This window comes from Pelophylax lessonae (genome assembly GCF_965119305.1).
Source record: "Pelophylax lessonae genome assembly, chromosome: 1".
Taxonomy (NCBI): Eukaryota; Metazoa; Chordata; class Amphibia; order Anura; family Ranidae; genus Pelophylax; species Pelophylax lessonae.
This window is the reverse complement of record NC_138768.1, coordinates 648,181,498-648,325,676: the sequence shown is the minus strand read 5'-3', so window position 1 is coordinate 648,325,676 and position 144,179 is coordinate 648,181,498.

Here is a 144,179-nt window from a genome sequence, read left to right as displayed (position 1 = left end):
GCTGCTTGCTGTGGGGGCACTCAACAGGAGGGAGGGGCCCGGAGCACAGAAGAGGGACCCAAGAAGTGGAGGATCCGGGCCACTCTGTGAAAAACCACTGCACAGAGCAGGTAAATATACCATGTTTATTATTTTTAACAAAAAAAAAACAAGACTTTACAATCACTCTAAGAGCCCATTCACACTAGCACGACTTGTGAGGCGACTTGTGTAGCCCCAGGTAGCTTGACATAACAAAAGCAATGTTAATCAATCAGTGCTGTCTTAATTGGCACTACTGAAGTCGCTCCGACTTCAGAAAAGGGTCCTGTACTACTTTGAGGCGACCTGTGATCCGACTGTCCCATATACTTCAATGGGAGTCGCCTCCTTATCTTAATTGACACGACTTGTTATCAGACTTTCCAGGAAGAAGAAAGAGATTAGCCAGGCATTCCCCACAGACAAAGTCGCCTGTCTCTTCAAAGTAGTGCACAAGTCTCTTCCAAGTCTCTAAACAAGTCTCTTCAAGTCACGGGGCGACTTTCTGGTCGTGGTAGTGGGAACCAGCTCTAAGTCTCAGCCTTTATTCACTTGCGGCAGACCAGAAAGTTGTGGTTTGGAGCCTTTGCCTAAAGTTTATCCGCACTTTAATGATACAGGTCAGCAGCAGAAGGTCCTTACTCCTTCTCCTTGTTCTACACTTTCCACTCCCCCCCCCCCCCCCCACTCAGCATTTGCAGCAACATCCCACCGGCCTCAAGTTATTGGGAGGGAAGCCTGACATGAGGTTTAAGAAGCCTACTTTATAGAACATCAGGCAGGGAAGAGTCCTGCTCATTAGGACCAAATGTAGGCTTGAACCTTGCTGCAAGTTTCCCAACTTCTCCATCTCCAGCAGTATCCTTGACCAGGCAGATTTCACTTCTGCAGTTGCTAGAGCAGAAAAAAGTCCCCTAATCATGACCAATGCTATCTTGATAAAACTGATTGGCTTTACAACCTATGTCATTTAAACAAGTAGAAGTCAGACCCCCTTATTATCCCCTAACTTTGCCCAAATTAGTCCTAACTAACGCCTTCCCCTTTTCTCCTCTTAATTATTTCTTCCTAACCACAAATATGTAAACTTTTTTAAATTAGTTTTGTTCACTTAATTTTTTAATGTCACAATAAAAAGGTGCACAAATAAACAAGGGCCCTCTCTTCCATGATCACCACTATCACATGTAAACACAGAAGTCCAACTTCTGTGTTTACAAGGTGACATCTTGTCTCTAAAAGGTTTCGTCAGATCTGATCTCTGGAGCGGCTCTCACTAAGTGCAGGATGGGGACAAGGGAGATGCAGGTGCCCGGGGTGCAGTGCAGATGCCGACACCCCCACTGGATGATCTCCCTGCAAGTAAGAGAGGTGCAGCCACCTACAGTGTGCAGAGCTGGCTACTTTCAGCTTAATACAGCAACAAAAGTAAAGACACGTGGAAGATGGAGGAGCATTTAAAGAGGTGGGAAGAAGATGGGGGCAGCGTAGGGGGGGGGGGAGTTGCATGCAGAGGTCAGAGCTGAAGAAGGGTGAAGGGAGATGTGGATGGGGGGTGCAGAGGTAAGAAGCTGTGGAAGAACTCTGCACTCGGTGTATAGCCCACCCCTGAACTTTGTAATCTGTATGCAGTGCACACTCTGCACTGTGTACGAATTGCACCCCAAAACTCTGTTCTCTGTGTGTAACCCCCCATCCCCCCAACTCTGTGCTCTGTACATAATGCACTCCTGGTATTTAATATCCTTTTAAGACCCTCCCTCTGTAAGGGAAATTTGGCCATGCCCACTATTTGATGTGTGTGTGTGTGTGTGAGGGGGGGGGGGGGGGGCGGTTAAGGGGTGGTGGTTAAGTTCCTGTAACTATTTTCTGAGAAAAAAGCCCTGTATATATATATATATATATATATATATATGTAATATGTAGGAAACTAAGGTGGAATCCGGTCCGGGTTTTCTAGACCACCTTGGCAGTGTGAGTTCTGAATTGGATTTTGCGTTCCACTGGTGGCCACCAGCAGGTGGTATGAATAAAGCAGGGCTGGAGCAAGAGGTGGCTCCACCCTGGGATTCAGGAAGCCAAAATCTGAGAGAGCTCCGGATGTGACATGAATGCTGAATCTGAAGCTGATACTAACATCAACCAAGATAAAGCCCCAATCCAACTGATTTTACTATGCTTTTTTGAAAAAGAGTATTCCTCCCTCCCCTCACGGAATACCTCCACACAAACGCAGGATGTATCTTTTTTTCCTCACACATGTTATGAGGAGAAAGAGATACAGGAGAGATGTTTTACAAGATTTTCAATCATGTAATTGGGAGTCTATCCTACTGTATCCCGACTGTCATATAAGTGATAGCATGGTCACAGTTTTGGGGGGCACATGGTTGAGTAAGCTCCAAAACATGGCCCACATGCTGTCAAATATAAAATGGAGGAGGGGGTTAAATATGGCTGGCCGGAGGGGGTTAAATGAGCCTGTAAATGTAAACAAATGTAATGCACCTAGATACTGATTGCAGCAGTTGCTTTCTTTTTTCCCCAGCTACGAAGTATTCCAGCTGAACCAAGTATTCTTCAAACGGGGATAAGTCATGCAAATGTGACAATTTGTGCTGTTCATAATTTAACAGTTTGTTAACCAATAAATACTTTATCACCCAAGTGTCATATTTTGTGGTAGATCAAAGGCAGGCTCTGTATAGTAATGGTCTTCTCTACAGGCTCCAAACAAGCAACTATATCTAAATACAGTTCAAAGGAAATCTTTCATCATTTTTCTGGTTATGCACATGTTATCAGCTTGAAGTTATAGGTTAGTATTTTTTTGGGTTAATTACTGATAGAAGCAAGAAAATGTAAGTGTGTTAAAACAAAGCATTTTCAAAGCCACAGCTGTCTCCGAGTTTTGCGGTTGTAGTCTACACAGTAGCCCAATGATTTTTTTTTACTTCATCCTTATATTTTTACAGGATGATTTAAAGAAATGAACATCAACAGGCTTATTTCATGAAGCTGTCTAAAATGCAGCTACTGTCTGCAAGATGTAATAACCTAAAGAAACCAACCTACATTATATCCCTCGTATACTGCATAGAGCTACTCTAAATTATTTCCCCTTCCTTGTGAGAGGATGACACACCCCAATCCCCACCCCTTTTTTAATGCAACAATTATATGCCCATGCCCAAATGAACTATTGAAGCATTGAGAATGAAAAATTTTTTTATGCAAATCACCTCTCTAAACATTGTTTGTCTACTTACTTTAACGATGAAGCCAAAGCAGATATAAACACGCAGATGTATGCAGTTGTGTATTTAATAATACATCATTACATTTCTTTTTTTTTTTTTTTTTTATGCAGCTAGTGTAAGTATCTAAATTTGACTTGCTATGACCTCTTGCAGTAACATGTATAGTAGTTCTTAAGCCTGGTACACACGGGCCAAAAATCGTCCGGTATCGACTGGTTTAACAGAAACCGTCCGACATTAAGCCCATGTGTACATCGTGTCTGACAGGAGCCGGCCGAGCGGGCATGTTGGAAAACCAGCATCCAATCGGCATTCTGACCGGTGTGTTATGGCGGGGAGTAGTCCTTCTGTCAGAACACAATAGCTCAGCAGGGAGATCGCTGTACTAACATCATATAGTTAGTACAGATAGCTCCTCCCAAGCCCTCTAGGTTGAATGAAAAAAAAAAAAACTTAAAGTGTGTACCTGGCTTTCGACAGGAAAAAAAGAGGAGTAGAGCTGGGAGCCAATCAGGTGTGCTGCCAGAAAACAAGTTTTCAACAAACAGGCTATAGTAGGATAAAGTAGAGTGAACAGAGGGATGACCTTATTAAGGGTGGTGAGAGGACACCAAAGTATTTAGTGATTGTAATAGAGAAAGCAGAGAAGAGCTCTGCTGGGCTTGACTATCTGGCAGAATTGTGTAAATTCCAGCACTGGATGTACAGAATAGAAATCCTTTAGCAGGTGAATCAGCTTCCTTATCTGTTTAACCACTTAAGCCCCGGAAGATTTTACCCCCTTCCTGACCAGGGTTTTTTGCGATTTTTTACTGCGTGACTTTAACGGACAATTGCGCAGTCGTGCGACGCTGTACCTAAACGAATTTGACGTCCTTTTTTTCCCACAAACAGAGCTTTCTTTTGGTGGTACTTGATCACCTGTGAGATTTTTTGATCATGTGCTATAAACAAAAAAAGAGCATACATTTTTGCAAAAATAACAATATTTTTCAAATTTTTTTATATGAAATTCCCCCAAAAAAATGTAAAAATCAAAATTTTTTAACATTTTCGGCCAATTTGTTTTATGCTACATATGTTTGGTAACAAAAATTGCAAAAAGCGTATTTTGATTGGTTTGCGCAAAAGTTATCGCGTTTACTAACAAAGGGAAAATTTTTTGTCATTTCGCGTAATGGCGGCGATCTGCTGGTTTTTTTTGCGGGACTGCGACATTGCGGCGGACAGATCAGACCCTTGAATGACATTTTTGACACTTTTGGGGTTACCAGTGAAATTACTGCAGTAATCAGTGCACTGTTACTGTAAAAATGACACTGGCAGGGAAGGGGTTAACTGTATTGGAGAGGGAGGGGTTAAGTGTGTCCTAGGGGCGTGTTTCTAACTGTGATGGGACATGGCTACTAGTGTAAAAACAGAGATCAACGTTCCTACATAGCAGAACCATCTGATCTCCATTTTTACACAAGGGAGAATGACAGGCGGCTTGTTTACATAAGCCGCTCCGCCTTTCTCCCTTCCCGGCGAACGATCGCGAGTGACCGGCGGACATCGGGTCCGCCGGTCACACGCACTGACTTGTTAGGTGAACGACCCGGGGCGGGCGCGCCTCAGCTGGCTCGCGCTCGCCCGCTATTGGCTCACAAGCCAGTGACAGGCTAGTGACGTACCTGTACGTCACTTTGCCTGGCCGGGGCTGACCGCCGCAGTATATGTACTTTAACCACTTGACCTCCGGAAGACTTACCCCCTTCATGAACAGGCCATTTTTTGCTTTACGACACCGCATGTATTTGACTGACAATTGCGCAGTTATGCAGCGCTGTACATGAATGAAACTTATGCCATATGTCAAAAATATACCAGAAGAAGAAAAGATGGTGCTTTGGTAGGCCGGTAGGAAGGGGAGGATCACAACTAAGACACAGTTATATCATAAAAACAAAATATTTATTATTTATTTTGTTTGTTTTTGATTTTGTTTTTATGATATAACTGTGTCTTAGTTGTGATCCTCCCCTTCCTACCGGCCTACCAAAGCCCCATCTTTTCTTCTTCTGGTATATTTTTGTCTGATTAGGGGTATGGGCCTACTATCGCGGTAATTTTTTGTTCTTATGCCATATGTCATTTTATTCCCACAAATATATATATATATTTTTTTTTTTTGGTGGTATTTGATCAACACTGTTTTTGTTTTTTTTTGTATTATAAACAAAAAAAGACCGGCAACTTTGAAAAAAGAAACAATATTTTTCTCTTTTTCCTATAAAACATATCCAATAAAAACATTAAAAAAAAATCAAATTTCTTCATCAATTTAGGCCAATATGTATACTGCTACATACTGTATTTTTGGTGAAAAAAATCCAAATAAACGTATATTGATTGGGTTGTGTGAAAGTTATAGCTTCTACAAACTTTTGTATACACGCTGTCATTTTTATCTATTTATTTTTTTATTACTAGCAATGGTGGCAATCAGCGACTTATAGTGGGACTGCAATATTGCGACAATCTGACACTAACTGACACTTTTGACATTTTGTGGGAATCAGTGACACAAATACAGTGATCAGTGCTAAAAATATCACTGCCACTGTACTAATGGCCCTGGCTGGGAAGGGGTTATACATCTTCGGCGATCAAGGGGTTAACTATATGCCTAGCTAATGTTTGTATTTACTATGTGTGCTGCTTTTACTAAGTCAAGAGATGGATTCTAGTCCCTGCTTTACAGAAACACAGAATCCATCCCTTACCCCCTATCAAAATTGGGAATCTGCCTTGTTTACATATTAAAACATCTTGGTGATCAACATCTAGGGTGATCAAAAGAGTTAAATGAGTGCCTAACCAGTATTTATGTGTACACAGTGTGGTGTTTTTACTAAGGGATGTGCTGAATTTTATTCCCTGCAGGGAAACAAAATCTACCTAATCCCTGCTGATAGGACGAAGCTCTGCATTGTGTCTCGCCGATCAGCGGGGCCAGCGGATATCCATTGGCTGGCACCCGCTGTGACTAATCGCAGCAGAATGAGTGCACTGGTGGTGTACACCTCTCATGCGGTAGTGCAGAATCACGTATATATACTGTACGTGATACATCATATGACATTCTCCCAGGTTCAGGCCTCTCGTGCACTCCACTGGCCATGCTCTGGCGCGATCTGTCACCTGCCTTGTTCACCGGACACTGCCTATGACAGATCACTGTACCGGCCCGCTGCCCATACCATGTGACCGCTGTGGCCAATCACAGCAGGTCACAATTGTCAGGCTTTAAATCATACCTTTCATTGTGTACTATTGAGATGAGCACTGTGATTGGTCACAGTCATTGCATGGTACAGACAGGGCCAATCACAGCCCATTTGTACCACGTGATTAACTGTGGTCAATCACAGTATGTAAGTTGGTGTCGGACACCCTAAGCGTGTTTCCTTAGCATGCCACTTTTTATAGGAGAGCGCTGGCCACCACAGACTGATGAAACATCTTCAGCATCTTCCGGCAGATGTTAACCACTTCAGCTCCTTCATGATCAGGTAATTTTTTGCGATACAGCACTGCGTTAATTTACCTGGCAATTGCGTGGTCATGCGACACTGTACTCAAAAAAAATTGATGTTCTTTTTTTTCCCCACAAATAAAGATTTCTTTTGGTGGTATTCAATCACCTCTGTGGTTTAATTTTTTGCGCTATAAAAAAAAAAAAAAGACTGACAATTTAAAAAAAAAAAAAAAAAAAAACCAACAACATGTTTTACTTTGTGCTATAAAACATAACCAATAAAAAAATTTAAAAAATCAAATTTCTTTATAAATTTTGGCCAATATATATTCTGCTACATGTTTTTGGTAAACAAAATCCCAATAAGCGTATATTGATTGGTTTGCGCAAATGTTATAATGTCTACAAACTCTAGGATAGTTTTATGGATTTTTTATTTTTTTACTAGTAACGGCGATGATCAGCGATATTTTAACGATTTTAACGGAACTGCGACATTGCGGTGGACAAATCTGACACTAAGTGACACTTTTACGGAAGCGGATAAAGGACCTCAGTCTCCTCGAAAGTAGAGGCGGCTCTGGCCCTTCCTATAGAGCACCTCGGTGTTCTTGCTTCAGTCCAGCTCAATATTTATGTGCACCCCCAGATACTTGTAACTATCTACAACCTCCAAATCCACTCCTCGGAAGGAGAATGGGGTCATTGGTGGCTTCCTCTTTCTGAAATCCACAATCAGCTCCTTTGTCTTTGGCACATTTAGATACAGAGGATTATTCTCACACCATGTGACAAAGTTCTCCACCACAGTCCTATACTCAGTCTCTTCTCCATCCCTGATACATCCCACTACCGCAGAGTCTTCAGAAAACTTCTGAAAATGGCAAGACTCTGTCTGGTAGCTAAAATCTGTGGTATAGACAGTAAAAAGAAAGGGAGAGAGAATTGTCCCATGCGGAACCCCAATATTGCTGATCACCCTATCTGACACACAGTCTTACAAACACACATACTGTGGTCTTCCTGTCAGGTAGTCTACAATCCACGGTACAATGGAAACATCAACCTGTATTGCTGCTAGCTTCTCACCCAAGAGATCCTGCCTAATACTATCAAAAGCACTGGAGAAGTTTAAAAACATGACCCTTACAGTGCTTGCTGTCTTATTCAGGTGTGCATATGTGTGACTTAGCATGAAAATGATAGCATCCTCAATCCCCAGTCTTGGCTAGTATACAAACTGCAAAGGGTCTAAACATTTACTAATCATGTGTCCCAGCTGATATAAAACAAGTCTCTCCAAGGTCTTCATGATGTGAGATGTCAAAGCCACTGGTCTATAATCCTTGGAGCCACAAGGGCGTGGTAGCCTTGGCACAGGGACAAGACAGGACGTCTTCCACAACACAGGAACCTTTCGTAGACTCAAGCTTAGGATAAAGACCTGTTAAAGGACACTCTCCAGCTGGTCTGCACATGCACTAAGCACCCTGGAGCTAACTCCATCAGGGCCTGCTGATTTTCCTGCCTTAAGTCTCCTCAACTGTCTACTCACCTATACTCTACCTACCAACCATCTACTCTACCTATAACATAAAAAAACGCTCTGCCTTCTGGGCCAGCTGCTGGCCGAATGCCTCCTCCATGTTTGGCAGTTCTTAAATAGGTAAGTGCGAGGCCACTTGGCAACATCACCTGGTGACTCCACCCCCTTGTAATGTCACAGACCAGTGCATGCTGGGTCTGTGCGGTCAGAAGGGAGCAGTGCCACCAGGTGACATTTTTTTTTCTTTTTTGGGTGCGGTGGGCGGCGTGATTGGTGATGGATTTACATTATTTTTTAAATTTTTTTTATTTTTTAATAAAACAATTGTCAAAAACTGTGTGTGGGTTTTTATTACTTTGTGAAACTTTTTTGGTGAATGGGTAGGGGTACTATGTACACCATTCTCATTTACATAGGGGGGGTCAGGATCTTCCAGATTTCGATAAGATCCCTGCCCGAAGACCCTCACAACCTCCGGCCATAGTTGTGGGGATGAGAACCTTGGGGAACAAGGTGCTTTGAGGTGGGGAGGCAGAGCCCCCCGTCCCAAAGCAGCCACCCCCATGTTAAGGGCATGTGGCCTGGTAGGGTTCAGGAAGGGGAGGCATTTGCTCATTCCCCCCTGACCTGCCAGGCCGCATTCCCAGTTTAGGGTCTGGTATGGATTTCAGAGGTCCCCACGCCATTTTAAAAAAAATAATAATTTTTTTCAGTAGCCGGGTGCTGGCAGTTGCAACCGCAAGTCATTTGAAATGTGATTTGACTCATTTTTTGAGAAATTTCATTTTTGCTACAGCATGTTCTGTGCATGCTACAGATGTGCCACTTTACAGGCAAAATAAGGGACCCCCCAGGCACTAGATTTTTAAGAATTCTTCATTTCTATTGTTGCACTTTGAGCATCATTAAAATCTCTGCTCCTGAAAAAACAATTGTTTTTTAAAAAATGTTTTGCATTGATACCTGTTCCCCAGGGCTGTACCCGGATACCCATACCCCTTTTATGGCCAATTACTTGCATATAAGCCCCCAAAATGGCCACTTTTGATTTTTCCTGTTCGGCTCCTATAGACTTCAATGGGGTTTGCTATTTGGGTTAGAACTTTTCCCCTGTTCGGGAGTTGTGCTGCAAACCGAACAGGGGGTTTTTGGCCTAACTCTAGTTGCAAGTAAGAAATAAAAGTGAGAACAGTCATATATATTATCCAAATAGGTTTGAACATCCAAATAAATTGTAAGTGTCCAGAAAAAAGATCACTGCAGTTCCTATGCACAAGTATAGTTATATCTCCCTTGGTATTAGAAATCCTTCATCATGGACTGCCACCAAAGAGTATCACCGTTCTTCAATCACGTTTCTTCTTCAAAGACCCAGAATTCCCTGGGTAAGCTATATTTAACTGAGCTCAGGCCCAACCCTGTGCCCTAAAAATCCATCCAATCCTTTCTCCCACATAGCCTCCTGATATAACCAAGCCTCCTGGCCATGCCCCATCAGTCAAGGCTCTCTTTCCCTAAAGGGATCAAGAGGCCTTCATTTATACTTTTGTGCATTAAATGCATGCTTTCCAGTGCATTAAAATGCATGCTTAGCTATTCCCTATTGTAAAGATAATCTGGGGAAGGGAATTCAAAAAAGTACTACCGACAGCTTTCTGGCACCATAGCATTTTAAATGGCCTGCACCGGATTCAATAATCTCTACCGCTTGCTTCAGTAACTTAACCAACACATGCAGCATATTCAGGTAGTTATTATTAGCACTGCAATTACAACATGGTGCTATTAATGCACCAGATTCAAAGATAATTATCTCCAGTTCAAAGATAATGAAACTGGCAAAATATAAGATCTACTTTAACTTGGTGAGCAGAGACAGGCAGAGTGCATGTCCCTGTACAGGGTGCGGTAGAGCGGAATATTTATCATGGCTACCCTCACCCTGTCACTGGTTGTTAAGGAGGATGTCAGCTTTATAGCCAACAACCTCCTTGCAACCAGTGATGCTGCAGTGGACAGGACCTGATGGGGAAGATGAGACATTAGTCCCTCATCAGGTCCCCTTGTAACTGACAACAGGCAATGGGCAGATTCTATAGCTAATAGCAGGCTGTCTATTGGATAAGGATCTGCCAAGTGCCTGCTGTCAATCACAGGGGAAGTGGACCTAATGGGAAACTAGTGGCTGTGAATCCCCATTAGGCTCTGCAAGCCCAGGTATAACGCTCCTTGCCACTGCACTGTCTGACTGGTGCAGCAGTAAGGAGAAAGCACAGTTGCACTTCAGCCTCAACACTCCACAACTCTATCTATAACAGGTGCATGAATCTTTCGCCTGCATTGTCGTTTGTCATGTGGAGGTTCCTATCTCAGTGCTCAGTGCTCTCAGTGCTGCAATGTAGCGTGTTTTTGAAAATACAACATGCCTGATTTTTTTCTGCATTGTAGTGCATTTGGAGACCCATAGAAGTTATTGGCAATGGCATTAACAAGCCTAGGCCAATGGCTGCTAACCCTACCCACTCCAAATTTGAAATTCATAAAAGCAAGGAAATCGACCTTGATACTTGGCAAATAACCTATCTAAGACTACAAAAAACATATCTCTATGCACAACCCGTAAGCTTACAAACCATAAATCAAATGTAAAACCATTGCACCCAGGACCATTATACTTTTCCTTTAAATGTACTGTGTGCTGCATAAATATAGTTTCATTTGAAGCCATAATGTATTTAAATTCCTTGCATTTAACCTTAGTCACACTGTTCACATGGTTAAGCACTGATATGACTCATCTATATCTCATGACTTTATCAGAGAAGTATAGAGCATAAAAACATCAATGGTCATAATGTCATTACTATCCTGTTAATGAATCTACAACAAACACATGGAAATGAAATAACACACACTGAACGTATTTATATCTTATTTTAGGTTTGCATTGATTCTTCTTGAGCTGTTTTGAAGATTTTGTCCAATTGACCATTTTTTCTCCATTCTTAACCAGGAGTTAAACACAGTCAATAGAACATAAGTACACATGCCTTTGGCAATGTCTGAATGACGGATTATTTTATAAAACCTGACAACCCTTTATTGTCTTAAAGCAGCTTCATAAATTTAAAAGAAAACTTTGCTCACTCTAAAGTGAGGTCATATAACCACTTCTGGACCGGAAGGATTTGCCCCCTCAATGGCCAGGCCATTTTTTGAAATTCGGCACTGTGTTACTTTAACAGACAATTGCACAGTCATGTGACACTGTACCAAAATAAAATTGATAGTTTTTTTTTTTTCCCCACAAATAGAGTTTTCTTTTGGTGGTATTTGATCACCTCTGCGATTTTTATTTTTTGCGCTATAAACAAAAAGAGAGCAACAATTCTGAAAAAAAAAAAAACAATATTTTTTACTTTTTACTTTCTGCTATATGACATCCCCCCCCAAAAAAAAAAATGTAAAAATATATTTTTCCATCCTTTTAGACCAATTTGTACTCTGCTATACATATTTTTGGTAAAAGAAATACCAGTAAGCGTGTTTTGATTGGTTTGCACAAAAGTTATCGTGTCTACAAACTAGGGGAAAGATTTATGTCATTTTTATTTATGTTATTTTTTTTTACTAGTAATGGCGGTGATCTGTGATTTTTATTGGGACCGCGACACTGCGGCGGACAGATCGGACCCCTAACTGACATTTTTGACTTTTTGGGGGGACCAGTGACATTACTAAAATATGCACTGTTACTGTAATAATGGCACTGGCAGGGAATCATCATCAGCAGTAACCAGCACGGGTTTACAAATGGGCCTACTTGTCAAACCAATCTCTTAACATTCTACGAGGAGGTGAGCTGTGAGCTAGATAGGGGCAGACCAGTGGATGTGGTGTACCTGGATTTTGTTAAGGCGTTTGATACAGTTCCCCACAAGCGCGTAATTTATAATATAAGGTCTGCAGGCATTGACCGCAAGGTCTGCTCTTGGATACGGAACTGGCTAAAAGGGTGTGTCCAAAGGGTGGTAATAAATAGCGCATACTCAGACTGGTCTGAGGTGGTAAGCAGGGTCCCCCAAGGCTCAGTCCTGGGACCAACCTTGTTCAATTTATTCATAAATAGCATTGAGGGCGGGATCAGTAGCTCTATATCAGTTTTTGCAGATGACACAAAATTGGGCAGGGCAATAACTGCACAGCATGAAGCAGATATCCTACAGAATGACCTGGACAAAATAACGGAGTGGGCAACGACATGGCAAATGAGGTTTAATGTGGAGAAGTGTAAGGTTTTGCACTTGGGGACTAAAAGCATAAAAGCACAATACACTTTAGGGGGGGAACCTTTGGGGGAATCAAAAATGGAGAAAGATCTGGGAGTCCTGGTAGAGGATAGACTAAGCAATAGCATGCAATAGTGTAAATGATATACTCGCGCCTAGGTGTAAAAAATTAATTAATTAATTAATATGTTGGGAAGCAGCAAGTAATGAAGGTCACTATCTACTGTGAGATAATGATCTGGTAATTGTGAATTAATGGTAGATACTGCGCTACCCTATATAATAGGATTTACTTGTAATAAACGACTGGTAGATGATTTGTGTTCATGTGAATAAATAAATAGATACTACTGTGCTATAATTAATATGCTTACTGGAAACAATGTAAATTAGCAAATATCAAAAAACCTCTAAAGTGCACGTGCAAACATGTAAACAATAGTGGTGATAAACTTATAAAGTGCTGGTGCTTAATTGATAATTTTCCAGTAAAAACTCATATCATTAACATTAACAGCAAAAAGTTTTCCAAGCATGTATCCAGTGAAGAAAAGTCCATAAAGTGAAAAAAGACAAGTAAGGGAAGTGCAAAAAAGAAGGTGCTCAAAAAGAGTCTCTTGTGATGAAATGGGGATCGTGCGAGCCTTGATTGCTAGCACTCTGTGCCAAAAGGTAAGGTAGCCCACTTACCAGACGATGTGGATTCTTATGGCGTATACCAATAAGAATCTAAAGCGCTTAAACTGCTGCTCCTTTGATGTGGATGGACGGATGGGCGATCTCGTTATGGGTACGGATGTGCTTTCGGCATAAGAAGAAAGAAGGAAGAGAGACTCCTCATAGTGTAAGTCAAGCGGCAGCTGCCAAAGCCGGCAGAATATTAGCATGCATAAAGAAAGGGATGTATTCCAGAGATAAAACGATAATCCTACCACTTTATAAAGGATTATTCTGTCCAGTTCTGGTCGCCGGTTCTCAGGAGGGATGTGTTGGAGCTGGAGAAGGTCCAGAGAAGGGCAACTAAACTAATTTGGGGAATGGAGGACCCTAATTATGAAGAGCGTCTGCAATCGTTTGATTTATTCTCCCTGGAGAAGAGACGCCTGAGAGGGGACATGATAGCAATTTATAAATATCTCAATGGTGATCTCAGCATAGACAAAAAGCTATTCAGTCGGAAGGATTGCATGAGGACTAGAGGGCATACAATGCGATTGGAGGAGAAGCGTTTTAACCTCAGGCAACGAGGGGGGTTCTTTACTGTTAGGGCTACAAGATTGTGGAATTCTCTACCACAAGAGGTGGTTACTGTGGGAAGTATGGTGGCTTTCAAAAGACTCCTAGACGTACATCTCAAGTATCAGAACATTCAGGGGTATGCGAGATGATTACGGCCACACACGCCTACACAGGTTGAACTGGATGGACTATTGTCTTTAATCAACCTCCTCTACTATGTAACTATGTAACTATATGTATAACACTATGGAAAGTCCTTTTATTATGTATACTGCTGAATGACATGCATCCAGAAGCATTGTTTGGAAACGTATTCCTACTTCCTGTAGCTCTGCCCCCTAGAGGACTGCTGGTGATTGGCACTTTTGGATTCTCCTGGGTTACCTGTAGCAACTGCATGCAGAAATCTTAGCACGTTACGTTCTTGGCTCAGTCAACGATCAGTCTAGGGGTTGATGTTTTTGATGTTTTTTTGTTTATGTTGGAATGGGAGAAGGGATGAGTGGGATACTCCAACCTTGAACTATTCACAAATTCTGAGGACTTCTAACTTGAGGATGGGGCAAGGCCGCTAATTCATCCTGGAAAAATGGTAATGTACGAGACATAAATTACCAAAGTGCGCTAAACAAAATGATGAGAACAAAAGTTCATGGGTGATGTCTGTAAGGACACCAGTAAACACAAAACCTCTATTTCAAATGGTGCAAACTTTAAAAAGTCTTTCAATCCAGGAAATAAAGTGAAGGTTAGGGAGTGTTGGGAGGTGGGTGTGGCCTCGTCCCAAATAGTGATCCAGAGTGATTCTTAATGACCTTGAATACACATGTGAACACCCGGTGATAGGAGTGGACTCTTACCACAATGTGGAGAGATGTGAGCATATACTGTATTATATCCAGAGGTCCCAACTGATCGGCTGGAAGATGTGATTCTTAGGATAGAACGGATCAATCAGCTGCTTCCAAAGTGGGGGGATCTGTAGGCTTCCAATCAGGGGATAATGCCAAAAAAGATTGTGCCCAAAGAAGAAGAGAGGACTATAGTGCATTACCTTCGGTTTATTCAAAAAATATATGAAGTGACACTTACACAATCCAGATGAAAAGACAGCATGTACAGGGTGGTCGCGGATGTCTGCAGTACAATCCGGGACCTATGACAGCACGGCTAGCTCCCCCCGACGCGTTTCCACTGATGAGTCGGCTTCTGGTACTGGAGCTGTAGCCGTGCTGTCCACATCTCTCATTTAAAGCTTGGTTAATGGAAAATTCCGGTGCGGCCTCGGCGGGGACCCGGAAGTGCGATGACGCTCTTCCGGTTGCGGAGTCGACCAATCACGATGTGTTACTCCGAGGACCCGGAAGTATTACGATGTCTTTCCGGAGTCCTCCTGGGCCAATAGCAGCGGATGTCAACAATACATGTCATAGGTGATACCAGAGTATTGAAAAAGCAAACTTTTATAGCCTGCCGGTACACAGAGTATTGTCTGTTGTATGAAGGTAAGCATTGTGGCCATGTTTAACCTTCTTTATTGAACTAAGGGAGGAATATTTTTATTAAAAGGCAAAAAAATATTTTTAACAGGTAAGAATATTCGCCGTGAAAAATTCACTGGTAATATGAAAAATAAAAAAAATAAAATTATTACTCCAAATTCAAACCCTTAAAGGAGAAACCCCTTTCCCAGTCCACTAAAGTGAAAGGGAAAAGTGGGAAAAGGATCACCCACTCTCAAACAAAAAAATCTAAGATGGGAGGAGGAAGGCCATAAACCCGTTCACAGACATCGTACCTCACCCTCCCCCAAAAAATCCAGGAGGCTGTCTCTGGATTATGAGGGAAACTATCTTTAACCTTCTTACCAAGACCCAAGACAGTTAGTGTCCAATAATAGATATGAACCTTTACAAGAGGACACAGATGAGAGTGAGGATGATGAATATGAACCTCAATACAATCATCCAACCAATACCCCCATTAGCCAAAAACCGAGGGGTTTTTTAGGGAAGGGCCACAACAAAGGCAAAAGAAAAAAACAAGGGGGTGCAGGGGAGGTGACTCCAGGAAAAAGGAAAAGATGGAAGGGCAGGGCATCTTCAACCTGAGTGGAGTCACTCTGACAGATTCAGAACAACGTACCCTGGATAAAGGCCTAAAATACGCACCAAAGAAAGGCATCAACAAATTTGACACATTTATAGATGTGCACAAATATGTTAGAAAACTTAATGTGAAAAGACATTTTTTGTCAAACGCTAAGGAAAGAAATTATACCAGCTACCAAGTTTCTCCTTATATTCACACCAATTTAAAAAATGCCTCGCTTTTTAATCCCCAAGGCGTCAAAAGTAGCAACATCACGGTATTCAAGGATTTGGTTTTGAAGGACCTTGATGATGCTAAATTTTCTCACCATGCTCAGAAAGATCTGATGAAAGGAGTCAAGTCACTTTGCGAGCGTAAAGATTTAATCATACGCCCAGCTGACAAGGGAGGGGGGGTTGTGCTGCTGAAAAAAGACGACTATATAGAGGAGATGGATCGTTTGCTGTCTGATGGTGACACATATCGGATTCTTCCGAACGATCCAACCCATCTATACAAGAGGAAGCTTGAACGTTTAATCTTGAGAGGTTATGAAGAGGGCATTCTCAATGAAAAGGAGAAAGAACATTTAGTTCCCCTAGCCCCAAGAATCCCACTTATTTATTATTTACCTAAGGTCCACAAAAGTTTATTAAAACCTCCAGGCCGACCAATAATAAGTGGGATAGATTCAGTTACCTCACGCATAGGAAAATATGTTGATCATTTTCTCCAGCCTCTAGTGCAGCAAACCGCCGTGTTCCTAAAGGACACATCCCAGCGCATCCAGGAACTTACCAGCTTGGAGGTAGATGGTGAGATATTGATGGTGACAGCGGATGTTTCATCCCTGTACACCATCATACCTCACCAAATGGGATATGAAGCCGTTAGCACCTTCCTCGACAGCAACTTTGATCTCCCATTCAGACAAAAAGTGTTCATTCTGGAGTTATTACAATTCGGAATGGAGCACAATTATTTTTATTATGGTGGGAACTTTTATCTGCAACAGACTGGAGTGGCGATGGGAGCAAAATTTGCTCCCAGCCTTGCCAATCTGTTTATGGCACTATGGGAGGATCGTAACATCTATGACAACCGAGAGTCTAATATCTTCCTGTGGAGGAGATATATAGATGATGTCCTACTGCTGTGGAAAGGAGACACCTCTTCCCTTAAACTTTTTATGGAACGACTGAACTGTAATGACTGGGGCATTCGCCTCACTTATCAGTTCAGCGAGGTTTCCATCAACTTCCTAGACCTCACCATCTACAGGATAGGATGCAAGTTTGGCACTAGGACATTCTTTAAACCCACGGACAAAAATGGGTTTATCCCCCTTGATAGCTGTCATCATCCAAACTGGCTAACTTCGGTCCCCACCAGTCAGTTTAGGAGGATCCGCCGTAATTGTACGGACTCTCGCGACTTTGAGGTTCAGAGTAACATACTGAAGGATAGATTCTTGGAAAAAGGATTCAAGAAAGAAACTTTGGAACAAAATATCCTTCAAGTCAAAGACCTACCACAAAGAGAGTTAGTGGTCCCCAAACCTAAACAAACAGGTGCCTTTTCCAAATTTGAATACGCCTTTATCACCTCTTTTTCCACTGGATACAGATGGGTCAACCGTACTCTCCGGAAATATTGGCATATTCTCAGGGGAGATAAAATATTAGGACCAACCCTTCCTGAAAGACCCCCCATCATATACAAGAGGGCCAGGAACTTAAAAGACCTGATTGCCCCTACTCCAGTTGAAAAGCCTGCCATCCCTAGAATGTTTTCCAATCTAAAAGGTTTTTTTCCTTGCAAGAAATGCTGTGTATGCAAAGAGTTTAAAACACAAAGAACTAAAACCTTCAACTCTACAGTAACTAAGAAAAAATATGATATCCAAAACTTCGTTACCTGCCAAAGTAAAGGAGTTATATACCTCCTTACCTGCGGATGTGGTTTGCAGTATGTTGGGAGAACGATTAGAACCCCAAGTATTAGAATTGGGGAGCATCTCACCAACATACAAATTGGTTTCCCTGGACATAGTCTCTCAGCCCATCACGACAAATGCCATCATCAAAGCTATTCACAATTGAAAGCTGTCATGATTGAAGGTTACTCCCCCATTGGAGAGGGAGCGACATGAAGAGAACCATCTCCAGGCGTGAAACGTTTTGGATACATGAATTAAAGTGTTATCAGCCCTGGGGCATGAATGTAGAGTGGGACATTAATGCCCATATCAACAACGACTAGTCCCCTGTACAAGATGGGTACATAACCCTTTTTCAGTTGCTGTCCCCTTTCTGGCATACCTTTCCTCCCCTTTCCCCTTCAATTCTCCTTTTTCCGTTAAAATATGTGGTGATTTGGTATATGTTTACATATTGATGGATATGTTATTTTAATAAATTTTATTGTTATTGTCAAATATACCAGTTGGTGGATGGAGACCACCACTGTGATCCATCCTTACCAACACCCCATTTTTTGGTTTTATATAACCCTTGGTTTTAATATTTTAACCATATAAAAATATTTTTAAGATTTTAATTATATACAGTGTCCACAAATTGGCTTTGTATTTTTAGTCCCAAAATCCGTGGCCACATTATGCTCATGCCTTTAGGTAAATTCCTGAGGATGGTTTTATTTATATTTAAAAAAAAAATTATTTTTCATGTTACCAGTGAATTTTTCACGGCGATATTCTTACCTGTTAAAAATATTTTTTTTTGCCTTTTAAAAAAAATATTCCTCCCTTAGTTCAATAAAGAAGGTTAAACATGGCCACAATGCTTACCTTCATACAACAGACAATACTCTGTGTACCGGCAGGCTATAAAAGTTTGCTTTTTCAATACTCCGGTATCACCTATGACATGTATTGTTGACATCCGCTGCTATTGGCCCAGGAGGACTCCGGAAGGACATCGTAATACTTCCGGGTCCTCGGAGTAACACATCGTGATTGGTCGACTCCGCAACCGGAAGAGCGTCATCGCACTTCCGGGTCCCCGCCGAGGCCGCACCGGAAGTCTCCATTAACCAAGCTTTAAATGAGAGATGTGGACAGCACGGCTACAGCTCCAGTCCCAGAAGCCGACTCATCAGTGGAAACGCGTCGGGGGGAGCTAGCCGTGCTGTCATAGGTCCCGGATTGTACTGCAGACATCCGCGACCACCCTGTACATGCTGTCTTTTCATCTGGATTGTGTAAGTGTCACTTCATATATTTTTTGAATAAACCGAAGGTAATGCACTATAGTCCTCTCTTCTTCTTTGGGCACGATCTTTTTTGGCATTATCCCCTGATTAGAAGCCTACAGATCCCCCCACTTTGGAAGCAGCTGATTGATCCGTTCTATCCTAAGAATCACATCTTCCAGCCGATCAGTTGGGACCTCTGGATATAATACAGTATATGCTCACATCTCTCCACATTGTGGTAAGAGTCCACTCCTATCACAGGGTGCTCACATGTGTATTCAAGGTCATTAAGAATCACTCTGGATCACTATTTGGGACGAGGCCACACCCACCTCCCAACACTCCCTAACCTTCACTTTATTTCCTGGATTGAAAGACTTTTTATAGTTTGCACCATTTGAAATAGAGGTTTTGTGTTTACTGGTGTCCTTACAGACATCACCCATGAACTTTTGTTCTCATCATTTTGTTTAGCGCACTTTGGTAATTTATGTCTCATACATTACCATTTTTCCATATTTAATTTGTCTTGCAGTGCTGCTTTCACATTACTTTCATCTTTTCCAAGGTTCGTGCAGCTATTTTCCCTTTTCGTTAATTCATCCTGCCATTGGAATGAAGCTGAAGTAAATGTTCCTATTTGTATTTCTGTTCAGGGTACTCCCCCAGTACCCCCTTTTTCTATACAGGCTGACACCCGTCCACTAACTACACTCCCCGGAGTGGTCCCCTTCCTGGGCAGACTCCTGGGCAAGATCCTCTGTACTCACAATACTGCTTTCCAGATTCTCGCAGTGCTCCAACTCAGCTCTCCTGGACCTCTGGGTTCAGCTCCACACTGTAGGTTCACCGGGCCAACTGCTTGTGACCATCGCCAACTGCTGCAGAAGAGGAGGCAGCCACCACCCTCCTTCTGGGACTCTGCTTCCAAGTTCCACCAAAGACCTCTACCTCACGTGCCCCTGGCTTTTTATACCACACCCCACAATGCACCAAGACAAACAGTCTGTGCCAATCCCGGGGGCTGTATCAAAAGCCTGCATGTCATTGGTCAGGTTCCCTCCACTATCCAATGTGCCTCCCCATTGGATCAGCTGGGAACACTTCCTTAGACCAGATGAATCACACACTGGGCACCCTGAGCAGACCTAACTCACAGATCCTGCTCCCTGTTAAGGAGAGTGCAATATAGAATTTACCTGCTGCTCCTCTGATAGGCAGACAGAGCCAAAATTATACTCTCTACCTAGCACCTGTCTAGGAGGGTGCTACAACCCTATCCTTGGAGGATTGCTGCGATTATATACACCCAGGTGTCTGGGACAGCTCTGGTTGACCTTACCACTATGTAGGTCAGCCGTGGAGGTAAGCGACAACGGAGACTGGTGTGGATGCACAGAGGAAGAGCACTCCTGCATGTCATTTCATTATTGTGCACAAGAGATTTGTAATTTGGGCACATTTGATAATTGAAGATTTCATGCCTTATTAACGCAAGACATTTCTTTTTTTTTTTAGTTATTTATGTCATTTGCACAATACACTACATTGACATTATGTGTGTATAGTATATATATGTTTTACATTGCTTATGTTTTTTTTTTACAAAATAAGAGAATGTGCATATATATGGGGATTGAGAGCGTCGTAAATATGAAACACCTTTGAGGAAGTTCTTTTAGACATCAAATTATTTGTTATTTCACACTTCTTACAATATTCATTTTTTTTATGGTGTTGTGCTTTTACTTTTTTGTTTACAGGAAGTAATAAGCTCACAAGATTTTTGGCAGGATCAGCAAGTATTTTTTTGCATTTGTCAAACAGCAATAATCAAACATTTACAATGGTATATTTAGCAGACCAAAATGGAGCAAATATGAAGTTCACTGTTAGGGTTTACATAAACTTTAACTAAACACTGCTGAATGTCATTATTATAATTACACAATATAGTGCAGGATATAGAAATACCCATTTAGCAGATGCCAATCATTTTCTAAAGCATAATATACTGCATGAGCCGTTCTTCTGTGTCATTAGATGGAAAAAATATGTAATGAAAACTGTGTAAAAAGGGGGGCGTGGCCGCAGCGAGACTGCATGGACGTCTGAGTGTGTAGCTCCGCCGGACCAGGGAGAATATCGGCATCCATCGGCGCCCTAAGGCTTCGTTTCTCAGCCAGATCGTCCCCGATCGACTGCTACACACCCCAGCCTTCCTGCCTGATGGCCAGAAAGAAGAAGGAGACTGGCCACCCGAGGCAGCTCCAGCACTTTTTCATGCCCCAGGACAGGCCGCGCGGCCAAGATGGCGCCGGTGGCGGATCTCCGGCCTCGACTAGCGGGACGTCCCATTCCTCGCTCAGTCCTCCACAGATCTCAGCACTGAAAGCGGACCAACCTCGATCACCAGCAGCATCAACCCCGATGTCCAGGAGCCCGGTCAAGAGCAAGCCCAGACTGTCGGAGGGGGCACCGGCGGAGGCAAGCCAGGGGGATCTGTCCTCTATGGACTCCACCAGGGAGCTTCCCCCTAACTTCGACTCCTTTCCTGCTAGTGACAGACCGGTTTCTGAGGCTAGGCTTAAGGACATGATGACATCCCTGCGGGCATCCATGCACGCAGACGTCATGGAATGTGTCAGCGCATTTAAAGTGGAGGCCAGAGCCCTGGGGGGTCGCATGGACAGAGTTGAAGCTAAGATGGGGGAATTTGCAGCATCCCACAACGAGCTAATAGATGCCTATTACTCCCATGAGGATGAGATCGAAAAGCTCCAGGCTAAAATAGCGGATATGGAGGACCGCTCCAGGCGGAACAATGTTAAAATCAGGGGGGTCCCGGAGTCTGTACTCCCCGGTGACCTGGATAGTTATGCACGTGCCTTTATCCTGGCGGTCCTCCCGCAAACCCCTATATCTGAGTTGGTTATTGATAGGATCCACCGCCTGCCTAAGCCATCCTTTCTCCCTGATGAGATTCCCCGGGATGTCATTATGAGGGTGCATTTCTACCATGTGAAAGACAATCTTATGTCAGTGTTCCGGAGGAAGACCCCCATCCCGGAGACATACTCCAGGATCCAATTGTTTGCGGACCTATCGCAATATACATTGCAAAAGAGGAGAGCCCTGCACCCGCTGACAAAAATCCTCAGAAATCATTCCATAGTTTACAGGTGGGGGTTCCCTGTTAAACTTGCAGTAACCTACAACAATAAAACCCACAATGTCTCCTCCATGCAGGAGGGCCTGGATTTGCTCCGGACATGGGGTATCCTCCCTGATCAGGACCCCGCCCCGCGGGAGCCCTCTGATCGCATATCTCCGCTGTCTGAGGAATGGCACGCGATCACACAAGGCAAAAAAGGGAAGAAAAAGGCCAAGGGACAGCCCACCCGGGCTGCTTCGCATAATTCCTCTCCCTGAGTCTGGCCACGGAGCTCGCATACTTTTCTCCCCCCATGATTTTGTGCAGTATACCTGCTCACGAGACTTGTTTCAGTTTCTCACCCGTTAATAGAGCTACTCCAATGAGCTCTTTCGTTTTAATATTCTTTGTTTTCACCTTGTTATTTTGTTTTTCTGGTCAGCCGAAATATGCCTGGTTCTGCACACATCAACATACCCTACCTGCAGCCGGAGCCCGCAACCTTGAATGGGAGTCCCTGTCACCGCTCTTTGGATGTAGTGGCCCAGGCAACATTCTCTATTCTTCTACTTTCCCACCATGACTGTAACTGTTACATCCCTGAACGTGCATGGCCTGAATCACCCCGCCAAGCGGGCGTCAATGTGGCGTGAGGCCTTAACCCTCAAAAGTGATGTCCTCTGTATACAGGAAACCCACTTTCATCGTTCTGCAACCCCTACACTGTCTCACAAGAGTTTCCCGCACATATTCAAGGCTTCAGCTGATTGCAAACGCAAAGGAGTCCTCATAGCCGTCAAAGACACAGTGGCCTTTTCACTGCGTACAGAAGTTCCTGACCCCAACGGTCGCTACCTTTTGCTGCAATGTGATATCAATAATGCCCCCTTTACAATTTTGTCCGCCTATGCCCCCAACTCACACCAGCCGCGGTTCTGGAGGAAAATGTTCCGCTTGCTGGACAAACATAGATATGGATCCACGGTTGTGTGTGGGGACTTCAATATGACAGCTGATCCGTCCTTGGACATCTCCTCCTCGCCTAAACGTCGCCCTCCTGCCCTTCAATCCATGTTGCACGAGGTGGAGATGTTTGATGTCTGGAGATGTCATCACCCGGGGGAACGTGACTACTCTTTCCACTCCTCCAGATACAATATGTACTCCCGTATTAACATGATCTTGGTTGACAAACATTTGCTGCAAATGACTGGGAAGTCTTCCATCCATGACATTGCCTGGTCGGACCATGCCCCTGTGTCCATAACAATACAGGAGGCTCGTTCTCCAGGCATGGCCTACATTTGGAGAGCAAACACTCAGGTCCTGGACACTCCTCAATATGCCTCTCACCTGGAGAGGCACCTTGTGGAATATTTCTCACATAATGCGGGTTCAGTTTCTGACCCAACAGTGGTATGGTGTGCCCATAAGGCCTTTATCCGTGGAATTTTTATTAAATTGTGTACACGGCTTAAGAGGCAGAGGACGCGGCAGCTGGACCATATCTTGGCTGAGATTCGCAGATTGGAACCTATAAATAAGACCACCCCAAACCCTACTTTGTCCCTTCAATTGACCAAACTCAGATCTGACCTGCGCAGTATGTTGATAGCGCAACAGGACAAATATTTTAGGGCCCTCAAACTCTCCCACTACTCAGCGGGTAATAAAGCCGGGAAGCTACTGGCCTCCAAGCTCAAGGCTAGGCGGGTCAAGGATAGGATAGCCTATCTACTAGATCCTGTGACCAAGGCGAAAATTCTAAACCCTCAAGATATAGCAAACACGTTTGCTAGCTATTACGAATCCTTGTACAATTTAAAAGATGACGCGTCCACCCCCCAACCGACGGAACAGCTTATCTCCGATTTCTTAGCTTCTATTGACCTGCCTGCGCTTTCCCTTCCCCAACTGCAAGCTTTGAACGCCCCGATAACACAGGCTGAAGTAGAACGAGCTATACAAACACTCCCTTCTGGTAAGTCCCCTGGACCAGATGGTCTACCCAATCTGTATTATAAGAGATTCGCACAAATACTCAGCCCCAATTTAGCCTCGATGTATGCGGCTGCGGTGTCCTCTGCCTCTCTACCTAGGGAAATTCTTCAAGCACATGTAGTAACGCTACCCAAACCAGGGAAAGAGCCGGTATCCCCTCCCAACTTTAGACCGATATCCTTGTTAAATACTGATGCAAAGTTGTATGCCAAGGTCTTGGCTCTTAGACTTCATCCCATATTGCCTGCTCTTATTGATCCGGACCAATCCGGATTTGTACGTGGTCGCCAGACTTCTGACGCGACTAGAAGGGTTATAGGGCTTATAGACAGGGCGGGATCTGGTCGGGTGCCTTCTCTGCTGCTCTCGTTGGATGCGGAGAAGGCATTCGACCGGGTTCACTGGACCTACATGACGGCAGTGCTACAGCGGTTTGGCTTTCATGGTCCCATTTTGAACGCAATTCTAGCGTTGTACTCTAACCCATCAGCGAAGGTTTACACCTCTAACATGTTATCGACACCATTTGACATAACCAACAGAACGAGGCAGGGCTGTCCACTATCCCCATCTATCTTTAATTTGCTTATTGAGCCACTGGCGGCGGCAGTTAGATCTTCCCCCCACATAAAAGGCCTTGTGACCGCCTCGGGCTCCCATGTAATTAATCTTTTTGCTGATGATGTAATCATCTTCATGACGGACCCAGAGAAGTCACTGGCCGCCACACACTCACTACTGCAGAGATTCAGTCTGATTTCCTATTACAAGGTGAACTTTACAAAGTCCCTGATCCTGCCTTTGGGCCTTCCCCAGCCGCTTTGTCGTAAATTGCAACAGAAATACCCCTATACCTGGAAAAGGGACTATATACCCTATCTGGGTATCCTATTGACCCCTAAAGTGGATCAGTTGGCTATAACTAACTACCCCCCTTTGATTACCAAGATCTCGCAGGAATGCCAACGAATAGCAAAAACCGAGCTCACATGGTCTGGACGCCTTGCCTCGTTCAAGATGGTTCTCCTGCCCCAAATTCTCTACATCTTTCGGTCCTTGGTAGTCCCAGTTTCTCATGGTATTCTCAACTCCTTGCAAAGGGCACTAAGGAGGTTATTGGAGGGGGAAGAGACCTAGGAGCGCACATTCGTTCCTTATCAAACACTGGTCCGCGGGGGGGATGGGTATGACCGACATCAGGGATTATCTCCTTGCCTCTCATCTGACCCAAATGCGCCATTGGGTAGATCCCGGATCCCATGCAATTTGGAGCGCCATGGAGGCGGATGTCTGTCCTTCCCATCCTCTGCGGACGATGCTCTTGGCAGATGTATGGAACCCCATGCCACTGGAGGGACTGCCTATTTCGGTCAGGGCCTCATTGTTGGCATGGAGGGCGTTCGTAAAGCAGGACATTCCGGCCCCCCTGAAGGCGCGGGTTCCCGTGCCGCTGGGGGTGCTGGAAATGGCCATACCCCACTCGTCCTTTGGGGTGTGGAGAAACAAGGGTATTAACAATGTTGACCATATCCTGTCAGGCGACACTCTCAAATCCTTTGAGGATCTGCAGAGGGAGTTTAAACTCCCGGCCTCTGAACACTATAGATACATACAAGTGGCACATCTTTTCCGATCATTGACGTCCCCGCATATCCACTTGCCTTCGAGAGGTTGGTTGTTCATGTTGGGCAATCTACGCTCGGTCAAGGGCACATCCCTATTCTACAACCTGTTTCAAGCCAAAATGGATTTTAGCGCATCCGCTCCTTTCACAAAATGGGAGGCGGATCTAGGGGAATTGTTTACAACTGCCCAGTGGAAAATAGCCTTCCGCTCCATCAAACAGTCCTCCTCCTGCACCAACCACTGGGAATTGTCCCAGAAGATCAATTTGCGTTGGTACCTTACTCCCTATAGATTGTCCAAATTTATTCCTGATCATTCGCCATTATGCTGGAGGGGATGTGGCGAGGTGGCCCACCTCCTACACGTCTTCTGGTCTTGCCGACACCTTACTAATATATGGAATGCACTCTTCTCCATGATATCGGATATCTCTGGGCTCCCTACCCTGCCCTCTCCAGCATTGGCGATCTAGAATGTGGGGGTCGAGAGGTTCCCTTCCGATAGCAGCACCATAGTTACCCACATTCTATTGGCTGCTCGCAGCCTGGTGGCTCAGAAGTGGAAATCTAATATTGTGCCCCAAGTCTCAGACGTTATTGATAGAGTCAAAACTACCTTTGAATATGAACGCCTACTTGCCTATAAGGCCGGTCGCAGTGCCAGATTCGATAGGGAATGGTCTAAATGGTCCTCCTGGCTCAAGGGTAAAATCTAACATTGAGTAACCCCAATATTGAATACTTTGAAATTGATGTGTTGATAATTCAGCTGACCAGCTGTTGTTCTGTTGTTATGTTGTTAAGTTGTTAGTTGTTATACCTTCTATTCCAATTTCCATTACTCCTTCATTTTGGTAATACTGGAGATGGCTATTGACATGCTTCCCACCCCCTCCAACACGTACACTATGCCCTATCTCCCCCCTCTTCATGCTACCCCAATTCAGGTACTCCTTCCTTCCCCTCTTCCCTCCCCCTTACTCCCCCTCCTGTTTTTCCCTCCCTCCCCCCCTCCCTCCCTCCTCCTTCCCTCCCCCCTTCCCCTCCTTCACGTCTTCTTCCTCCCCTGCTCCTTCCCCCCCCTACCCTCCTCCTGTCTCGTCCCTCTCCTCTGAGCCTCCCCCCCTCTCCCATTTCTACCTCCCCTATCTACCTCCTCCCTCCTCCCCCTCCCCTTCCCCACACCTCCTCCCTTCTTCCCCCCCCTCCCGTCTCCTTCCCCCCCCCCCACCCCTCTTCCTCCTCCTCTGCCCACCTCCCCTGCCCCCCCCCCTTCTTTCCCCCCCCCCCTTCCTTGAAGACTATGATTGTGTCAATTGGCTCCTCTCCTGCTTGCAGCGTATCAGGTCGTGAATGTACATCTGTGTATAATGATGCAATTATTGTCCGTGTTACGCTACTCTGAAGTCTTTGTATTTCCCTTTAAATGCTGGATGTTATTATGCTTGTATTGCCTCAATATTTAATAAAAATCTTTAATGGAAAAAAAAACTGTGTAAAAAGAGAGAAACGCTAATTATCATTAATATAACAATTGTATTTCTCTTTTGAAAGTTTATTTTTAATGAATGCAGTTTTAGCTACTTCAGTGTTTAACTAAAGTTTAACTACTTGCCTCCCAAGTCAATTCTGACACTTCTCTTCTACATGTAAAAATCATTATTTTTTTGCTAGAAAATTACTCAGAACCCCAAAACATTAGCAGAGACCCTAGGGAATAAAATGGTGTTGTTGCAACTTTTTATGTTGCACAGTATTTGGACAGCAATTTTTTGGAAAAAAAAAGCTGTTTCTTGAAAAAAAAAAAAAACGAAACACTAAAGTTAGCCCAATTTTTTTGCAGAATGTGAAAGATGATCTTACGCCAATTAAAAAGATACCTTACATGTTACGCTTTAAAATTGAGCACACTCATGGAATGCCTCCAAACTCCGGTACTTAAACATCTCCATAGGCCACACTTTAAAATTGTTTTACAGGTTACCTGTTTAGAGTTATAGAGGAGGTCTTGGGCTACAATTATTGCTCTGACTCTAACATTTGTGGCGAGACCTTACATGTGTGGTTTGAACATAGTTTACATATGCAGGTGCGACATATGTATGCATTTGTTTCTGCGTACAAGCATGCGGGGACGGGAGTGCTTTACATTTTTGTTTATTTTACTTTCATTTTTATATTTTGACACCTACCCTTTACATTTTTTTTTATCACTTTTATTCCTATTACAAGGAATGTAAACATCCCTTGTAATAGGAATAGGGCATAACAGGTCCACTTTATAGAGAGATCTGAGGTCTATAAGTCCCCAAATCTTGCCTCTAGGCTAATAAAAAAATATATATATCTCGGTCTTCCCAGCAGAGGCAACCGCAGTGTTTACAATTGTGAGGCCGGACAGACATCATAATGTCACGCCCGGCCTCCGCAGGTCATAGAGATGCCCGGGAAGCATCTGGTCCTTGTTCAGCTCTATGACAAGTGGCATTTTTTTCTCCGGCTCCCTGATCGCATGGACGAGCCAATAGAAGCACCTTAGGGTGGAGGGAGGGAGGAGATGTCAAGTACATATATTTGTCATTCTAATAAATATAAACATTTCTAGGTGAGCCACTTAAGGGAGCTTTCAGTGGGTCAGAGCAATTACTCTCTCTTTTGCTCAAAAACTGTAGAGATGCTGCAGAATACCAGACACATAGGGAGTGCATTGTTATCTTCTAATCCACCAAATCAATTGCGTTGATTTTCTAAAAGACTAGAGACTGTTAACTTGAGACAGAATCCACATAGGTGTAGAACTAGGATTGTGAAAGGCCCGATGTAGTGATACACCAATTGGTGGTTGTGGCCTAATTGCACTAGCAGTAGAAGGGGCTTATAGGGGGACATGGTTAAATAAAACCTGAACTTACTCACTGTATACATGACATGCATATACCGCAATTTCTTAGCACTGACAAATTGCTTTACTTACTGTTCCACAAGCAGGAGTCTCATAGACACACATTAACCTAAAGGATAATCTTTAAAAAATAAAACAGAATCATGGCATCAACACATGTCAAAAAAGTTGGGACAAGGCCATGTTTACCACTGTGTGGCATCCCCTCTTCTTTTTATAACTGTCTGCAAACATCTGGGGACTGAGGAGACAAGTTGCTCAAGTTTAGGAATAGGAATTTTGTCCCATTCTTGTCTAATGCAGGCTTCCAGTTGCTCAACTGTCTTAGGTCTTCTTTGTTGCATCTTCCTCTTTATGATGTGCCAAATGTTTTCTATGGGTGAAAGATCTGGACTGCAGGCTGGTCATTTCAGTACCCGGATCCTTCTTCTACGCAGCCATGATGTTGTAATTGATGCAGTATGTGGTCTGGCATTGTCATGTTGGAAAACGCAAGGTCTTCCCTGAAAGAGACGACGTCTGGATGGGAGAATATGTTGTTCTGGAACTTGAATATACCTTTCAGCATTGATGGTGCCTTTCCAGATGTAAGCTGCCCATGCCACACGCACTCATGCAACCCCATACTATCAGAGATGCAGGCTTCTGAACTGAGCGCTGATAACAACTTGGGTTGTTCTTGTCCTCTTTAGTCCAGATGACATGGCGTCCCAGTTTTCCAAAAAGAACTTCAAATTTTGATTCGTCTGACCACAGAACAGTTTTCCACTTTGCCACAGACCATTTTAAATGAGCCTTATCCCAGAGAAAATGCCTGTGCTTCTGGATCATGTTTAGATATAGCTTCTTTTTTGGCCTATCGAGTTTTAGATGGCAACGGCGAATGGCACGGTGGATTGTGTTCACCGACAATGTTTTCTGGAAGTATTCCTGAGCCCATGTTGTGATTTCTATTACAGTAGCATTCCTGTATGTGATGCAGTGCCGTCTAAGGGCCCAAAGATCACGGGCATCCAGTATGGTTTTCCGACCTTGTCCCTTACGCACAGATTTTGTTCCAGATTCTCTGAATCTTTGGATGATATTATGTACTGTAGATGATGATAACTCCACACTCTTTCAAAATTTTCTCTGAGAAACTCCTTTCTGATATTGCTCCACTATTTTTCGCCACAGCATTGGGGGAATTGGTGATCCTCTGCCCATCTTGACTTCTGAGAGACACTGCCACTCAGAGAGGCTCTTTTTTTATCCAATCATGTTGCCAATTGACCGAATAGGTTGCAAATTGGTCCTCCAGCTGTTCCTTATATGTACATTTAACTTTTCCGGCCTCTTATTGCTACCTGTCCCAACTTTTTTGGAATGTGTAGCTCTCATGAAATCCATAATGAGCCAATATTTGGCATGACATTTCAAAATGTCTCACTTTCAACATTTAAATTGCTATCTATATTATATTGTGAATAAAATATAAGTTTATGAGATTTGTAAATGAGTCCATTTCTTTTTTACTCACAATTTGTACAGTGTCCCAATTTTTTTGGATTTGGGTTTATATATATATATATATATATATATATATATATATACATAAAAAGTACAGCAAAACTGCAGGAAAGGGCACTGGGGGGCAAACTAATGTGAATTTATTTTATTTTGTAATGTATCAGTGTGTTTGTGTGTTTTACTATTTGAATTTGCCGCCGGTTCCACCCCCCTGCGAGCGTCACGTCGCAGGAGACGGAAGCCGGGGCACAGAGCATCGGGCGGAAGATCCGGCCGTCGCACACTTCCGAGATACATCGCTGGATCCTGGGGACAAGGTGAGTACCCTCTCTTACAGGATCAAGCGATCTCCCTAGCGGTACCCGGAGTGTGGCTCAGGGTTACCACTAATGGCTCTGAAATTTCACCCCGAGTCACACTCGGAATACCGCTAAGGAGGTCAAACAGCATAGTGCTTGTGCTATCTAACCTGCCCCACAGGAAGCTGTAAAATACCTGGCTGATTCCGCCTGGTTGTGTCCTCCCCCTGTAAACTAACCATGGTTTATCATGGCTGCTGAGCCCTGACACCGTGGTCAGTTTACATGCCTCCATCATCCACAGCTCCTATCCTCCTCTGTTCTCTCCCCCCTCCCCTCCCTGCCTGTCAGCTCTGTGTCTGTGTCTAAGTGAGCTGTCTCCAGCCCCCTTCCCCCTGCCGCTATTAACCAGTTCTGGACTGAAAGGATTTGCCCCCTTAATGACCAGGCCATTTTTTGCAATTTGGGACTGCGTTACTTTAATGGAAAAATGTGTAATAATAATACAATTGATGTCCTTTTTCCCCCACAAATATAGCTTTCTTTTGGTGATATTTGATCACCTCTGCATTTTTTAATTTTTTACTCTATAGACAAAAAAAAGAGCGACAATTCTGGAAAAAAAAAAAAAAACACATCATTTTTCACATTCTGCTATATAACATTTCCAAAAATAAAATTTCAAAATCAAAAATGTTCATCCTAGGCCAATTTGTATTCTGCTACATATTTTGGTAAGAAAAATTGTAATAAGCGTATTTTGATTGGTTTCCACAAAAGTTATCGCGTCTACAAACTAGATTTATGTAATTTTTATTTATTTATTTACTAGTAATGTCAGCGATCAGCGATTTTTAGTGGGACTGCGACATTGCGGCGGACAGATCAGACCCCTAACTAAGATTTTTGACAGATTTGGGGGGACTACTGACATTACTACAGTAATCAGTGCTAAAAATATGCACTGTCACTGTACTAATGACATTGACAGGGAAAGAGTTAACCTAGGGGTTATCAAAGGGTTAAGTGTGAGCCTAGGGAAGTGTTTACTAATTGTATGGGGGGTGGGCTTGTGAAATGACCACAGAGACCTGTGATCCTATATAGAAGGATCACAGGCGCTCTGTGATCATTTCAGAGAGAAGTACTGTTTATAACAGCTGACTGTCCTTCTCTCTCAGCGGGGAGAAATCGCTGGTGCCCGGCGGCAATCGCGGCCACTCGTCCCGTGGATCGGCATCCCAACTTCCTAGTGGGGGGTGGAAGCGCACCACCGGCAGAGTGTTCACTTTGCAAGCTAAATGTTTATAATACTAGTAAAGCAAAAAAATAGATGAAACTGTGTTAATTTTGAATACCTAATTCTATGCAAAGGAAATAAAAAATAATAATTTGCTTTCACTTAATGGTACTTGGTCCCAATGTCCCAATGGTTCCAATGTTTTTGCATAAAATGTACTCCTCTGTCTCCCATTTATGTTTTCAAGGGTGTAATCTGCGTGGGTCTATATCTACCATGTGTGGTGGGAGTGCCCACACATTCGTGGCTTCTGGAATGGAGTCTTTGCCTTGTTGCGTAGGGTCATGGGGGTATCGGTTCCCTAGAAGCCCCACAAAGATCTACAAAATGATCTGGTGGATGACATTCCTGGCCACCATTCGACCTTGGATTCTTTTTATAGTACTGGGAACTAAACTGATTATTGCTAAATCCTGAAAGTAGCCCTCCATGTCTCTCACACAGGCAAAGAAGAAAACATTTCCTGAATTATGATACATGAAAATATTGTTAGTATTCTTTAAGACTCAGTCCGAAAATTTGAAAGAATCTTGGGCTAGTTATAGCCATGCTACATCTGTATAATGATGCACTGTTGGGTACTATGGCATGCAAGTTCTCCCTAGCCTCTGTCTGGATCTGCTTTCTTTTTCCTTCCTTTCGTTTTTCCCTTAATTTTCTCTACTTTTCTTGTTTGCCTTTTTTTTTTTTTTTTTTTTTTTTTGGGTAACCATGCTGATTTTTTAAGACCACAGAGGATGTGAGGGCCAGTCCTTTCTTTTAGACTAGGAGTATCCCCTTCTGCTGGTGATTTTGGTTCCTTTTTGTTTTTGGGGAGGGACTGCTTGATGTGTTAGCTTGGTATACCCCTTACACCTCATTCTTATTACTTTATTTATGCTGCGAGGTTTGAATTTTAAATTGGGCGTTGAACCCTTGTTATGTATCTTTAAATTTGTTCTGATATTTACCTACTGCTTGCCCAGTGTTATCTGTTTTTCTTTTTAACTAATATAATTATTGAAAAAAAAAAAATGTACACATGACTTGATAACGTAAGTAAAAAAGCATTCACCTTATTTGCTACACTCAGTAAACATTCCCTTTGCTAAGTAAATGGTGTCCACTTCTTTATTAAATAAGCCCTATAGACTCATATTGTGAGAAGATGTTATGAAACCAAATTATTTTGTAGCTCAGTAATGCCAAAAGCAGAGCCTGCATTTGTAAAAAGAATTATGACCCACCCATGAAATATGTCACCATGCACATAGAAAAATTTACAGTTTAACTCATAGAAACATTTTTTAAAACAGTAACAAAAATTGAACATTGATTATTTACAAAAAGCCCATATTATCTACATTAAAAAAAAAAAAGCTTTGAAAACACTTTACAACCTCGTAAACTATTTACCAAAGTACAAAACTCATTTTAAATGCATTTCATTTTAATTTAGCTATATTGTCGATTTATTCTTCTTTGAACCTTCTCATTTTTCTTTTTTTTTGTTTAAAATGCATTGCACTTAGACTTCCGGTTCCGGCGCCAGATGTGAAGGAGCAGGAAGTAGCGGCTCCGGGCGCGCCAGCATAGAAAACCGGCTTAAACTCCCGATCGGTGAGCCAGCGACCACCCCTACCACTCCGGCCCCCTGGGGGAACCTCTAATGGACAAGTTCCTACTTCACGGTCCCTCCGTCGCTGCCTCCGCCGACCGCACTGACAGCTCTCCCGCCGGCACCCACACAGGCAAGATGGCGGAGGGCGCGCCTCAGATCCCCTGTCACAACACCTCAGGACTCAGCTACGCTGCTGTAACGGCCGGCACCAACATCTCCACAGCGGTACCACCCGACCACTATGCGGGAATCGCCCAGGCTGTGGCGGCCCTGCTCTCACCCACAATTACAGCGGCTGTAGATAAGGCTATGGCTGCAGGGATAGCCCAAATCAGGAAGGATCTCGGCGAGTACGCGCTGCGGCTCACTGAACTAGAAAGCAGAGTGGCCGAGATTGAGGAGGAGACACAAGTCTCTTTTCATCAAGAAAAACAGTTTCAGCAGACACAGCAATATCTTTTGGAAAAAGTGGATGATCTGGAAAACAGATCGCGTAGAAATAACTTGTGCATTATCGGTCTCCCGGAGTCTTATGGAACGGACTCCTTACTGGATCTGTGCTCTCAGCGTATTCCTCAAGCCCTGGGTCTCTCCAATTTCTGTGTCGTGGAACGCGCACATCGGGTGGGCCCCCCCGGGTGGGCCCCCCCTCTAACGGGAGACGTACTCCTCGCCCAGTTATTGTGAAGTACCTGAACTTTGCTGACAGAAATAATTTAATGAAATCTTACCGCAACTCCAAAGCCCTGCAACTTGACGGCCACAAACTGCTGCTGTTTGCAGATTATTCCCAAGAGGTTTCACGCAGGCGAAAAGCCCTACAGCCTATCTGCAACGCTCTCTACCAACAAGGTATTAAATTCACCCTGGCGTATCCTGCAACGTTGCGGTTCACAGACCCCTCAGGTCACTCAAAATCTTTCACCCACCCGGATGAAGCTTGGGATTACCTGAACTCTCATCTCCGTGTGCCCGTGGACACCTCCATGCCTCCCGGACATCATTCCGCCAGACCTCAACAACCTAGGGACCAACGGAGCCCTCGTCAGGAGCCAGCAAAGAAATTGAGACTCACGGACCTCTCCGGGAAGTTTACCCCTGCTTGACCACACACCCCTACTACGAATCCAGTCTTCGAGTTGCAATGTTCACCCCTGAGCACTATTATTTGAGTTTCCTTTCGTGTCCCATTCCTGGGTGTCCCCAGGCTGACATTCTGATTTAGCTCCCTTATGTACGCTGTTCACCAATGGGACTCCCTCCCCTCCCCCCCCCACAAGTTATGCCTCCAATCCTGGCTGATATGCCTTGGCCCTTTTGTGCTTATGTCTCCCAGGATGGCTACGTAAGCTGCTCAGGTTATTTGTTTATTGCTTATGACTGTGATTTCTTTATTAATTGTTTTACCATTATTCCTTCTTCACCTCCTCATAGGGTGCTACCGCGGAATGTCTGCTCAACTTCTGTAAGCGATGTCACCCTGCCTTTGGGTGAGATGTGACGGACAATTCCTCTTCTCCATCAACAAACCATGAGTGAGGTTGCGGGCACACCGCACGGGCTTGGGCCTGATATCCCCCGGTAGCACTACTGTTGGGCGGTTGTTCACATGTGGGAAGAAGTGAAGTGCGTAATTCCCCTGACACGTAAGTGTCTTTTGTTTGTACTGTATTGTACTGTTTTGCCTATGCAAGTTTTGCCAGTCCATTCTTCACTACCCCCTGTTTCCTTGCCTCAATCCCCGACGCACCCTTTCACATCCGCACTCTTCGGACTCTGTAGACACAGTCCTGCTACTATTCATACAAGTATCTATATAATCTCTGCTCCACTATTCTACTATAGTACACACCAATGGTTAGGATAGTATCCTGGAACGTGAAAGGCCTACGCTCCCCCCATAAACGAATGGCGATACTTCGCCACTTGAAACGCCTTAAGACAGACATAGCAGTCCTTCAGGAGACCCATCTCCCTGAACAGGATTTCACCCGTATGCGTAAACTGTGGGTGGGTCAGGTTCTGGGTTCGCCTGCAGTCAACCGCAAAGCGGGGGTTCTCATACTCATAAGCAAACACTTTCCCTGCAAGATAGTATCTTCTCATGTTGATGCGGAAGGTCGATTCATCGCGGTCACAGTATCTTCAGGCCAGAGAGACGGGGTCCTGGCCACCACGTACGCCCCAACTCGCCCTCAAAGCAATTCTTTAATGAATTGGTCTCCAATCTAGCTCCGTTCCTACATGTACCCCTGATTCTAGCTGACGACATGAACGCGGTTATGGATCCTAGGGAGGATAGGTCCCGTCCTATTCCCCTACAAGACTCACACAGGCTCCTTCACCCTAACCACTTACCCGACTTTGCGGAACATGCTCAGCTCACAGATGTGTGGCGCCTCATGCACCCTGAAGGTAGAGACTTTACCTTTTTCTCCAACCCACATAACTCCCTCTCACGTATAGACTATATATTCACTAACTCCCAATCACAGCCCTTGATTTTACATTCCTCCATACACGATCTAGCGATATCCGACCATGCACCTGTCTCGGTAGATCTGTTGGAATCGTTCCCAAAACCCCCCTCGCATAATTGGATGTTCCCTTCCTTCTTGGCCCACGACGAACATTTACCACAACTGATAGACGATGCTTGGCATGACTTTGCACTTAACAATGCAGCACATACCTCTGACCCAACCCTGTTCTGGGAAGCTGGAAAAGCAGTATTGAGGGGCCGCATTATCTCCTATGCCGCAGGTCGAAAACAAGCTATAAAGAAGGCCTATACAGAGGCTAGTGCCAAGCTGCGCGAGGCCCATTTGGCGTTGTCACAGGCCAACACCTGCTCCAATAGACGACAATGGCAGGAAGCAAAGTTGTCTTTTGATACCTGGGCGGTGGCACAGGAGAAAATGTATTCCTCTATCCAGGATCTCCAATTCCATAAATATGGTAACAAGCCAGGCAAGTTATTATCTAAGCTATGCAAAGGTCCCTTCGCGCCTACTCACATTGCAACACTGAAATCTACTAAGGGGCCCTTAACCACTTCACCCACGGAGATTGCTGAGACTCTCTCCAATTTCTTTTCTGACTTATACAGCTTAGAACATCATGACGCGAACACTGCTGAGTCCTGGCTGGCCTCGGTTTCCCTTCCCACCATAGCGGATGATCTGCTTTCCTCTTTGAATGCTCCTGTTTCATTGGAGGAAATCAAATCCGTCATTGCACAGTTCCCTCCGGGCAAAGCCCCTGGCCCTGACGGCTTCACCTCGGACTTCTACAAGACTTCGGCCGAGACCATAGCCCCAACTCTTCAGTCACTGTACCAGAATATTTTAGATGGCAACCCTTATTTTCCGACGGGCTTGCAAGCTCATGTTAAATTGATACCGAAACCTGGCAAGGACCCGACAGAACCCAGCTCCTACCGACCCATTTCTCTTCTAAACCTTGATGGCAAGATTTTATCCAAAATTATAGCTAATAGGCTTGCCCCCATTATGCCCACCTTGATTCACCCTGCCCAAGCGGGTTTTACGTCGGGTAGGTCGGCCACAGCCAATATAAGAAAAGTCTTAGCAGCACTGGAGGCCTCCCATGCTGATTCGACTTCTGATATGGCAATTATCTCCCTAGACGCGGAAAAGGCCTTTGATAGGGTGGACATAGACTGGCTACGATTGGTATTGCGTCGTTTTGGGTTCCAGGGACCCTTTGTCCACCTTATCAAAGCCATGTATACAAACCCCTCCACATGTGTCGTTGTGAATGGCCATACCTCTGCCCCATTCTCATTGCAAAGAGGAACTAGACAGGAATGCCCACTGTCCCCCCTCCTATTTAATTTGGCACTAGAACCCCTGGCAAGATTTATCCTCCATCATCCCGATATCCACGGTATTCCCATAGGCGACTCCGACCTACGCATAGCCCTATTTGCGGATGACATACTCATATTCACATCGGACCCGTCGGAGATTCTAAATTAGTCCACAAGATCTTTGAAGAATTTCGCCTGTGCTCAGGCCTGAAAATTAACTTTTCTAAAAGCGAACTCCTACCCTTTCGCCATACTAAACTTAACCCTTGGACATTCTCACCTCCCTTCTCAATAGCAAACACATCCATCACCTACTTGGGCATTAAAATAGGTCGCACTCCCTCCTCCATTTATCACCTGAACATTCCCCCCACCATCACCAAAATTGTCTCGACCTTGGACGCGTGGGGGGGTCTTCCTCTCTCCCTGTTCGGCAGGTGTCACTTGTACAAGATGGTGGCCTTCCCAAAGCTATTATATCCCCTTCAAACAATACCTCTACTAATAAGACATAAGGACATGCAGAAATTGACCAAAGCAGTTTCCGCCTTTATCTGGCAAGGGAAACGACCACGTATTGCGCTTCAGAAACTATACCTGCCGAGGAGGGAGGGGGGGTGGCGCTTCCCAACGCCCGTCTATACAACCTGGCATGTGTGCTTAGAGTGGGGCTGGATTGGATTGGCAAAACTTCAAGATACTCTAATTTTCACCTTGAATCCCACCTCTCCTCTCCCTATGACCTAACCTCCCTTCTACACTGTCGACACAGGGACATACCGTCACACTTGAGACACAACGTTCTCATCAGGGACACCAACATTGCCTGGAGGGAAATACTCCGTAAAACCCAAGCATCTCCTATTATGTCACGCCATCTACCCATCTGTGGTCATCCTCTTTTCCCCCAAGCGCAATGCTATCCCCCGTTCCAAGAATGGCAATCCAAGAATCTCCTCAATTTTGCTCAATTGTTTGACTCTGACTCGGGCAATCCTTTACCGATCTCGGTGATCACAGAACGCTTTCACTTACCTAAAGGTCACGCATTGGGCATCTTGCAGGCTATTAGTTTTGTAGTCAAGAATTGCCCCAACAAATTGCACCGGTTCCGGAGTAACATTACCACCAAGTTCCTGGATCAAGAAATCCATAAAATTTCGGACATATACAAATCTCTATTATCACTCACCTCTATAAGCAAATCTTCCTATACCACGACCACCTGGGACAAAGACTTCCCGAACCCGAACACCCATTCGCTCATCTTGGCGGGTTACCTTGCCACTCATAAAGTCATCACGAATGAATACTGGCGAGAACAGCAGTTCAAGATTTTGCATCACAGCTATGTTCCTTACCCCAGGACTAAGCAACATCAACACTCGACAGACTGCCCACTATGCTCTTCACCCAAACCTACCCTTGCGCATAGACTTTGGTCATGCTCGCGCATCCAAGCCTTCTGGTCCTCAGTAGAAACTTATGCATATTCCATCACGGGGTTGAAACCTCTACGTGATCCATACCCGCTCCTGTTCGGAAACTTGGACAAACCCCTCAACGTCTTGCCGAAGGACCAATGTCTTTTGCTCCAAACACATAAAATTTGGTTGTCAACTTGTTTCATGATCGCAAGAAGGGCGATTTTGGCCAATTGGATTCACAATACTCCCCCCTCTCTGTCTGAAGTGACCACAGGCCTACGCCAACTGCATGCCAGAGAAGCCCTTGATCTTAAATCCCTGTCCTCCTCACCCAATTACACTAAATTCAACCGCAAATGGGATGCTTTCCTACACTCACAATCCGATGTGAATATTAGTGGATGACCAAGAATCCTATCTCTTATGCCACAGATCAACGGGCCTTTGAGCTACAGCATTGCTAACTTCTACTACTCTCTTTGATAGTATGATTCTACACCATATTAGGTCCACATAACAGCCTTTGGCATGACTCTATCACTTGATAGTCCACTGAGATGATAACCCAATTGCTTTGTGATCTTCCTTTATGTGACATCCCTACTTGCTACTTCTTCTGGGCCTAGCTCATTTTCTCCAACGGCCTTTTTAACATCACTAGTTGCATCTATGTCTCCTAAGCTAAGAGTCTATGCTACCCAATCAATTGGTCTACAGATCCTATCCGGTGGAGTCACCCCCCCTCCCCGCCCACCCCTTCTCCTCTATACCCCCCCCCCAACATGAAGTTGTTAGCTAACACTGCTACAGGCCTCCATACATCGCCTCAAGCACTACTTGCTTGAACACTGTTCTTTGTCATGAGGCTTGCTCTGTAGTTAACTGTATCTAATTTGTTGACATGTTGATCTGTTCATCTACTGGTTTTCCTTTTTGATGATCAATATGTATTGTCTCAATGGTTACTATACTTGTTAATGTGCTGAAAACTTTAATAAAGTATATTTAAAAAAAAAAAAAAATGCATTGCACTTGACAGTCTCTTGGGCAATTTCACACATACATGGGGAGATAAGCTGTTGCACTCAAGTTTGATATATTTTCTTTTATTGTATATATTAAATGTTTATTGGCCACGCCCAAAACACAAGATTCATAAAATATTTTGGGTCTCTAAGGAAAGAAAAGAGCAGAAGCTGCTTGCTTTTATACTATCTTTCTCAAATTCAGTCTGCCTGAATGACACAGGGGAATGAGTTACTATTCTGACGCATTTAGTAAACATTTGTGTATTTCTGAGCTTCTCCTACTGAACTCTATAACTATTTTTTTAACAGGTGCATCTTAATGTTTTTTTTTTTTTTGTTGTTGTTTTTTTTTTACATCATAGCAGATAGGGCTGAATGTGAAGACACGTGAAAACACTGCCAAATTCTACCTGTTGGCTGGATATGTAAATACAAACTATTATTTGGCTATATTTTGAATTTTCCTTATAAGAAAGGATACATAAAAACACATTCCACCATTCCCTTCAAGTTTAAAGGTTATTTCAAACACACATGATATTATTGTTAAGAAATGTAAGATCATCATTCTGTAAATTCTTTTAATTCAGTTTAGTTCTCAATAATTGTTTTCTTGTTTATTGAAATATATATATATATACAACATGGTTGCAACAATTCTTACTGCACATGGTCAATATTCAAGACCAGAAGGAATTCAATGCTATACTTGTTTTATAAACCCTGTTGCAATAATGTATATACACAGGTTTGTGACCTGTCACATACATATACTGTACAATACAAGGAACTTGATATAAATTAATAGTATACGCTAATAAAATAGCATCTAATTCTGTTTTCCATGGAAAACATTACACTTTAGAACCAAATATGTATGACCAGAAGGCTACCTATAATAAGAATATATTCCTATACATGGAATCATGTAACCATTAGCTGAGAAATTGTGTGCATGATGCATTTATTGATTCTTTCTAATGGAATGGGTCTCAGGACATTACACTGGAAAAAGTATTCATAGGTTTAATCTATTCAATGTGGAATAAAGTTGTTTTGAGGCAAGTTATCACATTTTAGCTGCAGTAAACTACTGTATAAGATTACAGTACATGCAGAATGTCTATGTAAAAAAAATAAAAAAAACTCAAGTATCTGGCCAGTCTTAAAATATGGATTCTTGCAGTAATATATAGCTATAGCAATAATACTTAATGTGGATGACAGAATCACTCCCACTGAGCCTTTGTATTCTGACAGTGGGGTGACTATAGTCATTGGCACTGATCAATCTTTTAATTCTGTCTGTTTTTCCACTTTCTTCTGAGCTCCAGGCACCAGTAAAGAATAAAAATTATTCCAGTTAAGTATTCATGAACTATTTGAAATCCAAGGTTGTTCTATACACTGCAAGATTTAGGTTAAGCTAGTAAATATGTAGTATTGTAAATATGCTAGTAAGTCCAATAGTGGCCCCCCTTTGCTGTGTACACACCTGCAGGCTCCCCTGACAGGGACCACTTTGAGTTTAAAGGTTAGCTGAACCTTTTTTTTAGCTGCTTACCTAAATTAGGACAGTATATGGCCACAGACATGAAACTGCAGTAGCCTAATCTGTTTTTGGTCAGAACAGGTAACAAGGCATCATGAGTCTCTGGAAATACAACTTTTCTAGATCCCCAGTCCTTTCTTTCTCCCTGCACTGAAAAGTCGTTTAGTGTAATAGTAAACGTCAAACCAAAGTAAACGACCATCATGGTGAATGCTGAGAAGCTGAATTAAAGTACAACTAGAAGCATTTTTTTGGGAGGTTGTTTCTTGTTTTTGGAGTGTAGAAGAGTTAGAAAATGTATTAGATTGTATTGATGTCTATGTTCTAAATGGGAAGATTTATTCTTATGTTCTGTTCCTATGATTGTTGCCAGTAGAATAGACATTGAGGGGAATCTGTCTGACAGAAAGTGAGGGCACATTATACAAAATCTGAACAATCCAGAACACCTCACCCAGATAAAGAAACCAAATTAAAACATTCTTCTAATAAATTAAGAAAAATGAAAACTTGCATTTGCTGTTCTCCAGCATCAAGTTGATTGTGTATTGTGCAATTTCTCATATAGTTTGTAGGAGCACTCACATTGGTAATAGTAGCTAAACTGTTCTTCATTGCTATTTTCTGTATATCATATCCCTAATAAGTAATGAGCTGAAATACCCTGGGTTTGGATCAAGCAAGGTTTGGCAAACTTAAAATCAATTGGATCCAAATCTGTCAAAAAAACAAAAGTTAAAAAACTCAATTTCAATGCCTAAAGTGAAGCTCCACCCAAAAGGGGAAGCTCTGCTTGTTTGACTCCACTCCCCCTTCCCCCATTTGGCGCCTTTCAGGGTGGAGCGGGTACCTGGTTTTGACAGGTACCCCCTCCCACATCTGCACAAAAAAATATGCATGTGAGCCCTCCTAAAAATCTAAAAAAGTATAACTAAAGCAAAAACTTGTTTGGGGGATGGATGAATTAGACCCCCTGACAGTTTTTATTGCTGTCTGTGCCCCAATTAAGGAAATTCACCCTCTCTGTTTGTCCTGTTTACTTTTATAATTAAAAGTGAAAGTAAAAGAAAATTACAAGTTTTGGATTGTCCCCAGAAAAAATATAGAGGGGAAATATTCCAATGGGGAGAATCTTCCTTGGGGACCTGAGGGCCCCCAAGGTATTCCTTTAATTTGCAGAGATTTTCTCTCACTTTAAGTTAGACTATGAGACAGGAAGTGAAGGGAAATCTCCACAATTGGATACAGATGGCAAAAAAAAAAAAAATCTGACGGGGGTTATAACCCTCCCTTGCTCTATCCACAATGGAAAAAAAAAAGGTTTGCCTATAGTTCTACTTCAACTTGAGCATGCAGCCTGGTTAGAGACCAGGAAAGGGGGGGGGGGGGCTTCCCTCCTGAACCATACCAGACCACATGGCCTTAACATACCAGAACAACTTGTCTATTTGTCCCTATGTTGATAAGAGTAAAACTCTTCTCCACAGCCTTGGTCTGGTGGTTGTGAGGGTGTAATGGTCTGAATTTGAGGGCTAATTGAAATTTGGAAGCCCTTTTCAACAATAAGCTCTCAGATACTGGGCCCCCCACTATATAAATGAGTATGGGGTACCTCTACTCGTTCACAAAACATATTTAACCTAGAAATAAAGACACTCAATCATTTGTACAAGTCTTTTATTATAAAAAAAAAAGCCCCTTATTGTTGATCCATTGTCAATTACTGTGTCTAGATTTGTGGATCTACGGCAATCATGATGCCGCCAACTCAGCGAAAGAATAAAATATGCAGCTTATAAGACATGTCCTATGCATTTTCCTGCCGAATGACAAGTCTGGTGGATGACGGCTTCTATATACAAAGGGGCATGGCCCTGTGCAATCCTATTGACTGTATATGGACATGGTAAATTAAAAAAAGGTTGGGAAGAACACTCAACACCAAAGTCTAAACTTGTTCCAAAGGCTTTACTGATACTACATCCTCTATTACAAGACAATGAAAGATAACTCAGTCCCTAACATGAAAAACTAGTAGGATTTTAAAGGTACCACACTAAGTTATTGAAAATAACTAGCACTGGGGGGCGTGGCTGATAGATGCCTGAGCAGTTCGCTCCTCACACATGCTGGGTAAAATAAACGACGGCCACGCTGCCTGTACCCACCGATCACTTCATCTCCACTCCAATACCTCAGGGAACCTCCAGCCACCTCCAGCCATGACCTGCCGCAAGAGGGATCATCAACCGCCCCAGAAACTCACCAGTTCCTTCCCGTCAGCGTCTCAGCGGTTCCTCAGTTACTCGGTCTGCTGTACCTCTAGTGGCGGCTTCTCAAAGCTCTACAGATGCAATAACAAGGAGAAATGTCAATCTCCCTGCTTCTGGACCAAATACACCCACATTCCAGAGCCTAGTCAAATCAAAACCACGCAGAGAAGTCTCAGAAGAAGCTGACAGTGGTATTCTTGCTGAGGTAAGCAAAGAACTTACCTGCACAAATACTGCCTCATTACCAGATCCTGTTGTCTCCTTTCCTACCAGTGGACAGCCTGTCTCTGACACCATGATAAAAGATATGCTGCTCTTATTGAGAGCATCCTTACAAAAGGATATGATGTCTTGTATACAACAAACCAGGCTTGAGTTGCAGGATCTGGGCGACAGAGTGGATCATGTCAAGCGTTCCATGTGCAACTTCACTGATAGTTACAACACATTGGTAGATGCCCATTCTGCTCAACCCAAAGATATCTCCCGGAGAAAAGAAAAATTTGCAGATTTGGAGGATAGCTCCTGGAGAAATAATTAAAAAATCAGGGGCGTACCTGAATCAGTGCAAAACTCACAAATACCTAATTTTGCATGTGTGTGGTTCCTAGCGATGATACCATCTCTCACATCTGTGGATCTAACCACAGAAAGGATCCATCGGGTACCAAAACCATCTTTCTTACCATCAGAGGTCCCCAGAGACGTTATTTAATGTATACATTTTTTTTTTCGAAGAAATTCCCTGTTTCTTTTTTTATTTCATAATATTTTTATTTTGCCTAAACCTATGTGCTGGGTGTTCAGTGTGACCCTGCACCTTTAAGGAGGGGTGGGCTCCCTTCAGTCACCTGTCCTCCATCTATCTCATCAGAATGCATGTGCTCCCATTGTGGAGACTCTTTAAAGGTAGAGTTAGGGACTGCAGATATCAGGGTGCCTTGGCGCGGCCTGCAGCTTACGCATGTATTTGCAAATGTGTGCAACTAAACCCCTGTTTTTAACGCATACTGTTAGACAGGTTAATTTGGCTGGTTGCTGGCTGGTTGGTAAGTAGTGACTGGAAATCCCTTCATTTTTGATCTGCGTTTGCCCTTCCAGTGCTCATTACTATCTAGACCAGTTATAGGTGGAGGAGGTGACCACTTTTTGCAATATCGTATAACGTTTATATTGGTCAGGCAACGCATTGACACCTTCGCTGCCATTGCGCTATGTGCTGGGTGTTCAGTGTGACCCTGCGCCTTTAAGGAGGGGTGGGCTCCCTTCAGTCACCTGTCCTCCATCTATCTCATCAGAATGCATGTGCTCCCATTGTGGACACTCTTTAAAGGTAGAGTTAGGGACTGCAGATATCAGGGTGCCTTGGCGCGGCCTGCAGCTTACGCATGTATTTGCAAATGTGTGCAACTAAACCCCTGTTTTTAACGCATACTGTTAGACAGGTTAATTTGGCTGGTTGCTGGCTGGTTGGTAAGTAGTGACTGGAAATCCCTTCGTTTTTGACTCACATTCCAGAGCCTAGTCAAATCAAAACCACGCAGAGAAGTCTCAGAAGAAGCTGACAGTGGTATTCTTGCTGAGGTAAGCAAAGAACTTACCTACACAAATACTGCCTCATTACCAGATCCTGTTGTCTCCTTTCCTACCAGTGGACAGCCTGTCTCTGACACCATGATAAAAGATATGCTGCTCTTATTGAGAGCATCCTTACAAAAGGATATGATGTCTTGTATACAACAAACCAGGCTTGAGTTGCAGGATCTGGCGACAGAGTGGATCATGTCAAGCGTTCCATGTGCAACTTCACTGATAGTTACAACACATTGGTAGATGCCCATACTGCTCAACCCAAAGATATCTCCTGGAGTAAAGAAAAATTAGCAGATTTGGAGGATGGATCCCGGAGAAATAATTAAAAAATCAGGGGCGTACCTGAATCAGTGCAAAACTCACAAATACCTAATTTTGCATGTGAGTGGTTCCTAGCAATGATACCGTCTCTCACATCTGTGGATCTAACCACAGACAGGATCCATCAGATACCAAAACCATCTTTCTTACCATCAGAGGTCCCCAGAGACGTTATTTAATGTATAAATAAATTCCCTGTTTTTTTTTTTTTGGATTGTATAATATTGTTACTTTGCCTAAACCTGGTAAAGAACCTACTACCCCTGGCAATTTTAGGCCTATCTCATTACTGAACACCGACGTGAAATTCTAAGCCAAACTTTTAGCTGAACGCCTCATGGATGTCCTTCCCACCTTGATCAAGCCCGATCAGACTGGCTTCACCAAGAAAAGACAGGGATCTGATGTAACCAGACACATTCTAAATATACTTAGCCATGCAGAATCAAGTAAAATGCCTTCTCTACTCTCATCTATAGATGCAGAAAAGGCATTTGACTATTTAGCCCTATATTCAACCCCTTCCGCACGGGTCTACCCCTTCAGACTTTTGTCTAAACAGCTCTCTATAACTAACGGAACCAGACAGGGTTGTCCCTTATCTCCATTTATCTTTAACCTCATGATTGAGCCCCTAGCTGAGACTATATGCTCAGATACATCCATTACAGGTTTCCATCTTACTAACCAATCACAGTTTGGATCTATATCTTACTATAAAGTGGACTATACTAAATCCCTTATTTTGGATTTAGGTATATCCAAAACCAGTAGAAATCATTAAACTGTACATTTACCATATACATGGGAGGACAAAAGTAACTCCTATTTAAGTATCCAACTTACTTCCTCTCCCTGAAGCGAACTACTAGACACTCATAGCAAAAATAGGCAAAGAACTCAAGCAATATTTCCACTGTGAACTCACATGGATGGGTAGACTGTCCACTTTCAAGATGATGATCTAGCCCCAAATTTTATACATATTTAGGACTCTTACCATTCCTATACAAAATAAATACTTACGCTCACTTATTTCCCCCCTGAAGAGATTTGTGTGGCAAAATAAAACAGCAAGGTGCTCCTATATGCATACTATCAAGCACAAAAAGCCTAACAGAGTGGGGGTCTGCAGAGGGAGGCTTATCAGTAGTAATGGAAGAACATCGTCCGGGGCGGTTTACAAACGGCAGCCGCAAAGTTTCTCAAAAGTCTGCAAACCGCGAGTTCGCGGCGGGCCCCATTGACTTTAATGGGAGGCGAAGTTTGAAAATATTTAGGTCATATTTGCAGCCACAAAAGACGTACTAGCTGTGCACAAATAGTCCCAGCACATGGACAATGTCATAACAGAAGTATTGCAATTGAAAAAGTTGCCCTAAATGTTTTTTTTACAGCAAAAAATATATATTTTCCTTTTCATAAATCAGCCAGAACTGACAGCAGCCGGTAAAAACATTGTCTAATACATATAGGGTCCATTCACACATCTGTGACAACCACAGGATACCTGCCCCTATAGTGTTATATACCCTAAAACGACATTGGAGCATTTTAAATGACTTTTGTGGACATTGACAAAGCGATTTGTGTGTGACTGCAGCCAACCTCTAACTGCCCCTACAGCAACCACAGGATACCTGCCCCTATAGTAAAGAGACTGTAATAGACCCTATAATGACATTGGAGCATTTTAAATGACTTTTGTCTACATTGACAAAGCGATTTGTGTGTGACTGCAGCCGATCTCTAACTGCCCCTACAGCAACCACAGGATAGCTGCCCCTATAGTAAAGAGACTGTAATAGACCCTAAAACGACATTGGAGCATTTTAAATTACTTTTGTGGACATTGACAAAGTGATTTGTGTGTGACTGCAGCCGATCTCTAACTGCCCCTACAGCAACCACAGGATACCTGCCCCTATAGTAAAGAGACTGTAATAGACCCTAAAACGACATTGGAGCATTTGAAATGATTTTTGTGGACATTGACAAAACGATTTGTGTGTGACTGCAGCCCATCTCTAACTGCCCCTAAAGCAACCACAGGATACCTCTCCCTAAGCTCAAAAGATACTAGACCTATACCGAAAAATACCAGCCCTGAAAAGGACTTTTGTGGATCTTCACAGCGCTACATGTATCTAGCAAACTCTCCCTGAGGAGCACAGCAGACCTCTCCCTACACTGGCAGAAAGCGGAATGTGAAATGGCCGCCAGATCGGGTCTATTTATAGGGTAGTGGGACTGTCCATGTGCTGGAATGTTTAAATTGGCTGTCCCATTCCACCTGACGGCTGTGTCATGGGTCAAAGTTCTTCTGAATGAAAAATAAAATGGCGGCGTAGACATATTCGCGAACATCGGCAAAAGTCCGACTGTTTGCAAATTTGCGAACAAGCAAAATTTGCCGCGAAATGACCGCCGGGCGAACCGCAAGGCCATCTCTACTTATCAGAACCCTGAAGCCCCCTTTAGCAAGTGGGCCCCCAGATCCTGCCCCCCCATATGTGAATGGATATCGGGTACATCATACTTCTACCCATTCACCAAGAAAGTGTACAAAAAAATAAAGACAAAAGCCAGTTTTGGACAAGTCCTTTATTAAAAGATAAAAATAAAAATAAAAAAATAGTGTCCCACAATGTAAATCCATCATCAAGCACGTCCGAAAAATAGAAAAAAAGCACGCTCCCGCCTCATGAGACGCCAATGGCGTAATAAGCTGCTGGAACTGTGACAGCTCTTTTATAGGAAAGGGGCGGGGACACCGCCCGGTTGCACCACCCGGTGGCACCACCCCTTCTGACATGACGTCAGTAATTTATTCACTGCACCTGAGCAGTGCCTTATGGGGTGCTCATGACGTTAGATCCCTATAAAAGAAATGTCAAACTCGGAGGGGCGTGGCGTACGGCGCTGGAGATGGCCGCATAGTCCTGCAGCTCCGTCGGCCACTCGAGACTACAGCCTACACTGACCCCACGGAACGACCCTCTCGCCTCTGTATACCTTCTGGTGGTGTCCCGGATGGCGAAGGGCAAGAAGGGAGCCCACAAGTTTGCTCGGATGGACGGATTTCTCATATCCAGCGCCGCCGGTCCCAGGCAACATGGCTCCGGCCCGCCTCAGCAACAACGGCCTCCGCGTGAGCGATCCTGCAGCCTGCCAGGAGATGGATCTCTGCCGCTCAGGCAAGTAGCAAATCCCGATAGCGGGAACTCCTCGGGCTCCTCGACCCCGCCATCCCCGACTTTTACTAGCCCTGCCAAGCAAAAACCACGCTGGGGCCCCTCTCCCCCTGAGAGTTACGGCGGTGCACACATGGACATGTCTGCTACTCCTGATCAAACCCAGACCCAGCCTGCAGCTATGGCCGATCCCTTTGCGGCCTTCCCAGAGGGAGACCAGCAGGTGTCAGCTTCCCTGTTGAAGGACATGATGAGATCCCTGTGGACCTCCTTGCACGCCGACATGGTGCAGGGAATGTCCCAGACGCGGCGCGAGGTCCGCCATCTTGGGGAGCGGGTGGATACTGTGGAGGCCTCCATGGAGAAGTGCTCGCTATCTCTGAACACATTGGTGGCTGCCCATAATAGCCACTCTGAGGACATCTCCTGGTTGAAGGACAAAGTTGCGGACCTGGAGGACCGGTCTCGCAGGAATAACTTGAAGCTCAGGGGTGTCCCTGAGTCGGTGCTGCCGCAAAACTTAGAAAAAATGGTCAAGACCCTTTTTACTGCGCTGGTTCCATCTCTCTCAGCAGCTGAGCTTGAGATAGACAGGATACACAGGATACCCAAGCCCAGCTTTATTGCCCAGGACCTGCCTCGGGATGTATTGCTTCGTGTCCATTTTTTTCAGACTAAGGATAAAGTGCTGTTGGCATCCAGGAAGTTGCAATCCATGCCGGGAGAGTACCCTCAACTTCAGATTCTTCCCGATTTGTCCAGGCACACCTTACAGAAGCGAAGGAATCTGGCCACGGTGACTAAGGCCCTCCGTAATCACCACATTCCACACAAGTGGAAACATCCGGCCTTCCTGTCAATAACGCACAATGGGTCTACAGTCACCATCTCTACCATGGAGGAAGGACTGGCTCTGTTGCGACGCTGGAATATCATCCCGGTCTCGTCCCCTCTGCGGCTCCTTCACCGACGCCCGTCCCCAGTGAATGGCAAGTAGTATCACGCAAACGCTCCAACTCGGCGCAACGTTCGTCTGGAGGTGAGAGTGTCTTCCCACAGTCTCCACTATAGTCTCAGGCCTAGGATGACCCTGATCCTCCTGGCCCCTCATTACCTGTTGCAGGCTCCTCCTGCTTTTGGACTTTTTTTATGGTTCGGGCTCTGCCCGTTGACCCTGGTCCTTTCCCTTCCTCCCCTTGTTCCTGCTCCGACGCTGGATTGTTTTTTGCTTACCTGATCACCTCGTTGGTTCCAGTGCTCCTCATCATGCTGCACCTTGAACTCTGTTACTATGCTTCCACCCAGCTTGACCGTTTCCCCCTGAGCCTCCCACCATGACCATTAAACTGCTCTCTCTGAATGTTAACGGATTGAATCACCTAGTCAAGCGCCACTCGTTGTGGATTGAACTGTTCGCCAGTAGAGCTGATGTAGTTGCCCTGCAAGAGACTCATTTTAAGGCCGCCCAGCCGCCGCGGTTCTCCCATAGGAACTTTCCACATCTTTTTTTTGCCAACGCTCCGGAGAAGAAGCGGGGAGTCTTAGTGGCGATCAGGGACACTGTGGCCTTCACCCTTAAGGGTCAGACCAGCGACCCGGAGGGTCGATTCCTAATCCTGCAGGGGGACTTCAACTCTCTTCCTATGACTCTTGTGGTATTGTATGCTCCGAATAGTCATCAGAAGAGGTTTCTCTTGAGACTGCTTAGGCAGGTGACTCCTAATGTGTATGGTAATCTGGTTCTGTGTGGGGATTTTAATACGGTGGTCGACCCAGGGCTTGACACCTCGGTGCCCGCCCGGGGGCGACAATTCTCTTTGCAATCCCTCCTCCACAGGGAACATCTCTACGATGTTTGGCGGTGCCACCATGGCTCGGAAAGGGATTACTCCCACTACTCCCCCAGACATCGTTCCTATGCACGTATTGATATGTTTTTGACGGATCTCCCTTTACTGGGTAAGGTCTCCTCCTCGGCTGTCAGAAGCATCACATGGTCTGACCATGCGGCTGTGGAGATGGTCTTGGAGGAGGGCGGACCCAGGGAACGGACTTCTGTTTGGCGATGTGACACCAAAGTCCTTCAGGACACAAGGACGGGCAAGGTTATAGGGGATCAATTGTTGGAGTTTTTTAACATTAATGCTCCTTCGGTTTCGGACCCCTGGTCACTGTGGGGGGCGCACAAGGCTTTCATTCGAGGGGTGTGCATCCAACAAACGGCCAGGTTGCGTAGGGCTTACAACCAGAGGCTAACGGATCTCCTTAAGGAAATTAAGGAGTTGGAGACCATTCACAAGCGAGGCCCTACCGACACAGTGACTAGGGATCTGACCCGCAGGCGTGAGTCCCTTAGATCCCACCTTATGGAGCGTTATGATCGCCACCTCAAAAGCCTTAGACTTCGCTACTATGCTCATGCTAACAGGGCGGGTAAGGTCCTAGCTTCCCGGGTCAAACAACGGCGGGCGTCTGCCCGCATTTCCCACCTAACGCATCATACAACACAACCATACCCTCAGCCCATTCCTTGCTCAGGTCTTCAATAAGGCGATGTCGACATCCACCTTCCCGCGGGAAATGCTGGGTGCCTACATCACTACCATCCCCAAGCCAGGAAAGGATCCTAGCCTCCCAGCTAACTACAGGCCCATCTCTCTACTGAATAGCGACACCAAAATATACGCTAAAATCTTGGCCGCCCGTTTACAGACCGTCCTCCCATGCTTAATCAAAAATGATCAAATGGGGTTTATGCCAGGCAGACAGACGTCGGATGCCACCAGGCGTATTATTGACCTGGTGCATCTCGCTGAGAGTTCCCATTCCCCTTCTCTGCTCCTCACATTGGACGCAGAGAAGGCGTTTGATAGAGTCAATTGGCTCTATATGCGGATGACCTTGGAGAAGTTCGGCTTCTCGGGGGGCATCTTGTCTGCTCTGTTGGCACTCTATTCCTGCCCTTCGGCCCAGGTTCTCGCTTCGGGCGTTGCCTCGGCCCCGTTCGTCATTTCTAATGGCACCCGCCAGGGCTGTCCTCTCTCTCCTGCGATTTTCAATCTGATGATTGAGCCGCTGGCGGAGGCCATTCGTTCTGACGACGGGGTCGAGGGGTTCCGACTGGGAGACACCGTCCACAAGGTTAACCTGTTTGCGGATGACGTTGTGGTGGTCCTAACAAACCCGGTCCGGTCCTTACCGGCGGTTCACAGGATACTGCTGGCCTTCGGGGAGATTTCCTACCACAAGGTCAATGCCTCTAAATCCCTAATACTCAACATGGGAATTGACCCGAAGGTAGCTGCCCTTCTCCAACTGAACTATCCCTACCAATGGACGGTGGATCAAATTCCGTATCTAGGAGTGCGAGTTACCCCGAGTATAGCTAGACTCCTCCCTGCTAACCTAGACCCCTTGCTTAAGAAAATCAACAAAGAGATGGGGGACATGGCTAAGACTGACATTTCCTGGGGCGGTCGGATGGCCGCCTATAAGATGATGATCCTGCCACAAATACTCTACATCTTCAGGGCGATTCCCATCCCCTTCCCCAGGAAATACATGGTTGTCCTATCCTGTAATTTACGTAACTTTATCTGGTACGGGAAGAGGGCCAGAGTCGCTACATCCCTGTTAATTCAGCCCAAGGCTTTGGGAGGCGCCAGGCTCCCGGATCTCTCGACGTATTACTGGTCCACTAGACTGGATCAAGGGCTTGGTTTGACCCGGGGAACTGCTTCCCCTGGAAGTCTCTGGAGGGTCACATGGCGCCTATCAAAGACCTTCGGTTGATGCTTTTGAGTGACCTTTGGATACGATGGCCGCTATCGGGGCTCCCCCCGACGTTGCGGGAGGCCCTACTCTCCTGGAGGAAGTTGGGGGAAACATGCGTGGGCGAAGATGGGGTGGCTCCCCACTCCTCTTCATCCTTGCCTGTGACTGTGTTATCCGCTAGGGATGATCGAACGGTTCGGGTCGACCATCGGTTCGACCCGAACATTGGATGTTCGATATTCGGCCGAATACCGAACTTTTTGCGGCAAAAGTTCGGTATTCGGCCACCAGAACCGCCCAAAATGCACTGGGACAGGAACTGGGCTTTAAAAGCCTGTGATTGGCCCAGAAACGTCTGCAAAAGCCAATGAGGGGGCAGGAGTCTCCTAGGAACGTGATTGGAGTGACTACGGGGACCAGAGGCCAATCAGGAGTGAATACGCCCCACACTATATAAGATGGCCCCGCCTAACCCCTAGCACAGTTATCCAGAGCCTGTTGAAGAGAGTTGAAGCAGTTCTGTCTGACTCCTGCTTGCTACACTACATTTCCTACATATCGAGTGGTTCTAAAGCTCCATATAGCAGAATTGTATTTAGCTTACAGCCAGTGTAGTTAGATACAGCGATTGTGCTGGTTCTTAGAGTTAAAAAAAAAAAAAAAAAAAAAAAAACTTAAGGGACAGTGTCAGTCTTCTGCTGTATGGAGCTTTCTATTTAGTGGAAAGGGATATCTAGTGTAGTTAGGGAACTTTGTACTACATTAGTTAGATTTGAAAATTTAGTTTCTGTAGGGAAAGTGTGAGGGTTCTGTTTAGTGAGCACGTGGCACAGTGCTGCTGTATCACAGCAGGTATACGTGCTTGCTAGGCAGCAAAATACAGTGACAACTTAACGCCTGTTGTTCAAAGCGTTAGGTGCACTGTACAAAAGCCTTTGCAACTGTGCGTGACACGCAACTGCTGTGCTGTATCCAGCGACAACTGTGGGTCGCATAGCAGTGTGCGTTTTTCACCGCACACAGTTGCCAACGCATCAGTGACAACCTAACGCCTGTTGTTCAAAGCGTTAGGTCCACTGTGCAAAAGGCTTTGCTACTGTGCGTGAACCGCAACTGCTGTGCTGTATCCAGCGACAACTGTGGGTCGCATAGCAGTGTGCGTTTTTCACCGCACACAGTTGCCAACGCATCAGTGACAACTTAACGCCTGTTGTTCAAAGCGTTAGGTGCACTGTACAAAAGCCTTTGCAACTGTGCGTGACACGCAACTGCTGTGCTGTATCCAGCGACAACTGTGGGTCGCATAGCAGTGTGCGTTTTTCACCGCACACAGTTGCCAACGCATCAGTGACAACCTAACGCCTGTTGTTCAAAGCGTTAGGTCCACTGTGCAAAAGGCTTTGCTACTGTGCGTGAACCGCAACTGCTGTGCTGTATCCAGCGACAACTGTGGGTCGCATAGCAGTGTGCGTTTTTCACCGCACACAGTTGCCAACGCATCATTGAGAAATATGCCTGGTAGACCAAGAAAAGGCATACGTGGCCCTGCTGCGGAAAGGGGCACAGCTTCTAGGGTGTCTAGAGGCAGGGGTGGACGTGGTGGTTAGTCCTCAGCCAGGCCACCATTTGGATTGTTCTCCGGCAGTGGCCAAGCTATACATCCACAGTATGTACAGGAGGTGGTGGACTATATGAACAAACCCTCATCATCGGCATCATCTGCAACTACAGTGACCCAGGCAGAGAAAAGTGGTCAGTCTTCTGCAGTTGTCAGAACAAATACAGATGAGTCCATGTCCACCTCATGTCCTCCCTTAGACCCAATTTCAGACATGGCAGAGGAGTCAGCTGAGCTGTTTGACCACAGTGTCGGCCATCTACTACAGCCTGATGCTCAGTCCTTTATGGAGTCTGATGTTGGGTCTGAGTTTGAGGAGGAGGCAGAGCAAACAAGAGGGGAGAGCAGACGGCCCGCTCCATCTAAGGCCGCACCTGTTGTCTCCCAGGCCAGGCCTGATGCTCAGTCTTTGATAGAATCAGATGTTGGGTCTGAGGTTGAGGAGGAGGCAGAGCAAACAAGAGGGGAGAGCAGACGGCCCGCTCCATCTAAGGCCGCACCTGTTGTCTCCCAGGCCAGGCCTGATGCTCAGTCTTTGATGGAGTCAGATGTTGGGTCTGAGGTTGAGGAGGAGGCAGAGCAAGCAAGAGGGGAGAGCAGACGGCCTACTCCATCTAAGGCCGCACCTATTGTCTCCCGGGCCACTATACACACCTCATCTTGCTGGGCCTTTTTTGAGACATCCCATGCAGATAAAACAGTTGCGATCTGCAAGATTTGTAAGAAGGGTATAAAACGTGGCAAAAATGTCAACCACCTGGGTACAAGCTGCCTAAACAGGCATTTGACAACCCACCACTCGGCCCGTTGGCAGGAGCATTTAAAGAACCCACAAAAGGGCCAAAGATTGGTCAGTCGGCCTCCTAGTTCTCCTCGCGCTCCTCCTCATGCTCCATCTGCTCCACCTGCTCCACCTGCACATCAGTCTGTTCCTGGCCCTGCTATAGTCACTCGTCACCTGTTGGCAGCCTCCACTGGCAGGGATGATGATATAGCAGGCAGTGTCGCATCTACCTCCAGCACACCACCAGCTGTATCATCTAGACGCCAAATTTCGATTCCACACATGCTGGAACGAAAAAAAATGTATACTCCCCGCCACCCACATGCCCAGCGTCTAAACAGTAGTTTGGCTAAACTACTGGCTCTGCAACTATTACCATTTAACCTGGTAGAGTCTGCTCCCTTCCGTGACTTCGCAAAATGTGCAGTTCCACAGTGGCAGGTGCCAAGTCGGCATTACTTTTCCCGTAAGGCCCTGCCATCCCTATACCAACATGTGGAAGGCAATGTAGTGTCATCCCTGGCCAAGTCAGTCAGCCGTAAGATACACTTGACGGCTGACACTTGGTCAAGCAAACATGGGCAGGGACGGTACATTTCTGTCACTGCTCACTGGGTGACACTGCTTGCCAGTGGAAGGGATTGTAGCCAGGGCTCGGTGCTGCAGCCAGTGTTGCCCCCACGTCTGCAAACAGCTGGTGGTGTCGCTGATCCGGGTAGATCGATCACTTCTACCCCCTCCTGCTCCTCCTCCTCTACCTCCTCCATGCCCTCCTCTGCAGAATGGTCCTTTGAATATGATGAGATACCACGTAAACGTTCAAAGGGCTATTCTATGTCTCAGGCCAAAAGGTGTCACGCAGTGCTGCAGCTTGTGTGTCTAGGGGACAGGCAGCACACTGCCCCTCAGATTCTTGGGGCTCTGCAGGCACAGGCCCAGAGGTGGTTGACACCACGCCAGCTGCAGCCAGGGATGGTGGTTACTGATAATGGGTCAAACCTCCTGGCCGCCCTTCGTCAGGGAAAGTTAACCCATGTGCCATGCCTGGCGCATGTCCTGAATCTCGTGGTACAGCGGTTTTTGAACTCGTACCCGGGAATGCAGGATGTGCTAAGGATGGCAAGAAGGGTGTGCAGTCACTTCAGGCGGTCGTACAGTGCCACTGCACGTTTGGCCGAAGTGCAGCGCGAGTTTCACCTGCCGGTACACCGCCTCATCTGTGACATGCCCACCCGCTGGAACTCCACCTTGGCTATGCTGCAGCGCCTGTACACGCAGCAGAGGGCCCTCAATGAATACCTATGCGAGTACGGCACCAGCACTGGCTCTGCGCGCCTGGGCTTCTTTTCACCACGGCAGTGGCTTTTGATTAAGGATGCATGCGCTGTCCTCTCGCCATTTGAGGAGGCCACAAGGATGGTCAGCCGGGACAGCGCATGCATCAGTGACACCCTACCGGTACTGTTTTTGTTGGAGCACACTCTGCGTGGCATTATGGACAGGGCACTGGAGGCAGAGCAGCAGGAGGAAGAGGAGGACTTCCTTGCCTCTCAAGGCCCCCTTTATCCTGAGAATCCTGACCCCATTATGCCTAGCTCCCAGAGGCCCGAGCAGGATCCAGGGGTGGAAGAGGAGGAGGAGGACGATTCTGCGGGAACTTTTGCAGGGTTTGAGGAGGAGGAGGAGGAAGACATGCGGCAATCTGCAAGGCCTAGTTTGACTCCCTCGGGACACTTTGGAGTAGTACGTGGCTGGGAGGAGGAGGAGCCCGTTGAAGATAATGTCGTTATGAGTGACCCCGAGGAGTCAGCTTCTCAGGCCTTCGCTAATTTGCGACGCATGGGAAACATCATGCTCCAGAGCCTGCGAAAGGACCCCAGAATCAAGGCCATTAAAGAGACTAACCACTATTGGTTGGCCACCCTACTTGACCCCCGGTACAAGTGTAAAGTCTCGGAGCTTTTCCCATCCACCCATAGAGTCCACAGGATCAAATCCCTTGAGGACAGTCTCAAGAGGAATCTGGTGAACATGTTCCCCGACTCCCGTAGGGTGCAGGGGCGGGGACAACCTACCATGGATTCTACTGGTGGTCACGAGAGGAGCGTTGGAGAAGGCGTGCGGTTGACGGATGCCTTTCGGTCTTTTTTTAGTCCTCACCGCCCAGGCCTCTCAGCTGCCACATCGCATCGACACCGTCTGCATCACATGGTGGACGATTACGTGAGGGCACAAAGTGACACAGAGGGCTTTTCATGTGACGAATCCGATCCACTGGCATACTGGGTCTTAAGATTAGACCACTGGCCAGAACTGGCCCAGTATGCCATGGAGTTGTTGGCCTGCCCTGCTTCCAGTGTCCTATCGGAACGGGCATTCAGCGCAGCAGGAGGATTCGTCACAGACCATCGAACTAGACTCTCCACCGACTCAGTCGACCGTTTGACATTCATTAAGATGAATCAGTCGTGGATATCAAGCTTTGATGCACCTGATGCAGACCTTGTAGACTAGGCTATCGTTGTGATGTGGCAGTTGAGCCTCAGTTTAAGCCTGGACCATGGTGCCACCCTCAAACCCTCCTCTCATTCTCTTTACGTTCACAGAACCTCATTTTGGTTATGACAAAAACGACAATGTTTGCGCACCTGTTCCACAGGTGCACACCTTTACAATTTTTGGGCCTCCTTCAACACCAGCTCTTTGGGGTTAAGGTGGGGAGGCTATGCTAAAACAAAAACGACAATGTTTGCGCACCTGTTCCACAGGTGCACACCTTTACAATTTTTGGGCCTCCTTCAACACCAGCTCTTTGGGGTTAAGGTGGGGAGGCTATGCTAAAACAAAAACGACAATGTTTGCGCACCTGTTCCACAGGTGCACACCTTTACAATTTTTGGGCCTCCTTCAACACCAGCTCTTTGGGGTTAAGGTGGGGAGGCTATACTAAAACAAAAACGACAATGTTTGCGCACCTGTTCCACAGGTGCACACCTTTACAATTGTTGGGCCTCCTTCAACACCAGCTCTTTGGGGTTAAGGTGGGGAGGCTATGCTAAAACAAAAACGACAATGTTTGCGCACCTGTTCCACAGGTGCACACCTTTACAATTTTTGGGCCTCCTTCAACACCAGCTCTTTGGGGTTAAGGTGGGGAGGCTATGCTAAAACAAAAACTACAATGTTTGCGCACCTGTTCCACAGGTGCACACCTTTACAATTTTTGGGCCTCCTTCAACGCCAGCTCTTTGGGGTTAAGGTGGGGAGGCTATGCTAAAACAAAAACTACAATGTTTGCGCACCTGTTCCACAGGTGCACACCTTTACAATTTTTGGGCCTCCTTCAACACCAGCTCTTTGGGGTTAAGGTGGGGAGGCTATGCTAAACAAAAACTACCATGTTTGCGAACCTGTTCCACAGGTGCACACCTTTACAATTTTTGGGCCTCCTTCAAAGCCAGCTCTTTGGGGTTATGGTGGGGAGGCTCCGCCAACACCAAAACTACCATGTTTGCGCACCTGTTCCACAGGTGCACACCTTCATAATTTTTACGCCTTCTTCAACACCAGCTCTTTGGGCTTACAGTGGTATGGCTCCGCCAACACCCAAACAACAATTTTTGCGCACCTGTCACACAGATGCATATCATTGTAATTTTTTTCCTTACAAAGGCAATTATTGCTTTCATTACCAGCACTTTCATAGGGATATGGTGTCAAGGCATCGTCCGCACCACCAAATGCCCAATTTTTAAGCATCCTTTACTTCTATTCAAAGTCAAGAGACAACAGTATTCATCCAAAACATCTCTAATCTTGTTCACTCTGCACTACATTGTGGCCCCTACCCCTAACCCTCAATGTATCCGTGCATATATGTCTGTTTCTTGTGAGATTTCAAGTTAAAGTGCACCAAACACCATTTTACATGAAATAAAGTGCAATTACATACATCTTTGGACTTCTTGAAACATTTGGTAATAAAAGCCCCATTGTGGAAATACACCCGTTAATTATATGCACATTTAAAGAGACAGCACCTTTTTCCAAAAAAACCTCTAATCTTGTTCCCAGTGCACTGCATTATGTCCCCATCATACACATTGGCTGAGCCGTTGATTAGGAGCAAAAGAAAGGTGCGGTTAAGCAAAAAAGTCATTTTTGAAGGTTTGGTATGCTGTAATTCTGGTTCTGGACATGCTACAGAGCTGAAACTTCACAGGTACACCTTTTAGACCCCCCAGACACTAAATCCAAAGAAATCTCTTTTTTTTTTTTTTTTTAATTTTTTCAATAATTGGCTATCTATCAAAAACGACAATTTTTAAGAACTTTTTTTTGTGTGATTAATAGTCCCTGGGGCATGACCCAGAACCCTAGGCACTTTTTAGGGGCATTTATTGGGTTTTAGGGCTTAAAAATGGTGTTTTTTGATTACAGAAGTTCGGGTCCCGTTGATTTCAATGGGGTTCTGAAATCCGAACCGAACTTTCGTGAAGTTCGGGTGTTCTGGTCGAACCGAACTTTTCAAAAGTTCGATCATCCCTATTATCCGCACACATACCCTCTCTGTCAGTGTCCCGTTTGCTTGATTTAGGCCTCTCCGAACTTTCCCATTTTTATGCGGACGGTGAACTGTTGACCCCTCAGCAGCTGATGCACAGCTTCAGGGTGCCCCCTTCCCTCTACTTTCCAATACTGCAGATATGTAGCTTCCTCAGGAAGCATCCCCTACGGACCGTGAAAATCCCTATAAAAGCATGGGCGTTTTACCATTCCTCACTGAAAAAGGCCAAGGGCATCTCTCTGTTTTATGACTTGCTCCTGCGCAGGCCGGATCCTCCGGTCTCTGTATCTATGCAGAGATGGGAGAGAGATCTTGGTGTTGCCGTCACCCCGGAACAGTGGTCCAGGGCCCTTTCCGCTACTTACCAGTACTCCCACTGTACTTCGCATTGGGAGATGATGTTGAAGATTGTTAATAGGTGGTATTACACCCCACACAGACTGTCAAAATTTTTTCCATCTGTTCCTGATCTCTGTTGGCGTGAATGTGGACATAGAGGGACGTTGGCACATGTTCTGTGGGAATGTCCCTCGTTGACAAGTTACTGGAACAGGATCTTTAGATGTATAGCGGAATGTACGGGTATATTGGGTCCCCCTAGGAAGGAACTGGCTCTGCTGAACGTGGGTATTGAGTCCTACCCTGCCCAATATAGACAGGTCGTTACCCATATCCTTCTAGCTTCCAGGACTCTGATCCTGCGCAAATGGCGTTCTCTAGAAGTGTCTAATTTCTCTGAAGTAGTATCAACTGTCAACGGCAACTATGTGCTAGAAAAAGCGCTGGCAGTAAACTCCCTTTCATATGGTCACTTTGTGAAGGTGTGGCAGTGCTGGAGTTACTATCCCTGAATGTACTCTGAGTATGTGGAGGGGATGCGGGGGCCTCCCCCGTGGCAAGTATGTTCCCACGGGGGGCTGTGGGGGTGGCTCTCGCTCCTCCCTACTACGGGCTCTCTTTCCATATGGGATATGCCTACTTTTATGTTAATACTGGAATCTCTCTTTTCTTTCGGCTCTTTTATTGCTGATGGTAATATGTATGGTCCTTATGTCGGATTCCCTTCCCTTTTCTCCCTCCCCCCCTCCGCCCCCCCCCCCCTCCCTCTTCCCCATTTACTGTTGCATTTTCGTTAATGTTGCAATGTACCTGACTGTGTTATGGTTGGTTTCCTTGTATGATGTTGAATTTCAATAAAAAAGAACATTAAAAAAAAAAAGAAATGTCAAACTCAAACAGCTCACTACGCGTGGGAGGCGTCTTGAGAAGCAGGAGCTTCTTTTTTTTTTTCTATTTTTCGGTTGCGGGCGGGAGACGTGATTGATGATGGATTTACATCGGGAGACACTATTTTTTTATTTTGTAATAAAGGACTTGTCCAAAACTGGCTTTTGTCTTTATCTTTTTTGTACACTTTTTTGGTGAATGGTTAGGGGTACGATTTACCCGTTATCCATTCACATGGGGGGGGCGGGATCTGGGAGCCCCCTTGTTAAAGGGGGCTTCCAGATTCTGATAAGCCTCCCCCGCAGACCCCCACAACCACAGCCCACGGTTGTCGGGAAGAGACCTCTTTCCCCATCAACATGGGAGAAAGTTGCTTTGGGGTGGGGGGGTCAGAGCCCCACAGTCCCTAAGCACCCATCCCCCCATGTTGAGGGCATGTGGCCTGGTATGGTTCAGGAGGAGGGGGGTGCTCGCTCATCCCCACCTCTATCCTATTCAGCCAGGCTGTGTGCTCGGAAAAGGGTCATTTTTTAAATGTTGGCCTAGGGTTTCCCTTAAAATACATACCAGACCCGAGGGTCTACATACATCGCACAAATGTGCCACTTTACAGGCACATTATAGCCCCCCCCCCCCCCCCAGGCACGATATTTAAAGGAATTTTTCATATTTATTATTTTACTTTAAGCATTTTTAAAATCACTGCTCCTGTAAAAACGATTGTTTAAAAAAAAAAAATTGGGATTGATTCAAACAGCATGATGTTGCTTACATGAAAGCCAAAATATAATCTTTTTTTTTTTTTCAAAACTTTTGGTCTTTTTATGTTTATAGTGCAAAAAATAAAGAAAACTCAGAGGTGATCAGATCAAGTGACATGCATGTAATTTGGGTACATCGTTGTATGACTGCGCAATTGCCAGCTAAAAAAACGCAGTGCCACATCGCAAAAAATAGGCTGGTCATGAAGGGGGGGGGGTAAATCCTCCGGTTGGCAACTGGTTAAAAAAATAACCCCCAACAACAAATAAAAAATGGTGGACAGCAGCAACACAACAACAGAATTTGTTGTGTTCCCAACACAAAGAAAAAACCCACAAAAACAAGTAGTCCCAAGGATCTTGTGAAAGCACTGTGACTGCAGGTGGACTTACACTCCACTTTCCCTAGCCACACAATCTGTAAAGTAGCAATGAATATAGTGCTGTATAGTATATACAGTAGTATTGTATTACTGTAGTAGCACACTACACTGCTAACACTCTCTCCCTGCAATAATGTCCGCTATCCCCCACACTATTACTAAACTCCCATAATTTGACAAAGGGCTGCTGGGAGTGTGTGGGCTGCAACTTTGTTAAAGTCATTTTGACCAAAGTCTTGTACCAGATCAGGTCTCGTGTGAGACTAAAGGCCCGTACACACGATAAGAAAATCGGAAGGGAAATTTCGTCCGACGAACGATCTGCTGACTTTCGGATTGTTAGTATAGTGCTTTCGACAGCCGATTACGGATTTTCGGATGACAAAAACTGGATGTTCAGGTTATAAAATTTTTATCGTACGTCAACACAACATCCGATTTTCACTTAATTAGTACAGTTTTCATCTGAAAAAAATCTTAATAGCAAGACTAGGCATGCTCAGAAACGAAAGAACACATACAAAACCATTCTACACATGACATCACTTCTGAAGTAGAATTCTGTCGTATGGGAATTTTTGTATGAAAGTAACCTCTTCACTTTCGACATGAGACTAGCATGCAACAAAAAATGGATGACAGATCATTCGATAATCTGATCGTGTGTACGAGGCTTTAGGTCAGTGGCAGTTGTTTAGAATGGATTATGGGAGTAATGCCTGCCAAAGTTTCCTAAAGTTCAGATTTAGTGCAAACAACCAAATAGCCAAAGCCTGGTTAGCTCATCCCTAGTCTTTATGCACTTATTCCAACTGTGACTGTACATCATTGCCCCAGACTGATTTCTTTTTAGTGATAATGGTGGGCTATGCCTGTGCACAGTGTGTCAGCGTGGTCACTGGTGATCATGGAAGGATCACTAAGTAATATTTTAATGAAAGCTGCGGCTTTAAAAAGACTGAAATTATCTTTTTGAATAACAATAACATTAATATTTCAATGGTTGTATGAAATTTTAGTGACTATTATCTATTTTAACAGCTGCTCCTTTTACTTAACTTTTCCTGTTAAGTAAGAGAGACATTCTGTCGTTGTTTTTGGCCTCAGGATCTCTGATATTGTTCAAAGCATTTTGCTGCTAAGATTGTTATTAAGCTGTTGTTTATTAAACATCTTGTTTTTTCAAGTTTATGCTTTTGGCTTGCAGTTTGTATAAGTTAATTTGTCAGGCTGGACAAAGTTAATTTATAATACATAGTATACAGTTTAATAGTGTACAGTATGAGTTCATATTGCTAACATCTGTCTTTCAGTCTTATTCATTAAAGAGTTTATCACTAACTTCAGGAAAAGTAAGCTTTACTAATTTAACAATTTATCGCAGACATAAATCAGTTTGCCACCCTACTGGTAACATCTGTTTATTCCTTTTTCTGTTTTATGAACTCACAACATTTCTCTTCAAGGTATACATAAATGCAATCCAATTTTTCTTATTGTTTTCCAACCACATGTTATTATATTTAATTAATGAATACTGAAGAATACTCACAGAAAGAGTTTTGTGATTGTGACTAGTAAAAGCAAAACACCAACAATAAAACTTATTTTACTAACTTATTTAACTGCTTCAATACTGGGCACTCCCCCCCCCCCCCCCTTCCTGCCCAGGCTAATTTTCAGCTTTCAGTGCTGTCACACTTTCAATGACAATTGTGCAGTCATGCAACACTGTGTTTTCATTTTTTTCACACAAATAAATCATTCTTTTGGTGGTATTTAATCACCGCTGGGTTTTTCATTTTTTGCCTGAAAACAAAAACAATTAAAATAAATGTTTTTCTTAGTTTCTGTAGAAAACAAGGACTTTTTCTCCTTCACTGATGGGCACTGATGAGGTGGCACTAAAGGGCACTGATGGGGTGGAACTGATAAGGAGGCAATAATATGCAGCACTGATAGGCACTGATAGGTGGCACTAATATGCAGCACTGATGAGCACTGATAGGTGGCATTGATGGTCACTGATAGGTGGCACTGATAGACACTGATAAGTGGTACTCATGGGCAATATTAGGCAGCACAGATAGGCGGCACTGATGGGCAGCACTGATGGCCACTGAAAGGCAGCACTGACTGTCATTACTGATGGGTACAGATTGACATCACTGATGAGCAGAAATTGACATTACTGATTGGCACAGATTGGCATCACTGATGGGTATATTATGACATCACCGATGGGCACTGACTGGCATCACTGCTTGGCACTGTTGGGGCTGCACTGAAATCAGGGCACTAATCATCATCTGTACAGGTCTCCCCTGTGACAAGATGCCGCTGATCTGCTCTCCTCTCCTCACACTCTGTCAGTGTGAGAAGAGGAGAGCCCATAAATGTGATTTCAGTGTTTACATGTGATTGGACACAGTTGATCACATGGGTAAAGAGCCACGTCATCAGCTCTTTATTGAGATTGGGGCTGTGCCATATACCAGGGACACGATGCGCCAACAATCACCGTGCAACTGCAAGCACGATGAGACTGGGTGACATCATATGACGTCTTCCCAGAATGAGAGAGGCAGTTAACCAGTTCAATACTGGGCACTTTTGCCCCCCTTCCTGCCCAGGCCAATTTTCAGTGCTGTCACACTTTGAATGACAATTGAGCAGTCATGCATCACTGTACCCATATGACATTTTTACAATTTTTTTTCACACAAAGAGAGCTTTCTTTTGGTAGTATTTAATAACCACAGTTTTTTTTTTTTTTTTTGCTAAATAAACTAAACTTTATTATTTATTCTGTAGGAAAGGAAACTTATAGTCCACAAACTATGGTATAGATATTTGAAAAATAGTTAGTTCTGATGTATTGACATCTCATTTCTTGAGGCCTAAAAGACTGCAAATACACAGCCAACTCATTACAGCTTAATAATTGTTTATTAGCCAATGTGGGACCATGGAGCTCAGGATTTGCCCCCCGTGTTTTGGAAGAGAAGGCGCCCTCCTCCATGGAGAGGGTACCCCCTATCATCCATTACTAGAATTGCATATTCAAAACTTTTCAAGCACATAATTCAGAAAAAGAGGAAGAAAAGCGAGAAGAGGGAGAAGAGAGAGGGGCGGAAAGAGGAAGACCCTGTGCTCCAGCCCATGCCACCCAAAGGCATATTAGTCAGAAATAGTCTTGGGATTGCCAGTCAAGTATCTAATCCACGGACCCCAGACCTTTTCTTTTTTTTTTTTTTATGACATTTTTTTTGGGTTTTCCAAAAAACAAATAGTGTAAAGTTGACAGCATACAATGGGCTATAGGTACCATACAGAAAAAAAAAATAATAATAATATGCAAGGAGTCAGCTGTACATCAAACAAAACAACTATGGGGTCGACAATCCTCATAAAATAAAAACAAACAAAAGATAACAGAATGGTAATACAATAACATATTGAATACACCATCAGAGAGTGAGAAGTGGACATGCTGTTCGGCTTCTATGTCAAGATAGAACCCTTGTCACCCCTATTGGGACCTAACTGTGACAACAGATGGTACCTTGTTTGATCTTGCAACAAAAGGCTGTTGGTGGTCTGCTGGTCATTGCATATGCATAGTTTTAGCCAACTCTCTGTGGTCTGAAAGTCGTAACCTATATACAAGCGAACAGAGGGAACACAGGCTAGTCCAGGAATAGGCAAGCCTGACTCAGTAATGTAGAAAAGGTAGCAGTTGTACCTCAATGGTCCCTCCGCCATCCCTCCAATATGTTGGGACGGGGGAGGGAAGAAGGGTGTGATGGGAATAGGTAGGGGGGGAAGAGGGGGGGAGAGGAAGGGGTTAGGGAGGAAGGAAAGGAAAGAAGAAAAGAGAGGATTTCTGATATACCACAGGAGATCAATATCATCATTTCAATACTTCAATTACAATTTGTCAGTTACCAATGTATGGAGCTACATTGGGAATGTTACCAGCATTGCCAGTATATATGAAGGCGTGGAGCTTTTCTATTCTTTTAGGCTAACAGACTTTCAAGTTCTCCCTGAGAGTTGGGGCGGTTGACAATTTTTTTACGAGTAGGTATTGTTACAGAGCGCCAATACTTGGCTATTGCTATTCTAGACGCAAATAATATGTGAGCGACCACCTGTTTAGACTGAGGCGGGTAGGCGTCTATACCTAAAGAGAGGAGTGCAAGTGTAGGTGTCATGTGAGTCTGAGTTGAGGTTACTTCCAAGATCAGAGAGGCTACTTCTTTCCAAAAAGTTTGCAGCTTGGGGCATCCCCATAGGATATGAAATAGGTTGCCTATATTCCCAGATTAATATAAATAGAAGAAAAATTTCCGCGCTAGATGTGACAGAAAACCAAATGATTAAGAACAATAGTGAGCAGCTGGCACAAAATCAACTAACAGTGATTCAAAAAATACAATAAAAACCAAAAAGTGCAGCGCTGAAATCAGTATACAATTATATAGCTGAAAAGATCATATAAAGAAAACAAAAAAGGAGAGCGGATAATGTCCAAATGAATAGTCCCAATATTAAGTGCAGAGATGTGAATCCACGTGCAAAATAACTTTCTTCCAGTGACACCAGGGAAAAGTGTAGGAAGGGGACACCCTTGTGCTCAGGTATAACAAGCAGCTTACCGAAATTCCGTGGCTGCTCAATTTAATGAGACAGCCTCTCCCAGCTAGTAGTAAACCAGTAGGTCAACCGATATCAAGCTCAGGTGCTTCGAAAGACTCCAAAAGCCGAAAGCCGTTTCCGGTGTGTTGTTAAACCGATCACATTAATATGTGGCACACTTGGAACTTCTCATATACTCCATTGAACGTAAAGCCATATTTAAAAAAACTACTTACAATTTAAAAGACAAAAACAGGCATGTAGTATGTGCCGGTCATGGATCTAACCGCGGCGTCCCGCAAGTAGTCTTTCTTATGACGCCCAGAAGAAGTCTTTCTTATGACGAAACGTTGGCGATCCCAGACATAAACGTCCACACGCCCCCCAACGAAGCCGGCTGTTTATCAATATGCTGATCTGGAGACTTGCGGGACGCCGCGGTTAGATCCATGACCGGCACATACTACATGCCTGTTTTTGTCTTTTAAATTGTAAGTAGTTTTTTTAATAAATTTACCTATTGGTTTACGGGATTACGCTATGGGCCTCTGTTTCTTTCTACATATGGCTTTACGTTCAATGGAGTATATGAGAAGTTCCAAGTGTGCCACATATTAATGTGATCGGTTTAACAACACACCGGAAACGGCTTTCGGCTTTTGGAGTCTTTCGAAGCACCTGAGCTTGATATCGGTTGACCTACTGGTTTACTACTAGCTGGGAGAGGCTGTCTCATTAAATTGAGCAGCCGAGGGTGCGCATGCGCGGCTGCTCCGTCATGGCAGCTTAGCCCGGAGCTCCGCGCCTCCCCGGTCTCATTCGGGCACCAGCGCCGGCATCGGAGCGCACGAAGCCCCGCAATCGGCACTGATAGCTGCTCCTTCCTCCAGCGGTTCACCCTTGGATGTCGGCGGGTCCCCGGAGCGAGGTCTCCCGCCGTCTAATCTTCTTGTCCCCGGAGCGGGACACAGCCAAGATGGCGACCGCGCCTTCTCTTCCCTCAGAGGACGGAGGCACACAGGAGGTAGGGGACATACCAGCTTGCCCTATGGACACCCCCTCAGCCTCCCCCGATCCCTGGCCATCCCCAGTGACCCCTGCATACCTGCCACAGCCCCCATTACTATCACCAGCCTCCACTGAATCCCTCCTCAGCAGACACCTTGCACAGACCCCAGGGATCATGGGGCTGCATTCACCAGAGGCCCTGGCTTTCCCTCACCAACCAGGCCTCACCTCCCCAGGACAGTTTCCGGACATCACACTGTTGATGACTAGGTTCTCGGAGATGCTAGCTGCCGGCCTGGCCCATAATGCCTCACAAATCACGGGATCCATTAAGGCGGAACTCCAGAACCTTGGCACCCGGATTGAAGCAATTGAGAGCACTGTGGATCAGACTGTCGCAAGGGCCAATCAAAACACAGCATGCATCCAGACTATCCAAGATCAACTAGACACAGCGCTTAGTAAGCTGGATGATATGGAAAACAGAAGCAGACGCCTGAATTTTAGGGTCAGAGGGATCCCAGAAACCATCACGGACATTCCTACCACAATTAAAGCTTTTATTAGGGATCTCATTCCGAACATTTCGGACCATCGCCTGGAGCTCGACCGGGCTCACAGGGCCCTACAACCGCCCCGCAAAGATGGCCTTCCCAGAGATGTTATCGTCAAACCCCACTTCTATGGGGTTAAAGAGGAGCTCATGAAAGTGAGTAGGGGTAGGGAGGACCTATCCATCCAGGGTCACAAGATTCAACTCTTCGCCGACCTCTCCCCCTTCACTATTCAACGCCGAAGAGCTCTAAAGCCGCTTACACAAGCTCTTTCTGCCCGGGCGCTGAAATATTGGTGGTCTTTCCCCTTCCGGCTGAACTTTCAATTCCAGAACAAGACGTACAACTTCACCAACTTCCAGGAGGGTGAAGGCATGCTCCTGCATCTGGGTATCATCACCAGGGATCCTGCCCCGTCCACTTCCAGGAGAGAATCTTCCAAGCGACCCCCTCCGATCAGCCCTGTCTCCTCAGTTTGGAACAAGCAGCAAACGAAGCGTCACCGTGATGTCCAGCCTCCCTGATATCTGCATTGCTCCTCTGGAATCTTCTTTCTTCAGTCGTCGAAGTTCGTCCTTCCTCGCCTGATGGGGGTCCGAGATGATCCCTGCCTCCATTTTTTGGCCCCCCTTTTTGGGTCTGTTTCCGGACTGTTTTGTTCCCTTTTTCCAGCGAACTATTTATTTTACAATTTTTGATCTGACTTACCTCCTCTATTTTCTTCACGCTGGTCAGGTTCTTTTTGAATACTGGGACTGTAATTACTGCTTAATCTGTTGTCGTTAAGCTTGCAGCTCCCCCCCTCCCCAGTACCCCCTCCCCCCCTTATTTTTATCCCCCCCCTTTTTTCTTTTTTTTCTTTTTTTTTCCCTGCCTACCTTCCCCTCCCCATGTTGTCCTTTTCCCCTGTCCCCCCTAGACCTAACCTCCTATTGATGCTTTTGGGGCAACTCCCCATTTTCTACACCTAGGGGTGATTTTCGTGCTCGAATTTTGCTATCTTTTGTTGATTTTTTTTATGAGGGTGCCGGGCTGGTGCCCTATGGCCGGAGAGGCTTTAATGTGCCTCCTCCTGTCGGACGTTAGATGATTTCATCTGGCCTCCCTCAGGAATGTGCCCTGACTGGTTCAGGACGCATCCTTACACGTGATGAGGAGCTGCGGGTCCTTCCTGCGGCTTTCTCATCCCTTGGCAAGTCTTTGGACTTGCTACTTTCTTCTTCCTCTGTTGTCTTCTTTTTTCTCTTTTTCTCCCTTTACTGGTGTCTTTTTCTTCCCCTTAGGTTCCTGCGGTCCTTCTGGTTCCCTGTTGCTCCTGACAAGCCTGCTACCGCTGTGAATAGTCTCCTCCGGGGATGTTCTCGGGATCCCGCCGGATCACCTACTTCAGCGTGCCTCCTCCCCGCGCAACATGCAGCCTAATGTGAGTACGGTCTCTTCTCTACAGGTGGCATCACACAACACCCAGGGCTTAAATTCACCTGTTAAGCGTAGGAAGGCATTCCAACATTACCATTCCCAAGGATTGGGGGTTCTCCTGCTTCAGGAGACTCACTTCCCGGAATCCTACCAACCGACATATGTCCACCATAAATACCCCTTGTTTTATCTTGCAAATGCCCCCTCCAAACAGAGAGGGGTGGCCATATTTTTTGCTAAATCCCTTTCCTTCTCGCACCTGCACACCGTAAGGGACCCCCAGGGCCGATTTATTCTGGTCAAGGGCCACATACAAGGAGTGTTATACACATTTATTTCTTACTATGCCCCTAACAAGGGTCAGGCGAAATTCCTCTCCGAGATGTTTCTCCTTCTCTCTCCCCACTTTGAGGGCCGCGTTCTCATTGGAGGGGATTCTAACTTAGCCCTCGACTGCTCCCTTGATAAATCCCAATCCTCCGGTGGTCGGCTTCGCCGACCTTCGAAGCAGAGCCTTCGGGTGGCTAGATCGCTCCATGCATTGGGTCTGATTGATATTTGGCGGGAGTTGAACCCATCTACTCGGGATTACACACATTTCTCGGCCCCTCATCATACGTTTGCGCGGATTGACTACATTTTCATCCCCACGACGGATATCCCTTCTGCCCAGAAGTCTAAAATTAGAGAAGTCCCTTGGTCGGACCATTCCATGGTCACTCTTCAGCTCTCCTGCTCCCTATTTCCCCGAGGCCCCTCTCCATGGAGAATTAATGAATCTATTCTGAGCGATCCGGCTAGATGCTCCATGATAGACACCGTGCTTCGCGAATACTTCACGCTTAATGATCTCCCAGACACATCCCCTACTACCTTATGGGGGGCCCATAAGGCTGTCCTGCGAGGCTACCTCATCCAGCTGGGGGCGAAAATTAAAAAGGAAAGTCTAGTTGATATCACCCGCTTAGAGACAGAATATATTCGCCTCCGTAGAGCCCACAAGCGCTCCCCTAATCCCTCCTCTCTTGCCGAACTGGATGCGATTAAATTGTCACTTAACCTGGCCCTAACTTCCAGGGCCGAAAAGGCCCTGCGCTGGCAAGGGGCTCGCGCTTATGCTTTTAGAGATAAAATGGGTACAAAATTGGCATCGAAGCTCTCCCCAAAGTTTCGGGCGATTTCCATGCCCAAAATAAAATCCCCCGCTGGTGTTCTTTCGAGCAACCCTACATCCATCATGGATTCCTTCCACTCCTTCTATTCCCAACTTTATGCGGCCCCCACCCCCCATAAGGGGGACGATCCTGACTCGTTCCTAGACAACGTGCCTCTCCCCCGCCTCACGGATACGCATAGATCCCTTTTGGAATCCCCTGTTGACGAACGGGAGGTGCTGGAAGTGATCAAGTCCCTTCGACCCAATTCCACCCCAGGTCCTGACGGTTTTTCCAATTCCTATTACAAGACATTTGCGTCGGTCCTATCTCCTTATCTGGTCAGGTTCTTCAATGCCCTCAGGGGCGGAGCTCGCCTGGATGAAGCCTCTAATAAAGCTTACATTTCGGTTATCCCCAAGCCGGGGAAGGATCCCTCCGATGTGGGCAATTACAGACCAATATCTCTCATTAATAATGATTTAAAGATATTGACCAAAATTTATGCTAATCGCTTATCCAGCTTTATTGCCAAATACATTCATAAGGATCAGGTGGGGTTCATTCCGGGTAGGCAGGGACCTGACCAGATAAGGAGGGTTGTTGATGTCATCTCGCTGCTAAATTCAGGGTGGGACGGAGGCCCTTCCCAACCTGGTTTTCTCCTGTCATTGGACCTACAAAAGGCCTTTGACTCCCTTTCATGGCCGTTCCTCTTCCGTACCCTCGAACGATGGGGTTTTGGTCCCTCTTTCATCACTACACTACGAGCCCTTTACTCCCAGCCGGCAGCTCAGGTCAGAATGCAGGGATACTATTCTGCAGACATCCGGATCCGGAGGGGAACGAGACAGGGATGCCCCCTCTCCCCGCTCCTTTTCGCTGTTGCCCTTGAATCTCTTGCTTCAGCGATCCGTCTTCACCCTGATATACATGGCATACAATGCGGGTCCGAGTTCCACAAATGCGCGTTGTTCGCGGATGATATAATGCTCTTTGTTACGTCCCCATTGATCTCTCTTCCCAATATTGTTTCCCTCTTGGACACCTTTGGGGCGGCTTCTGGCTTGCGAGTAAACATGACTAAGTCGCTGGCCCTTAATATCACTCTCCCTGGGCCACTGGTGGATCGTCTGAAAGACCATTTCCCCTTCTCCTGGCAATCGAATTCTATTCCTTACCTTGGAGTCTCCTTGACTCCCACTATAGACAAACTCTATTCGACCAACTATCCGCCCCTGATACAACGACTAAAACGGGATCTCTCTGACTGGTCTCGCTGTCACATTTCCTGGTTAGGGAGAGTCAATGCGGTTAAGATGACACTCTTGCCACGTATTCTTTATTTTTTCCGGTCGCTCCCAATCCCGGTGCGGAAATCCCACATTAACAACTTACAAGGACACATCTTTAAATTTATCTGGGGAACGAAGGGATATAGAATTAATAGACTTACGCTTCTACGCTCCCGGAAACAGGGGGGCTTAGGAGTTCCGGACCTTTGGAAATATTATCTGGCAGCACAGCTGACTCAGTTTTCCGTCATTTATTCCAGAGGGGGGAAGCCTGACTGGTACTTTATGGAACGCCAAGCAGTCCCTCGACACACCATTGACTACCTGCTTTGGAGACCTGCTCGAGCCCGCCCCCCGGTGCTGGCCCCTACTCTTTCACATTCTTTATCCATCTGTGATCGCATACACAAAACGCATAAAGTTACTTCGCCTTGGGCTCCCCTCACTCACCTATTCCATAATCCGGCCTTCCCTCCAGGTGAAAACATAGGGGCATTTAAATGGTGGACTGACAAAGGCATGTACAGAATTGGCCACTTTTTGGATAGCTCGGGTCCTATCACTCTTTCTCATTGTACCACAAAGTTGAAGATGCCGCCTGTTGAGAAATTCCGTCTTACCCAAATTTCGCACTTTATTAACTCTCTTAGGTCCGAATTCTCGGAACCCCTACGGGTAACACCTTATGAACAGTGGTGTGCTAAAATTTCTGATGTCAAGGGGGGAATCTCCCTCATTTACGCTCTACTGAACGATGCACAAACCAAATCTGTCTATATGTTTAAATGGGAGCAGGACCTCAAATTAGACTGGGACCTCTCTGACTGGCACGCTAATGTTGGGCGCTCTTTCCGGGGTATTCATAATATTGGCCTCATGGAAGCTAATCTTAAAGTTATTTTGAGGTGGTACATGGTGCCGGCCAGATTGGCCACCATCTTTCCCTCCACATCCCCTACCTGCTTCCGGGGATGTGACCTGGCTGGCACCATTCTCCACATCTTTTGGGAATGCCCCAAAATCAGGTCGTTTTGGCAGCGCATTTACGGCATTGTTCGTCGGATTTCTGGTCTCACGTTGCATCCATCTCCTGCTCAAGCCCTGTTGAGCCAACGCATCCCTAAGCTCCCTAAACACACCCAATCCCTCATTTTCTACATCTTCCTTGGTGCCAAGATGGCGATAGCCAGGCAGTGGAAGATGCCTTCGGTTCCACTCCACTTGGCTAAGTGTAAGATTTCGTGGATAATGGCACAGGAGAAGATGTATAGTATCCTGGACGACTCCAGAGAGAAGTTTGAAAGTATCTGGGAACCCTGGGCAGCATACATGAATGTTAGTATTTGATGTTTTCTTTGCACTGGACTGTGGGGTAACAATTATTTCCTTTTCCCTCCCATTACCCTTTTACCAATATGTCTCACAGTGTCTTCAGGAACTGGTCCGCAGGAACCTCCGTCCCCCCTTTTTGCATTCCCTTCTCTTTTCTTTCTTCTTTCTTCGTATGCTGTCTGCCTTCTTTCTTCTCTCTTTTTCTTTTTCCTATCCTTTGCCTGTTCAACTCTTGGTTTTACTGTACTTATAGCCAACTGTTGACAATCCGAATTGTTTAGGACTCTAGGAAGTGATTTGGAGACTATGTTTTTTTATTTCGGTGGAGCTTTCATCGTACCTTTACACACCTGAAGTTGGGGCCCCGTGCCTCTTTCATCTAGGGTTGGTAGATGGCATTCTTGTAGGTTGTTCTCCCTTGCAGTTTATTTATTTATTTATTTTTTATTTTTTTTTTTTTTTTGGGTCACTATACGATTTTGCAGTTCACACGTGGTGAGCCTCCTCCGAGACACAGTTTGCTCCCTTTAGGGGTGTCTTGGGTGGGGGCTCCCTACGGTTTTGGGGGCTATCCCCTGCACTTACTAGATGGTGACCACTTTTTGTTCTCTTATAGCATGTAGGTTTGTCTACTTTTCTCATGACTTAACCCTAGATGTTTTCATAGCATTGAGGGCTGGGTATCCACCTGCTACAGTTGACCTCCATTTTTCAACCATTATTTGTTGTCAAATAGCCTTCACTATTGTATCACTTCCATTGTTATTTGTCTTTGTTACTCTCTAATAAAAATTTATTGAAATTAAATTGAGCAGCCACGGAATTTCGGTAAGCTGCTTGTTATACCTGAGCACAAGGGTGTCCCCTTCCTACACTTTTCCCTGGTGTCACTGGAAGAAAGTTATTTTGCACGTGGATTCACATCTCTGCACTTAATATTGGGACTATTCATTTGGACATTATCCGCTCTCCTTTTTTGTTTTCTTTATATGATCTTTTCAGCTATATAATTGTATACTGATTTCAGCGCTGCACTTTTTGGTTTTTATTATATTCCCAGATTCCCTCCAACAAATGGGAGAGAGGTGGGAGTCCATCTTGTGTAAGCGTGATGTGGTCATGTAATACCCATGAATGCCATGAATGATTTTTTGAGCATTATCCCAATGTTCGATACAGGAGGAGGACTTCATGTTGGCTTTGATTGCAGCTTGCCACTGGGGGGCAGTATAGGAGATTTGTAAATCCCCCTCCCATTTCAACATTGATGAGGTCTTTGAAACAGAAGGGTGGTAATTGCAATAAGGGTAGAAAACTGACATACCTTTTTGTAATTGGTTATTGGTATTGAGTATGTATGCTCCAAGCGATTTAGGGAGTTTAATGGGCACAATTTTGTTCCTAACAGAGTAGGTGGATATTTGGTGGTGCAAGTAAGCATCAAGGGGTGAGAGTTGCGCCGTAGGTGGCGGGGAGAAGTCGAATCCCTGTTTCTTCCAGCGTGAAAGATTTAGGTCAGGAATGAGATAGGTGTAAGTTTGCAAAGGAATATGGAGTGTTGTGCAGGGTTCTAAAGATTTCAGTTTAGTCTGTTGGTTCCAGGCATGGATCGTAGCTTCCATCGTGGGATAAGAGGGGATTTTAAGGTTATAAAGAAATGAGGATGCTATCGCCATAGCAGGAAGATCACAGTTGGGGACAAGGTCCCATTCAATTTGGGACCACATAGCATCTTCCGGGTTGGAGAACCAGAATCTTATTTGGGCCAACAGGGAGGCTGATTGATAGAAGGCCTTAGCACCAGGGAGGCCCATGCCACCCAGAGTTTTAGGTTTGTATAAAGTAGATAGTGATATTCTGGGGGGTTTCCCATCCCATATCAATTTTCTCAATTTGGTTTCCAGAGTGTTAAAGAAGCTCTGAGGGATCGGGATGGGTAGAGTCCTAAATAGGTAGAGTAGTTTTGGAAGTACCTGCATTTGATAAGCTCCTATGCGTCCCACCCAAGACAATTGTGTCTTACGGATGTTGCTAAAATCTTTGTCCATAATGTCCAAAAGCGGTGGGAAATTGCATTGATAGGTGTTAATGGTCGGTACTGTCAATTGAACCCCTAGGTACGTGATCGATGGAGCTTCCCAATTGCAAGAGAAGATGGACTTCAAGATCTTTAAGTCTCCAGGAGGAATAGCGATAGGAAGCGCGTAACACTTCAGAGTATTGATTTTATAAAAGGATACTCAGCCAAATTCGTGCAGAATTTCTATTATTTTAGGTAGGGATTCAATAGGGTGGGAAATTGTCAGCAAGATGTCATCTGCAAAAAGTCCCAATTTATGTTCCATACCACCAATCCTAATGCCCTTAATAAATGCTGGTGCGAATATGTTCCGCCAGTGGCTCTTTAGCCAAAGAGAACACGATCGGTGAAAGTGGGCATTCTTGACGGGTGCCGTTAGACAATGTAAATGGATCCGAAAGGAATCCAGAAATAAGTACTCAGGCAGTAGGATTGGAGTAGAGAGACATGATAGCCATATGTATGGATCCTAGAAGTCCGAATTTGTGCAGTGTTTCAGAGAGGTACTGCAATTCAACGTACCTAAGGAGGTCTAGCATTCGTCTGTTCCCGACGGGGGCTTGTCTGCCTTTCACAAATCCTACTTGATCTATTCCAATAAGGTAAGGGGTAATTTTTAACAATCTATTGGCCAGTACTTTAGTGAAGATTTTTACGTCTGTATTCAGGAGGGATATTGGACGGTAATTGGTGGGAGATGTGGGGTCTTTTCCTGGTTTGGGTATAGTCACAATCGTAGCCTGTAACATCTCGGGGGGAATGATCCATGTTCTACTGCCGCATTAAACAGTTTAGTCAGTTCGGGGGTCAGGGTGGTGGCAAATGTCTTATAGTATTCAGGCGAGAAGCCATCTGCTCCTGGTGACTTATGTAAGGGAAGTGATTTGATTAAGGTCAGAATTTCATCAGGGGAGATGGGTTCATTCAAGGAAGCGAGATCAGTCCCTGTCACCCGTGGTAACTGAATCCGGTCAAGAAAATTCCTGATATCGGTGTAGGAAGGGGTATGTGTATGGGGATCCTGTTGCAAATTACAAAGGGATTCATAAAAGTCTCTAAAAACATTCGCTACTTGTGCAGGGTTGTTTACCATGGCACCTGACTTATGATGCTTAATAGCGGGGATGCGTGATTTAATAAGCCTTGATCTCAGTTGAGATGCTAGCAATTTCCCTGCTCTATTACGTTGGGAATTCCAGTTCAGGCTGAGTTTTTTCAGGGCCACGTCTACGTCCGCAATTAGAAGCTGTCTGAGTTCCTCCTTAAGTTGGTTGAGTTGGGTTAATACGTTGGAGTCAGTACCCAGAGATTGCTTATGTAGGGTTTAGAGTTTGGTAATGTCAGCTGTGATGCGGGTTACTAGCGCTGTTTTTTTTCTACGTTCTCTAGCTTTGAGTTGTATGAGGAGGCCCCAGGAGTAAGCCTTATGAGCGCACCAAACTGTGGTACTGGGAACGTGATCAGTATTATTATGGTGGAAGAATTCCTGAATTTTGCCTCTAAGGTCTGCACTATGTTGTAGATGGGAAAGTAAATATGTATAATTTCTCCAACTATGTAAGGATGGGCGAGTACATTGGTCCGCAACTGTAAGTGTTATAGGCGCATGATCTGATCAAGTTATTGGGAGGATATTCGCTTTAAGTACATCTTGGAGGGTGTGTTTGTCAGTAACGAAATTGTCAATCCGGGAGAAAGTATTATGCACCTGTGAGAAAAAAGAGAAGTCCCTTTCAGTGGTGCGGAGGCATCTCCAAGGGTCATACAAGTCCTCTGCAATACAGAGAGCTCCAATAGTTGGCCGTCGACCCCGCCACACTGAAGAGGAGTCCATGTCTGGGTTACACACTGCATCAAAATCTCCACAGACAATCAGTTTACCCATTCTTACTTTGTTGATCTTCAAAAGTACAGTAGTTTACGCAGGTACCGTACCGGTCTCCTGTTAGGGGAATAAAGGGTGACAATAGTATATAGTACATTATTAATTTCTGCTATCAGGATAATGTAGCGACCATGGTTATCCGTATGGATTGCATACAAGGTGAAGGACACAGAGTCACGCACAGCTATTAGCACCCCGTTACGCTTACTAGAATCATTAGAAAAAAACATATGTGGAAATTTGGGGTGCAAACATTTGGGTGGTTTGTCCCTGGCAAAGTGGGTCTCCTGGGCGCACAATACATCGCATCTCTGTTCCAGCGCCTCTTTCCAGAGGACCCTGCGCTTAAATGGGCTATTGAGGCCCCTTACATTGTGTGATAAAAAGTTAATGGACATCCCATTGGGGGATGTAGCGATAGTGCCATCCAGTGGAAATAGTAAAGAGATATCTTCTTTTAGGGGGTAAAGAGTTGCAGGCTTGAAGGTGTGGACCATGGGTGTGAGTGTTCCAAGAAAAATCACGGTCACCAACAGGGTAACCATAGTTCAGACCAGTAGGGTTGGGACAGGTGCTCCAACGACTGGGAAGAGGTACAAGACACTGCAATGATTCTCACGGCCATCGAACACAGTAAGACCTCCCTTTTGGCCCGCATAGATCACCTAGCTGAAGAATGTAATTTCATCCGGGCTGACCTTGACAAGATTCGGGGCAGGCTGACCGAGACTGAGACCAGGATCTCTGCCACGGAGGATGCATCTACCCAGCATACACAATCCCTCCACTCCCTGCAGCAGACTGTTGCCATGCTCCTGGTGAAGGCAGATGATGCTGAGAACCGCCAGAGGAGGAACAACATCCGGGTGCTGGGCCTGCCTGAGGAGGCTGAGGGGGATCGGAATTTGCTGAGACCTTTTTCAAATCCTTACTCTCCATTACGGATGTTTCCCCTACATATGTGGTGGAAAGGGCCCACCAGGTCCCCACGGGTTGGGGAGTGCCTGGCGACCCTCCCAGGCCGTTCCTGGTACGGTTTCTCTTCTTATAGGGACCGGGACCACATCCTCAGTGAGGCCAGGAAACATTCCACCCTCCCGTTTGAAAATTCTGTGGTTCACCTATACCCGGACTTCTCTGCGGAACTGCAGAAGAAGAGGAGAACATTCACAGATGTCCGCCACAGACTCCCGAGCAAGAAATCAAATACTCCATGCTTTATCCCAGCCGTCTCAGAGTGCAACACCAGGGCTCTGTGTAGTTCTTTGATGCCCCTGAGGATGCGGATGCTTGGATCATGGCCTTGCCCTAATACTTTTTATTTTAGCTGAGTGTTCCTGTACTGCTGTTTGGATCTCTTCCAGCTTTGGTTGCACTTGTGCCTTTTGCCCAGCCTCCCCCCCCCTCCCTGACTCTTTGGGGACAGGTGTTGTTGCCGGTCCCCTTGCAAGTGTTGTGCCCACCAGGCTGTTTGATGGACGGGGTGGCTGACTTGTATCTTTTCTCCCTATGGCTGGAAGCTGGAACCCTTCTCCTGCCACGCATTTATCCCTCCCCCCCCCTCACTGATTTCACCGCACTTTGTTTCACTTCCTACTTTTGGTTTGAATGCTACCACTGGAACACCTTCTGATTCATCGGAGCCCTTGAGGATCACCCCCTCCTCCTTGGGTTTTTTTTTTAGGTTTTTGGGTTGCAGCTGAGTTGGGTCCACTGCCCAGATACGGACGCATCTCAGGGCTCCCCTGAGAACTCTATAGTTCAGTTGACTACTGTTGGGGTTCTGGGTCTAAACTGTCTAGCTAGTTGTTGGGGTGATGCTAGTCAGTCGGGAGTTTGCTGTTGGGCACGTCGCTGTGCCAGGTTTTTTCTTTTTTCTTTTTTTTCTTTTTGTTTTTTAGTCTGCTCGGTCCCTGTGTATTTCCCCCATCATCATTGGTTTCTCTCTCCTCGTGGGTCCCCCCTGAGGTGCAATCCTGCTCGTCTGAATGGGTAACTCTACTGTGCTCTTTGTTTCATCCTGTTAGTTTATCATGTAGGTTGCTGGTGTATACTAGGTTCTAACATCAAACTTATTTCATGGAATGTGCGGGGGTTAAATGACAGAGTCAAACGGTCCTTGATGTTTAAATATTTAAAAGTGCATAAGCCCACGGTTTTGTTCCTACAGGAAACTCATTTGATGGGTGCTAAGGTGTTGGCTCTGAAACGTGCCTGGGTGAAGTAAGGGTTTCATGCCACTTATTCCTCCTATTCTAGGGGGTGTCCATACTGCTCCACAAAGCCCTGCCTTATATTGTGGAACAGGCTATTACTGATCCTGGGGGCCGATTTATTATTTTAATATTGCAGTTATACACATCCCGCTGGGCCTTTGTCAATATCTATGCTCCTCCACCGTTTGACTCTGGCATTCTATATACTGTTTTTACCAAACTCGCCCCTCTCCAGGTGCAACATCTCCTGGTGGGTGGGGATTTCAACGCCATTCTGGATGGCACATTGGATGCTTCCAACTCTTTAAGGGGGGCGCATCCGGATCTGGTCACCTGGGCGGACACCTTTGGTCTCCAGAAACTTTAGCATTGGCGCAATCCCTGTGAACGGGCTTTTTCTCATGTGTCCTCCACTCATAAATCTGGGTCTCGTATTGATTTATTATTTGGCTCTGCCGGGGTTCTTCCCTGGGTGAGGGCGGCTTCCTATCTCCCGGCCGGCCTCTCAGATCACTCTCCTTTGGAGGTTTGTGTGGCCCTGGAGGCTGGTCGCGAGTCGGGTTGCTGGCCACTGGCAGCTCATTGGGTACATAATCCTAAGGTTCAGGAGCGGGTGTCACCTAAATTGTCGTAATATTGGACTATCAATGATCAATCCCCCCGGCCGATGTGGTGTGGGAGGCATGTAAGGCTGTCACGCGTGGTGAATATGTCTCCTCTATCAAGGCAGTTCGGGTGGAGGCGGCTACCCGCACGACTCAGCTGGGGCAGGAAGAGGTGGCGGCCGCGGCACATTTTGCCACGCAGCCTAGTGACACGTCCTATGCTGCTCTTGCATCTATCAGACGGGAATTGTGGTTACATTATACCTCCCTGGTGCACTTGGATCATGCACAGTTCCGGGCACGGTTGTTTGAAGCAGGGGACAGGAATGGCAAATTGCTGGCGAATTTGGTTGCAGACGCACGGTCCCAGACGGTGGTCCCTGAGATCAGGACACGGGAGGGGAACTTGGTCACTGACGAGGCGGACATTTTGTCCGAGTTCCACTCCTTTTATAGTACACTTTATAGTGAACCAGCTCCAGCCCACGGGGACGTCCGTCTGGACGAATTGGGGAGTTGGATCTTCCTGTACTCTCGGCGGCAGCTCGTGCGGAGCTGGATCAGCCACTTCAATTGCAAGAGATCACAGCTGCCATTCATTATTTCCCCTGTGGAAAATCGCCGACCCCGGATGGCCTGCCTGGAGATTGGTATAAGGTGCATTCAGAGGTGTTGGTCCCCAGACTGCACCAGCTGTTCTCAACGTGCCTGGACTCTGATCTACTCCCGGACAGTATGTACCAGGCACATATAGTGCTTCTACCCAAACTGGGCAAAGATCCAACATGCTGCTCGTCCTACCGGCCCATCTTTTTGTTAATTTATGACCTGAAGATACTTACCAAGGTGCTAGCCACTAGGTTGATGAGGGTACTGCCAACGCTGATACACACTGACCAGAGGGGGTTCATGCCAGGCAAATCTACAGGTATCAATATCCGAAGGGTTCTCATGCATCTTCAGCTGCCACAACCGGCTGGCGCGTCGAGGGTTTTGGTGTCGTTCGACATTGAAAAGGCCTTTGACATGGTCCGCTTGCGCTATCTTATGCAGGTCCTGGAGACCTTTGGTTTTGGCCCGGTATTCTGTCGCTGGATTGGCTTGTTATATAGTGCACCCACGGCTCGTATAAAATTGAGTGGAAAGCTCTCGCCTCCCTTCGCTATTCGGAGGAGAACGAGACAGGGTTGCCCACTATCCCCGTCCCTTTTTGCCCTCGCAATGGAGCCATTGGCTGAGGCCTTGCGGAGGGCACAGGGGGTGTGGGGGATTTGTGTTGGCCCCGTGGTAGAAAAATTGGCACTGTATGCTGATGACCTCATTCTTTTCCTGGGTGATCCTGGTCCTTTACTCGCTGAAGCCCTGTGTATTATGGCCTTATTCACTGACGTTTCTGGTCTGTGCACTAATTGGGACAAGTCCTTGGTCTTACCCATTGATGTGGGGGCGGCGGCCTCGTGGGACTCTGCGTCCCCACTGCGACTAATTGGAGGCAGGCAAAACATCTGAAATTCTGTATAGGGGTATATATACACACACACTTATATGTATTTATACACATACACATATATAGGTGTTATAGCAGAGAAGCCATATGGGTGAAACAATTTAAACATTTACTCTGCAAATAATACTAAATTACTGTACAGGCATACCCCGTTTTAAGTACACTCACTTTACGTACACTCGTGAGTACGGACACAGCCTGGTCAGCTTGGCATGGCATTACTCCCAGTTTTTAACATTGGCGTCTATAGGAAATCTTGGTCAGCTTGACATGGCACTACTCCCAAACCATAAGTGACAGGGATACCAAACTTAGGGAGCAATGTGAGGGGACCCAGGACTACAACATATCCTATTTGTGGCCAGCCAGCTTGCCTAGGAAATGAAAAAAATTATTGCTTCACTTTAAGTACATTTTCGTTTTACATACATGCTCTGGTCCCATTGTGTACCTAAAAGCGGGGTATGCCTGTATTTACTGTATATAGGAAATATAAAAAACAGGATTTTTGATAGCACAGAGTTGGATAGTTCTTAGCAATACTTCCCCTCATTCACTAAGGTAAGTATGAATTAATTTTGCAAAGTACAAATTCGCTTGGAAAGTATACATACACTGCTACTTTAGTGAATCAACCTCACCACCATGTGTATATTTCAGAAACATATGTTTTACAGCTTATGTACCTGATTGAAACACTGAAAGAATACAGTGGAATTACCTTTTGACAAATAGTGGTAAAAGTGGTAAATTTCATATATTGTTCATAATTTTTTTTTTTTTAGCTTTGGAGTTTTGGATAGAACTGGGAACTGTTAGCCCTTCAAGTTTTATTGTTTTTTTGTTTCTCATAGGGAGACTCACTCCTCTATTTTTACTGTTAACCACTGTCACTGAGACAGGCACAGGGTACAACCAAAATTCTACTGCCATCAGGACAAAAGTTGATGGTTATTAATCCAAAATGTTGTGGTGACATCCGCCTGAGGCTTACCATACAGGCATTGATGAGGAAATCTCCCCTGCTAGCTATTGTATTTTGATTGCCATTCACAGAAGGCTTTGTAGTTTCTAAGTACAGAGTTTCCTCTGATTGGCTGAGGTAGAGATTGTGATGTCATTCGCCCCACCTCCACCTTACCTCTCCTTCCCCAGCCAGTCAGAAGAAGTCTTGTAATCATTCAGAAAATACAAACAGTCTTTGAATGTCAAGGCTCATCCTTGCTCAATTTTGTTTTCATTCTGTTCTGGTAATGGGGCATTAAGTCTCCAACTCACTGTTGGAATACAACTTTGTACCTTGTAAATAGCTGATGCTAGTTACAGTTTATACAACACTCACAGTGGGGGCATACAGTATGTTACTGAAGTTAATGGTTCATTTCGACTAACTTGGTCTAAACAAACTATTTTAAAGTGGCAGAAACCTGGAGTTGGATAGATTTGCTTTGATTTGCTGGGGTATATCTAAGACAGGAAAGTAAAGGAAAATCAGCCTAGAGAAGACACAGACAGAAACAAATAACATTATACTAGTTTTAACCCTTTCCTACTTTATCCAAAGAATTCAAAAGGGGCAATGCATACACTGGTTACTCTGGCTTCTATTTCAAAATGAGGCTAGCAATGGCTAGTCTGTATTGAATTACAGTTTATGAAAAGCTCCTCAAAGTAATCTGACGTTGTTTCACAATAGAAAATACAATTTTAAATTTGATTTTCTTAGCTTTATGGGTCCATAGCAGGCTGATTTGTTGTTCTAATTTTGCATATGTTATACTTGGCAAACATTTTTTATAATTTTTGCCCTTACTAATGTGTCAGCACACAACAACACTCCTTTGTGTATATGACATTATCTGAAAGCAGTAATCGCTATCCTTGAATCATATTTTATGCGGACATTCCATTCTGTGGGAATAATACCCTTTCTTTCAGAAAGCAGCATATATTTATCCTCTTGAATAAAACAATTTCATTGTGCGCAATGCACAGACTTCCTGTAATTTTACAATGGCTTTTCACTAAAGTGTTGTCCTTGTTATTGGTAAGTAGTCACATTACTTTCACATTACAATACGAAAAATAACAGTATTAGAGTAAAGTCAGTAAATATTTGAAAAGCATATTTTTAATACATGGTTATAATTCTGAAGTTAACATTACATGGACACTGTGGGTATATGAGATGAAAAACATTTTTTTTTTTTAATGATATTTTTTAATGAGATTTAAACATACATGCAAAATGCAACGATAACCGTATATTAAACAATGTCGATAATACAGACAAAGGTCAAGTTGGAGGATGTTCCCGCAATGGTTGATTCGTAATTAACCCCTGAGGAGAGTGGATTGCGGGATTTGCCTGGCTGAGAGGTCTACCCTAAACTTTATACGCTGGTTACCCCTCTAGGGGTGCCTCCCTCTGGTGAGTGCGGGAATTATCGAGAGGGGAGCACTGGTTTCCTCACCCAGCACCCGCGTCCTGGACCACCTCGGGTATCACATATTTTGCTTTTCTTGAAGCCTCAGCCACTTGCATACCACTTATGAACTTTCACCATAATTCTCGTTGATAAAGGATCCGTTTCTATACATATTATTTGCATATGGACTTTTTTACTGGATCTTTCACATCTAATTTATACATATAATTATATGTGTATATACTATACCTTTTTTCTGATTTTTCACCTTTCCACAATTCACTTATTATATCTTTATTAGCATACCTGAGATCCCTCTTTTTCTCAGATCACTTTATATCATTTATTTATTTATACCTTCTCTGCCAATTGATAAATTGGCTTTACCTAGCAATTAGCTAGTTTGCACACGCTGCTCTTAACATCAAGCAGCGCCATCCACCTCACCATCCCTTATAATAGTGAATGGTGTCGAAACCGATGTGAGGACTTGAGCTGTGGGGCAAGAGTAGATAGCCATTAGTGATGAGAGTAGTGATGAGAGTATGCCTCCGGAGAAGCCAAACTTCTCCAGAGTCATACGCATAAACAACCAGTTGACTCTGTCCAACGCCTTCTCTGCAACCAACATAAGGAGCAGAGAAGGCGTAAGAGTTTTCTCCGCAAGGTGGACCAAATTAATGATTTATCTGGTAGCGTCGGATGTCTGCCGTCTGGGCGTGAAGTCCGTTTGGTTGTTTTTAATCAAGTGGAGGAGAATGTGTTGCAAACGAGCTTCCAGTACCTAAGCGTAAATTTTGACATCACTATTTAAGAGGGAAACAGGTTTGTAATTTGCTGGGAGACTTGGGTCCTTTTCCTGGTTTGGGAATAGTTGTGACATATGCCCCTAACATTTCACGGGGGAACGCAGCCACTCGGGTGGCTTTGTTGAACACGTCAGTTAAGGTGGGGCTCAGAACAGTACTATGGATTTTGTAATACTCATTGGAAAGGCCATCCAGGCCCGGAAATTTACCAGTGGGAAGAGTGTGAATAGCATTTGAGACTTCAGACGTTGTGAATGGGGAGAATAGGGACTGTAGGTGGTCATTACTGAGAGTGGGTAAATGTAACTTGTCTTGAAAGCGTTGGATAGCCTCGGAACTGGGTTGCGTGGTACAGGGATCCTGAGCTAGATTGTATAGGGAGCTGTAGAAGGCCACAAATTCGTTTGCAATGTCTCGGGGGGGGGGGGGTAAGTTTAGCCCCAGTACTATGGTGTGTCAAGTGGTAAATGCGAACAGTAGCCCGCTTTTGTTTGATTCTGGCAGCCACGATCTTGCCTGCCCTATTGGCATGGGCATAATAGCGGAGTTTAAGTGATTTAAGGTGGCGATCATAGCGGCCCATAAGATGTGATTTTAGGGAGTTCCTCTTCTGGGTCAGAGCTGTGGCCATGGATTGTGTGGGAGTGCGTTTGTCAGAGGTCTCAAGGTCTCGGATCTCTGTAAGGAGACCCTTGAGCTTCTGGTTGTAAGCCTTTTGAGCCCTCGCACTTTGTTGGATAATGGATACATATGCCCGGATGAACGCCTTGTGTGCTCCCCAGAGTGACCAGGGGTCTGATACTGATTGGGCATTAAACCTGAAAAATTCACATATCTGCTCTGTGATCACCTTACTAGAGAGAGGGTCTTGGAGTATCTTGACATCACAACGCCAAATAGACGTCCGTTCCCTGGGCCAGCCCTCTTCCACGACCATCTCCACAGCAGCGTGGTCAGACCACGTTATGTTTCTGATGGCCGAAGAGGAGACCTTGCCCAACATGGGGAGGTCAGTTAAAAACATGTCTATTCATGAATAGGAGTGATGTCTGGAGGAGTAGTGAGAATAGTCCCTTTCCGAACCATGCTGACACCTCCAGACATCATAGAGCTGTTCTCTATGCAATAGGGAGTTTAAAGAGAAGTGTCAAGCCCCGGGTCGACAACAGCATTAAAGTCTCCACACATTATCAGATTGCCATATAGGGATGAAGATATCTTCTGTAGTAGCCTATGGAGAAAACGTTTCTGGTTACAGTTTGGGGCGTAGACTGCTACCAACATCAGAGGCAATCCATTGAAGTCTCCCTGAAGAATCAGAAATCGGCCGTCTGGGTCTTGAGTCGTGTCCTTCAGCGTAAAGGCTATGGTGTCCTTAATCGCGATCATGACGCCTCTCTTCTTCTACGGGGCATTGGAGAAAAATAAATTAGGGAAGTTCTTGTGGGAGAATTTAGGCTGTTGAGTAGCTTTAAAGTGGGTCTCCTAGATAGAGACAATATCAGCATGACTGTTGCAGATCTCAGTCCAAAGGGAAAATCGCTTGGCAGGGTGGTTCAGTCCATTGACATTTAGGGATAGGAATTTAATAGTCATGGCGGATGAAACAGATAGAGCCGTATATTCTGGGCATGAGCATCAATTAGAAGGAAGTTTTCAATAGAGCGGAAACCAATAGGCAACATAGGGACGAAAAGTGCCAAGTGAGGTACCTGTATACCGGAACATCTTCGGGAGAAGGAGAACAGTCCGTAACATGCGCTAAGTGCTGGACAGAGTGTAAAAAAAAGGCTAAAGGCAGGCAAAACCTGCAGCAGAAAACAAGGGGCCATAGGGACAGGTTTGCGTCCTAGGCCAGGGACTATGGTGGATAGGACTGAGATTGGCGCTCACCTCCATTGAGGGGGGTTGGTAAAATTCTCGCGCTGCCTCTATTATATACCTGATTGTCTCCTTTAATGCTGCAGGTACTATTATTGGTAACCTACACAATACAGATACTTATAGTTGGGGGGAGTACCGCGCTTTAAAGGTGCCAAATACAAAATTATTTAAAAACATATAAGTATATACTGTGAAAAAGTGCCTTAGTGCCTCTCAATATAATATTCACTCATAACCAAATGTGCATCACAACATAATAAATAAAATAAAATTATATCAAATATAAATCCTCCAATCCTTAAACAATTAGGTGGTTTAAAATTGCTGAATAAATATAATTTTTCATAAATCAACAATACATATATAATCTCTTGGTAAAATTAAAATGCCAAATTATAAAACTTCCTAATACGTGACCATCTAAAAAAATCTTTTTGTGCTTTTAAATATAAATAACTTGTTTAGGTGATATAAATATAAAGTGCTCAAGTGTCCTTCAAATAAATATATGAATAAATGGTGATTAGGCAAATCTTCTTATCCAAAAAACCGCATAAAAAAATATTTTTGTGCTTTTAAATTTAAATAACTTGTTTAGGTGATATACATATAAAGTGCTCAAGTGTCCTTCAAATAAATATATGAATAAATGGTGATTAGACAAATCTTCTTATCCAAAAAACCGCATGCAGGTGCTCTTCTGTGCAGTGACCACTAGGTGTCCTAAGCGCTCACCTCAATGATCTTTTAAATAGGCCTTGTGTTATATGCCTCAGAGTAATGCTCCTTCCTCCTTACTGGCGTATGGGTACCATTGTAAGTAATCAATTTTCCTCCCTCTTTTTTTTGTATACAGCGATGTACCAGGAGATATCTGTGGACCTTTATGTCTCCAAAAACAAAGCGGGCCAATATAGTGAAGTATATCCCGTACTTTATTGAATTAAATAAGAGTAACACTCACATTGCTTTTCGTCTTTTTCAGAGCATAACAAACAAATCGTTGCCGATACGTCACTTCCGGTTGGCTATCCTACGCGTTACGCTGCGTGCCCACGCAGCTTCTTCCAGGGATAACCAGCCCACCGGTGTGACGTCCTATATAAAGCCCTAGAGCCGGAAGCGGAAGTTCCGCCATTTTCTTTGTCTATGTATTGTTTATGATAGACCGGATGTTGTTCTTCGGCCATTTTGTTGGAGTCCCGTGTACTCGTCGCTACTACTGCTTCCTATCTCTCGATTTACTCGTTTCATTAATCACAATATAGTTCATATCCTGCTCTAAAACCCTTTTGTTATATAGTTAAAATACCTTTATTATTCCTTTATTAAAACTTTGATTAAAATATATACTATTAAAACCCGGAAGTGATGTATCCGCAAATCATTAATACATATCATGCATACTGTTTACAATGGCTTTCGATTTTTTATGACATATTCATTCATATTACAATAATCTTTAATACCTATTATGCTATCCTTCTATTATCTTTTTATTGACCATAACCTGCCCTATTAATGTTACTGCACTCTCGATGGTGATGTATTCCTCTAAATTCTATATTTGTGTGTATACTCCATTCTGTTACTTATCTTAATATATTTTATTTTAGAACCTCATTAATTCTTATTCTCACTTAAATTATATTCATTTTTCTCTTGGACATCTAGGGTGTAATTCTTATTCTAACATATAAAATACTTTATAAAATGTTTTAGTATAAGTTTAAAATTTCCTAAAATCAGATAAAATTGTTTTCCTTAAAAGATTTTTTTTTTTAAAAATCACTTATAGAACAGTTCAAATCGAATTCTATATTTAACCCATTTGGTGTTAAACAATCTAATGTGTGGATCCAGTAAGATTCTCTTTGGCTTAAAGTGCGGACTTTGTGGCTGCCTCGCCAATGCCTCTTGTATGGTTCAATCGCCCAGAATTTTAATTGTGAGGGGTCTCTTCGATGGTATAGGTCGAAATGCCTGGATACGCTGTGCTTGTCATAGCCATTTTCAATGTTTTTCACATGTTCCTTTATCCTAATTCTTAACAGTCTCTTGGTGCGGCCCACGTACTGTAGGCCGCAACTGCATTCCAATCCGTAGACAACTCCTTCTGTGTTACATCCAATAAAATCTTTTATTTTGTATATCATATTGTTTCTTGTGGATTTAAACTCATTTATTTTTCCTTTTGTTTTTTTGTCCTGAGGCATGCATAGCATCTTTTGCATGGGTAGAACCCCTTTCCTGTGAAGAATGTGAATTGTGCCTTGGGTGGATCCATTACTGTTTTCACTATCATGTTTCTGATGGTTGGTGCTCGTTTGTATACAAACACTGGATTTTCTGGTAATGTATCTTTAAGATGTTTGTCCTTCTTCAGTATATGCCAGAGTTTTTTTATTATTTTCTCCACCTTCTTATGTTGCATACTATACTCCATTACTATGGGTAATTTATCCATAAATCTATTCTGAGTTTTGTTTCTGTCTTCTAATAGACTCTTTCTTTCTACCTTTTTGACCTCATTAATTTTTTCTGTTATGAATGTTGTTTTGTAGCCTTTTTCTATAAATCTTTTACCTATGATGTCCGCCTGTTGTTCGAAATCCTGTTCTTTGGTACAATTTCTCTTTATTCTCAAGAGTTGGCCTTTTGGGATGTTAAATATCCAATTATTGTGATGACAACTATTTGTTGGCAAGTAACTGTTCTTATCCACTTCCTTAAAATGTGTTCTTGTGATGATTTTACCGTTTTCTTGTCTGATTGCTAGATCTAAGTATTTAACTTCCAAGTTACTGATCTCCCAAGTTAATTTGATATTTTTCTCATTTTCGTTTAATTTGTTTAAAAATTCAGTTAAAGTCTCTTTTTCTCCTTGCCATAAAATAATTCCGTCATCTATAAACCTCTTGTACAAAATAATCTCTTCTGGGATGTTGTTAAAAATGTTGTCTTCCTCCCACTGTGACATGAAGATGTTCGCGACACTTGGGGCGAATTTCGAACCCATTGCAACTCCGACTTTTTGATAGTAATATACTTTCTTGTACCAAAAATAATTCTTCTTCAGACAAAAATCCAGGCATTTAATTATAAATTTTCTCTGTTTACAAATTAAATTGGTGTATTTTCTTAATGCCCATTTGACAGCTTCACATGCCTCATGGTGTTTAATAATGGTATAAAGTGCTGCTACGTCTATTGTGGCCATATAAATGTTGTTGTTGAATTGAGGTAGATTTTCTATTATTTGGAGGATATGTTTAGTATCTCTTACATATGCTGTGGTCGCTGGGATTATCGGTTGTAGGTAGGCATCTATATATTGGCCTAATCTTGCTGTTAAGGATTCTATTCCATTGACTATAGGTCTTGGGGGTGGATCTTCCCTGTTCTTATGTAATTTAGGTATTGTGTATATTATGGGGGTTCTGCAGGCCTCTGGTACTAAATATTTCGCTTCTTTCTTTGTTAATATATCTTTTTTTAAGCCTAGATGTATTAGTTGTTCCAGTTCTTTTTTATATTTTCCCAGTGGATTGTTGGATAGTTTCTCATACGTATGTTCATCTTCCAGCATTTCAGTCATTTTCTCCTCATATTTTTCTTTTGTGACAATTACAATTCCTCCTCCTTTGTCCGCCGGCCTTATTATTATATCCTTTCTCTTTTTTAGTCTGTTTAGGCCCGTTTTAATTGCTCTGGATTCATCATATTTATTAATCTTCAAATTTTTTACATCCTCTAAAACCAAATCTTTAAAAACACCTATAAATTTATTGTCTTTGATCTGTGGGTTAAATGTTGATTTATTTCGTAAAGTGCTATGTTGGATATCTTCTTTATTTGAGGTAGTTGTTGCTTGTTTCACTGTATTTCTGGTTGAGGTAGTTGTTGTATATTTAACAGGATTGCTTAGTATGTATTTCTTTATATTCAATTGTCTCACATACTTCTGGATACCTATATATGTGCCAAATTTATCTAGATTTTTCTTTGGCGCATATTTTAGTCCTCTGTCCAAAACAGTTAATTCCTCTTGTGTTAGAATTTTCTCACTTAAATTAAACACCCCTTGTTCTATTTGTTTCTTTTCCTTTTGTTTTCTCTTTCTTCCTCTACTTCCTCTCTTTTTTCTGTGTTGTTTCTCTGATTCTTTGGTTCTTCTTTCTTTTTTGGTGTGTGAGTGTCCTGGCCCTTCTCTAAAAAAGGCCTGCTTTGATCTTTATCTTTTCTTTGTTCTCTATTCCTTTCTTCCTCTCTATATTGATGTTGAGGTTCTCTTCTATCTTCTTCTTGATAGTTTCCTAATGGAGCATAATAGTTCCGTACCGGTATTGGACTTCTTTCTCTTCCATAATAATTCTGTTCTGGTGGTCCCCTTCTAGGTCCATTGTAGTATGTCTGTTCATGTGGTGTTCCCCATCTGGGTCCGTTATTATAATAAGATTGTTCTTGTGGGGGGCCTCTTCTTGGTCCATTGTTGTAATAGGGTTTCCTATTATTTTTCCAATAGGGTGGTCTCCTCCATGAATTATTTGGGGTATGGTGCCCCCTTGGTGCTGTCTGTTCCGTATGTCTTGGTGGGTAATTATAATAACCTCCATTGTTATGCGGGTTATAATAGCTTTGTTGATATTGTGGTTCTCCATATCCTCTCTGATGATCTCTTGACTCATAGTGATTCGGATGTTCTGGTCTTCTCTGTTCATATTCACTATTCCTTCTTTCTTTGTGTCTCTCCTCTTGATGTTCAGGGGTATTCTGATATGGTGTGAAATTGCTATAATAATTGGGTGTTCTTGGGCTTCTTTGTTCGGATCTTGGTGTTTCCATTATGCTTCCTGGTCTGATCGGGGTCAGATCCAATCTCACTGTTTTTTATGGGGTTGAGTACGTTGAAATCGGGTCCAACTCATCCAACTTATTCTGCCACTTAAATACTTTATCTTCTTTGTAATCGTTAATATCTCTTATATATTTCTTGGTCTTCCTTTGTTGTACCTCTTTGTCTTTAGATATGAGATCTTTATTGAGTTGTGTTGTTAGTCTTGTGAATTCCGCTGTTTCCTTATATGGCTCTAGTGCTTCTTTTAATTCTGTTATGCAGTTTTCAATTCTTTTTAGTTTTCTTTGTTTCCTCTTTAATAGGAACTGAATCAATTCTAGGCCCTTATCGTTAAAAAAATTGTACCATTCCTCGATTGCTTCTTTGTCTAATAGACCATCATTTATTGGCACTTCCCATCTAAGCCTCCTTGGAACTATTTTATCTTTTATATACTTGTCAAATGTATTGATGTGCCACCATAGACTCACTTTCTTTTCCATGTTATGTCTAAGTTTTCTGATTAAACCACCTACATCACCTTCTTTCTTGCTACTCTTGGACTCTAGATAAAATATCTCATCAAAATCAATTTTTCTCTCTTCTACAAAATTAAAGATTTCCATGACTGCTGCAAGAATTAGTTGTTTGTTTTTCAACTGTATATAAGGGGGGTTGGTGAAATTCTCGCGCTGTCTCTATTATATACCTGATTGTCTCCTTTAATGCTGCAGGTACTATTATTGGTAACCTACACAATACAGATACTTATAGTTGGGGGAGTACCGCGCTTTAAAGGTGCCAAATACAAAATTATTTAAAACATATAAATATATACTGTGAAAAAGTGCCTTAGTGCCTCTCAATATAATATTCACTCATAACCAAATGTGCATCACAACATAATAAATAAAATAAAATTATATCAAATATAAATCCTCCAATCCTTAAAACAATTAGGTGGTTTAAAATTGCTGAATAAATATAATTTTTCATAAATCAACAATACATATATAAACTCTTGGTAAAATTAAAATGCCAAATTATAAAACTTCCTAATACGTGACCATCTAAAAAAATCTTTTTGTGCTTTTAAATATAAATAACTTGTTTAGGTGATATAAATATAAAGTGCTCAAGTGTCCTTCAAATAAATATATGAATAAATGGTGATTAGACAAATCTTCTTATCCGAAAAACCGCATAAAAAAATCTTTTTGTGCTTTTAAATTTAAATAACTTGTTTAGGTGATATACATATAAAGTGCTCAAGTGTCCTTCAAATAAATATATGAATAAATGGTGATTAGACAAATCTTCTTATCCAAAAAACCGCATGCAGGTGCTCTTCTGTGCAGTGACCACTAGGTGTCCTAAGCGCTCACCTCAATGATCTTTTAAATAGGCCTTGTGTTATATGCCTCAGAGTAATGCTCCTTCCTCCTTACTGGCGTATGGGTACCATTGTAAGTAATCGATTTTCCTCCCTCTTTTTTTTGTATACAGCGATGTACCAGGAGATATCTGTGGACCTTTATGTCTCCAAAAACAAAGCGGGCCAATATAGTGAAGTATATCCCATACTTTATTGAATTAAACAAGAGTAACACTCACATTGCTTTTCGTCTTTTTCAGAGCATAACAAACAAATCGTTGCCGATACGTCACTTCCGGTTGGCTATCCTACGCGTTACGCTGCGTGCCCATGCAGCTTCTTCCAGGGATAACCAGCCCACCGGTGTGACGTCCTATATAAAGCCCTAGAGCCGGAAGCGGAAGTTCCGCTTCATTGAAGCTCCATTGAAGCTTTTCTTGGGGCTGGATCTCTTGCTCGATACAATCTGCCATTCCCCAGAAAGATGTTGCGGAGCCATGGAGGCTGATGGTGGAGGCGGTTGTTCCAGGATGATCCCCCAGTGGTGCAGCAGCGACAGTCCTTCTTCCAGGGTGGATATGGTGAACGTGGAGCCATTGTGCGTGATAGTCAGGAAGGTGGGGTGCTTCAACTTGTGGGGGATACGGTGGTTCCTGAGGGCCTTCATGTTGGTGGCCAGATTTCTACACTTCTGCAGTGTATGCCTGGATAAGTCAGGGAGTATCTGAATCTGCGGATATTCACCTGGTAGGGTGTGAAGTTGTCGGGATGCTAATAGCACCCTATCTTTCGATTGAAAAATATGGACCCTGGGCGTGGCCTGGCGCAGCATGCGGTAAGACGTGAGTAGCTGAAGCTCCGTCAACCGACTATCCTAATCCTTACATCCTGCACCCTCACAGCCCGCTACGAGCCACCGCTCACTCCGGTCCCCGTCCTGCTCCCCGTGGGCCATGTCGCCACCGAAGAAGAACTCGGAAGCTAAGCTGGACAAATTCTGCCGGCATACTGGCGCTGCCTCGACCCAAGATGGCGCCGAGCCGGACCCGGCCGCGGGAGCGGCTGGAGGAGCTGACACAGTGACTGTGCTCGAGGCGATCTCCGCTTGCCAGGCCACCTTGACCTCTAAAATTGACGAAGTCAAGGTAGATATATCCTTAATCCGCCAGGACATGAGGCAGCTGCGGGAGAGGGTTACCGAAGAGGAAACACCGGATCGGCGGGGTGGAGGACTCCCTGCCCCCGCTGCAGCACTCTACAGCTAGACTACAGGACCAGGTATCCCAGATTCTCACAAAGCAGGACGATATGGAGAACTGCCTGAGACGCTGCAACCTCAGGTTTATAGGTCTCCCTGAGGGTTCAGAGGGAAAGGACCCCTCCACTTATTTGGAAAACCTCCTGGTGCAAACATATGGCCGGGAGTCGTTCTCCCCCACATTTGTGGTGGAGAGGGCACACCACCTGTCGGGTCGCCCTCCACCTCAGGGAGCACCCCCCGCACCTTTATTGCCAAATTCTTGAACTATCGAGACCGCGACACTATACTGCGCTTGGCAAGGGAGAAGGGGAATATCCCTCTGGGCAACAGCAAGATGGCCATATTCCCGGATTTCTCTGCTGAGGTCCAGCGGGAAGAAGAAGAACTTCATGGAGGCCAAACGCAGACTCAGGATTAAGCACCTCAAGTATGCGATGCTGTACCCCGCCCGACTCCGGGTCGAGGGCGAAGATCGGGTCCACTTTTTTGACGATCCGGAAGCGATAATAGCGTGGTTGGAACACCTCGAGACCCGCGCCTGACCCGGAGACTTTCTGATCTCGTAAGTGTGCTGTTTTTTCCTCCCCCTTTCCACTGCCATCCACTTACCTTGCTCGCACTTGCCAATTAGGCCATGGCGGCCCCTTTTTCTTCTTTCCTTCAATTGACGCTGACTTCACCGCCTCGGCCGCGGAGAGATGACCTTGTGGATGTATACTCGCTCCTTACTGCTGACCTGCTACATTACACCTCATCTGGCTGTGCGGGTCCAATCCTTTGGAGATGTTGACGGGGCACGTGGGCCCAGCTATGACCTACCATGCCTCGGGACCTAGGAACGGTCTACGGCATGCTGACCAGCGTTGTTTCGCCCCCGGCACCTGCCGGGGCCAGGTGCGAGGCCCCTGTCTGGCCAGTTCCTCTTTGTTATGTGGTTGTGCTGGCCTCCCTTTTCCCTCCCCCCTTTCGGAACTTGGATCTATATGCTGTGCTGCACTCCGCAATGCCTTGGGGGACACCGATGAACACTGTGCAACTGAACCTCCTTCCCTCTTTTTTCGGCTGGCTATGACGGGGGCCTTGCTGTTGTTTTTTGAGTTTTTGGGGACTCTATGCCCGCACAAGTTGGGGTGGGTGCAGGGCGGGGTGGGGGGTTAGGGTTTTTACTGTTTTATTGTCTATTACAGATGTTTATTGGAATGTGCATACATGTTGTCTGATAACTGTGCTTACTCTCAACTGTGCCCACGGCTGGGACCCGGGTGCTGCATGGTGTGAGCCCCCCTCGGGGCTGGTCTCGCTACCGTGCTCGCGCCCTAGGTTGCCATGGGATAGAGTCTACCCCGAGATCCCAATCCATACCCGGCAGTATATTAGGTGCACTTATGCATGGCTACCATTAACCACTCTACTACCGCTCACAGTAATACTACTGCGGCAGAGTGGCTCGTTCCCGTCCAGCCACGTAGTATTAACGTGACTGGACTCCTCCCCTTCTGGGCGGTGCTTGCGCGCCGCCGGAGGCTCGCTCCCGCTGTTTTCATTCACAGCGGGAGTCGGGCCAGGGGAGGAGCAGCGGCGATCGCCGCTGCTCTTACCCGATCGTCGGGGATCGAGTCTGGAGATCCGCCCGCTGTGTGTAAACACAGCGGGCGGATCTCCATAGTGACAGGGAGTGACAGATCGGACTGTTCAGCATAGCTGGACATCCGATCTGTCCATGAATCACATAGTCACCTCCCCCCCTACACGTCAGTAAGCACCAGGCATACATTAACCCCTCCCTCTCCAATAAAATTAACCCCTTCCCTGCCAGTGTCATTTTTACAGTAACAGTGCATATATATAGCACTGATTACTGCAGTAATGTCACTGGTACCCCCAAAAGTGTCAAAAATGTCAGTCAGGGGTCCGGTCTGTCCGCCGCAATGTCGCAGTCCCGCAAAAAAAATCGCAGATCGCCGCCATTACGCGTTAAAAAAAAAAACACCAAAAATGACAGAAATCTTTCCCTTTGTTAGTAAACGCAATAACTTTTGCGCAAACCAATCAAAATACGCTTATTGCGATTTTTTTTACCAAACATATGTAGCATAAAACAAATTGGCCAAAAACTTTTAAAAAAATTGGTTTTTACATCTTTTTTGGGGGGAATTTCATATAAAAAAATGTGAAAAATATTGTTATTTTTTCAAAATAAATGCTCTTTTTTTGTTTATAGCGCAAAAAGTAAAAATCGCACAGGTGATCAAATACCACCAAAAGAAAGCTCTGTTTGTGGTAAAAAAAAAGGACGTAAATTTCGTTTGGGTACGGCGTCGCACGACCGCGCAATTGTCAGTTGAAGTCGCACAGCGCCGAATCGCAAAAAGTGGCCTGGACGGAAGACAGCAAAATCCTCCGGTTGTAAAGTGGTTAAATTGTTGACGTGGAACGTCAGAGGCCTGAGAGATAAGGTCAAGCGCTCGGCGGCCTTTGCCACTCTTAAAAAACATCGTCCTGATATTTTGATTCTAGTTGAAACCCACCTGGAGGTCCGTCTACATTTGTCACTCAAACGCCCCTGGATAGGCTGGGTATATCACTCCGCCCACACCTCTCACTCCCGAGGGGTGGCGATATTGGTATCCAAGTATGTCCACTTCCAGCTCCAGGGGTCTCGGGTGGACTCTCAGGGTCGGTTCATTTTCTTATCAGTGCTAATATCTGGTGAACCCTGGCTAATTTTGGCTTTTTATGTGCCCCCCCGTTTGCAATGTCTGTGGTCATGGAGGGATTGTCATATATGGCTCAATATCCGGGAACTCCTGCAGTCTGGCTTGGGGATTTCAACACAGTGATGAACCCTAGCTTGGACAGGTTGCAGACGGGCCCTCACTCAGGCGGGACCTCCACATCCACCAGGTTCGCTCGCCTGATGGAGTGTGTGGGCTTGGTGGACACATGGCGGGCCAAATATCCCCAACGACAGGAGTTCTCCTGTTTCTCAACCACTCATCATTCAATGTCCCGCATTGATTTAATCCTGCTATCTAAAACTCTGCTTCCTAGGCTTGTGTCCGTGGGATTCCTTCCCAGATCCCTGTCAGACCACAGCCCCTACTGGGAGTCGATCGGGCTCCCGCATGCAAAGTTGTCCCCGGCTTGGTGAATGCAGCCAATTTGGCTGTCATTACTGCCGGCAGAGGCCTCGCTGGACACCCAGTGGGAACGATTTTTCAGTGAGAATGTGGGTACGTCCTCTCCCCTGGCGGTATGGGAGGCTTTCAAGCTCCACGCCCGCTCCACCCTGATTTCACAGATAAAAACCTGCAAGCAGCGATCCGCGGCGGCATACGACCGTGCGGTGGCCGATCTCCAGGAGGCGGAGGCTGCTTTTTTGACTGACCCTTCTAGTTCCGGGGCTTCCCATCTCCGGTCACTGACGGGAGTGGTAGCCCAGATGGAATTCGAGCAGGCCAACGCTAAATTATTTTTTCAACGCCAGAGGATTTTTGAACACGGGGAGAGGGCCGGGAAACTCCTAGCCTATCTGGTGCATTGTGAGGATAGACCCCCAGTTTTCATTTCCCTACTGACAGGCGCAGGAGATCTAGTGACCGACTCTATGGAAGTGACAGACAGGTTCCGCTCCTTCTTTGCAGACCTTTACACCACTAGGGCCTCTAGAGACCTATCTGACATGCAGCTATTATTAGACGGGGTGGAGTTCCCCAGACTCACGGAGGAACAGGTGACTGGGCTGGAGGCCCCGATAACGGAGGATGAGATTGCTGAGGCCGTGTCCAGGTTCCCCAGATCCAAGTCCCCGGGCACGGATGGGCTCCCCGTTGAGTTCTACGCCCATTTTTCTGAGCTTCTCCTGCCGCAGCTGCTACAGCTGTTTCATGCCATCTTTGAGGAAGGTGTGTTACCTGCATCCATGAAAGAAGCGCTGATCGTGTTGATTCCTAAGCCAGGTAAAGATTCTCGATTTCCGGAGTCCTATCGTCCGATCTCGCTTCTGCAAGTAGATATTAAAATACTTGCAAAGATCCAATCTATCCGCTTGAACCGGGTTATTCTGTCCCTGATTCATGCGGATCAGACAGGTTTCATGCCTGGCAAGAACACATCCTTTAATCTTCGCAGACTGTTCTTAAACATACAAGCTCGGCACGAGAACTCGGGACACAGGGTGGTGGTGACACTGGACACGGCCAAAGCTTTTGACTCCGTGGAGTGGAGCTTTCTCTGGGAATGCTTGGAGAGGTTTGGGTTTGGACCACGATTTATTAAGTGGGTTCGCTTGCTGTATAGTGCTCCGGTTGCCAAAATCCTGGCGAATGGCAGGACCTCCGAACCGTTCCCGCTGACCAGGGGGACGAGGCAGGGGTGTCCACTTTCCCACTTATTATATGCCTTGGCGGCCGAACCATTGGCCATCGCTATCCGAAATCACCCTGGCATTAGTGGATTGAGAGTGGGTCCTCTGACCGAAAAACTAAGTATGTATGCGGAAGACACGCTGCTGTATCTGGCGGACTCGGACGCCTCCCTCACTACGGCCCTGTCCCTGATAGAGCGATTTGGCACGTTTTCCGGTCTTCAAATGAATTGGGACAAGTCCCAAGTTCTACCTCTGGACCGGTCCCCCCCCCCTCAGCAGCCCTCACCCCTGCCCCTACAGTGAGTAACACGGATAAAATATCTGGGGGTCTTGGTCACATCAAGCCCCCGAGATTACATCCAGGACAATGTCCAACCGCTATATGATCCTGATCAAGGCCAAGACCCAAATCTGGGCTAAATTGCCCCTGGGCGTCATGGGTAGAGTAAATCTTATAAAAACGGTTCTGCTCCCAAAGATACTTTATGTATTGTGGCACTCCCCGATATACCTGCCCTTAAAATTCTTTAAACAAATGGAATCCCTTCTTAAAGCCTTTGTGTGGGGCCAAAGTAGACATAAGCTCTTCTGGCGTAAGCTTAAAAACACTTCCAACTTGGGCGGAGTGGCCCTGCCCGATTTTAATCTTTACTATCTAGCTGCCCAGTTATCGCACCTGTTCCATATAGACAAAACCGATAAGACCCGCTTCCTGTTGCTTATGTGCCCGAGGTGGTCCCACTTGACTGACGACCCTTTGACTGTTGTGCTTCGGGGGGTGAGGGGAACCGAAATTTTGGGCGAGACCGACTCTATGCTCTACCACTATAGCAGGATTTGGGAGGTTGTGACGGCTACAATGCGGTACCTTGCCCTACATACCCATACCCCCCTGTGGCATAATGCAGCCCTGGGGGAGTTTGGATCCTTGCCGGACTCTGAGCTCTGGAGCGATAAGGGAGTTTATTACCTTTCACACTTGCTGCAGGGGACGACTTTGCGCACGTTCGTGGATCAGAGCTCCTCCAACTCTCTCCGGTCCCTCTATGCTTTTCCGTTACTACCAGATCAGGCATGCGTTTAGGACCCAGTTCCCGGCCCCTCCTCCCCCTCTGGAGACCCCCTCCATGATTGAGTTCATCAAAAGTACTGACCCCCAACACACGATCTCTATTCTCTATGCAGAGCTCCACACTCCCAGTTCCACAGTTATTGCCTACGCTGCTAAGACCCCCTGGGAGGTGGAAGTAGGTACCATCGATGATGATGAATGGGATGATGCCCTGGGAACGTGCAAAGCAGTGTCCCCTAGGCTGTCTGATCGGCTCACCCAGTTGTTCCTGCTACATCGAGTGTATCTGACTCCCCTCAGCCTACAGCGATACCGACCTGGGCTGTCTCCTCAAAGCCCAATGTGCCGGACGGCCGTGGGCACTTTTTTCCACCTCCTTTGGAGTTGCCCTCAGCTCCAGGGGTACTGGAAACAAATTGTCACATTCCTACATGACATAATGGGCTCCCCGGTCCAATTGGTCCCCAAGCAATGCCTACTGGGTATATACCCGGATGAAGACATGGACAAAAGCCTTCTTACCTTCCTCCAGACCACTCTATTTATAGCTTGAAAGTTAATTGCTAGAAAATGGATGCGGGATTCCCCGCCCACGTTCGGTGCGTGGAAGGCTGAGATAAATAATGTTATACCATACCATAAACTCATGTACAAAAACAGGGGAAACCCAGCTAAGTTTGCTAAGATATGGGATAGATGGGTCCAGAGTCCAGATACTGGACATTGAGATAATCTGGGGTAGTGGCTGGGGCCCTCTCGGGCTGCTGCGCTCCGAGTCTGTATTGTGTACTCACTGGGTTTGATGTCATGTACTGTTGACGCACATTACCTTGACTATATCTATATGCACTGTCCTAGTTGACAGTTGTTGTTTTCTCTTTTATGCAATCATCTCTGTAAACTCTGTACATCCTTATTTTTTTGTTTAATAAACTCACTGGTTTAAAAAAAAAAAAATATGGACCCTGAGGAGGACATCACGAGGTAGATCTTGGGATATAAAGCTAGGTTTCGGGATTGTGTGGATCCTATCAATCACCAATTCATATTCAGAGAGAGAAGGCACCAAAGCAGAGAAAAGATCTATAGCCATTTTTCCAGATGTTGGGGTTGCACTGACTCAGGTACTCCTCTGAGCTTTAAGTTGTTCCTCCTCGATCTGTCCTCAAGGTCCGCTATTTTGTACTTGAGCCAGGCAATATCCTCTGTGTGACCATTGTGCGCATCAATGAGAGTGTTAATGGAGAGTGGACACTTTTCCATAGAGGTTTCAACAATGTCCACTCTCTCTCCTAAGTGATGAACCTCACGCTTTGTCTGGGCCATGCCCTGCACCATATCCGTGTGTATGGAGGACCACAAGGAGTGCAGCATGTTCTTTAGTAGGGTGGCTGAGACAGGCTGGTCCCCTGCTGGGAAGGCTGAAAAGGGGTCCGCAGATTGCAGGGTATTTCCCTGGGAAGAGTGGGGGACCGCTGACTACTCCATAGGGCTGCACTGAGGGAGATTGGGGGGTAACCCCTGACGGGGATTTTGTTTTGCAAGGCTACTGGTGGAGGCAGATGGAGGAGTTGAGGAGCCAGAAGAGTTCCCGCTGTCCGGGTTAGCAACTTGCCTGAGTGGAGGGTCACATCCCGCCTGTCTTCCCGCGTCTCCACGAGGAGTCTGTTGCTGCTGGCCGGCGCCATCTTGGCAAAGACCGGCGGCATTGGAGAGGAAGAACCCCTCCAGCCTGATAGTTGCAGGACCTCTTTCTTCCTCCTCGGCATTCGCGGGGTCTTCGGGGGTCCAGCAGAGGCCAGTATGCCAGCGGGGAGATCTGTTGGAGGCTGTAGTCCCGGGTGGCCGAGCGGAGCTTATGGCTTAAGCGGCCATCTTCAGCGCCATACGCCACGCGCCTAGATGACAAACATTTTATGTTACAATGTTAGAATGAAATATGCCCTTAGATTATTCTACCTTTATTTATTTACAATGTTTATTTTTTTTTTTACATTTCTTCCTTTTTTTTGTTAACGTAAATGACTTTGAAGTATAAATTCTAATTTTAAATATATATATATATATATATATATATATATATATATATATATATATATATACACATACTGTATACACTCATCAGCTACTTTATTAGGTACCCCCTTTTGCCATCAGAACTGCAATTATTCTTCACAGGATAGATTCAACAGAGCATTGGAAACATTCCTCAGAGATTTTGGCCCATATTGACAGGAGAGCATCACGCAGTTGCTGCAGAATTGTCTGCGTGTATTGTAATATTGGAGAGCCTGGCATTATCAGCCAGCCATGTTGGTAAAAGAAAAACAGAATTTTTGTAAAATCTTACCTGTAAAATTCCTTTCTCTGAGTCCTCCGACAGTCGCCGCCTCCTCTAAGTCATCACTGTTGGGTATTGTCTTCCTATCCGTAGGAATAGCTAGTTAGACTTAGTCCAAAGACAAAAGGCATTAGCATATACACACCCATGGGGGCTGTCCCATCTGGTCATTACCCCCCCTGCATCACCACTCCCAACTCAGTTTGGTAGCATAGCAGTAGGTAATAAGAACCCCAAAAGAGGGGCGGGGGCGGCGACTGTCAGAGGACTCAGAGAAAGGAATTTTACAGGTAAGATTTTACAAAAATTCAGTTTTCTCTTACGTCCTCCGACAGTCGCGGCCTCCTCTAAGTCATCACTGTTGGGATGTCCCAAAGCAGTATAGACATGAGGGGTGGGAGACACAACCGTAGAAAAGGCAACGCAGTACCCACATCAGAGAAAGGAATATTACATGCACCGTAAGAGAACCAACTGGGCAACAGAATAACAATGCTCAACAGGAGCAACAGCCCAGGAAAGCAAATGCCAACAGCCAGGGACCCAGAAAAAAATTCAAGGGTCCATCATGGCACTGCCGCACTGAGAACTTTGCGGCCGAAAGAAGCATCAGCTGATGCCAGAACGTCTACTTTGTAGAACTTGGAAAAAGTGTTCACCGACGACCAAGTCGCCGCCTTGCACACCTGGGCCACCGAGGCCCGATGCCAATAGGCCCAGGATGCACTCAAAGACCTGGTAGAGTGCGCCTTAACAGGGAAGGGCGGAACCCATTCCTTCAAGGCGTAAGCCTGCTCAATGGTCTGTCTGATCCATTTGGCAATAGTTGCTGCGGACGCAGCCATGCCCTTCCGAGATCCCTCAGGAAGGACAAAGAGGGAATCCGTCTTCCGAAAGGATTCCGTAGACGACAGGTAAACCCTGATCGCCCTGACAACATCCAAGGAATGCAAGGCAATCTCCTTTGGATGTTTAGGCTTCGTACAAAGCGAAGGCAGGACAATGTCCTCATTAAGGTGAAATTCAGAGATCACCTTGGGAAGGAAGGATGGGGGTGGTCGCAAAACCACCTTATCCTTGTGAATTATCAAGTAAGGGGAGCGGCAAGACAATGCCGCCAGCTCCGACACTCTGCGAGCCGAAGTGATCGCCACCAGAAAGGCAACCTTTTTCAACAGCAGAAGCAACGATATCTCCCTGATGTTTTCAAAGGGAGCACGCTGTAACGCGGACAGAACCAAGTTCAAGTCCCATGGAGGTAAAGGCTTCTTCCTGGGAGGAGCCAAATGTCGCACACCTTGAATGAAGGTGCGCACCAAGGAATGAGACGCCACAGGGCGCTGGAAAAGGACAGCCAGTGCAGACACCTGGCCCTTTATCGTGGCCAGCGCCAGGTGGTGATCCACTCCAGACAGGAGGAAAGCCAAGATTCTCGACACCGAGTAAGAATGAGGGGAGAACCCCCTGGACTCACACCAGGCGAAATAGGCTTTCCAGGTACGGTAATAGATCTTACCAGAGGAGGATTTCCTAGCCTTGATTAGGGTAGGGATAACCTCAGGGGATAGACCCTTGTCCTTCAAGACATGGGTCTCAACAGCCAGGCCGTTAAAGCCAGCGACTGTAAAGCAGGATGGAAGATCGGACCTTGACACAGGAGATCTTCCCGCAGAGGCAGACGCCACGGAGGCGCCACTGCCAGGTGAACAACGTCGGCGTACCAGGACCGGCAAGGCCAGTCCGGCGCCACCAGAATCACCATGTGCGGTTCCGAGACCAATCTGAGAAGGAACCGGGATAGTAACTGAATCGGAGGAAAGGCGTACATCAGACGATACTGATGCCAAGGGGCCACCAACGCATCCGAGGCGTCCGCCAACGGATCGCACATTCTTGCCACGAACCTTTCCACCTTTCGATTTAGCCGGGATGCGAACAGATCCACGTCTGGGGATCCCCACCTCGCACACAGCATCTGAAAGACCTCCGGGTGTAGAGACCATTCCCCCTGGCCCAGGGTCTGGCGGCTCAGATAGTCGACCTGCCAATTTTCCACACCCAGAATGTAAACTGCTGAGATCGCCGGGACATGAGCCTTGGCCCAAAACAGAATGTCGGTCACCTCCCGGGCCTCTCGAGCACTCCTGGTGCCCCCCTGGTGGTTGATGTAAGCCACCGCGGTAGCATTGTCCATCTGTATGCGAACAGGCAGGCCCGGAGACGGTCCGACCACTGGAAGAGACAGAGCTTTATCGCTCGTAATTCCAGCACATTTATCGGGAGGGAGGACTCCTCCTCCGACCAAGTGCCCTGGGCAGACAGGTTGCCCAGGACTCCACCCCAGCCCGACAGGCTGGCATCCGTGGTAATCACCGTCCATACCAACGGACGGAAGGACTTGCCTTCCGCCACCGACGGGGACTGGATCCACCATAGAAGAGCCAATCTGGTCTGGCGCCTCAAGGAGACATCCAGATCCAAGGACTGAGGTAGTCTGTCCCACCTGGCCAGGATCTCCGTCTGGAGAGCCCGCGTGTGGAACTGGGCAAAGGGAATCGCCTCGAAGGCCGACACCATCAACCCCAGGCCCCGCATGCAGGTCCTGAGTGACGAGGACAGATTGTCCCTGAGGGACCTGAGTTCGCCCCGCAAAGTCCGGAGCTTGTCCTCTGGCAAGAACACCTTTGCCTGAGCAGAGTCCAGAACCATCCCCAGATAGGGAAGGCGAAGTGATGGAGACCATACCGATTTCTGAACATTGATGGTCCATCCGAACTCCCGGAGCGTCTGTACCGTGATGGACAGATCGCGCACAAGGTCCTGGCTGGCACGCGATCTCAGAAGCAGATCGTCCAGGTACCCCAGGACCGCAATGCCCTGGGCCCGCAGCAGGCCCAGAACCGGCGCCAGCACCTTGGTAAACATCCTTGGTGCCGAAGCGAGACCGAAAGATAACGCCACAAACTGGTAGTGGTCCTCTGCGATAGCAAACCGAAGGTACCGCTGATGACCCTCGAAAATGGGGATGTGCAGGTACGCATCCTTCAGATCTATCGAAGCCAGGAATTCTCCCGGACCCAAGGAGGCCACAACCGAATGGAGAGACTCCATTCGAAACTTCCGAACACGCACAAAGCGGTTCAGTGCTTTCAGGTCCAGAATAGGACGCACTTTGCCCTCCTTCCTGGGCACAGTGAACAGATTTGAATAAAACCCCCGAAAACCTGTCCCGATGAGGCACCGGGACAATCACTCCCTGAGCAAGCAGGTCCTGCACCGCTTGAAGCAAGTCCTGCAGACGCCCCAGAAGCAGATGGAGATTGGAGGGAAAGAATCTGTCCGCCGGCCAAGAAAGGAATTCGATCTTGTAACCTGATCGAGCGATTTCCTGAACCCACCTGTCCGACATCCGGAGCAGCCAAGGTTGGAGGAAACTGCGCAAATGTCCCCCCACCCCTGAAACGGGTGAGGGCGCCCCTTCAGGCAGAGGCGGAGTGTCCCGCCGAGCCAGCATTGCCGGCCTTCTGCTTACCCGCCCAGGGCTTTTTCTGGTTGCCCTGAGCCTTGGATTGGTTCCGAAAGGCACAAAAGGACTACTGATTGGATCTAGGCGCAGAACCCCGCTTGCCTCGAAAGGACTCGTTCTTCGGGTTCTGGGGCAGCATAGTGCTCTTGCCCCCCGTGACGCCTTTCACCAAGGTGTCCAACACCTCGCCAAAAAGGCGAGAGCCAGCATAGGGAAAATCAGCAACAGTTTTCCTTGAGGACTGGTCGGCCAACCAGCTCTTCAGCCATATCAGTCGCCGGTTAAGTACCGCGACACTAGAGAGGCGAGCCACCAAGGGGGCCTCATTTAAGGCTGCATCACACAAATACATGACTCCCTGGTGGATCTGATCCACCATTTCCAGCCGGGCAGGCGGCACATCTTTAGACACGAGATTGCCCCTAAGCATCTTAGTCCAATCAGCCACCGCCTGAGCCACCAGAACGGACACGAAAACGGGTTTGAGCAGCGAACCCGCCACCGTATAGGAATGGCGGGCTAGAGACTCCAAACGCCGGTCCGTGGGATCCCGGAAAACCGGGGTATCCTCAGTAGGAACCAAGGTAGCCTTGTTCAACACGGCCACAGTGTGATATACCTGTGGAGGCACACACCATCGTGATTCCGTAGCCGGCGCAAAAGGATAAAGCAATTTGAACCGACTAGGTACCAGGAATGGACGTTTTAACGTGCGCCACATTTCATTAACAGTGTAATGGAATTCAGCTGGGCAGGGAAAAACCTGCGCAGACTTGCGGGTCCTGTGCGTCCCAAACGAGGACACAACGCCCGGAGGACAGGGCTCATCCTCTAAATGCAAGGTTTCTTTAACAGAAACAATTAACTCATCCATGGTCGCCCGTTCTTCAGGTGACCCTGGGGAGGATGTATCAACACCCTCCAGTTCAGCCTTCCCCTCAGACCCCGGGGGGTCTAAGGATGAGTGGGACCCTGAAAAGGGCACGCTCGCAGCAGCAGCAGCCATATCCCCATCTGAATCAGAAGAGAGAGACAACCTGGGCCTCTTTCTCGCAGCCCGTTCAGACATCAGCATTTCCATATTTGCCACCAAAGTCGCTACTACAGCAGCCAGATCGGGTCGCAGCGGAGCCACAGGAGAACTGGGGCCCCCCACTAAAGCTGGAGGAAACTTGCTTTCCTGAGAATCCATGGCTCAAGTTATCAGAACAAACAACAGTGCAAAAAAACGGTGTACTGTCCCCTTTAAGAGCGCTGCGGTGTGCGCAGCCCACCGCTACTGCTACAGTGATGAAACACCCGCAAAGGAGAAAAGAAACTGAGCCAGAAGCGATATACAGAGGGAAATTGAGAGTGATAACCTGTAGAGCCCTCAGAGCGTTGCTACCAGTGTCCTTGCTGCTGATGGAAAGGAAGTGCTGCTGGAGAGGGCTGGACTATATGCCAGACCCACGGGAAAATGGCTGCCCCATAGGGATGCATTGGAGGCTACGGCAAAATGGCCGCCGACATGCGGCCGGACCGATCATTCCACCGCCCACAAAATGGTGGCGGATGGCGCCAAAATGACATGCATGATTGCCCCAGAGGAGCTATACCTGTGTGCCCATAGTAAAGATGGCGGACCGCGTGAAAATGCACCGCTGCGGTCGCCGCACAAGCACAAACGTCTGCACCCCCAATATGCACCTAAGGTGACACAGGGACAGGGACCCCCAAGGCAACATACAAATCTTCACAAGTGAACCCCGCAGGGATCGCACAGGGAGTCACACAGGCACAGACACGGGGAACACACAGCAACACAGGCTGCTACCCTAGACAGAGGCCCCACACAGAAAAGTACTTACCTGTACCAGATGGCGTGGGGGAGCCTCTATGCACAGAAAACCTCTGTCCTCATCTGACAGGGAGGGCCGTGAGCCAGGGACATGACGCTGCAGCACCGCAGATGAGTCCTGTGAGGTAGCCACCTCACGGCTGCATCCCTGTAGCGAACAGGGATGGGTCGTTCGTAATGCCAGGGCGAACCATAGCTGAACGCTCGATGGCGGGCTGGGGGTCCATCTGACCCTTTTGCTCTGGAGAACCAGGGCGGTCAGTCCGAATCCCAGCACCGCATGATCCATCTTCATCCGAAGAGAAGACTAACACTAAAAGCTGACAAAATAAACAGCTAGTAAAGTAAAGAAAAAACTGACATTTTCAAAGAAAATCAAATAAAAAGATTAGGAAGGCTGAGACTGAAGCCCCAGCACAAGGGAAGCCTGACTATTCCTGATGCTAGGCAGATTAACCACTTCCATACAGAGCAGTTAGACCCCCTTCCTGCCCAGACCAATTTTCAGCTTTCAGCACTCTCACACTTTGAATGACAATTTCTCAGTCATGCTACACTGTAACCAAACAAAATTTTTATCATTTTTTTTCACACAAATAGAGCTTTCTTTTGGTGGTATTTGATCACAACTGGGGTTTTTTTTTCGTGATATAAGCAAAAAAAGAGCAAAAATTTGTAAAAAAAAAAAACACTTTTTTTTAGTTTCTATTATAAAATTTTGCAAAAAAATTAATTTTTCTTCATACATTTGGGCCAAAATTTATACTGCTACATATCTCTGGTAAAATTAACCCAAATTAGTGTATATTATTTAGTCTGTGTGAAAGTTATTGAGTCTAGAAGCTATGGTACCAATTACTGAAAATTGATCACACCAGATGTACTGATGGCCTATCTCCTTTCTTGAGGCCCTGAAATGTCAGGACAGTACAAATACCCCCCAAATGACCCCTTTTTGTAAAGTAGACAGTCCAAGGTATTTAGTAAGAGGCATGGTGAGTTTTTTGAAGTTATAATTTTTTCCCACAATTCTTGGGAAAATGAAGAAAACATTTTTTTTTCTTTTTTTTCCCAAAACGTTGTCAATTTATAAGCTATTTCTAACACATAGCATGTACACAGCAAAAATGACACCCCAAAATTCATTCTGCTACTCCTTCTGAGTATGGTGATACCACATATGTGAGACTTTTACACAGCCTGGCCACAAAAAGAGACTCCACGTCCAAGTAGCACCATAAGGCGTTTTAGGAGCATAAATACACATAAAACTTTCTTACTACCTATCACAATTTTCAAGGCCCTAGAGCACCAATACAATGGAAAAGTCCACAAAATGACCCCATTTTGGAAAGCAAACACTCCAACGTATATTCTATGAGGCATTATGGGTCCTTTGAACATGTCATTTTTTCCACAAGTTTTTGGAAAATGTGGGAAAAAAATAAAAACTTTTTTTTTTTACACAAAGTTGTCAATTTATAGGATATTCCTAACACATAGCATGTACATAGCAAAAATGACACCCCAAAATACATTCTGCCACTCCTCCTGAGTATGGCAATACCACATGTGTGAGACTTTTTCACAGCCTAGCCATATAGAGGGGCCCAACATCCAAGGAGCATCATCATGCATCCTAGCCACTTGCCTAGGCCTATTTTTGACATTTGGTGTTTACAAGCTAAAATCAGTTGTTTTTGCTAGAAAACTACTTAGAACCCCAAAACATTATATATTTTTTTAGCAGAGACCCTAGAGAATAAAATGGAGATTATTGCAATATTTTTTATCACACCGTATTTGCGCAGCGGTCTTCCAAACGCAATTTTTTTGGGAAAAAATTCACTTTTTTGAATTAAAAAATAAGAAACTAGTAAAGTTAGCCCAATTGTTTTCCATAATGTGAAAGATAATGTTACGCCGAGTAAATAGATACCCAACATGTCATGCTTCAAAATTGCGCACGCTCACAGAATAGTGACAAACTTTGGTACTTAAAAATCCCCATAGGCGACACTTTAAAAATTTCTACAGGTTGCTATCTTAGAGTTACAGAGGAGGTCTAGGGCTCAAATTATTGCTCTTGCTCTAACGATCGCGACGACACCTCACATGTGTAGTTTGAACACTGTTTACATATGTGGGCGGGGTTTCCGTATGCGTTCGCTTCTGTGCGCGAGCTCGCGGGGACAGGGCGCTTTAATTTTTTTTTTGTACTATTTATTTTATTTATTATTTTTTATTTTTACACTGTTTTTTTAAAAAAAAAATGATCATTTTTATTTCTATTACAAGAAATGTAAACATTACTTGTAATAGAAAAAGGCACGACAGGACCTCTTTTTTGTGAGATCTGGGGTCAAAAAGTCCTCAGATCTCACAAGTACACTAAAAGATAGAAAAAATAAAAAAAAAATTAAATAAAATGAAAAAAAAAAGGGACCTTTAAACTGGTTGCTAGGCAACGACGTTTGCCGTAGCTCCGGTCCTCCAAGACCATAGAGTCGAGTGAGGGCAAGCTTGCCCTCACTCGACATCCTGTCTGTGAGGATCTGGGGCCGGATCATTTTCCCCGCTGCCGGCGGGTCCGGTAAGCGGGGAAAAGGACCAGAATGCGGCGGGGGGGGGGGGGGCACCTCTTCCGCCACCCCGGAAGGATGATCCCGCGGCGAATCCGCCGCTGGGACCACCCTTATGGGAAGGCCAACCATCCACCGTTTAAAAAAATACCAGGGTTATGGCGGTATTTAGGTTTAAACGGAGGACATATATAAACCTTTTTGGACTTAGACATGGTGGCTGTATGAAGGGTGACAGGTACTTGGGTACTTTGCTGGGCAGGTGACAGGTACTCTGGTACTGATGAGCAAGTGGCAGGTACTCGAGTACTCCGATAGGCAGGTGACAGGTACTCGGGTACTCTTATGGGCAGGTGACAGGCAGGTGATAGGTACTGATGAGTAGTACTGATACTGATAGGTGATACTGATACTGTACTGATGGGTACGGATGATCAGTACTGATACTGATAGGTGATAGGTACTGATGGGTACTGATGAGTACTGATGAGTAGTGATGGGTACTGATGAGCAGGTGGCAAGTACTCGGGTACTTCAGGTGTCAGGTACTCTGTTGAGCAGGTGGAAGGTACTCGGGTACTCTGATGGGTAGGTGACAGGTACTCGGGTACTCTGATGGGTAGGTGACAGGTACTCGGGTACTCCGGTGACGGGTACTCAAAGTACCAGAGTACCTGTCATCAGAGTACCCGAGTACCTGTCATCAGAGTACCCGAGTACCCGTCATCAGAGTACCCGAGTACCCGAGTACCTGTCATCAGAGTACCCGAGTACCTGTCATCAGAGTACCCGAGTACCCATCATCAGAGTACCCGAGTACCTGTCACCAGCCCATCAGAGTACCTGTCATCAGCCCATCAGAGTACCCGAGTACCTGTCATCAGAGTACCTGATGGGCTGGTGACAGGTACTCGGGTACTTTGATGGGCTAGTGACAGGTGCTTTTTATTGGGGGGGGCAATCAGTGTGGTTGGGGTGCACTGTACTTGGTAACTAGCTGTTACCACAATCTCCTCCTCACATAGGATCAGTGTGTGAGGAGGAGAACACGGTGACAGATAGTTACCGTGTTCTCTGATGACATTTGTGACTGGCTGTGATTGGACACAGCCGGTCCCCCCCCCCCGGGGGCGCGCAGTAGCGGGGAGATCCGGGCGCCGTCATATGACGGCGGCCCGGATCGCTAAAGCAATGTTGCTGACGTCATTTTACAATGATTTGGTATTGAAGTGGTTAAAACTGAGTTGGGAGTGGTGATGCAGGGGGGGTATTGACCAGATGTGACAGCCCCCATGGGTGTGTATATGCTAATGCCTTTTGTCTTTGGACTAAGTCTAAATGCCTAGCTATTCCTACGGATAGGAAGACAATACCCAACAGTGATGACTTAGAGGAGGCGGCGACTGTCGGAGGACGTAAGAGAAAGCAGTCTTTATTTTTTCAAAAGGAAAAACAAACAACTTGATTGGAGAATAAAATAAAAAACTCCTGGTACACATCAAACTGGCCAGGATGTGAATCGAGCTGGATGTCCTGCAGCCGAGCTCTGCTCTAATCTCATCCTTCTTTCATCTTACACTGCCTACCTTTTTGAGCAGTGCAATTTGAGCTGGCAGCCTGGTATGCTTGACCAATCTAATCCACATGTTGTCTGGTAAGCCTAAAGCTGTTCGGTCTTCAGTGGGTCTCGCCCGCTCCCATCCAATAGGGGCCATCTTGGACATGCAATCCTTCTGTAAGGCATTGTTGGCCGGTACACAAGCACTCTCTGGAGACATGAGAGATGCTGGACTGCCAGTGGAAGACCCCTGGCAGCCATTATCTCCTGCAAATAGACTCTTACCACCAATATTGTCTCCCTGTAAAGCAATATAAACCTAATCAGATATGACATGGAGAAATACCACACCTTTCAGAGATTGAAGCCCGCATCTCTCATATTGAGGACACAGTCTGGACTGACTCTGCAGAATTACATCCACTACAATGAAAAATTAAGGCCCTCCAGGAGAAATCTGTTGAGCCAGAAAATTGACTGCAATAATCTGTGGGTGTTGGGCATTCCAGGGAGAGCAGAGGGATCTACGGTGGAGGCACCGTTATATCTTTGACAATACGGCTGCAGCTGTAAGCTGGCTAGCCACCCTTTGACTTGTCTTTCCTAGTCTTCAATCAATGGCTCAACCCAGTACTGTCCTGATATTCTCCACAGCAAGTAGTTCACCCTAAATTGTAACACTCCAGAGGGAGTCTTGTTTATTTCCACTGACTGTATCCTGCTCTACAACATTGTTTACTGGACCCCCATGGTATTCATCTATGGATATCCTGCATTACTCCTTATAACTGATGCCTTCCTGGCTAGAGTCGGAAGCTCCCTATTCTGTACTGCAGAATTGTTCTATTTTTAGAATATCTCTGATAAGTAGAGAGGGGACAAGCGACCCCCTGCTCGACTCAGGCCGAACAGAAGCAGAACTTTTGAACATCGCAAACATTCAGAACCAATATAAGACCCTATATAAGTCTATATGACATTACACTGGAAAAATCAACAGTGCCCATTTTGAAGGCTTACTTGCAAGTAATTTGGCATACAATGGTTATGGGGTCTGGGTAGTGCCTTAGGAGAAATTTATCATTGAAAAAACAAAGTTTGTAAAAAACATCCTTTTTAGCCAAGTAGATGTTTGAACTGAAATTATAAGGACTACAACTAGCATCTTCCATGTCATAATGCCTTCTACCATCTGGTGGTGCCCCTAGTACCCCTCTCCATCCCCCCTCCCTCTTCCTATCCTTTGGTTAATCCCCTTTTCAGTAGCTATGTCCACACCTTAGTTATGCTGACCTAATAGTGTGATATCACACCTCATTAGTCAGTATGCAATAGTGGGACCACGTCAAGCCACGTTTATCTGGTCTGCAATGAGAGGGTGGGTTGTGGCAGCCCCACCACCTTGGCGGTGCTATGCCAGAACTGCCGGTCCACAGAGTGTACCCAATGGGGGGGACAGGCATTCCTCTTCCATGAAACAGAATCCCAGACCCTTGCCGTTGTGAGTTCTCAAAGTTACTTGATTATTATTAATGTGTTTCTGATTATTCCTCAGGTTCAACAGCACATGATATATGAAAAATTCCAATAATATTGATTATATTTCTTTTTACATGATTTATGGATGTACTTGTTTTTGTACCTTAATATCTCTACTGTTCAATACTCTGTTGTTTATTTGTATTTTGAGATAATTTTCAATAAAAATTTATGGGAAAAAAAAAACATCCTTTTTAAATGAACAGTGATTTACTGATGCTTAAAGCGAAACCCTAAAAATTAGAAATAACATTAAAAATGAAAAATTCCTTTAAATATAGTGTCGGGGAGGTCCCCCTATTCTGCCTGTAAAGTGGCACATCTATACTGTGTAAATAACTGCTGCAGCAATAATGACATTTTCCATTCAAGCTTTCTTTATTTTTTTAAACAATGGCTTGGGGAGCCAGGCTGTGTGATGAGGCCACAATTTAGTGCACTGGGAACAAGATTAGAGAATTTTTGGATAAATTCTGGTGTCTCTTTTGCAGACATTGGATAGAAGTAACAGGTGTGGTGTTGGTGGTGCCTTCACAACGTAACTTTATAGAGGTACTCATGATAACAGCAAGAATTGGCCTCGCTGTCAAAACTTGCAATGATATGCACCCGTTGAACAGGTGCGGAAAAAATGGTCCTTGGGTGTTAATTGTGCCCATGCAACCTACAGCAAAAATGTTTTTTCAGATGAAATCAACACCCACAAAGCTAGGCAGCCTAGACAATCTTTCAGAGATTCCAGATGCAGAAAGCACTTAATCAGCGACATCGCCATCAGGGGCTTGATAGCTGCTGCTAATCCAGGACTTATTCATTTTGATAAACGTCAGCCACTTCACGGAGTCTGTGGATAGACACATTCTTTTATCTGTCATAAACCTCCTGCAGCTCCGAATGCTGTTTGGAAAGCATGTGGGATGCAGGTCAGCACAGCAGCTCTATTGTATACTGGGCAAGTTCTGGCCAGTGGTCTATTCTCATGACCCAGTAACCCAGTGCATCGGCAACTGGAAAGTAGAGGGCTGCATTGAGTTTGGGTTCCCGCGGAACCCGCCACAAATGTCGTGGGAGCAGTCGATTTTCCCTTTGCTGCGGGCGGGAGACCCACGGGGAACTCTTTGTATGATGTAAGGACTCACTGTACTTGTGCATGCTCTCCCCGCAGCTATGGTTCCCCAGCCAATAACCCACGCTGATACAGTGCCAGACCGAACCATTACACAGGAAGAGGAGGGGGGCAAAGAAGAAAAGTCTTCCCTGACCTCGCTCCGCCAGCTCTCGTTACTCTTCTCGGGGTATGGTGCACTGACTGTCAGTGTACCATACACAGAGAAGAGTAATGAGAGCTAGCGGAGCGAGGTCAGGGAAGACTTTTCTGCTTTGCCCCCCCTCCTTTTTCTCTGTAATGGTTTGGTCTGGCACTGTATCAGGCATTGTATGATGTGGTTAATGGCTGGGGAAGGAAGGAACCATAGCTGCAGGGAGAGCATGTGTGTAATGGTTCGGTCTGGCACTGTATCAGGCAAAGTTGTATGATGTGGTTATTGGGAGGTGAAATCATTCTGCACTGATTCACTTATCTCTGGCAGTAATACTTTCTAGAATGACTTTCATTTAATCCAAAGGATGATAAGCCAGGTTTAATCTAATTCAGCTTTTACAGAGTAAATACACATATTTTTTTCTGATTTGCTATAATTTTCCTTGCTTCACCAGACTGAAATGTATATAATATGTAAATTACCCAAAGGCACTGTGCAAGTATGCATCTGCTTCAAAACATCACTCTGTTTTCATGCACTAAAATGCAAATGAGGCCTAGTTTTTAGCCTATGTTACTAGTGAAGACCACGCTAAGTGCATGAGGAGTGATACCGGCTACCGTGGGAGTGAACATTGGGGGAGTTATCTCTGCTAACAGTGTCCTGTCTACGAACAGTTTTTGATTGTTACTAATTGAGCTTAGTGCAGCAAAACGCCTGATATAACAGTCTAGTAGAGATGGAGTCAACACAAGAAGTTGAGAAGAAAATTAAAGCGGCTGATTACTTGACAAAATCAAAGCAAGGCAAGTCAGACATCTGGAAACAATTCTCAATTGTCACTGAAAAAGATGGGAAAGAGTTAAAATTTGTAAATTGCGATAAATTTAAAAAAGTGTTTGTTTACAACGGACATAAATCTGGCACCTCTGCCCTGAGGCGACATACAGTACCTGCACAGTTCTCTGTGGTCAAAGCAAGCTCTTGTTCCCCCATAAAACATTTCCTGCTCACGTTAAGAAAGAAATCACAGAAAAATGTGTCGCACTTTGCTGCAAAGACATTAGACCGTATGACTTTGTTACCGGGAAAGGCTTTGTTGACATAGTTCAACACTTTGTTAACGCAGCCGCTAAATATGGTACATTTGATGTGAGAGATGCTCTGCCAAATCCAACCACTGTGGCTAGACATATTGAGGGAAAAGCACAGGCCCTGCAGTCATCTGTGGCAATGGAGATAAAGCCCATCATTGAGACGTATGGGTGTGCCATTTCAACGGATATATGGACTGAGGATTACCATAAAACGTATCCATATCCAGCACCATTCACTACACAAACAATGATTTTGTTGTTTTTTCCAGAGTATTGTTTGCGGCTCCATTTGAAAATGGCATGTCAAAAACAGGAGAGAACATTAGAAACTTGCTGTTCCAGAAACTCGGTGCATTTGGAATAGACACATCACTGCTTGTTGGCCGTGTTGTGTTTCTGACTGATCGCGGTGTCAACGTAGTTGCTGCTCTGCGTGGGTACACCAGGCTGAACTGCAATGCACATATCCTGAACGTCATCCTGTCCAGGGCTGAAGTTGAATCACCACCAGCCAAAAAGCAAAGCTACGTTGATCGATTCACAGACTGGGAAGATGTGTCCTGCATTTCAGCACCAAAGCCCATCGACGCTGAAATAGCAGAATATCTTGGCAGCCGAATTGCGGACAAACCAGATCCAGACAATGTGCTTCAGTGGTGGAAGTTCAACAAAGAGCGCTTTCCTGTCCTCTCAAAATTATGCAAGTTTTATTTTGAGCATTCCCGCATCTAGTGCGCCGTCAGAGAGGGCATTCAATGTGTGTGGGCGGATCTTGGAAAAAAGACGCACCGGTCTGGGACTGCAGTCAGTCAGCAATGAAGTAAAAAAAATTTGGTGTTAATCACCAAAAACCTGCGCTAAAGGAAAATAAATTAAAATATATATAATTGTAATTGATATTAAATTATTAAATTATTAGTGCATGTGTACAATAATATATATGTGGAACAAAGGGGTTTCCAACAGTGAGCAGCAACGTAAAACTTAAAAAAACGTGAATGAAACTTATAAGGGGGTATGGCGCTCAACCAAATCACATACATAGATTAAATTATACAATATAAGTGCTAATTTAAATTAACCATACAAAGTGAAATCCGTGCAAAAAGGTGAAATAGTGCATGTGTATTAAACAAATAAAGTCTCTAATGCAAAAGGGACAGCGAGAGATATCTCAATCTCAAGGCAGCTGGTGAGTATCCTGAAGCTTGGTAGTAGAGATACACTTCACCTTCACCTTCACTCCTACACCCAGTGAGTGCAAAAATGACAGCTTACCAGATATATCGGATCTCTTGATTTTAGAGGGTCACATAAACGGTGATCTCTCTCCAACGATCAAAATTGGACGATAATCCATAAATATCCTTCCGTATTGGATATACACAGTGGATTAAATGGATCACTCTCCCTTTTTATATGAGGTATAATTCCTGTTTTTTATAACATTGGGACTGAAGATATGTAGAGAGAAGAAAGAGGGGCTCTCATGGCGTAGTATCAAACAGTGAACAATTTATTAGATTAAAATTGCACTTACTACAGTCATGATTCAGTAAGCTATTTACAAGGGGATAACGGTTTTCAGGTGATGGAGACACAACTTCCGCGTTCCATCTGTGTTCCACCTAAAACCGGAACTTCTGCTGTTACGATCTCACGTTCCAACGCGTTTCGTCAGCACTTCGCCAACGCCATCAAGGGAAACCCTACTACCAGGACTTACTCCTGCTTCTCCACAACTCAAAAATCCTCTGCATAAACCTGGTGTTTACTAACCCCTCCCTCTTAGCTGATATTTAGAAGGCCAGTTATCTCCTTGCCAGTCTATCTGAACATTGCTTGTTGAACTTGTTGTCATCACCATAATAAATCCCTTTGGAGGTTCATTCCTCAATTGATTTTGCATCCTCTGTCCAACCAACTATTCATGATTTTCTTGTAAGGCTCTAAGCTGCCCAGATTTACACTTTGACTACTACTCTGAGAGTTTGGAAGGCTGGAAGCTGTTTAGAGTGCTTGCTTTCAACTTCTCTCTCCCTCCATACTCCATTATAGCTCATTCCTTCCCTCCCTCACTTCTATACACTCCTAGACCCTCATGAAAAAATAAAGACATGAGCATAAAGTTGGGGCCTGCTGCTTTCTCCCTTTCTATGCTCTCTTGTAAATTTAATGTATCTCCTCACTATTTATTTTGGTATCTCCAGGTTTTCCATGCCTTTGTTAGCCAATTTTGTGAATATCAGTTAGATCTTACCTACTCGGAACTTAAATTCACACTCTGATATGCAAAAACTCCAGGTGGTATATTAACACCTTATTATGACCAGCACTGCTGAGTTATCTGCTTTGAAATAAAAGTGGCAGCTGGATGATAAAGAGGATTGGTTGGACATGTGGAACGTACCCTTTAAACACCTGGTGTCTGCCAGACATAAGCATATCCAGTTCAAACTTCTCCACCATGCCTCCTTTACCTCTTCCAGGCTCCACAAGATGAACCACAAAATCCCCCTAGCAATCCCCCTGTTGAAAAAAATCTCCAGCTAGATGATTACATTGCCATGTATTTTGGGCCTGCCCAGTGATTAACCTTTACTGGAGTTGTGTTATCAATGTCTGTAAAGCCACCGCCCAGGCCTCTGTTACTTTGATGCCTAAACTCTGCCTGTTAGGTCTGGTGGAGAACTTGGTTCCTACTGTTGCAAAGAGAACCATCCTTAGCCTTCCATATACCAAAAAGGTTATCACTGTGTGCTGGAAAAATCCTCTCCTCCCACTGTCTAGTTTTGGAATCAGCTGGTAAGCTCTGGCCTACATTTATATCAAGATACATACCATAACCGAGGCTGTCCCAATGTTACATCCCTACCTGCTTCAGGGGCCCTAACGACAAGGTCACCAGCATCTTAGTCACAGGGCAGCACACCTTTCTCTCACAAGTGTGTGTGCTGTGCCACCAAACAGAAAGCAGTCAGACAGCCAATTTTGTGAATATCAATTTAACAATCTTAGAAAACTGTAAATCAGTTGCTCCTTACTAGCTGGGGCCCCTCACCCTGTACCATATACACTGTATATAAATGTATATAAATAAATATATATATATATATAGCATTGTCACATTTCACAACTAACTTTTAATAAAATAAACAGTATTGTGTGAGTGTGTGTGTGCTTTTTCTTATACACATTGTTTTAATTTCATATACTATTTCTATTGTGGATTAATAACAGTTACTGAACAAAGTTCATGTCTATTCTGGTCAAGACACAAATGTACATGCCAAAATCCCCCTGTCGTGTTGCCAGTTCTTTGTTGCCTGACCTAACATGTGACCTCAATGTAATGGTATGATATACTGTGCATCTTTCACATAATGAGACTGTGACCTCTCTAAGCAATATCATATTTTTCTTCTCAGGTGACAAAAATATAATTTAAAGGATATTAGATACACTGGCTATAGACTGGAATTCTCTGATTAAATTTAAACCTGTCTGAGCTAACTCTGGCAGGGCATAGATTAGCTCCTGTCTTTACCTGAATGATTATAAACATAATACAGAGATACCATTTCCCATCCTATATATTAAGCTGAAAAATGAATCAAATGTCCACCTAGATTTTAAATATAAAGGCCTCCAGTCCCACAATACAAAAGAGGGGACACAAACATGATGACCACAACTACTTCCAAAGCAACTGTTAAACTGATGTCCTAGATGTAAGGTCTTGTAAGGAATGTAAGGAATGTATAAACTAAGCCAACTGGGAGCTACATTTTTAAACTGAAATTTATTAACTACATGTTGTAACATTACCAACTAGGCTCAGAAGTCATAAAATATATATGGTGAGGGAGCGTGGTTTGAGCAGCTTGGTGGATGTACTTACTACTCTGAAGCTCTTAGTCTAGTCTGTCTTTTTACAGCCTTCTATTGCTTGCACAGCCAACGGCAATGGGGAACCCCCCCCCCCCCCAAAAGGCCCCTAATTCTCTGCACTCGCCAGCTGCTCTTTGTTAATAATATCTCCCCCACTTTTTACTTAACATTTCAACCTCTCAGAGGAACTACAACACCCTGCATTCTCCTTTCGATGCCTCAATCAAGCATTGTCGCTTAGGCTCACAACCTCAAAAAATAATTTCTGACCCTGATGACACTGAAGCCTATGCTGACTTTAATATGGACCCCAAAGACTGTAAAGCCTGGAAAGACAATGCCCATTGCATTCTGCCAAAAAAGAATTCCTGATTCTAAAAGTCCCTTAAGCCTGTAGATCCAAAATTACCACCTTAAGGTCTGACTTTCACCAACTTTCTACTAAGGTCACTACCTTAGAAGGGAATATTCAGGACACTAAGCAAGAAGTCTCACATGTACACGCTTGCCTAATGATTCAGGCTTCAGTGCTCAGAGGCTATCAACTACATTTAGAGGACCTTTACAATAGAGATAGGTGCAACAACATTAGAGTCCATAGACTACCAGAAGCAAAGCAATCTGAAGTCCTCAATTGTACTTTGCAAGCCATCTTCAATAACATCTTGGGACATCTGGCCCATTAAGAAATACAATTGTATATTATACCACCCCTCCCAGAATGCTCTCTAGCAATTAGGTCCTCCATTGCAAATATGTTCATTCAGTTATTGTGTGTTATTTCCTCTTTTACTTGCATGATCTAACCGGTTGCTACATTAATAGGCACGCATAGCTGTCCACTGTTTTGAAGGTTTAGTTCTACTCCTCCCCCTTGTGGGACCCCTCAACCACCTGTTTTTCTTAGACAGGTTTTGTTTTGTTTTTTGTTTTTTGTACCCTGTCTTTTTTGGTCGATTGTGAAGTTTCTTACTGCTGTGTTTTTAATCAAGACCATTTACCTATAGTATATGGTATTATGTTTGCAATTGATTTTTTGATTTGTTTGTCTTATATTTATTTTTTCTTCTAGGCCTCATGCACACTGCTGCTCTTAAATCCACGTTTAGGAGCTGTTACCATTTTTGTTTGCCAAAACCCCTGAACTTAATTTAATAAAAGCCTATGTGTCCATGCTTTTACAGGCTATTATTAGCAGCAGAGTTTAGAGGCAGTCAAAGCTCCTCTCCTGAATGCAAAAGCATCACATTTAGGAGAGTAGTTTTCGAGCAAAAAAAATCCCAAATTTGCCTAAATAAATAAATCCAAATGCACCTAAATGCTAGGCACGTTTAGCACTTCAGCATTAATTCATTTCAATAGCCAGAATATGTAAAAACTAAAAGTGTTAAAAACCCGCGCTAAGTGTAAAAGGAAATGAATGAATAAATACATCCTGAAGCTGCTACTCACTTAGGTAAAAACCAAGAAAAACTAAAAATCAATCTAAAAGCAGCGCTAACAGGCATAAAATGGTTGTGAAGAATAATAAAGTGAATCAGTGCATAATATAATCAATAAATACAAAATTCATAACAATAAAGTGCATACATGGACAAAGTGCATTCATAAAATGTTCATAGTGCAAACAATGCAAATGGTGCAAAAATTGCTGAATAAAAGTGCAGTCCAAAGAAAATAGTTCCCTTGAATGGAACTTAAAGTGCTGGAAAGGTGCTTGAAATAATCCACATAGGTGCCAAGGTGCTTTCAAGGAAGAAACCCTTATGGTCATGCACTCACCAGACCTGGGATATAAACAAGCCTCGAACTGTGACAAATTACCTGGATGGATGGGTCTAGCACAGCCTCCAAGTACCTCTATTCCAGCTCCTCTAAGCTCTCTCCTCAATCATATGTTAAAAAGAAGGGGAAGGAGCCAGACATAGTGAAGCCGGTAGGGTGTTTTATTAAGTAAAATATATTAAAACTACTCACAAAAGTGCAGTAATTATCAGCATCGGAATAATGCAGAATCACAGTGACTCATTCCATTTTGCGTACGCTGCCGGCGTGCGTTCCATGGTGGTTTCAGGAAGTGAGGTCGTGTGATGTTCCTCTGCCCAGAAGTGTGTTGACGCGTTTCGCCCGCCTATTATGGGCGTTATCAAAGACATGAAGTCGGGCGGTGGTCGGCACGTGGTTAAAATTAAGCATAAAAACAAGAGAGTGATGATGCTACGTGTCCATAATGGAAAAAAGTCCAAAATGGTCGAAATAGTGGTAGTGCTGTGATAGCGTTTAAACCGCCAAAATGCCAAAACGCCAAAACTCCAAAAAAAGAAACTCCTCTTATATCAGGAATGGTAGGTGGATCTTCCAAAATATGTGCAGTAGTCGTGTCACCCTCCATGCACGTGAAATATGGTGTAAGAATTCCCACTCACCAGCAGGTGTTGACCCCCGATACCGTACGGTAAGTGGGTCAAATAGGCTTATAGGCAGGTATCCAGCTGGGGTCCCATCCGTCCACACCCGGGTGGTCCTGGGTCCTTCTAGCAGTGAGTGTGTTGGGATAAAAAGATCGCACTCCTCATGGTGTAGTGGTATAAAATAGGAGTTTATTTAAAATATCAAAGAAATAAATAAAACCGTTGGTGGTACAGCAGTATGATATTACTATGTGGAACTGCTCACTACACAGACAAAGAAGCCGGGTGGAGGTGTCTAAAAGCCTGCCCACCCGCTGCGCGGAGCTTCCTGGCTACTCGGATGGCTTGCGGTCCAAATACCACTTGAAAGTGAGACTACGTGCGTCCCAGCTTGATGCCTTTTGTCATCAGTGTGTGACTTCTTTGCAAGCTCCATCTCCTCCATCCTGATCACCCTTTCCCTTACTCTCCATCTATCCTGCTTAAATCCTGCCACTGACAGCACACTGAGTTCCTACTTAAACACAAACCCTCTAAATCCAACTCAGAATACACTTTCCAACATTACTTCATATAAAACACTTCCCAAGATATGTCCCCCTCTACAATTTGGGAGGTGCAATAATCTGTGATTCACGGACAACATATTGCCTAAATACTACCTTAAAAAGAATACAACAGCCAATAGGCAGCTGCTGGAAGACTTAAGGGATCTTGATATAGGTAACATTGAGTAAACCCTGACCAAACTTTAATAAAAATGTTATGAAAATGGAAACAAGGGCCATAGGCTCCTCGCACGGAAATTAATAGAGAAAGTAGCTGATACAGCCGATCACACTATTAAAGACAAAACTGGTACCCTTAAAGGGAAATTCCAGTCAAAAATGAAATTTTTCCTATTAATAGTATGTTAAATATCTTTATCTTTCATATTATTCATTTTCTGACTAGCTGTTTGTGTAGCTTAAAAAGTCTTATCTAAGCTAGACAATCAGCTTATTCCTGTTCTTCACCAACAACTTTATTTCTTGTTATCTGAAATTTGATAAGCTGTATTTCACTTCCTGATTAGGGATGATCGAACGGTTCGGGTCGACCATCGGTTCGACCCGAACATTGGGTGTTCGAAATTCGGCCGAATTCCAAACTTTTTGCGGCAAAAGTTCGGAATTCGGGTCACCCGAACTGCCCAAAATGCAATGGGACAGGAAGTGGGCTTTAAAAGCCCGTGATTGGCCCAGAAACATCAGTAAAAGCCAATGAGGGGGCAGAAGTCTGCTAGGAACGTGATTGAAGTGACTACGGGGACCAGAGGCCAATCTGGAGTGAATACACCCCCCAGTATATAACATAGCCCTGCCTAACCTCTAGCACTGTAATACAGAGTCTTTGGAAGAGACTAGAATCATTTGTGTTTCTCCTGCTGTGTTAAACAACGTTTGCTGCATAGCCGATTGCTTGTAAAGCTCCAGATCAGCAGAAGAGCAGTCAGCTTACAGAAAGATTGTCAGTGTAGTTAGAAATACAGCGATTGTGCTGTTTGAGTTAGAAAAAAAAAAATTTAAAGGGACAGTGTCAGTTAGAAATTATCTTCTGCTGTATGGAGCTGTTCTTTTAGTGTGAGGAAAGGGATATGCAGTGTAGTTAAGGTACTATATACCACTATAGTTAGATTCAATAATCTAGTTTTTGTAGTGATAGTTTTAAGTGTCAGGGTTCCGTCTAGTGAGCACGTTGCACTGCTGATATATCTACAGCAGGTATACGTGCTTGCTAGTCAGCTATTGTGCAAAATACATTTCAGCGCTACACACATCTGCTGTATTTAGCGACAACTTTGTGTCGCATAGCAGTGTGCGTTTTGAAGGTAAATTTCACCACGCAGAGTTGCCAAAGCCTCAGTGACAACTTAACGGCTGTTCTTGTTGTAAGCGTTAAGTCCACTGCAAAAGGCTTTGCTACTCTGCGTCACACACATCTACTGTATTTAGCAACAACTTTGGGTCGCATAGCAGTGTGCGTCTTGCAGGTGATTTTCACATCGCACAGTTGATAAAGCCTCAGTGACAAGTTAACGCCTGTTCTTGTTGTAAGCGTTAAGTCCACTGCTAATCTTGTTCCCAGTGCACTGCATTATGTCCCCATCATACACATTGGCTGTGCAGTTGATTAGGGGCAAAAGAAAGGCACGGTTAAGCAAAAAAGTATTTTTTGAAGGTTTGGCATGCTATAATTCTGGTTCTGGACATGCTACAGAGATGAAACTTCACAGACAGACATTTTAGACCCCCCAGACACTAAATTTAAAGAAATCTAATTTTTTTTAAATCATTTTTTCAATAATTGGCTCTCTATCAATTTTTAAGAACTTTTTTTTGCCTGATTCATAGTCCCTGGGGCATGACCCAGAACCCTAGGAACTTTTTAGGGGCATTTATTAGGTTTTAGGGCTTCAAAATTGTGTTTTTTGATTCCCGAAGTTCGGGTCCCATTGATTTCAATGGGGTCCGGGAATCCAAACCAAAGTTTTGGGAAATTCGGGTGTTCTGGTCGAACCAAACTTTTCAAAAGTTTGATCATCCCTATTCCTGATAAGGTTGTCAAGCCTTCTTAGACAGACATGCCTAGACCTGCCCAGACCCACCCCCATCCCTCCTATGCTTCACCATGATGAGAGAGAGAGAGAAAGAGGGGAGAGAGAGGGGGATGAGAGAGAGAGGGGGATAGAGAGAGATATTACATGTGAGTAATGAGTTTTAGGCCCAGTTTCCACCAGTGCCACTTGTCATGCAACTTTTGACACATTAAGTCACATGACAAGTCACAGACCATTGATTTCAATGGCACCTGTTCCTATCTTTGCCATTTTTAAAATCAGCGACTTTGAAAATGTGCCTGCACTACTTTGACGCAACTTTGATCCAGAGAGTGTAAAGTTGGATCAAAGCTGCACTCAAAGTTACACTTTAAATCGCACAACTTAAGAGTCCCACTAGTAGAAACGTAGCTACTAGGCTACAGTGGGACTTTGGAGTGCAACTTTACACTCTTTAGATCTAAGTCACGGTAAAAGTTGCATCAAAGTAGTGCAGGTACCTTTTCAAAGTCGCTGATTTTCTATGTCGCATTGATGGGAATGGGTGCCATTGAAATCAATGGACTGTGACTTTTCATGCTACTTTGTGTGTCAAAAGTCACATGACAAGTCGCACTAGTTTAAACAAAGCTTTAATCCACATTTCCACTATTGTGATTTAGAGTGTGGCTTTGATGCGACTTTGATCCAACTTTACATTCTCCGGATCAAAGTTGCATCAAAAGTTGCTACAAAGTAGTGCAGGTGCCTTTTCAAAGTCGCTGATTTTCAAAGTCGTGTAGATGGGAACGGATGTCATTAATTAGTTGCACTAGTGGAAACGGAGCTTAAGGCCCTATTCACACTTGTTCGGCCTAAAAGTCACGCAATTTTGCCACAACAAAGTCAGATGTAAGCATGCAGAGATACATATGAAACTCTGCCTCGCCTCTCCAATATTTCTCCTCCTCACCCTCATTTTGGTCCGTTTCAAACTTCCATTAAAATATCTCATATTCAAAAACACCAAAATTGTATTTAGGATAAAACATTTTTCTAATATTCAAAGTTTATTAGTAATGCCATTTGGTTTATTCAAAATGTCCCTAGTGTAGGAGCTTCTTCCTCCATGTTTCTGAAGATTACCACTTAATGATTATAAAATGCAATTATGGTTGCTACTTAAGAAGGGTAAAAAGTGCTAACATTTAAAATTCAAATTCAGGACTGCCCCCTTTGCTTTCATTAGTACCTGGGTCTCTGTTGCAAACCTGACAATAGATCTGAGAACAGTTCTATAAATCTGAACCTTAACCTGATGTAACAAAATCTTTGATCTTGCAATTGTTTTTAATGAATAATAGCATCTCTCATTGTAGCAGCTATTTGTCATGGAACCCAGCATTGACCTAATTCATCATTATGTCCAGGTAGCAGGATGTTATGGCTTCATATCTATTCTCTCCACAACATATTTCCTTATATTTTTACATTTGATATTTTTCTTGGTTGTTATTGAGTTATTTCTATTATATAACTGGCATATTTTTTATGTTCTGTGTACTATGGTGCCTTTTTCCCGAATTTAAGTCTGAGTTTAATTTTCTGTCAAAAAACTGCATAAAAATAAATTTGAGGGGCAATGCAAAAAAACTTCAAAATAGAATAGAACCTTTGGCATGGGATGTCAATAAGGCCACCAAATGTTATAAAACATCTGCTTTGAGTGAACTGACCAAAAGTATAATGTTATTGTACCTTTAGTCGTTCTGTAAGTACCACAATGGTCGTTCCCCCGTTTCCTCTTTTTGTTTCACCCCTTTTTTGGCCCCCTGGCATACTATATTAATTATTTTGTATCTCATTGTAGTTACGTACATTTACACAGTTCTCATCTGCTCCTTATGAGTGAATATATTCACGAAACGCGTAGAGCTGTTTTGGATGCAACGTTCCTACTACCATATGTTTATCACCAGATTATTTTCATGAAATTAATTTTTTAATTATTATTTATCCCATGGCTTTATAAGCTGTTTTGGATGTAACGTTCCTATTACCATGTGTTTATCACCAGATTATTTTTACGAAATTCATTTTTTAATCGTTATCTATCTCATGGTTTTTTGTTGCTGCTTGACTAGAGAGACACTTAGGTCGTCATTGATATTAATATGTGTAATTATGATATGTTTTGTAACAATAAGACCCCGTTCACACTGGGGCGACATGTCAGGCAACCTGGTCGCCTGACAGGTCGCCGTAGGTCGCCTGCCATAGAGAAGCTGTGGACCCATTCTAATAGGAGCGACACAAGTCTCTCCGACTTAGAAAAAGGGTCCGGAGCTTCTTTGGGGCGACCTGGAGCGACCTGCATTGACTTCAATGTTATGAAGTCCGTGCCGGCCGCTCCGAGGTCGCGGTGAGAGCTGCGCACCGCGACGTGTGAGGTCGCCCTGGCAAGTCAGATCGCCCCAGTGTGAACGGTGTCTAAGCCCTGGTTCACACTTGTGCGAGTGTGGGGTTCGCATGTAATGTCGGAGCGCACTGCTCCTTCATTACATGCGATCGGCTGTGCGGTGCGAGTTTAGCCATACACTTTGTATGGCTAATTTCGCACCGCAGCCGCAGCAAACACGCACAGGGACCCTTTTTGGAAGCCGCATCAGGATCGGATCGCACAGCGGTTCACACTTGTGCGATCCGATCCTGTGCGAACTGCACGATCGCACTGCGATATGCGATCAAACTGGGGGTGTCGTTAAGATTACATTGACACCCCCAGCGTATCGCATATGGCAGTGTGAACTGCTGGGGGTGTGTGTGCGATGCGGGAACAGGCTGCGGATTCGCACCCTTCCTGCACTCGCATAAGTGTGAACTGGGGCTTAGTGGACATTTATGTATTAATTATGTTATCTACCAGCAATTGTTTGTTAATATTGTTATTACTATACTATGATGTTACGTGTATATTGATGAATTAAATGTGATGCTATATATTTTTATCGTGTTATGATCTTACATGTACATACATTTATATGAGTTTATCAACTTATCTAATCCTCTTGGATCGATTTAAAGTCCCAATTTCCCCTTCTTCTTATTCAAAACTATAATCAGTTCAGTTCACTAATTTCTACAAAGAGAGTAAGACAAAAGCAGCCTGTGGACATGAATGGTTAACAAGTGTCTGTGCTGGCAGGAAGACACCTGGCACCCAGTTTGAAAGCATGTCTGAATTACTAATCTTTATTGAGATAAGCAGTGCTGGCACCATTTGCTTGCATCACTATCCTCCTATATCCTCCCATTTACATAAAAAAATATATTTGGCTAGTTTTTCAGAGGTTTCAAAAAAGTCCTTGCACTACAGGAAAGGTCCACTTTTTTCTGTGCACTCCCATTACCAAGTGCTTAAAAGAGTAAAAAAAAAAAATAGTAGAGAAAACAAGGTAATTAATAGACATGCCTTTCGCCTAGCTTCCATGCTGAAAGGGGGATGTTGTTATGCTCCTTTCAAAAAGATCCCAGGGAATTCAGAGTAACCCAAATCTTGTGAGATCATGTTTAAACACAGTACAGGAGTGTCTTCTTGTATGACTGGGGGCTACTTACCATTTCCTGGTATCTCGCCAGAAGTAGATTGATGCCATCCTTGCTTAGACATCGTAGGTGGAAGCTGGTGTAAAAGTAAATATATTTAGTACATATTTTTACTTTTTTTTTTTAGCTTTTTGTCATGGAGGAAGAGATAACAATAATTAGGCAAACACTCACTCTTTCGTTCAGGCTATGCTTCTAAAAAAATTGAAGACTCCGATGAAGAAAATTTTTGCAAGCACACTTTTATTTAGGTGATGTTGGAAAGTGAATGTGTTTTCGATGGAGTGCTTCTTTCTTGTTTAAGTCATCGTAGAAAGCTCAACAAGAACAAGCTTGGATAAAAATATCAGCCTTATTTCAGCTTGGCATACGGCAAAGACTACATTATTTGTCATGTTTTATTAAAAAGACCATCTGGCCATTTGATAGACTGGCAACCAGATATAGTTTCCAAATTCTGTAGTCAGGGGTATTGAAGAGTCTTTCGATCACATTTATTAGATTTAAAATTAACCACTTGAGTGCAGTCAAATGTTACAGATTGCAAATGTGTTGGCTGTTGGCAGCTTTCTTTTGCAAGAAAATTGTAGATTTTTTTATAAATGTCATAGTAAAACTTTATCTGCCCTTTCAATATAATATCATTCAGAATGCTTTTATTCAATTTATTTTACTGTTTTCATTATAGTGTTAGCACAAAAGATGTTCAATGGTCAAATTTAGCGGAATCTGAAAACTTAAATCATGTAAACAGAATGCATCTTTCCACTCTTTTCTTTCGCATCCTTCCATTCTTTCTATTTTATTGTATTCTGTTCTTTATAGATGAACATTCAAAGAAATGAAAAGGTGTACCCGCTTTAAAGGAAAGAAAGAGATAAAACATTGCTCCGATACAAAGCATCACAAAGACCTCTTGAATATACAGGTTATTTTTTGGTACCAGTTCAAGAAAAGGATGGAGAGAGTGCAGAGAGGGGCAAAAAAATTAACAAGCGGCCAAGGAGACCTCAACTATGAGGAAAAGCTTATGTGAATGAAATATATTTTCTCCATGCAATTAATTGGGGGGGGGGGGGTATTATCACCTTTTATAAATATATAAATGGTCCATATTGTAAACTTATTGAGAAGTTGCAAGGTCATTGAAAATGAAAAGTAAGCACGCTTTGTGTCTGGTGGAAAAGACGTTAAATCTCAGAAGATGGGAAGACATTTTTTTTTTTTTTTTACAGTGGGAGCTGTTAAAATGTTAAATATAGTTACATAGTTAGTCAGGTTGAAAAAAGACAACCAAAAAAAAACAGTATTGAAAACTCAACCATACAATCTCATATACACAATCCTATACCCGCTGTTCAGCATAAGCTAGTTCATGACAAATATAAAATGAAAGCACTAATAATGTAGATTTTTAATTGAGGGAGTACCTGATTGCTTTAGATGATCACAAAGGAATGTTTTCCCAGTTGCAGCAAACTGCACTATGCATTATAGGGGTGTACTGTGGATTAACTGTGAGTTTAGGGGTTCTGTAGATGCAAACTTACTACCTATATAAAAATACATTTGTTTTAACTTTAAATGGAAAATAGAGTCTCAATCATTTGATTAAAATTGTAGAATTAATCTTGGTTTAAAAATATGCTTATGGTAATAAAGTTTTTATTTGTGACAAACTCACTCAGGACAGGAGCTTTTGGAGGGGACTGCAGGCTAGCCTCTTGCCAAGACACACAGAGTCTGGGACTCTAGGCCTAGGATCCATGTTAAAGGCCTAACTGCCTATTACCAATAAAGGACTGCTCCACACAGTCAGGCTCATAGCAGAGGCTAATATCATCAGTTCAACCACCTGTCTTCCACACATTGTTAATTGTGCTAATTAACTCACCTATTGTCTACTGTGGGGATGTGTTTACACTTATAATAATGTGTATAGTACTTCAATGTAGGAGACCCATTCACTTATTGTTTCTGTCCAGATGGCTAGATAATTAGCTCAGGTTATTTATGTTTCTGTATACACTTTCATCTGTATATGATAATGTAATCAGGCTCACCTGATCTGGTGTGGTATATATTCTTTGTGAGTTTGTTCAATAAATGTTCCAGATCTTATACAAGCTATGTTCTCGGCTAGTTTTGTATGGAGCGGCTATATTATCAGATATCTATGTTCAAGACTGGAAAGAAGCGGTATACTGAAGGAAGTATACAAGAACATTGTGGGTCGTGGTTTCATTACAATATTTATCAATATACATAGAAAAACCAAACCCTCTAGCACCTACCAAAAACTGAAACAGATTGCAATTAAAGAGATAAAGAACTCTAGAAGTTGTGCTCATAAAAAGGCAGACAGAGGGTAAGGGGCTAGTTGCTAGTAAAGGCTATAGTGTCTCTGTGGTTGATCTTTCCTTTATTGCAGACCTACCATGCTTTGTTGTGCACTGTGTCTCTGTGTTGAGACAGCCATTTTGGTATACACAAAGCTTTACTTCCACACTCCAAATCTCTGAAGAATAGTATTCAGCCTAAGAGGCTCCTTTCATCTCACTGAAGATATGCAGCAACAAATAGAAGCATTAGTAGATTTCAAGCTTACAGAAATCACAATGAATTAAATTTATATTTTATCACAGGTTTTTACAAATGTCAAAATAGATCTAAATCAAAATCTAAGACATTTCAGAATGTATGGCCAGCAACGTGGATTTATTGGCTGTATATGCCAATTGTTGCCATCTAAGGATGGACTCTGTGTTCGAATCTAACGTAAGTTCGATTTGAACATCAGCTGTTCGTGTGTTCACTGAACACACAAACAAATGGGGTGCTCATCGGGAAGTTTGCCTGCCAATGAGCACCCCATAATGCACTGCGCTGTTGCAGTGCATTGATTGCTGATGATTGGCCAAAGCATGCACCTGAACTGTATGCTTTGGCCAATCACAGCACAATGTACTGTGAGAGCCCTGATTAGCTAAATCATGGCTCAGGGGCTAAGTCCACCCCCCACAGTATATAAGGCTGCTGCTTATATGGCAGCCGTGTATAGTGTGTGACAATAGAGATTAGGCAGGTAGTTAGTGGATAGTGAGTTCAGACAGTTTAGTGCAGTCGGTGTAGTGTACAGGCATACTTCACTTTTGAAATGTATGGATATGTTTTAGTCCTGGGTCCCCTCTCGGTGCACCCCAAGTGTTGTGTCCCTGTCACTTATGGTTCGTGAGCAGTGACATGTCAACCTGACCAGGATTTCCCATATCCATCAGTATTAAAGACAGGGAGCAGTGCCATGTCAAGCTGGCCAATTTTTCCCATCGATGCCAATGTTAAAGACAGAGAGCAGTGCCATGTCAAGCTGAATAAGATTTCCCTTAGAGGCCAATGTTAAAGCGGAGTTCCGGCCACAAAATCGACATAATCGATTTTGGGCCATCCGCTTGCTCTTGGTCACCTGAAAAAGAAATGGATAGTTAAGATTTTTTTTTGTTTACTTACCTTGTTATTGAAGAAAAATATACTCATCTTTCTTCCACTTTCTCCCTCTGCAGCCGCAGCCCACGCTGTCACTTCCTCTTTGCATTGATTCCTGGGAACTGAACGTCATCGCTCCCAGGAATCAATGCGCCTGCACTGGCTCTGCTCGTCACTTCCGGTGCGGCACCTCATTCCCTGCTAAACAGCTTCTGGGCATGCCCAGAAGCTGTGGAGGGATGACGCGCCCGCACTGGAAGGGACAAGCGGGGCCGGTGCAGGTGCATTCTGGGAGAAGAGGACACGGAAGAGGACGCAGAAGAGGACGCGCTGGCTTCAGCTGCCCTCATCCGTGATGGCAGCGCTGGAGAAGAAATTTTCAAGGTAAGTATTTCTTCTAAAAGGTAAGTGCAACCCCGGACAGTACAGAGGGCTAGTACATTCCACAATAGATAGCCTGACTGTCCCAGGGGTATTTTTAGCTAAATTTCACCCCCGTGGCCGGAACCCCGCTTTAAAGATGCGGAGCAGTGCCATGTCAAGCTGACCAAGATTTCACATAGACACCAATGAGCACTGAAAGCTGAAAATTGGTCTGGGCAGGAAGGGGGTGAAAGTTCCCTGTATTTAAGTTGGTAAGGCTATGACAGAATTTAAAACAAAACAGTGTGGGGTCCCTCCCAAAATCTATACCAGGCCCTTTGGGTCTGGTATAGATTTTAGGGAAACTTCACACCAAAATTAAAAAAATCAGTGTGGGGTCCCCCCCAAAATCCACACCAGACCCTTATCTGAGCATACAGTCTGGCAGGCCAGGAAAGGGGGGACGAGCAAGCAGCCCCTCTCTCCTGAGCCATACTAGGCCACTTGCCCTCAGCATGGGGAGGGTCCAAAGCACCTTGTCCCCATGTTGATGGGGACAAGGGCCTCTTCCTGACAACCCTGGGTTGTGTTTGTGGGGTCTTCAGGTGGGGGGCTTATCAGAATCTGGAAGCCCCCATTAACAAATCTCAGGCCCCCTTTGTGAATGGGTATCGGGTACATACACATTCACCAAAAAAGTGTAAAAAAGTAAAACCACAGGAAACAGTTTTTGACAAATCCTTTATTAAAAAGAAGAAAAAAATAAATAAATAGTGTCCCTCGATGTAAATCCATTGTCAATCACGATGCCCGATGGACCCCAGAAAATGTTTTAAAAACGCATCGCCTCTTAAGACAGTTCTTTTATAGGCAAGGGGCGGGGCCACCCAGCTACGTCACCTGGTGGCACCACCCTTTCTGACATGACATGATCTCACAGTGATTTTCTGCTAGGCCTATGTATGTTCATGTGAGTGTTCATGCCTTCGTACTCAGGTGCACCAAGTATTGTTGGAAATCATGACAGGACAGGACTAATACTCTCAGGGTAAGAACAGATACAAAAGTAAGACCTTTGTAATATTCTTTCTCAGAAATGCAGATTTTCCAGGAAAGATCCTCCACATTATATAAATTATTATTTCCTATTTTCCCTGTGGGAACATAAAGAAGTAAACAGATCCTTTGTGGTTAAAGCCCAAATCCTGACTTTAATTTCATTTTCATTTGAATTGAGTGGGGAAGAATTAGAACTGCTATCAAGCTCTAAATTTTACACACAACTCTTTCTGGGAGATCTGTTATAAACAACAGAGCTCTCACTGCCTGAGCACAGTTGTTGATTAGAGTTCAGGGGTGTGTCAGGCCACTAGACTAGATTGTGCGTAAAATATCTCTTATTCTACTACATGCTGCTGCCATTGCATTATATTGGTCTATAAAGCCAATAAAGACATGGATGAGCGAGTTTGAGGTGGAGGAACTTGAGTGGCCTGCACAGTGGCCAGACTCCTGACCTCAACCCTATAGAACACCTTTGGGATTAATTATAGTGGAGGCTGCGAGCCAAGCCTTCTCATCCACACCAGTGCCTGATCTCACAAATGCGCTTCTGGAAGAATGGTCAAACATTCCCATAGACACACTCCTAAACCTTGTGAATGACCTTCCCAAAAGAGTTAAAGCTGTTATAGCTGCAAAGGGTGGGTCAACTTAATATTGAACCTTATGGACTAAGACTGGGATAGTTCAGGTGCATGTAAAGGCAAGTGTCCCAATACTTTTGAAAATATAGTGTATTCTCAGGGGTTATATTTGGCACTTTATCTGGTTTGCATGTTGCTTTTCTTTCAGTACGTACAGTATACTTTCAATTCTAGTGGTTAGTAAATGTTGGTTTTACTATATTTCATCATGAGACGGTAACAATCTATCAATAATGCAATTTTAACTGCTATATTTTAGCTGGAAATATAAAAATATGAAATAACGCGTGGCATGAGGATGAAATTGAATCATATTTTATTAGTCTCACTAACACATTTAAGATAAATTAAAACTCCTTTTTTATGACTCTTGTTCAATTGAAAGCTGAAACAAGTGAGGATTCAGTTTGCATTTCAGAGAATTTCTCAGAACTGAATATGAGCCAAACAGAAAGATTTAGTTTGCTTACTAAGCTTGACATTTTCAGCATAATGAACAAATCCTTCAAAAGAAAATTAGCTAGTGGTTCAATAAAGCGTATATTTTCACCTCCTTGGAGATATTTTGCCTTTTGCTGTGATGTTACCTTTAAAATAAAATCATGTTTGATCTTCTTTGAGCATATAATATATATTGATGGACTGGATTCCATATTAGGGAAAAGGAGAGTTGGTGAACAAATATCAAGGGTTTAAAAAGGCTCCCTGTTGATTTAAAAAAAAATGAATATTAAAAAATACGTGCTTTTGGCTTTCTGAGAAAACAAAATCTGACAAAAAAATATTATGTTCTTCTGCTTACCAATATATATATAAAAAAAAAAACTCCAGCACAAACACTTTTATACACAGGTACAAAAATAAAGCATCGGTAGACATCCCTCTATCATTTTTTGATCATACTGCAACAAGTGCATGGCCCACATCCTCAAAAGTTTAGGGATAAAATTAACTCCCTGTAATGTAAGTTCTGACAAAAAGGACAATTTTATTTTGCATTAAAAGTGCTCTGTTTGGCTTTTTCGAGATGGCTTTCAGTTACAGCTACGGGTAGGAGACAGCCAATTGAACAACCCAAAGTAGAGTTCAAATGCTTCCATCTATTAATGCAAAATAAAGTGGACTCCTATACTGGAAAAGAGTTATAGTCTTAAAGTGAATGCAAAACTTTTTTTTGTTTTTTTTGTTTTAGAGACCTGTCAGGTGTTTATTGATGTATCTATCCCCGTTAGGGAGAGTAACCCTCTCTGTTTTTCCTCACGATCATTATCATTAAAAGTCACCGTGAAAGAAAACCCAACATTTTGACTGGTCACCAGAACATGAATAGATGGGAAATCTTTAAATTGGGACACTAGTGCTGGTAACAGAATACAATAATTGAAAGATATGACAAATATCGTCCATTGATTTTTGAAACAGTCCTGTTGCAATGCAGACACCAAGTTGCAAATAGTTAATATGTAAGTCAATATTGTTTGGGCACCTGCTACAACACTATCAACAGGCAGCTATTGCTTTAGCTTAAGTGTGTGTTTCATGATAAATGTGTTGTTGTGATGTGGGTTGTGAATTTGCTGCTCAGGAATGAATTGGATTCCTATGTGAAATATGTTTTCTATTTTAAAGATTTTATTGATTTTCAAGGCAAACATCACAATAAGAACATATGGTACAGTTCCAGAGTGCTCATGAATATGATATAGCAAAGAAGGCAATAAATGTGTTTATAAAAGACCCAATGATAAGAATAGATGTTACATCTTATTGTATGGAAATGGACAATTGTAAATAGACTCTTATATGTATGCAAAGAAAAGAAAATAACCCCATACAATAGAGAAGAGGAGCTATTGAAGAACAGCACACTCTTCTGATTTGAGGAATACAGTTAGCATGTATGTAACAGTGCAGTTGCCGCTTAACACTTTTCCTGCCAGGCTATGCTCTTTACTTTTAAAGTGGTTGTAAAGGCAGAAGTTTTTTATTTTTATCTTAATGCATTCTATGCAATTTGAGACTAAAAAACCTTCTGTGTGCTGCAGCCCCCCTAATACTTAGTTGAGTCCATCTAGATCCAGCGATGTGCACGAGAGACTCGTCTGTCTGGGACAGCAGTGTGGTGCCATTGGCTCCCGTTGCTGTCAATCAAAGGCAGTGAGCCAATGAGAAGAGAGAGGGGACGGGGCCGGGCAACAGCTCCATGTCTGAATGGACACAGGGAGTCTTTGCTCGGCTTGGCTGCCCCCATAGCAAGCTGCTTGATGTGGGGGCCCTCAACAGGAGGGAGGGGCCAAGGAGCATGGAAGAGGGACCCTAAAAGAGAGTGATCTGGGCTGCTCTGTGCAAAACATTAAGTGCAAGTCTTTAGTATCACTTTAATCTTAGGTAGCCAGGCAATTTTTCACTTTCTTTTTTCATTTTTCACTTACAGATTTCAGAGATTGTACCAGATGCCCCCAAAACCATACATTTTCTGAAAGCATAAGCGAGGCAGAATAAAATGATGGTGCTACTGATTTTGTAGGTGTTGAGATAGTCATACAAATTATATGTTTGATAGAAGTACATTAAAATCATTATTAGAGCTCACAAACACAATACCACTTATAAAATTCCTAACAAACTCCTACTAAATCAAAACATTAAAACTGTACTGAGTTAATAAATAACAAACATTGATACATTTTCAATTTCACCTTTTTTGCAAAACAGTGAAAATTGAAGGTATGCAAAACAGTAAATAAGCAATTACAATAAAAACCAGGAGGTTCATTTCACACCTCAGCTTTATGGTAATGTCCATTCACAGTGCTATGTGTGTTCTGCATTGGTGTGAATTGTGATGAAATGATGCAGGTATACATTTTATTGCAATGTAGCATATTATAATGCATGGTGATATGTCACAATGTACTGCCACACATAGAGAAATGTTGCACTGAAGCACTTCTGCACAATGCCAAGCAAACACCAAAACATGTGCTAACTGATGTTAATGAGCCCTTCAGTGCACATATACACACGTAACATGCCTTACTAATATGTTTTCAGTGTGCCTGTCTATATTGTGTGTATAATTTGTGTGTGTGTGTGTGTGTATTAGCCTCATTAACCAATTGAGCCCCAGAAGGTTTTACCCCCTTAATGACCAGGACATTTTTCGCGATACGGCACTGCATTACCTTAAATGACAATTGCGTTGACATGCAACACTGTACTCAAATAAATAAAATAGAGCTTTATTTTGGTGGTATTTAATTACATCTGCGGCTTTTATTTTTTTGCACTATAAACAAAAATTCTCACAGTTTTAAAAAATATATATATTTTTTACTTTATGCTATAAAACATACCCAATAAAAAAAATGTAAAAAATCTAATGAATTCATTAATTTAGGTCAATATGTATTCTTCTACATATTATTGGTAAAAAAAAATCCCAGTAAGTGTATATTGTTTCGTTTGCACAAAAGTTATGGGGTCTACAAACTACGGGATAGATTTATGGAATTTTTATTTTTTTTACTAGTAAAGGCGGCGATCAGCAATTTTTAAGGGGACTGCAACATTGTGGAGGACAAATCTGACACTGAGTGATACTTTTTGGGGACCAGTGACAACAATACAGTGATCTGCTTAGCAGAAACACAAAATCTCCATCTTCCTCTGTGACAGAACGGCAGTCTGCCTTGTTTACATAGGCAGACCGCCATTCTGCCTCTTCTCCGAATGTCCACCACTGCCGCCAGGACCCGATGAATCACCAATCACAGCAGGATTGGGTCGCCGGTGGCACGCGCGCGTGCCTCACACCCAGGGCACGAGCCGATGTACAGGTATGTCAGTTCGCACAGGAGGGTTGCCCTGCCACATTATATCTGTGTGGGGCGTCCTCAAGTGGTTAACATAGCCCAATTGTAAGAAGAGTAGAGGAATGGTCGAACTTCACATAGGATGCAATCAGAATTTATTAATAAAGTAAAAAAAAAAGAGACAGGATGTAACGGGCATCATGCAGGGGACAAAAGGATGACGCGTTTCACACAACTAAACATGCGTTATCAAACCATAAACTCTCAAGCTGAGACAAAATTATTTATATGACAAAATTAGCCAATTATGAAAAACTCACCGCAGGTAAGATTTCCCAGCAGTTGAGAATTCCCCTTCACCTTCTCTTTTATTTAGTCCTCCCTCTTAACGCACGCACTAAAAAAATGTGTGGATTGAAAAAAAGTCTGCTTTCTGTGGCTATATAGAACACAAAAAAGTGATACTTTTAAAATCACAGTGATCACAATTTATGGAAACTGTATACCAAGTAAATATTGCAAAAGAAACACCAGAGTTGCACACTGAGTGTGGTAATGTTTATTGAAACAGAAAAAGTAAAAATGCAACTCACATAAATAATGTAGTGCTTATCTCATTTATTCAGAGTGCAGAGTCCCTCTCTGAATTACATTTTTTGATTTAAAAGTATCACTTTTTTGTGTTCTATATGGCCACAGAAAGCAGACCTTTTTTCACATCCACACATTTTTTTAGTGCGTGCATTAAGAGAGAGGACTAAATAAAAGAGAAGGTGAAGGGGAATTCTCAACTGCTGGGAAATCTTACCTGCGGTGAGTTTTTGATAATTGGCTAATTTTGTCATATAAATAACTTTGTCTCAGCTTGAGAGTTTATGGTTTGATAAAGCACGCTTAGTCGCGTGAAACGCGTCATCCTTTTGGCCCCTGCATGATGCCTGTTACATCCTGTCTCTTTTTTTTACTTTATTAATAAATTCTGATTGCATCCTATGGGAAGTGTGACCATTCCTCTACTCTTCTTACAATTGAAGTCTGCAGCAATGGCAGGGTGTGCACCCCAGCAGGATTTTGTTCATTTCAGCACCTGGAGCAGCGGTTTCTGTCTTGGTTAACATAGCCCAAAGGGCTGTATCAAGCCAAGAATAATAATATTTCTGTGCCCAGGAGTATTTTGCATTCAACTTCAGAGAGCAGCCTGTGCAAATGAATGACAGGCTCACAAGAAGCAGAAAAGGAGGGGGTGGGTAAACATGAGAAACATGTTTACTGACTCCCCCTATCCATCCTAAAATCTGATTCATACCCAAGTGCTCATAGTTCCTGACAGCTGATGGGGAGGGAGAAAAAGAAAAGCTAGGAGTGATGAGGGAAGAGCCCTGGGAAATTGGAATGATGTGATGAAGCCCCCGGGGGGATCAAAATGTGAAGGTATTCAATCCCAAAGATCCTTAATGATAACAACAAAGTCTAGGGTCTAACAACTCAAAAACACCCGCTGGTTGTATAAATTAGATTTCTGGAATCCTGCAGAATCTGTTTTTATATAAAAGAGGTAGGATTTTATTGCCTTTGTAGTGAACAGGGCTGAGCTCAGTATTTGTTCCCGACGCAAGTTGTGTGTGGAAATGTGTAATCAGGGATGTGAAATCTCTTAACCAAATAAATTGCCCATGGGGCTTTTGAAAAGCTGTACTAGACACAGACAAATCAATAATTATATTTAAAAAATTTAATTTTTTTCACATATAAAAGTTAAAACCATGAATTTTCCATGAAGCATAATAAAGCATAGTCAACTATTACATACAGTAATACCATGTAAACATTTCATGGTAGTCAGTTGGTGTCCTAACACTCAATGCAATTTGTGAAACAAAGTTCACTTCTTCAGGAGACAATGACGTTATATAGAGTATCTACAGAGAGGCCATATCAGCAATTATAAAAGTAAACAGTATAATAGAGAGGAAAGAAAAAAAAGAATGACAATTAAATATGCAAAAAGGTCCATTCAAGGTCAATATCCAAATCAACCAAGGCATAACTTACCCAACAAATCAGCAACTGTAAAAAACTTCAAAAAAGTGAACATCAACAAACTTTTGTATGTGCAGAAGTTACTTTATTCAGAAAACATACCCATGCATAAAAAAGAACATCATAAGCAATGCTAGGCATTCTCAATTTATCAGCTATAAACCTGTATTGTCTATTCCTACATTCAGTGTTAGTTTAACCTAAATTATTGTCTGATTGTCTGCATCACTAAAAACTATGCAGATTGTAAGATTCTGCTGTACTCCCACACCTGATGCTACTGTGAATGCTCCAATTACTCCTCTTGTGTGCAATGCCAGAAGCATTGTACGAGAAACAATGCCTGCAGAATCTCTTTAACACCTTTAGATAGAAAGAATTTTTTTTCTTACGTTGTAAAGGCATTCACATGATTTTACCTGTTATAAAGTTATTATTTCAACAAAAAAGAAAAAATAATCTGAAAATCATAACTGAAGTCTCACAGCTGGTCACTTTTCCACGTTCTTCTTTCAGGAAGGTTTCTTTGCATTGCTCCTTTAAACGTGTTAGGCTTTTTGTGCAGTAATAAAGGAAGTATAGCAGGCGCAACACAGACAGCAACGGCATTTGTTGATCTAGTGATGGGGCGCATATATTTCCACATTTACAGGCTTGATGAAGAGGCTGAACGGGCCTTGAAACATATAGCTACAACCCGTACCAGCACGTGATGTTATCTCCCTTCAGTATGCTGCCTGAGGCTTCCAACATGTCTGGTTCGGCTGGCGGACAGCGGATTGCTTTGCTGCTTCATAGCTACAGGTGCTATTATTCAGAGAGGGACTCCGCATTCTGAATAAATGAGATAAGCACTACATTATTTATGTGAGTTGCATTTTTACTTTTTCTGTTTCAATAAACATTACCACACTCGTCTTGTCATTGGTGCCATCTTAGGAAGGCTTCTCTTCTCAAGATGAGAGCCAAGTGGAGGAAGAAGCGTATGCGCAGACTGAAGCGTAAAAGGAGAAAGATGAGGCAGAGGTCTAAGTAAACTTCTCCTCCACTGCTACATCTGAGACCTGCCAGCTGAGGACGGCGCTCACATGTGGATCCATTCGGTGTATAACAACCTGGCTAGAAGAGCTGACAGATGACAAGTCTGGGAATACTCGATATACATTTGTGCATGTTTGCTTCTGGAAGTCCCCTGTGTTACGTCTTAACCTAGCATCAAGGACTGACATGCTAATTCCCTCTGGGAGTTTGGACTTGATTGTCTTCTGGTCTCATGCAGCAGATGTAATAAATATGTTTTTGTTAAACCAAAAAAAAAAAACATTACCACACTCAGTGTGCACCTCTGGTGTTTCTTTTGCAATATTTACTTGGTATACAGTTTCCATAAATTGTGATCACTGTGATTGGTCACAGGGAACCAATCATATCAGTCTCACATGTAAACAGTGTATGTTTGCTTCAGAGAGTCCTTCCTTTCTCCTAAAAAAGCAGAAGGGAAGGAAATAGAAACCAAGGAATGAAGTAATTCTTTAATTCCTGATAACAGTACACTTGATGTGTTTGTCTATACATCCAATCTAAAACTAGCCTCTCTATGTCACCTGTATATTAAGTGGCAACACACTTTACAACTTTTGTTGTTCGATCTCCTTTAGATTTACCGTCAACTATGTAGTGGAAGGTGGGGTCTTTGATGGTACCTCAGATCTTTAGATAAGGTACAACCTTATCTCCAGCGGCCAAACCACTTTATATCACACACATACCTTCAAATCGCGGTACTCCCTCCCCCCTCTATGTAGGGCAAGGGCCGGCCTGATTACATACAAATTGAGACTGTTTAGGTTTTACCTCATGTTATATGAATATAAAATAGGTGTAGCGCTAAATACGTGACAAACAACTAATGTCCATATCCAAAAGGAAAGGCAAAATCAGAGAGAGTGTTCAAGTGTTCATATAATGAAAATCTGTAAGTGGTAGAGGAACCATCACCAGCACCCAATCATGAAGCCTCTTACCAGCCTGTATTGACCCTCATTACAAGGGTCGATATAAGGCAGGAACTCCTATATGTAATCAGTATCATTGTAGGATTCTCCCAACAGTCACCCCGCGGTTCCTCTCTAGTTGCCAGATGATGACATGTAAAAGTGCCTATAGACAGACACTGGTGATTACAGCTTGTACAGGAATGAATGGCTCCTCTGAAGTTGGCGTGTGGTCCAAGCCCTTGCTCTGACTACCGCCCCCAGAAATTATGTCACACGGGACCCTAAAGTGATGAATCCCCGATTCGACGTATGTGTTACCGAAATGGCTTCTTCAGGAAGTGAAGAGCTTCCGTTTCCGGTTTCTTTTTATGATCAAGGAATGTTTTTGATTGGTTAGTCTCAGTTACCACATAGGCACCTTCTTCTCCCCCCCCCCTCCCTCAGGTCATGTGACATCATTTCTGAGGACGGTAGTCAGAGCAAGGGCTTGGACCTCGCTTATATTGACCCTTGTAATGAGGGTCAATACAGTCTGGTAAGAGGCTTCATGATTGGGTGCTGGTGACGGTTCCTCTACCTTTTACAGAAGATTTTCATTATATGAACACTTGGACACTCTCTCTGATTTTGCCTTTCCTTTTGGATATGGACATTAGTTGTTTATCACGTATTTAGTGCTACACCTATTTTCTATTGCTTTATTGATCTGACATTCAGGATCTTGTGTTGGCTTCTTATACATATGTTTGTGGGATTGAATTGAGGTTGGCGCAGTATATTACTATATCTCATGTTATATGGTTTTTGGTAAATTCAAAGGAAATAAATTGAAAGAAAATTGTATAGTGTATATCCAGCTTTACCCTTCACCTTCTTGTCCTGCACATCTACAGGTTAAATTTTCAATACTTTAACCCCCCCCAATACCAGCATGTTTCTTAATTTGCAAAAAATTAGATCACCATGTGTGGTCTACTTTGCAAAAAGGATATTTTTATGTTCATTTTTTGTTTTAATTTTTTACTGTAAAAAGTTAAAATCCAGTGGTTATTAAATACAGCTAAAATAAATCTCTACCTGTCTCAAAAATTATATAAAATTAATTTGGGTACAGTGTGGCATAAAGGAATAATTGTCAAAGTATCACAGCAATGAAAATTTAAAAATGGCCTAGTAATGAAGGGTTATTACAGTCTGGTACTCTAGAGGTTAGTAAGGCTTAAAGTGAAAAATTACAAATGCAAAATTCCTTTAACTACCATGCTTGGGGATTCCTTAAACATACCTGTGGAATAGTGTATCTATAGTGTACTACATTAAAAGTAAAATAAAAAAGATGCTGCTAAATGACATAGCCTTCTGGCTAATTTCTTTTTTTGTGCAAAATGGAACGGGGACCCCCTAAGTTAAGATGGGCATTGCCGTAGAGGACTTGTATCAATGAAAAAATAAAAAAATGTAAAACAATTCAATTCAGGTGAGAGCAGCTCTTTTCAATAAAGCTTAAAGGACAACATTAAAAATACATAATTATTTTAACCTCTTCAGCTCAAATGTGTTCACAGGTTAATATAAACAATTATGCTACAAATGTTATAGATCACCAAGCATGCAAAAATGAGAGCAGCATTTCTTTATCCCCTATTCATAGTTAACACTGAACTGATGAGCTCCCTGCCTGTCAGCTCAGGAGTCTGTGTGTGTGTGAGCCATCTCCTCCCCCCACCACTATTTTACTGTGGCTGTAAAATCACTAATCACAAATTCTGGAACCCCCTCTGTTAAGCAAGATATACTGTGCATTGTTTGATTTTTAAAAATTATGCAGCAAAATACCTTATTTCAAAGCGCCGATGTGCGCTCATGTGACCTCCTGCCACTCTCCTCCTCTCCTCCCTGACATCAGAGGGAAATCTCAACCTCTCCAACTGTAGTCCTCAGATGAGGGAAAGGGAGTGCTGGGAGGTCACATGACCGTATATCAGCGCTCGCTGAAAAATATGTTTTTTCACTGATAATTTTTACAAAACACATACACTGCCCAGTATATCTTGACATAACAAAGGGCGATTTCAGGGTTTGTGATTAGTGACTTTAGGTGTCACCTAAAAAAAGATAAAGAGTACCATCCTTTTTCTTTCTCTTATATGGGCACAAGCAGCTTACATTTTATACAAAAAGTGGGTTAAATTGTGTTTTTATGCACTTAAATTGACTTAAGTGTCTTTTTTTCCAGAAGATTTAGATTTTTTAAAAAGGTGTAAAAATATCATGCAACAAACACATTGCAACTATCATATTTTTATTTGACAGGGTCTCTGTGTTAAGAAAAATATATATTGTTCTGCAGATTTTATGTAATTTTATAGCTAAAAAATGCTTATGTTAGCATGTATACAAAAAATAAAAAATGTAAAAAGTGGTTGAATGACATGCATGGGGAAAGCCTTAACCCTGCCTGGGAAGAGGCACACATACACAACCAAATGTGACATTTCCAAAGAAAAAATCCCATTAAAATTGCTGATCAGTAAATGATATTTTCCAGCTGCAGGAAGTTGTCATTTAGTGATGGTAATAATACCGGGGGTGGGTAAACCCCCTTTTTAGTTTACCCATTCGCTGACCAGTGATTGAACAAATCCTGCGTAAATATTAAATACTATTTGGGAATTTAATGAAGCCTCAACAACATTTTTCTTGTGGAAGCTCCATTTAGAAACTACCTGCATCTAATTCATGCAAACAGAGTAGGCCATGTCTGTGCTAAAAAGCTGCCATGTACGTGACAGCTTTCCAGCGCAGGACTCTATCCCTGACCCCATTCAGCTGTTGGATGGGTGTATATTATGCATACAAACTACTGCATAATACAATTGCCTAGGGGATGCCCTTAACCTGCTTCT